The sequence below is a fragment of the Mirounga angustirostris genome, unplaced genomic scaffold (genome assembly GCF_029215605.1).
Source record: "Mirounga angustirostris isolate CCGP_5_RB_7025 unplaced genomic scaffold, mMirAng1.0.hap1 SCAF_17, whole genome shotgun sequence".
NCBI classification, from domain to species: Eukaryota; Metazoa; Chordata; class Mammalia; order Carnivora; family Phocidae; genus Mirounga; species Mirounga angustirostris.
This window is the reverse complement of record NW_026991725.1, coordinates 41,709,050-41,846,119: the sequence shown is the minus strand read 5'-3', so window position 1 is coordinate 41,846,119 and position 137,070 is coordinate 41,709,050. Positions and strand designations below refer to the sequence as shown.

Sequence of the window (137,070 nt, the reverse complement as noted above, 5' to 3'; positions counted from 1 at the left end):
TGACTAGGAGAGGCAGAGGCCGGACACCTGGGAAGGGCTGTAGCCGGCAGCACAGGATGGACCCGGCTCCCCCCCGCCAAGAAGTCTGGCAGCCTGGGAGCTTCTTCTCAGCATGGAGGCCGCTCCCCTCCTGGGCCAGGCCCTGTCCTCTTTCCTCCCTGCGCCCCAGACAGAGTGGGGGTTGCGTCCAGTTCCTGAATGCTCCTCCTTCCTCCTGGCTCCAGCTACCTCCCAGCTCAAGGGTGTGCCCCAGTGACGCCCCTTCCCCCCACTGCACCTCTCCGACTGGGAGAGGTGGAGGGGAGGGGAGGCCGGCCTTCCCCAGCGCGTGAACGGAGCAGGTGGGCGATGGCAGGACTATGGGCCGCAGGGCAGGGACTGTCAGGTGTGAGCGGAGGTCACCCCCTGCCTCCTTCCTCAGGGTCCTTACCACCACCCAGCTGGCCTTCCGGGGAGCCCCAGCCACTCACCTGTCCCTCCTTGTGGGTCCCTCGCTGTTTGGACTACAAGTGAGCTGCACTGGGCAGTCCTGTCCTGGGGCCGTGGGCGGAACAGGTGCTCAGAGGTGCAAACAGGTGAAGGAATGAGGTGCTGCCCCCTGTGGGCACATCCACGTAATTCTCAGCAGAGGTCCCTCAGAGCCCCTCCTGAGTCACGCAGAATCCCTGCTGCTTCCTAAGCTCTAACCCCCGGTGCTGGGGTGGGGGTGCTGTCTGGGACTCAGGAGCAAGCCCCCCACCCTGTGTTCTTCCCCTGGGGACTATTCCAGACTCACTCTGTCCTGGCACCACGGGTGCTCACCCACGGCCGGGGTCCGCCCACAGTCGCTCTCCCAATGCTGCTAAGCAGTTGTCTGCCCAGGCCCAGGGCCCAGGCCTCACATCTCTAGAGAAAACAGTGCCTTCAGCAGGGCAGAGGACTCATCCAGGGTCCAGGCGAGGCCACCCCTCCACGTCACTTGACCCTGGCACGGAAGCTCCCCTCCACTCTGCAAGCCTCAGCTCAGGCCAGCAGACCCCACCTGGGGTCCCAGGCCCAGCAGGTTGGGCTCAAGCTCAGTCGGCACAGACAGAGGCTGAGGGTCCCTTCGTGAGACGTCTGGGGTTTGTGACCTGTAGTGGCAATTCTCCTGAGTCACAGATCCCGAGTCGGGAGGTCAGGAGGCCTGAGAATCTGCATTTCTAACTGCTCCCAGGCCATGCCGTGCTGCTGGCCTGCTGGCCCCACCTCCAGGACCTTACTGTGTCCAGCTGTAAAGAGCCACATAATCTGCCGTGCACGGCCACGAGCACCCAAGGGTTCTGTCCCCACCAAGTCCCCCCTCCCAGGGACACTGCACCAACCCCCAGCTCCCAAACGTCCCCAGGGAAGAAAGGCCGCCAGGGGAGTTATCCCAACCGACGGATAAACCCACAGTTCTCAAACCAGATCTCCGGCGGGTGTTTGACTGTGGAGCATATTATGTAATCTTCGTTGCCAGGAAATTTACCTTCCTAATTACATTTTGTGAATTTTCATTTGAGTGTGCCTTCGCAGAGCTCTCAGTAACTAGGAGAAGGGCACGTAGGAGGGAGAGGGGGACGTCTAGGAACCGAGGCCACCGGGCTTAGACCCCAGGCTACACCCAAGGATGGGTCCTGCCCACCACCCCCTCCCACCCCACGTCCGCCCACCATCCTCACCCCCACCTGCCCACCTGATGTCCGGGGCGGTGTGCTTAATATCCCGTTTGACTTGCTACTTAAGGACCACGGGCCATTAATAATGCTAATATTCCTTAATGAATATGCAGGAAACAGACCCAGGGATGCCGCCGTGGATGCAGAGGGCTCTTCCTAGAGATGCAGAGCCAGCTGCCCCAGACGGTTGAGGGGAGTGGCCAGGGGGCTGCTTGCTGACACTTGGGGTCAGCATGGGTGGGTTCCCAGTGGTACTCCTCCTGGGGGTCACCTTGACAGCTGTCCTGGAGCTCTGTCCTCACGAGGCCCTGGGAGGGAGCTTTGGCCCAGACAGTGTTCTCTCCACCCCACTGAGGAGGAGCCTGGTGTCCACACGTGCTCACCCGGTTATAAACTCACGGCAGCATCTCAGAGGGCCTCGGGGCAGGATGGAAGAGGAGCCGAGCAGTGGAAATCACAGGGGTTAGGGATTGCTTGGAAGGCTTCCTGGAGGAGGTGTTTGAATGCTTCCAGGACAGGGTAGGGTCCTCCTCCACTAGGCTCCCCTGTGAAATGGGGAGAAGCCAGAGAATGGATCATCCCTGGAACACAGCACTTCCTTGGGGCCTGCACCCCACCTTCCAGCAATTGAAGAGAGTCCCTGTGTCCAGAAAGGTTTGCTTTCCCAGTGTCTGTCAGAGCTGGGGGTGCTCTTCTCCCAATCTCAGAGTTGCTCATCTCCTGCACCCCTTCCTTCTGTTCTCAGAGGGGGGCCCATGAGCAGCAGCTGAGAGCCACATGGGGGCCCTTCCTGCTGCCTGGGGGGACCTGGGCAGCACCTGCTCACCTAGGTGCTCCTGCAGGGGCAGAAGGGGGAAGCTCTGCAAAGGGGCCCACCCAGGTGACCGATGGTACCCCTCAGTTCTGCCTCCTGCCGCTCTGGCATTCCTGGTGGTCTGGCTTCATGAAGCTCTGTCTCTTGTAGACCGTGGCCCCATCTGTCCCCACAGGGGAGTGCCCGGTGCCTGCTGCTGGTTCTTCATGGCACGTGCACACACATCCCCAGAGCTGTAGGTTCAGAGTATGGCAGAGCCCCGGGGCATTTGTAAATAGGGCAAGGACCACTGCTCATTGGGGGCAGTCTCTCTGCTCCCTTGCTACCCCCCAGGGCAGTGCTTGTCCCCCCACTGCCCGATCTCCTGCAGAGACCCCACCTGGGCTTGGTGCCTGAGGCGTACCCCAGCTGGTGATGGAGGGGAGGGGAGGGGGTGGTCCCAGGCCAGCCCAGCAGCCTGGAGCTCTACATGGACCCAGGAGCTGAGACTGGTTGGTGGTGTTTCGTTCTGGCTTGATTGACAGTCCAGGGTGAACCTGCTTCCCAACACCCCCAACACCCCCCACCAGCTTTCCAAGCCCCATCAGCTAGACGGCTCCTCGCTGATTTCCCCAGGCAGGAGGGGAGCCTGGTGGAGGTGCAGCTGATGGGAGAAGGGGATTTATGGAGTCACATTATTTATGATTTGTATGCAGTGGGTTTGGAGGGAATTACGGCTTAATCGTGTGAAAATCCATCCTCTCGCCTGGGGCTTTTCAGTGGAGCACATTGGGGCTGAGTCTGGACGAAGGGGCAGTGGGCTTGGGCCGTGTGGCTGGCTCCATTCTAGGGGGTGGGTGGGTGACATCTCTTGGCCCCTGGGGTCCATCAGGGCCAGAGGTTCTTACTGTTTCTTGTTCCTTGAGCCCCCTTAGCATCCGGTGAGGCACTAGGACCCCCTTCTCAGAAAATGGTCTTAAGTGCCTACAATACATAGCCTTACAAGGGAAACGATTTTTATTAAGATACACTTATCAAAAGCGAGAAAACTATAAAATCCTCTCTGTGGCGTCTTTCCTACTGTGGGAAGTAACCAGGCCCAGGGCCTCTGTGCTCACCACCCTAGTTTGGAGTTGGGGTGAGCACAGGGCTCACACGCTGGTGTGTCTGCCGCACACTTGAAGGACCCACGGTTTCCGTTGGCGGTGGCCAAGTTCTCGGGGAATGCTCAGGCCCTGGGCTTGCAGCTGCACTGGTGGACGGGGCAGTGCCACAGTTCAGCTGCAAGAAGGTCAGATGGTAGGGTATCGTTCCGTCCCGAGTTCGCGCCCCCAGACAGCACGCTCCCAGACCACGTGGCGCTTGCACGGAGCACACACAGCAGGTGCAGGGCACGCACGGAGCTCATGACAACCACGCACAGAAGAGGGAGCATGGAGCGCGCACGGAGCGTGGAGCACGCTGCTTTGCAGGCACTAGGCTGGCACCGCACACCTTGCTCTGGCACCAGGGCAGCTCTGGGCCGGCACCGCCAGCTTTCATGGTGCAGACGCAGAAGCCTGACCTCGGCGGGGAGACCGGAACAAGTGTCTCCAGGCTCCCCGGCCCCGTGCCATGTCCACAGAGAGGCAGGGTGCCCAGGACGTCCCAGGGGGATGGGCCCTCGTGCTGGGGGCTCAGGGGGAACCCAGGCTGGGCCCCCACAGAAGCCTCATGTGTTCTGGGGAGGGGCTGGGGGGGGCCGCGTGCACAGAGCTCCAGGCTCAGACCTTGCAGGTTGCTAGGGTGACCTGGCCCCATTGCCCACCCGCAGTCTCCAAAGTGGCAACGAGGAAGAGGCTTGAGGCCCTACTGGGAAATGAGCAGCTGGGGACAGTGGAAAAGGAGACACAAAGTGGGGACGGGGCGTCGGGCGGCCTGGGCCCCAGACCCCTCCCAGAGAAGGAAGGAGGAAATGAGGAGGGACCTCTGAGAGCCAGTGGCTACAGAACCCTCCGCCAAATGGTCCCTGAATGCAGTAGTATGGAGTGTGACGTGCCGTCTGACAGGGCTAATTAATAAAGGATATTAAAGTGGCTGCCAGGGGACAGAATGGATTGGATGGGGCAGGGACGGGGGTTGTGGGGGCGGTCTCTCAGGTGGATTCAGCCTCCCTCCCTCCCAGCAAGCAGCGCTGCCCTGCTCCCTCCTTCCTTCCAGCCCCCCCCACCCCGACCCTAACCTCTGCTCTCCCACTCACCCCCTCTGCAGCCCCTGCCCCAGCCCTGCACAGAGCCCCCATCACGCCTATTGCCATCCCCCACCCCAACTTCTCTCCCCACCCACCCACTGCAGCCCCTGCCCCAGCCCTTCGCAGAGCCCCCGTCATGCCTAGTGCCATGTCACTGGCCTTCCCCAGACCTCCTCTTGTGTGGATGAGGAAGGTCAATCAGGCCCCCTGCCCCTCCCCAGGGTCTCTGGAGGCGTTCATACAAGGCCTGCGTTCAGAGACTTCATGCTGGTAGCTTCACACCACGGGAACAGTAGACGCCACAAAGCAGGGCTCCCCGCATCGCCACACACACACCCCCAGAGCCAGTTGTTAACCACTCACCAGCACACCACTGTCTCCCCACAAGGTGGGGAGACGCGAGCCCCCGGGAGGGAAGTGTCAAGCTCAGAAGCTGGGGAAACCCTGGCTGGTGGCTTGGTTAGACTGACTTCTGTGAAGCAGGGACAGAGCTCCAGGGTCCTGGGGCAGGGAGTGAGCACGAGGGGCTTGGGGACCCTCTTCCAGGCCATGGGTGGAGGGCACACCCCTTCTGCTCCTGTTCAGACAGCAGTCCATACGGGGCGGGCAGTGTCCCATGGTTCCGGAGTCGGCCGGGCCGGGGCTCAGATCCCGGCTCTGCCGCAGGCTGGTTGTGTGCGCGGGGGTAACTTCCCACCGGGTTTCTTCCCTTGGTGGAGAATGCCCGTTCCCAGATCACTTGACCATTCCATGAGATAACGCATTTTTACTGTTTAACACACTGCCGGGCTCTCGAAAACCCTCAACCAATGGCTGTCACTCCCCAAATCGTCAGCATTACTCAGCATTTACTGAGCACCTGCTGTATGCCTGAACTATGTCAGGGGGCCGGGGACTCATGAAGAGCCCTTGCCCTCAAGGGTCTCATGGTCTGGAGCTCCACCCCCCCACACCACGCCACCCCTACCACTGAGGTTCTGGAATGTTCCAGTGGGCTCAGGTGCTAAGGCATCACCCTGCCCACCTCAGTTGCCTATACAAAGGGGATAGCAGCCCAGCTCTGCCCTGAAGCATACCAGCACCTCTCGTACCATCCCAAAGTCTCTGGCCTTAAGGTGCTGGACGGCAGGGACACCCCCCACACCACCCCCGTCCCCATCGAACACCTCTGGGATAACGTCTTGAAGAACCTGGGGGGGAAGACATGAGAGTGTCCAGGAGAGAAGCCTCTGCTGTGCATCTATCTGCAGGACGGGGTGCAAGGGGGCCGGGAGGGGTCTCGGATGGAGATGGGGGCTGGGCCTGCCCCCCAGGGCTCCCAGGATCACCTTCCCACTGCTAGGACCTGGCTTTCCCCTAGCGTTCCTGGCCTAGTGGGGGCACCTCTCTTCCTGTCTGGAAGGGACGCTCTCCTGCTGCTGCCTGAGCCCCAAAACTTGGGGTCAGGAGCCCATGAGTCATGAGAGCAGCCTGTTTCTGGGCTGAGAAAGCAACTGAGTCAGAAGGCAAGAACCTGGTTGAGGGAGAAAACCGTGTGCCGTGGCTGTCTGCCCCCTGCCTCCCACGTCAGTGACCCCAGCTGAATCCCAGAGCAGCCCTTTCTTCCTCTGTGGGATGATGGCAGGACCTCGAAAACTCTTGGGACTGTTTATTTCTGTATCGGTGCCCCCCCTCTCCCACGCGTGGGGAGCCCCCTCTGTGAGTCATGAGCCACCTCCAGGCCCAGCCCCTGCTCTCAGTTGGCCGCCAGAAAATTCGAATGTTAACGTGAACCGAATGCCATGGAGAGGCTAATTGTCTGCCCCGGAAAATCACATCATGCATTTCAAATTGAGTTAATGCCCAGGGGGCCTCCACGGGGGTGTCTGCTCCCAGAGGTGGGGCTCCACCCTCCCTGGTGTGCCCCAGGCTCCTAGAACCTGGCACCAAGTGGGCTGTCTGTGCGTATTCGACAATCAAGTTCACGCAAGCTGTTGCTCGCACCCCCACTGGCAGAGATGCATGAACACCAGCCCTGCCCACACCCCCTACCATCGTCCCTTTTTGGAATCCCAGTTGTCACAGGTCCCCCTGAGAGCAGGGCCAGGCTCCACCATCCTTGGAGACATCCAGAAAACCCATGATACCCTCCTGCCCAGTGCGCCTGGAATCACGGCGGGACGTCTTCCCCAGAACCAAGGCTATGTAGCAGGAACTCGAGCAGAGCCCTCGCGCGTGGGCTCACCGGGGACGGGCGTCGGTGGGCATCCAGCATGTTCCCTTGACATCATCATGGGCCCGGATTCATCTCTGTGCCTCTCCGTAATTTCATCTTTTTTTTCCCCAAAAACTTCACTTTCCAATGGTTGGCACGTTAAAAAATGAAAATAAGACCATTCCCTCCAATAAAATTCTCCTGTCTCTCCCACTCTTCCCCCCTTTCCTGCCGGTCACACTGAGCATCCGGATGCTCTCCCACGGCTCTGTGCCTGCATTCTCTCGAGTGGTCCCCTCGCTCCGGGAGACTCCCTCCCGTGGCCCCCGAGCCAGCCGTCCTGGGCAGGCCCGGCCAGAGAGGGCCTCCTTCTCAACAGGTGGGTGTCCGCCAGGTCCCCCGCACCTGAGAAAGGGAAGGCACTATAGCCAGGGTGACCGTTCAGAACGCCGGCCTGGATTCACACCCACACAGAGCCGTTCACCTGCGTTTCCTCACCTGTAAGAAGGGAACGACCATAGTGCATTCCTGGACCCGCGCTGGGGAAGAGCCGTGACGGGTGCGGCATGTTGGATTCTTCGCCCCTAGAGGCGAAGGGAGAGCAAGTCTGTGGACTGCAGTTGTGCAGGCCCCAAGGCTAAGCCGGGTGCTGGGTGGAAGTTTCCAGAAGGCAGATTTCAGCTCGGCGCGTGTAAGAACTTTCTGGCAGACCTCTTCCAAGACCGAAGGAGGCTGTGCGTTGGTCGAGAGCAGAACCCAGTGGGGGCGCCTGTCGGGGAGCCAGAGAAATGAGAGTCCCAGTTTGCCTGGCAGGCCGGGTTGGGTGTCGCCTACGATCAGAGATGTGGGCCACTGGCTCACATGTGTGTGCCTGGGATGGGGGGCAGTGGGGACCTCCCTCCAGACGGGGGGTCAGAGCCATGAGGTCCCTGGCTCAGCTGCCACTGGAGGCCCCAGGGACTTGAACCATACCTCCTGCCTGCCAGAGGTCAGCCCCAGCTCCACCCGCCTCCCCTTCCAACACTGATTCTGCACGGAACCGGGGGAGAGCTGGGGGCCGGGCCAGGAATGCTCACAAAGGGCTCTCTGGACTGGTGTCTTCTGGAAACCAGCCCTCCCATTCTCGTGGCCCCGTGAATTGTCACATGCCGTGTGCCTGTGGACAAGCAGGCTGTGGCCCAGGCTTGGGACCTTGACATCTGTCCGTCCCATCATGGTTCCGGCCACAGGGAGCATGAGCAGCAGCACCTGTCCTGGGCCCCTCTCCCCACTGCCCTCTCTCCGCGCCCATGTAACAACCCCTCCATGCTGCAAGTGTCTCAGACCTCCTGCTCCCTCGCCACGTGGCCTGTGGCCTCAGGGTCCCCTCTGTGAGATGCAGCTTGTGACCCCCAACTCTTAGGTCACCAGGAGGTCGCCAAGTTTGCAGGGCACCAAGGGCAGGCCCTGCTCACCACTGGTATTGGGCGGACCCCAGCCTGCGCACCTCGGTGTGTCCTGGTGCCTGGTGCTCAGCAGGTGCTGGGGACGGAGATGTGCGGGCCGTGGCTGTGACGGGGAGGGTCCGACACCTCGGGGCAGAGTGGGGCGGGCAGACCACACCCTCACAGTTTAGTCCATGCACGGGTCATTCTGCTTGCCCACCTCCTCTGCGCTGTCTGGAAGCCAGCTTTGCCCAGAGGTAGAGAAATGGCTCATTGCCCAGCCTCTGCCGCCAGCCTCCCACTGCAGCCTGGCCTGCAGGCCTGGGGCATGCGGCGCCCTCCTTCCTGGGGGTGAGGAGTCCAAGAAGCAATTAGCCTGATTGTCCTGGAGGGACTGTGGGCAGCAGGAGCCAGAGGGACTGTGTGGACAGAAGGGTCCAGGCGGGGCTCCATCAGCTGCCACTCTCTCCTCCCCCTCCCCCCTGCTCCTCTGGCATCCCGCCTGCCCATCACTGCACCTTCACCCTGGGACCCTCATCCCGGCAGGATGGGAACACACTGGCCGGGGGACCTGGGAATTCAGGCTGGGGCAGACAATGCTTTGGGCCGGGAGTGTGGGCAGACATTGTGGGGGAGGGGGGTTCTTAGCCTGAGATCTTGAAGATGAAGGGTCTTCCCACCCAGACCCTCCCCTCCTGTCCCCCTTCCACAGACTAAGAGATAAGGCTGAGCTCAGTGCTGCTCAGAAGTTGAGGGTCCTGGTATCAAGGGCAGGGCTGCAGAGTTCGGGGGCCAAGACAAGGCAGGGGCCAAGCGGGAGGACGGGGGGCATCCCTGAGAGGCCGGCCGGGCCCTCCCTGCAGAGATGCCTGCCTGGTCTGTTCTTTCATCCTGCACCACATCATCAGGATCCGAAAGGGTATCAGTGGCTCTCTCACTCCTGGGGTAATTCCAGGTGACTTTATTTAGAGGGAGACTATTTTCAGAAGTGTCTGGACGGTGGGTGGAGGGGGCCTGCCAGGGACCATGCAGGACCCCACAGCTGGTGGTGACAGAGCCGCCACCACCTCCCAAAGGGGTGAGGAGGAAGCAGCGAGTGGAACTAAGGAGGGAGGGTCTCGGAGCAGGCCCCCTGCAGAGGAGGTCCAGTTCCCCTTAGTCCAGGGCAGAGCCAGCCCGAGACAGCCTCCCGGGGACTCGCTCTCCTCCCTCTGGACACTGGAGGCCAAGGGGTGCAGTCCATGCCAGTCACCTCTCAGATGAGGGGAGAGCTGGGCTGGCTGGACAGATGGCAGACACTAGGTGAAGCCACTCAGAGAGCCCCTGCGCCCCACCCCCAAGGCTAGCCACACGTGACACCTGCCCTTCTCGGTTACCCTTTGCCAGATGCATGAACATGGATCTTTCTGGAACTTAGCACCTTCCAGCATCCATTACTGCCTCCTGGGAGCGGCTGGCTCCTGCCGGGCCAGGAACTCCTGCGGACACAGACTGCACCTGACTCATCTTCAAATATGGGCTGGGAGGAGGGGCTGCACACACATTGCCTGGGCTGCAGCTCATTCTCGCTTTACGGAGTGTCATGTTTGGCATCGCTTCTGTGCCCCGCCGTCGGCCCCCAGGGCAGCCCCGACGTCACCCCGCGAAGTGATGAGGGGGTCAGGTGGCGGTGTGCTGGCGTCCAACAGCTGCCTGTCCTGGGACAGACCCAGCCCTGACCGGTAGCACGTGCCAGTTCTCGGGGTGTAAATACTCCCACTCTGGCCGATTTCAGGCTGCCAAGGTGAGGTCACCACACTTGGAGCTGGAAAGAGATGCTCCCAGTCTACTCGTGAGCCCAGAGGAGCTGGAAGGGGCCAGTTCCCGCACAGCACGGGCCGGCCTCCGCCCTCCGCTTCCAGACTCGCCTCGTGACGTCCTGCCCCTGCTTCTGCAGCTGGCACATGTGCAGTGGAGGGTGTGGGATGGGACGGGTCTGTGTGCTCCCCTGCCCCAGGGCCCCGGGCAGGCGTATCGGTGTCTGCCTCTGTTTCCCCTCTGCAAAAATCCCCATCGAAATACCTGCCCCGCAGAACGGTGTACGAACGGGAGATAAAGGGGCACGAATCAGGGCATGGAGCAGGCTGTCTGCAGTTTCCCGTGGAGTCCTGCCTCTGGGCTTGTGGGGACTCCCTGCACTCCCAGGAGTGGCACTCCGGGCGCACACAGCACAGTTGGTGACCGCCGTCACGATACGCTCACTCATCTGCCAGGTGCATGTCTGTCATGGTCCTACTGCGTGTCATCACGCTCTGGGGGCTGGAGATTCAGCACCAGGCAGACTGCCTAGAGATGATGTTCTGGGGTAGGAAACAGACTAGGCGTGGTGGCCACGTTGGGACTCTGAGATGGAGGAGGGCAGAGCAAGGCCAGGGGGTGGGGAGTGCAGAGTGGGGGCACCCCAATTTTAAAGGGGCCTCCCTGAGAAGGTGACACTGAAGGAAGTGAGACTGCCATGGCATATGCAGGGAACAGTGTCCCTGCAGAAGGAACAGCCAGTGCAAAGTCCTTGAGGCCAGAACTGGACATTCAAGGGGCAGCAGGGACACTTATGCCTGGCATAGAACAGTCAAGGGGAATGAAGCAGGACATGAGAGCCCAGGAGGAGGGGGTCCAGGTCATGCAGGGCCAGGGGGCCATATTGGCACTCTGTATTTTACTCGGAGAGGACTGGTTGTAGGGGCAGGGGCAGAAGCAGAATCTGGGGGAAGTCATGGGAGCCAGACCTAGGTGGGAGCAGCAAACTGGCCAAGATGGTTGGGTTCTGGGTACATGTTGAAGGTGGAGCTGATGGGACTTCCTGCCTGATTGTTTGGAATGGACAAAAAGAGAGGGATCACCCCAGGTGAGGGGCTGAGCACTGGCCTGTGGGCAGGGGGGCACCTCAAGAGAGGCAAATTTGATGGGGACAATGAGGAAGGAAGCAGGAGTCCCCTCAGGGGTAGGTCAAGCTCGAATTATGTATTAGGTGTGCAGATGGCTGGCTGTAGTTGGAATTCTGGGGAGAAGCCCAGGATGGAGACACAACTTGGGGATGGTCAACATGCAGATGGTATTTTTAAATTGAAACTAAGAACCTTAGTTCTAGCCACATCAGAGAGGGTCCAAAGACTGGGTTTTGGGGGCCTTCAACATCTACAGGTTGGGGAGATATGAGGAAATGGTAACACAGATGTAGAAGAACTTCCAGTAAAGCAGAAGAACCAATGGAGTGTGGTGTGACCAAGCCAAGAGAGCAAAGTGTTTCTAGAGAGAAGAGTCAGTGCTGCTGAGGGACCAGGTCCGGTGAGGTTTTCAACATGGCAGACATGGGAACTTTGACGAAGGTAGTTTCAGGGAATGGTGCCAGGGAAAGCCAGTTTGGAGTGGGGCTAAGAAAGAGTGGGAGTAAAGGAATTGGGGGTTGCAGATCAAGGCAGCTCATTCCAGAGACTTTGTTCTGTAGGGAAGCAGTGAATTGGGTGTGTAGGCTGAAGGGGCCGTTGGTTCCAGGGGGTTCTCCTGGACCTGTCATGGGAGAGATTGCAGCGAATCAGCAGAGCTGTGAACATGCATTGGTGAGAAGGACGGGGCTCTAGGATATAAGGCAGGCAGGCCATCAGGTGAGTGTGGACATTCTTCTCTGTTTTCTGTAGAAAACAGGAAACAAGGAAACTGCTTCAGTCAGTGGTCAGTGATCTCAAGTGAATCTTCAGGGTGATTTTATGTTTTTCTCCAGCAGTGTGGTCCATGCAGTGCAGTGGGAAGAGCTGAATCTTATCAGTCCTATCAGGAAAATGTGATGATAGGAGAGAGGAATAAATTTATAGAGGAAGTGGAATAATGACTATCCAACTACTCATCTCTTCACCTGTCTACTCATCCATTCACCCACCCATTCACCCATCCACCCATCCATCCATCCATCCACTCATACATACATACATCCCTCCATCCATCCATCCCTCCATCCATCCACCCACCCATTCACCCATCCATCCACCCATTCACCCATCCGTGCATACATACATACATACATTCATACATACATATATCCACCATCCATCCACCCATCCACCCATCCACCCACCTATCCATCCATCCATCCATCCATCCATCCATCCATCCATTCACCCATCCATCAACCCATTCACCCATCCATTCATACAGCCATCCACCCATCCATTCATCCATCCATCCATCCGTCCGTCCATTCACCCATCCATCCACCCATCCATCTACCCATCCATCCATCCACCCATCCATCTACCCATCCATCCATTCACCCATCCATTTATACATCCATCCATTCACCCATCCATTCATCCATCCGTCCGTCCGTCCGTCCATTCATACATCCATCCATCCATCCACCCATCCATCTACCCATCCACCCATCCATCCATCCATCCATCCATCCATCCATCCACCCACCCATCCATCCACCCATCCATCTACCCATCCATCCATCTGCCTATTTGTCCGTTGGTCTGTCTATTCATCCCTCCATCCACCATTCTTCCATCCACCATCCATCCATGCACACATCCATTCATCTAATGTGCATTGAGACTCTTCTCTGAGTGCAGCAAAGTGCTGTGCTGAGTGCAGGGATGTGGGAGCAGAGAGTGAGCGAGTGGCCCTCGTGTTCTGGGAATTTCCAGTCCCCTGGGGAGCCAGACATGTTCACAAGCTGCTCTGAAACAAGGCCAGCTGAGACGAGGCCCCAGCCTAGCAGGAGGAGTCTGCTCGGCTCATGCCGCAGAGCCCAAGCCTCTCTTCCACTCTGGCCCCAGCAGACCAAGGAAGAAAGATGAAAAGGAATGTGACAGCACTAGCCATGCTGCCCTCTCTGTGCCAGGCGCTTTACGCCCTCGGGTGCACCTGATACCCTCCGCTCTTCCATCCAAGGCCGGTCCAGGGGCCCTCAGCCCGAGCTGCACAGCGGAACCTCATGGGAAAGTTTGATCGTAAATCCACTCAATTGCCCTGGGGAGGGGTCTAGGCGTGGGATGTGCAGCCAGGGTGCGGGCCACTCACCTGAGCACAGCCACCTCCAGCGTGGATGTGGAGGAGACAGGCAGGGGTGATGAGAATCTCCCCCACAACGCACCAGATCACACTAGCTAGGTTTTATTCTGCGTTTCTCTGTCTGGGCACCGTGATGACCTCTTGCAGATGAGGGAATTTGTTCAAAGACAATGAATGGTCACCCAGGGCCACCCGGTGGCTAAGGGAAGCCCTCCCTGTGTATTCCAGGCTCTAACTCTGTCCCTGGGCTGTGAAACTTCACACCCCCAGTTCCCCCATGAAGGGAGTGCGTGCAGGAGCAGGGGTGAAGATCTGAGAGCCAGGCAATCTGTGCTGCTATCCCCGCTCCTCCCATATCAGCCTGACAAGTCACTCAGTCCCTGTGCCTCAGTTTGACCAGCTGTGAAATGGGTGCTATTGATCGCCTGGTGGGTTGGAGGGGGATTCAGTGAGTTAGTGTGCAAAGCAGAGAGCTCTCTGTGCTCAGATGTGCTGATTTATTATCATGTCCCAAAGGGCCCTGGATGCCCCATCTCCCAGCTGCCTCCTGCCCACCCAGACCCCTTCAGACGCGGGCACTTGAGCCCCAAACCCACCACCCTGCCATCCCACCGTTGTGTTGTAGGTTCCCTGGCGGTCTGGGCTCTGCGCTCCAGCCCAGGGAGACACTGCGGTGGGAGTAGTGGCTGTCACTAGTCCCGAGGGGACCCAGGGAAGAGGGTGCTGGGGAGGGGTGGGGGTGAGGTTGGAACGAGCAGATAGAAGAGCCCCTCCTTCCTGGGCCCTGGAGGAGGGGGGAAGTGGGGGCCCTGGGAAGATGTGAGTTGGTGAAGGTTCTAATCAAATATTTATCAGTTAATTGATCTCTCGAGGCTGCTGACAGCGCCCTCTCCCTTACCCTCCTCCTCCTCCCTCCCGCTTCCCTCACCCCTTGCCCTGGCCTCTGTCCCTCCCCCACTGGGTGCTCCTCCGCCTCCACCACCCCAACCACCCCCTTCCTCACCCTGCACCCTCCCCTTCTCCCTCCCAGTAGGTAATGGGACTTTGTGGGCTACTTCGAAGCGGGTGGGGGTGGGAGTCCAGCAAAGGGCGTGCACTCATGAGCGTGTGTGATGCACACACGTGTTTCCCTCCCACTGCCTGGAGCTCAGATGCTGCCCCAGCTTCGGGCTCTGCAGACAGAGGGTAGCACAGAATTTTCTGCTCTTGAGTCCACCGCTCAGCAGGGAGGTCACCCCAGGAGTTAGGGGCAGTGAGAGCAGGGGCTAGCTCTGGGGGTTTAAAGCGGCTGGGACCCCTGGCAGAGAGTTGGCCTCAGGCCTCCTGCCAGCAGGGAGCTGGGCAGGCGGACAGGTCGGTCGGTGGGGGACAGGGCCCTGGGCTGCAGGCAGAACACCCAGCCCAGGTCTTGTGCACATTCACCAGCACTCTCGGGAGGCCAGGCCCCTCAGGTCACCTTGTGCTCTGGGTAGTTGTCTGCATTCACTCCTGCCCTGGATGGCAGAGCCCACAGAGGCTGGGGGCTGCCCATCCTGCACCACTCCCCGCCAGAGCCATGGGCCTGGCACCCCGCCCCCCAGACACACGATAAACAGTTGTGGGGTGAATAAGTAGTAAGCGATGAAGAACAGAGCAAGACCAGGCATGTTCTCTGGAAGGAGCCCCCATCTCACTGGGGCATGGGCAAGGAAACAGACCTCAAAACATGCCAAGGCCAGGGTGACGGGGGCAGCGCAGGAGTGCGTGGGGTTCCTTCTTGGTGAGACTATCCACGTCTGTGCAAGAGTCCTTCCACACTGGGGAGATAGCCAAGTGAGGGATGGCACCTGTCCTTCCAGATGGTGGGGACACTCTCTCCCGAGGACACCCTCGGAAGGTCAGAGAGTACCTCACCTGCTCAGAGGGGCTGCTGCAAACCTGCCCTCCCTCCCGGCATGTATCTTCAATGGGGAACAACAAGTGGGAGAAGCCAGGACCCCATCCCTACCCCACCTCACCCTGACAGCATGAGGACCCTCGTCCCTTCTCTGGGGCTGAGGGGCTTTCTCCCAGGGCTACAGCAGGGGTTCCCACAGGTGCCCAGATTGCTGCAGGAGGTCTGGGGTGCGCATTGCCGACAAGGTCCCAGGTGAGGCTTCTGGGTCCAAGCGCCCCATGAGAAGAGCCTCTGCCCTGCCACGTCGCTGGGACCCTGCCCCAGGGCCCTGGCTTCTAAAAGCCCCTGGGGCAGCAGGCCTTCAGGGACGGGCTGGGGTCTTCTGGAGATCTGCTCGGGGGTCTCAAGACAGAGCTGGAACCTTCCATGCCCCACAGACAGCACCTCAGCTCTGGGACCATGATGGGGGCCCTGTGGTGCCAGGCTCCCAGTTCTGTGGGATCAACTTTGATCATCTTCCCTGTAGGTGTGATGATCTCCCACTTTACCGATGGGAAGAAGCAGGGCCTGAAGCCTTCATAAGGCAGGAGGGAGGAGGGCGTGGCTCTAGGGGAGACAGGAGGGACCCCCATGCTGCTGGCACGTTCTCTATCGTGATAGGATCAACTGGGTAGAGGGTACACGGGATCACGCGGTGTTACTTCTTTTTTTTTTTTTTAAAGATTTTTTTTTTAATTTATTTATTTGAGAGAGAGAGAATGAGAGACAGAGAGCATGAGAGGGAGGAGGGTCAGAGGGAGAAGCAGACTCCCCGCCGAGCAGGGAGCCCGATGCGGGACTCGATCCCGGGACTCCAGGATCATGACCTGAGCCGAAGGCAGACGCTTAACAACTGAGCCACCCAGGCGCCCCACATGGTCTTACTTCTTAAAATTGCACGAGCTTAATGTGGGTCTGAAAGTATGCGTCGGTGGTCTCAAGCCCTGGGCTCCCCAGGCACCTCCAACGGCTAGATCTGGTGCCTCATGTCAGGGAGCCCCCCACCCCCACCCAGAGGGTCTGGGCCATGCTTCTGGAGACCCCCGCTCCGGCCTGCGAGCTCTCGAAAGGGGGCACGGTCCGGGCCTGCCAGCCGTCTAACCAGCCTGCTCTCTTTCCCTCCGCAGGGCAATCAGGACGCCACGGCTCCGCCTGAAGCGATGGCCCAGCCCTACCCCCCTGCCCAGTACCCCCCTCCGCCACAGAACGGCATCCCCGCCGAGTACGCACCACCCCCTCCGCATCCCACGCAGGACTACTCGGGCCAGACCCCGGTCCCCCCAGAGCACGGCCTGACCCTGTACACACCAGCACAGACCCACCCCGAGCAGCCGGGCACCGAGGCCAGCACACAGCCCATCGCCGGTGCCCAGACAGTGCCGGTAAGGGGCCCCGCGAGCCCAGAGTTCAGGGAGCAGTGCCCGCCCAGAGAGGAGGCTTGGCGGGGCAGTGAGGGCCCGCAGGGGGAGGGGCCGGGGGGGCCTCTGAGATGGACCGGCAGGTCCTTGCCGCCTTGGAGCTCTTCGTGTGACACCAGGCACGGGGTGGCTGGTGACCCCGATGGCTGCCCGACCCCCTGAGCGGAGCCTCCCAGCGGGGCCGCCAGCAGCCCGTCCCTGGGAGGTGAGGGAAACGGTGTGGCCTGGGCCCGGGTGTCTGCACAGGCGGGGGCAGGGCGACGGGAGGGGAGGCTCAGGGGCCCTCGCGTGTCTCGGGTGGCGGGCACGGCGATCATTTCTAATCACGCGTAATCCACCTGCTTGGCTGCTCTCCAGTCAGAGAGCCTCACTTAGGTGGTTGTAATGCACCTTCAAGGAGAAAGTGCTGAGCCGCACGCTTCCCAGAGGCTCCCAGCAGCAGAGGAGCGTGGCCAGGGGCGGCGGCCCGGGGTGGGCGCCCCACGACGCAGCCCCTCCTGGGGACCCGCCAGCCGGCCCCACCCCTTCCCCGGCCCTCCTCCCCATCGTGGTCTCCGCGTGCCCGCCCCTGCCTCGGCTCCCGGGCTTCAGCTGTCCCCGCTGGCTCCCTCCCAGTGCGGCTGGCCGGGGCCGGGCAGGAGGCCAGCAGCTTCCCGATGGGCGCCCCCCTCCGTGCTCCCTCAGCCGCCCTTCCGGCCTGGCTCCCGGGGTGCCCTGCGGACCCAGATACCACCCACCCTCCCGGTGTGGACAGCATCCCCCAAGCTCTCTGGGGAGAGAGCCCACCCAAGCTGCCCACTGGGCTGGACCGGCCCCTCGTGTGGGGCCCAGCCAGTGCGCTTCTGCCCCATGTGGATCACCGCCAGCGAAGTCAGACCTTTCCATTCCCCACGTCCCAGTGTGGGGAGTCTCCCCTAGACCCGTAGACCCCCCACCCGGGGTTCCTGCAGCTGCAAGAGGCAAGGCCTGCGGGCCCTCGAACTGGGAGCCGAACTGTGCTTCTGGGGCCGCTCTGCCTCCGCTTCGGCTTCCTCAAACCCACGGCATGGGTGTGCGCAGAGCAGAGCCGGAAGCGCTCGGCGTGACCGCATCACGGCCGGTGGACGGTGTCCTTCGGAAGGGCTCCGGCAGACAGGGTGTATCTGGCCAGACCTCCCCTGACAAGGCCTCCTCACAAACAAAGGGTGAGGCCGGGAATTCGCCCTGGATCAAGCGCAGGAGACAAGGCGGTCACACTGGCAGGTGCCCCGGGCGACAGCGACAGAGGCGACAGCGAATGCCTGTGCCACAGAACGAGCCGGGAGACCTCCTGGACACCGGAGTGCCGGGTGCGGCTGGACCGCGAAGAGCATGAAGCCTTCCTCCCCTTGGCCGACAGTCGTGGGGACCCTACTGTGTGCCACACACTGACCCAGCACGGGGGGGTCCAGGGAAGAGATGACCAGCCCTGCCCTGTGGTGGCCACCAGTTCCCGCCTGGCAGGGACCTAAAAGTCAACAGGGGCCAGTCACGGCCTCCATGCCTGTGACAGAATATGGGCCCCGGAGGGGACTCAGGAGTCCCAGAAAGGATTTGTCCCAACTGGGAGGTGGGAGTCTCACTTCTCTGGCCAAGCGCCTCCCGAGGAAAGCGCCTGGGCCCGACTGCGCCCCAAGCCTGGTCAACGGGGCCGCCTTGACCTTCCTTCGACCAGCCCGGGTCTCTTCAAGTCCTGCAGGCACGTCAGGGTCTGTGGGTCTTCCATCCGGGGAGACAGAGGAGAGACCGTTCCTGGCCACGCCCGGGGCCAGATGAGCCTCTGCAGGCTTATGTGGAGATGCAGAGGACGCGAAGACACCCAGGCAAAGACGTTGGCCACCGCTGGACAGCATGGGCGCTCAGAGCCTGGGTACCAACACGAGCACACGTGTGCCACCTCGGGAGGAGCCGGAGAGGGCGAGGGCACCCCATCCTGCTCTAAGATTCCAGTAGCCACCTTCTTCCCAGAAGAGCTGCCCGGTGCTCCCAGCTAAAGCTGAACACCTCCACACCGGGTCAGCTGTCCCATGTCCCATCCTTGTGTGAAGGCTTCTCAGCTCACCAAAGCTTCCTCTCGGCCCTCCCCACCCCGGCAGCCTGGGGTCCGGGTGGGGAGGTACAGGGCAGCAGGGGGTGAGGGCCACGGCTTCTGTCCAGACCTGCTCTCTCCTGCGTGTGGATTCGCTCGTCATCTCTGGCAGAAGCGGCAGGGGGTGCCGTGTGGGACAGCGGCTGCTGATGGATCGGGGCCCTCCTCACTACTCTGCAGGGACCCACAGACACAGGCTGGGGACCACCTCCCCAGAGTGCTCATTCACTCAAGGTCATGCAGGTCCCCTGCAGGTGCTCTCCCACCCACCTGTCCTCCCCGAATCCCGGGACAGCCAGAGGGGCTTCTACACTCAGAAGCTACTCCCACTCTCCCCCTCTTCCTCTGTGCCCTGCACCTCCCAGGGCCTGTCCCCTGGGCCTCTCCCCTCCCCAGCTAGCAGGTGCCAGCGCAAAGGGGACCAAAGGCCACAGTGCGAGATGGAAAGCACCCCCCAGCCCCCCCACCCACTCCCCCGCCACCGGGGGTGAGACCCAGCCGTGCGCCGCCACCATGCTGGCCGGCCAGATGCAGGCAGGAGACACCCTCGGTCAGCATCAGCGCAACAGGTGCGTGGCCGGCAGAGAGCTCTTAGAATATTCTGTCGCTCAGAGTCCGAAGTGGGAGCACACAGCTCCGCCCAAGGAGGGGCTGCCCGTTATGGCAAAGACATGGTCATAAACAGACGGCTCGAGGCTGCACCTGGAGATGGCCTCTCCCAGGCACACTGGCCACCCAGCAGGGCTGAGCCACGTCTGGCGAGCAGCGGATGGTCATTACACACATGCCCAGGAGCTTCTGGGGGAGCAGGCCTGAGGGGCTGCAGAGAAACATTTCCAGGATCTCTTCCTCTTGTCATATCAGCAAGCCTTGGCTCCATCCAGCCATGAGGCCATCCTGCTGCCCGAGCCCCTGCCAGACCCTCCGTCCATGAGCCCCTGCCCAGGGCTCTCTGGGCCTCTGCCTGTGCCGAGTGAGCTTGGGGAGGCCCAGGCACGGGGGCTGTAGGCTCCTCTGACGGTGGGGGATGTGCTGGGCACATCTGGGCCCTGCCCCTGGTCCACCAGGGGTCGGGTCCTGGCCTTGAATGGGGAGTGGGGGGAGGGGGCATGATGGCTAAGGTGACAGGGACAAGGAGAAGGATGCAGAAGCAAAGCTCCTGTGGCCAGCTGGGGGAGGGGAGGGGTGACTGAGACTGGTGGGGGGTAGGGTAGGTCACTGTTGTTTTCTTCTTCCCTGCGTTTGAGCACTGGGGGCAGAGGTTGCTTTAAAAGAGAGAGAGAAAAGACAAGGGGAGTCCCAGGGAAAGGCCTCTCAGGCCGGCCCCCTCCCCACCCCTGCCTCTCCCCGCCAGGCTGTTAACACTGGGGGTTTCTCCACACATCTTATGATTTTACAGTCACCGAACCCGTTCATCTGCCTCTGTCCGTAGCTGTGCTGGGGGGCGAGGGGGCTCCTTCCGATTGCTTGTGCTCTGGCCCCACTTACAATTCATTCCACAGGACCCCCCCAACACCCCATTCCCCCTCCTTGCCCTCAGCTGGCTCCCCTCCAAGGCTTCTACCGAGGGGTCTGGAGCACGGCGGGGGGGTGGGCTTGGATGTGGAGACTCACAGTGGGCCCAAGGCAGAAGGGAAGCTCGGGAGGCCCCGGATGCTTGCCTGGGCAGCGGCCCCCCCACGGCCCCCAACGCCCAGGGCTCCCCGGGTGCTCCAGGTGCGCTGGCCGAGCTGACCGCTGCCCTCTGCTGGTCCACAGTCAGCATTACATGCCCCTCTCGAGCTGAACTCCCAAATTCAGGGTGACTCCTTTAGTCATCTGTACCCAGGAGCCGCGGAGGGATCGGGTGTGTGAAATGCCCTGGGTGGGGGCATGGTGACAGAGGGCACCCTGACCACTGCACGGGAAGAGCCACACTTGGTCGTAACCAGAGGGTGGGAGAGTCAGCAGGCGCGCGGCAGGTTCTGCTTGGATTCAGGGGCGCGGACGAGCTTCTGCAGGTCTAGCGCGAGCTTGCTGTCTGCACGGAAGAGCGGGACCAAGGGAGAAGGAGAATGGGGGCGCAGGCGGGGCTGTTGGGCACTCGCAGGTCCCGGCTTCGCAGGAGGAGCTCCCCGGTGTCCCTGAGGCACCCAAAGGCGGCTGCCGGGTGTTGCCTCCGCGGACCTGCCACCCACCCCCACCACCAGCGGTTCCTCCACGGTTGCTCCAGTAACCTGGCTCCTGGGGCCGGTTGGTGACCCCCGGGCCCAGGTGCTACATCACCTCCAGCCCCAGCCTGGGACGGGCATCACTTGGCAGCCCGAGAGGAGGACTCCGAGAACACACGCTCATCAGAACCGGGCCCACCCCTCAAAGGATGGCTACCCCACCGGAACAGGTCACGCACGCCCCCGTTGAACAAGAGGACGGTGGCTTCCAGCCACACTGGGGATCGCGCACCGTTGCTGCTTCCTAACGTAGGAGCGCAGACTTGAGTGTAAGGGACCTTTGAGCAGGTGCTCAGCCTCTCTCACCAGCCCAGGAGCTGATGACGTGCACTCCCCTCACCTCTGGCATCTGCTGCCTGGGAGCCTGGTCAGAGGCCTCCCGGCTGAGCGCCGGAGTAGGGGAACAGCCCCCTCCTTCCAGAAAGGATGAACAGGTTGGCCATCAAGGGCAGCCACTCAGGAGTCCGCAGACAGACCTCCTGCCACTAGCCGCCCCTTGGGCTCCATTTCCTCGGCCTGGAGGAGGCCTCGGGCACAGTGGCCTGGCCCTGCTCACCTGTCCTAGCTCTGGGAGGCCTGTTGTACCCGTCAATACTCCTTTGCTGGACCGCAAGGAAACCCACCAGAAAGTGGCTTAAGCAACGCGACGGTTCTCCGAGACCCGAGGGAAGCAGACTCTGGGCGTCTCTCCTCTGCCGGCCTGTCACTGCCGGTCAGGCCACGTGGGGGGCCACGGCCACCAGCGCTGGCCCTCGTACAAACTCCAGCGTGGGCCTCGGGGGACCCTCCCACCCCTGCTCTCCAGGCGTGTCGGAGACGCTCGGGGCCCCTCACGCCTCTGGCCAAGGTCCCGCAGTCCCAGAAGCAGACCCTGGACAAGGCTCCGAGTCCAAGCAGAGGGCCAGGGACGTGATCCCAAGAAAACGCTGACAGAAGAGTGGGGAACTGGGGCAGGCGAGCAAGGAGCAGGGAAAGGCACGTTCTCAGCCTGTTGGCCCCCCAGGGACACGGGGACACGGAGGAGCCCCAGGCACGGTGCCGGGCCGCCTGCGTGCCCGCCGTGTCTGTCACCGGCTGAGGGCCGCTCCCGGACACTCGCACTCCGACGTGCCCCGCCAGCGAGCTGAGCCAGCACGAGCCTCGGGGCTGGCGGTGGGCGGTGCTGGTGTGTCCCCGTGAGCGCCCGGCGTCCGGGTCACAGTGAGCTGAGCGGCCACCTCGGCCCATCGTTGACGGAGCGCCCGCTGCATGCCTGTGGCACGGTGGCTCAGCGGGGACAGAACCAGGCTGACGGCCAGCCGGGTGGTGATGGTGGCCCGTCCCTGCAGAAGTCCACCCAGAGGAGCCTCACAGGCTTGTGGCCTTGGCGCCCGTCCCGGCCTCGTCCTCGCGGGGGCTGTGCGCTCAGAGGTCCTTGCCTCGTGGGTCCCCGTGCTCCCAGCACTTAGACCGTGTCCGGCAAAGGGCAAACCTGGGACTTTGACGATCATAATAGTCGGTGGTGGAGCTGAGGGGCCGTTCAGGTCAGACCTCTGGGGACAGGGCCGAGCCGGGGGAGTGGAGACACCCCCAGCCCCGGAGGCCGTGCCCCGCGGTGGCAGCCGGCACAGCCCGTGCAGAGGCCTGCCGGGGGGAGGCTTGCGAGGTTGCGAGGCTGTACTTAGTGAGAATCGCCCGCCCAGACCCCCCACCCCAATCAGCCCCAGGATGGGGAGGCCCAGGGCGTTGGGGGGAGCTGGCCTCTAGAGCCTCCCCTCCTGCGGGTGGGAGCTGAGGGGCACCTCACAGCCCGGTGCTCTGCCCACAGCAGACAGACGAAGCGGCACAGACGGACAGCCAGCCACTGCACCCCTCCGACCCCACAGAGAAGCAGCAGCCCAAGCGGCTACACGTCTCCAACATCCCCTTCCGGTTCAGGGACCCCGACCTGCGGCAAATGTTCGGGGTGAGTGTGTGCGGCCCCTCCATCCCGGCCCCCACCCCACCCGCCCCTGCTCCATGTCCCCGGGATCCCACTGCCTCCTGCGGCCAGCGCTGCTCTGACCTGAGCCCGTGGGATGGGCAGCCAGAAATCCGCCCCCCACACCGCCCCACCTGTGCTCAGGGCTTCTTAGGGTCCCCGTGGGGCTGAGGCCTGTGCCGGACCCCTTGGGCCCTCAGAGGCCAGCTGGAGGGGCAGCTCAGCCCCCTGCTGCTCCTGCGTGCTGAGGGCTGAGCACTCCGCCTCTCTGTGCCTGTGTCCATGGGGCTCTGGGCAAGTGCTCCAACCGTGGGAAGCCGGCCTGGGCTGATTGGCTCCCTGGATTCTCCGGGTCGGTTCCTAGATTTTGTGCTTTAGGATTTCGGCCAGCTGCCGTGAGGCCATGAGAACCTGCAGGGCAGGCCTTCCATCCTGTGGCTACTTTCCTGCCGCTTGACCTGAGCAGCATGCAGGGGCTGAGGCCCCCTAGGTGCTGGGGGCCGAACCCCATGGGGGGGAGGGGGTAGGGGGCGGCGGTCAGGTTGTTCATCCGAGAACAGAGCAGCCACGGAAGCCTCGTGCGCCTGGTCCGCATTTTTTCCCGCACCCCGAACCCTCTTCCCCGCGGCCAACACAGTGCCCACCCTCTCACCCCTGCCACAAGCTAGGCAGTCTCTGGCCCCTGAACCCAGCCCTGCCTTCACGCCACCCACCGCCCAGATGGGATCCATCAAAGGGGAGGTGCCCTGAGGGTGGCCTCAGATGGCCTCAGCACCCACACCTCGCCCCAAATAGCCACCCCCCTTCTTGGAGGGCAGGGCCCATTGCACATGGAGCTTAGACACAGTGAGGGGCTGATGGGCTTTGGAATCATCAGGATCAGCTCCTCTTGGCCTGGGCCAGGCTGCTGCCGACCTCTTCGAGCCTGGGACCCCGCTGAAAGCCACCTTACAGAGCTCACCTAAACCAGGACCCTCAGTCCGTATCCCATCACTTGTCCGCATGCAACAGGCATCAACTGGCGTCAGCTCACCCGTCCCCACACCAGGCATTGGCTCACCCTGTCCCCACACCAGGGCGTCGGCTCACCTGTCTGCATACTGGGATGTCAGGTCATCCATCCCCACACCCAGGCGTCGGCTCACCCGTCCCCACACCAGGCATCAACTCACCCCGTCCCCATACCAGGGCGTCAGCTCACCCTGTCCCCACACCAGGCATCAGCTCACCCCGTCCCCACAATCAGGGCATCAACTCACCCGTCCCCACACCCGGGCGTCGGCTCACCCGTCCCCACACCCGGGCACCGTCCTCCCTGTTTCAGCCTTCCTCAGAGTTGGGATTGCATTGCTGTCTTGCTCCGTGTCCTGTCACTGCCCCTTTTGACAGCTCCCAGGGTTGTGGGATGCGGGGGACACCCATCAGTTACACAAACTGGAGGCCTCAGGACAGGCTGCTGGGGACCCGGTTGCGGGGATTTGGTTTCACAGGTCCTTGGTCTCCTGTGACAGTGAGAGAGCCGGGGCTGCCCTGGGGGTCCTGGGCCAGTGATGGGGCAGGAAGGGGCGAGGCACAGCATCTGGGCCTGCTGGCCAGCACGTCCCAGATAGGTAGAGGGGTTTGGGGCCAGTGGTGTTCCGCACCCCACACAGCCCAGGCTGCCGGCAGTATGGGGTCCCTCCACAGCACTTCGTCTCTCCCAGGGGCTCCTGCCCCCCTCCCAACCTTACCGTTCGGGAAGAACCTTTCTGTAGGCCTTTACCCTTTAGGGTGAATTAGAGGTGACCCTCAGTAACTTGGGGCAGAGTCCAGGCAGGGAGAGGAGAGGGACTCTGGGGGAGGCTGCCCCCTTCCCCGGTTCTCAGGCAGGGAAAGCTCTCTCCGCGGGGACGTGGGGCGGGGTCTCCTGTGCCAGACCCGGCTACACCAAGAGCCCCCCCTCTTCCCTGCGGGGGGCTGGGTGGGACCGGCAGCAGCTGAGGGTCTCCTGGGAGGCAGGCGTGCCGGGAGGGGCGGCCGGCTCTCCTAACCCACCCTCCCCTGTCCCCCACCCCCTCTCTGTCTTTGCAGCAATTCGGAAAAGTTTTAGACGTGGAGATCATTTTTAACGAGCGGGGCTCCAAGGTGGGTGCCGCCCAGAGGCTGCCACCATTACAGCGCCGGCCGTAGGTCCCGCCAGGCTAACGTGTGACATGTGCGTTTCCTTCCTGGAGAGCTCCGCGCCCGAGGACCCCTGAGCTACACGGGTGCTTGTACTCCCCGCCCCTCCGCCCTCCCGCCCCGCCCCGCCGTCTGCGTTGGTGCTGCGGCCGCTCGCTCCGCTCCGTTCTCTCCGAGCTGCCGGGACCTCTGTCTGCGCCCGCCCTGGGCCCCACCCGCCGACCGCTCCTCCGGGGGCGCCCCCCCCCCCGCTGGCCTGCCCGAGAGCCGGCCCGAGGCCCGGGGGCGCGGCTGCAGGGGGGGCACGGGAGGGGGCCCGGCAGACCCCAGCCCTGCTCCCTGCTCAGGCAAGGGAAGACCCCCATGCAGGCTCCTGGGGGGAAGGGGGGTGGGGCTGTCCCCAGGAGGTCCGGGCCCCCCCCCCGGCCCCCCTTGCCCCCCAGGGGGCATCAGGGTGACTGTCCTGGCCCCTGGCCGGCTTAGCATCTCTCTTGGAGCTTTGGCCTGTCCTCTGGGAGGTGCCAGGCGGTCAGCTCAGGCCGGGCTTGGGCCAGGCCAGCAGCTGCCCCCGCCTGGGGCCCTACCCTTCCTGGGCATCCTGCTGGTGGCACCAGGGCAGGCCTCTGGGCTGCCGACCTCTCCTTCAACTCACCTGACTCAGTCCCTCTCTCTCTCTCTCTCTCTCCCCCCCAACCCTTCTCTCCCCCCCCCCACCCCGCTCCTCCTATGTTTTCCTTCCTCTCATCCTCTCTCTCCGTGTCTGTCCTTCTCCGCTCACAGGGTTTTGGGTTTGTAACTTTTGAAACTAGCTCAGATGCTGACCGAGCCCGGGAGAAGCTGAATGGGACGATCGTAGAGGGACGGAAAATTGAGGTGCTCAGATAAGTGTGCTACGCAGGGCGTGCCCTTGAGACCCGCCACTGTCGCCCAGGTCCCCCTCCCCCACCCCTCAGCCACCCTGCGGAGAGCCGGGCCAGGGTCCCCGGAGCAGGGCGGCAGGGCGGGGAGGGCAGGGCCCCGCCAAGGCCGGAGCCCAGCCCATCTCCTGCCACCCCTCCTGGGCCCACCCCAGGGCCCCCTCCCTCTGCTTTCTGGAGGAGGCCCCCCGACTGTGGGGATCAGCCAGACCCTGGGGGAGCCCCGAAAATCGTGTGTTTGAGGCTTAGCAGCTCCAAGGACCACAGCCAGCTCAGTCTGTCCCCCAGCTGGGAGGTGCTGTTAAGCCCCCGGACCCCTCCCACCGGGGAGCGGCAGCCGCCCCCTGTCCCCTCCCCAGCTGCCAGGAAGGGACCTAGCCCTGAGGAGCAGCAGAGAGAGGAGGTCAGGGCCCCCCTCAACCCCCCTTGCCCCTTTTCTGGTGGGCTGCCCATCCCCCCCACCCCAGCGCCGGGGCTCTAGGTGTCTGGGAGCTGGGCTCCTGGACAAGCAGGGCAGTGAGGGGTGGCCAGAGAGGGGACGGGGTCAGCAGCAGTACTGAGTCCACGGGAAGAGAAGCGGAAAGGCCTGGGGGGAGGGCTTCCAGAAGCAGAAGGGGTCCTGGAGGCCCTGACCTCGGCCAGTGGTTCATGCCCAGTGGGCACCTGAGGATGCAGCCCGAGGTCCAGGGGTTCACACTGCATGTGGTAGAAGCAGAATGGCCCCGACTCCTTTCTTGGGTTCCACCACCTGCCCTGTTCTCTACCTCCTACCACACAGGCCTTCCCCCCTGCCTTTCTACACCCCAGCCTGGCCCTCCAGGGGGAGGGTCTTAGATGTCTGAGATAGGACCCACCCCCTTGGCGCCCACCCACCCGCCCCCTCTCCCATCGGCCTTGCTCCCGAGGGGTCCCATCAGGAACTCTCTGCTGGCCTCGGGAATGGCGTGCTACCCCCATGAGAGGGGTGCCCGTGACTGGGAAGGCCTCAGCAGCCAACAAGGGCACAGAATGTCTTGGGGCCGGTCTGTCAGTTGGGCTGAGAGCACTTTGTGGAGAGTCCACCAGCTAGCTTCTCCAGTGGCCTGGGGTTGCCAGAGAGAGACTGGGGCTTGGTTTGTGGGAGCAGCACGTGAAGGGCAAGAACCAGCGGGCCGGACAGGGTGCCTGAGCCGAGGGCTAGGAGCCGTGGTGGCCAAGGCCCCCTGGAGTTGCAGGGGCAGCACAGTGGAGAGGGGCGGCCTGGGAGGAGGGCAGGCCAGGGTGGGGGGCCAGGCGGGCAGCAGAGGCTGTCCTGGGCCTTCCTCCCAGCCCCCAGCCCCCTCCGCGTGGCCATGCAGGAACAGTGCAGAGCAGGACCGGGGTGGCCAGACGCCTGCAAGGAGGCTAACACTCCCCTCACCCTCACCTTCTCCCTCCTTCTCTCCGGGTAGGTCAATAATGCCACGGCCCGTGTCATGACCAACAAGAAGACTGCGAACCCCTACACTAACGGTAAGGCGCCACGGGGAGGCCACGGGGTGGTCGGCCTGGACACGGGCCCTGGAGGAGCCTCAGCCGCTGGAGGCCCACCGCCCTGGATGCCAAGTGCCCCCTCATGTCCCAGCTCTGCCGGGTCAGCAGGAGGGCAGGGGCCGCCCACCCCACCCACACAGTTGGCAAGACGCCTGGGCCTTCCCAAGCACACAGGGCACCCAGAAACCACGTGGACAGGCTTCGGGCACAGTGGGTGTGGCCACTTCCTGGATTACTACTTAGTTTCTAAGCAGTGAGGGAGCGCCTGGGCTAGAGGTACTCAATATTCAGTGAAAGTGAAGATGATCAGGATAGTTGCCTACCCACCTTGGAGACACTGGAAGGTTGAGGCCCCCACGGGAGCCTTGCCATCCATAATGCACTTCAACTGAGTGGTCTCACATGCACGTGCCGGACCCAAGCAGAAGCCAGTCCTCCTTGAAGACAGAACCCCAGAGGCTGAGTGGAGGGGTGGCCCTCAGCTGCGTGTCTTGACTCCACCCGGCAACGCGGAGGGGTTTGCGTGTAGCCAGCAACTCCCGGGGGCCTGTTTGAGTTCATCCCCGTGCCAGGGAATGGCAGCCCTGCTCACAGTCAGGATAAGTCTCCCTGCGGGGCGGGGGCTTGGCTTCTCACCCCCCAGCCTTCCTGTCCCTGTGTGATTGGCCACACAGGGACTCAGGTGACAGGCCAGCAAGGGGCAGGACACTGGGGGGGATCTGCCACGGAACCCACCAGCAGGGCCTCCCCCTGTGCCCTCCTGGAGCAGGACAGGCGTCTGGCTGAGCCACATTTAGGCTGAATTATTATGCCTCCCATCCTGCTTTCCTGAGGACTATGAAAGCTCAAAGTTTTCCTAAAAATCTGAGGGTGCCTGACTTTGCCAGTGTCCTGAACTCCCGTTGAGTGCTTGGCACTGGAAGGCCAAGTGGTAGACAGACGTGTTTAGAGAGTCAGGACGATCATCAGGAGCCAGATGCCCACTTCACCCAAGAGCCACACCCCCTACTGTCTGGCCAGGCCTGAGAACGCCAGGAAGCATGGAATTCAGAACGGAGTCCACGCCTGAACCACTGCATTCCTGGCCCAGGATGGGCACGGAATCAGCACTGCTTGCACAAGGATCAGCCGGGGGCTCACAGGAACAGTCTCACCGAAGCGTCCTCACTGGCCTGAGCAAGAAGGACAAGGGCCGCAGTGGGCTGGCCCCAGGTTCTCTATGGGCTGACAGTGAAGTGCAGCATGTGGGCTGTGGTGGCCTGGGAGTGTGGCTTGAAGACTCTAGAACACTCCAGAGCACTCAGAAGTTCATTGGTTGCGGGGGGAAGAGGAGCAGAAGTGTCCACCGTCAAGCTCACCAGGTTTGACCAGGTGTTAAGACTATTTACAGAAGAAACAAAGGAGACTCCCAGGAGGGTCTCCAGCTGCCTCTGTCATCTGGGGTCCCACACAGTGAAATGGGACTGGCAGCAACGGGTAGAGGCCAGGAAGCCAGAGTGACAGATAAAGACGCCCAGGATTCCAGGATCGGCAGGTGGATGTGCCAGGACCATCTCAAGAGAAGTCCCACCTCGAAGAATGGACTCAGAAAAGCCACTGGGTTGGGGCCCAGGGGAGGGGGGGCTCGGGTCACTGCTCTAGGACACTGCTCCGTCATGGGTTTTTACTAAGAAAACTACGTTCTTGGGACTGGAGTTCTTTTTAGGAGATGAAACATTTCTTCCCTCCTGATCTGGGATTCAGAGAAGGTTCCAGTCTCAGCATTAACGTTCAGACAGAGCCACGCTGGTCAGGTGATGGTGGAAGGGGAGGGAAGGTGACCACAGTCTCATGGAAAGTGGAGAATGGGCCCCTAGGAAGAACACGGTTGCCGACGGTCTGTCCTGAATGCCTTCCGGCCACGCACCCAGCAGTGGGGATGTTAGAATCTGGGAATGAGGCTCACAGAGCTGACGCTAATGACCTGCTCTGGCCCTTTGCCATGCTCTCCAGAGGTGTCTCGCTAGCTGGCCAGTGGGCTCAGTCCCTTTTGTCCCTCCTCACAAAGTCAAAAGGGGTATGGAGCTGGGCCTTCAGGGCATCCTGCAAACATAAGACCAGGTACACTGAGGGGCCAGGGGGCTGGGCTCGGTCAAATATACCATTCCCAGCCCATTCTATCTGAGCTAGCGCCTGGGGTCAGAGCCCCCTCAAAGCCAGCTGGTGTCCATCCCCAGGGGCCTCAGATGGAAGCAGGCTTCACTCCTGCACCTGGGTCCCTGGTGGGAGAAGAAGACTGGCCCAGAAGCCGAGGGCCCTGAGCCAGCGGCCTGAGCCGGCCCGCCTGCAAAGAGGGAGAGGCGGCAGGTGCCGACAGCTGGGGGCCAGGGAATGGCCAGCAATGTGGGTTTGGTTTGGATCTGGCTCTGCCACTTGCCCGCTCTGGGCTGTGAGGCTGCTGCACCTCCCTGACCTCCACTTGCTCATCTGGAAAACGGGAGGATGTGAACCCACCTCACTGGCTGGCTTTAGAACACCGTGGCACATGGTGAGATGCTCAGGAAATGTTGTCATTATTACCTCGAATCCCAAGGCCCTTTCCTCCCCAGGAAGCCGTTCCACTGGCTGCTCTGAGGATGGCCAGGGCAGGACTGGGCAGTGGGGAAAGAGCTCCACGCCAGGACCGAAGCTGTCGGGCAGGAGGTGGGAGGAGTCTGCGGCAGAAGCCCCGCCCCTCACGGCAGCCTCCCACCCTGCTGGAAGGCAGCCAGGCCCCCACCGGGGACAGCTTTCCGATGCCTGGGCTCTGTCATGTGCTGAAGCAGGGGCGCCCCCAGACTCCTCATCCCGGCTGTGGGCCTGCAGATGTCCCTTCCTAATTCTGGCGGAGACTGCAGACTCCAAGCTGCTGGGCTGGGGCCCCGGCTAGGCTGGGGAGGGCCGACTTTTGAAATGAATCACAAGGACAGCCAGGCAGATGGGTCAGGAGTGACTTGGTCCCTGGCATTTAGGGAGCAGAAGGTCAGACCCGGTGAGGCTGCAGCATCCGAGGGGCCCGGGTCTCTGCTCACCCTGCCTGCAAAGGGAGGCGGTCCGGCCAGCCATCTACAGAGGCCCCGCCTTACATGGGAGGCCCCAGGATAGTGTGAGGTGGGGAGAGAATGGGGAAGACGGTGATTGGGGTTTTTTGCTTCTCTTCTAGGCTGGAAGCTAAATCCCGTGGTAGGCGCAGTCTACGGGCCTGAATTCTATGCAGGTACAGGCTGGAGCCCTCATTCTGGGTGTGAAGGGCCGGGGGCGTGGCCAGAGGGCGTGGCCAGGATGGAGGCGTGGTCGTGCAGGTGTGGTTGGGCGGGGCCAGGTGTGGTTGCGCCCCGGCTGGGCCCTTGGGCCTGCCCTCACCCTCTCTGGGCCTTCCCTCTCACCGCCTCTTCTCTGGCCCCCTTTCCTGCAGTGACGGGGTTCCCCTACCCCACCACGGGCACAGCCGTTGCCTACAGGGGCGCGCACCTACGGGGTCGGGGCCGGGCCGTGTATAATACGTTTCGGGCTGCGCCGCCCCCGCCCCCCATCCCAACTTACGGAGCGTGAGTACCTGGGGAGGCACGGGGAGGGAGGCATGGAGAAAGGCCCAGGGGGTGTGGGGAGGGAGGCCTCGGGCAGCCAGAAGGGCTAGGCAGCCTTTCCAGAACTGTGGGGGGCTGTGGGAACCCCCAGACCTTCCCACTGCAGTTGCCCCCATATCGTACCCCAGCCCCACCCTGCCATGGGCACCAAGGGTCACTGGCATTTGGGGGACATTTAGAGCCCCAGCACCTTGCTGGATGATTTAATGGGATTGTGGTTGGCCCTTAAGCTGGGTGAGGGCCTGCTCTAAGCCCTCCCTGGTCCATTACCCTGGGCCCAGTGCCCTCCGCCCCTATGGGGGGGACAGCTGCCTGGGCTGGGGTGGGGGGAGGGTAAGCACCATGGGCCGAGGGGCCCCTGGCTTTGTGGGAGAAAGGAGCTGACCAGCAAGGGTGTTACTCTATTGTTATACCAAAACAGGGCGCTGGAGCAAACGCTTGTTAAAATGCCAGTCCCATGGGCAGGGCTGGCACCCTGCCCCCTCCCTCCTCAGCAGACACCGGAGCCGGCCTACCCCACCTCTCCAGCGTTCCCACCACTCTCTTGTCCGTTTGCTTCCAGGGTCGTGTATCAGGATGGCTTTTATGGTGCTGAGATTTATGTAAGTGCAGCCCCCTGGCGGGGGGGTGGGTGTGGTCCAGGCCTCAGCTGATTTCCAGGGTCTTCCCCTCCCGGCCCCCCTCCCTCACCCATCCCTCCCTATCCTTGGGACCTGGGAGGGTGAACGTGCGCAGGACACTGGGTCCTTGGGGACCTTGGCATAGCTGAGCCTGGGCTGTCTGTGCCCACGTCTTCTCCAGTCCACAGGACGCTGGGTGATGGGGGCAGGAGGGGCGACTCTCCTGTATCCCTAACACATTGGGGTCACTGAGTGAGCCCCCATGGGCACCCATGTCTAGTACAGAGACCTGGAGAGAGACCAGGAGGCAGGGGCTCCAGGGTGGACCCCATGGTGAGGTCCTCTGGCGTCTCTCTCCCTTCACGGGGCTGCCCCTACTGCTTCCTCTCGCCCGGAGCCCCAGCTGACGACCCCACCTCACACACAAACCCAGCCCAACATGAGACCTTGCTTCTGTCCTGGGCAGTTGCCCATAGTTCAACAGTCCCTTTGTGCCGGGGCCAAGACATGACCTGAGTTTGCCCTTGACCCTTCCCAGTATCCGGGATGGCCCCCAGAGTCACCCATGGGTTCTTGGCACCCACTGGCATCAAAGTCAGGGGCTCACTGGGCTGGTGCCAGGTCTGTGGGCACTGATCATGTGCCAAAGCCATGAGCACAGTCAGACGTATCATCGGTGCCCACGGATGGGTGTTGAAGGTGTGCTCCCTGCCCCCGCCTCGAGCCATGCCCCTGACCGTCTGCGGCCCTTAGACCTCAAGCTAGGTGCCCCCAGGCCTGCACCAGCCAGTGCTCACCCGGCCACGGTGAAGGCTGAAAGGCTGTGTTGGCCCTACTAAGTCCCTGTGCTGTCTCTCCCTCCCCCTTCCCCTGCAGGGGGGCTACGCAGCCTACAGATACGCTCAGCCTGCGGCAGCCGCGGCAGCCTACAGCGACAGGTATGGGGCAGGGTCGGGGTGAAGAGGGCCAGTGGGACAACAGGGCCCCTGGAGGGGTGGGCTCAGATAGAGGGGGAGACTTACCCGCGGCTCAGGCCTGGGGGAGCCTCCTCCTGGTGGCGCAGGCCTGGACAGGACAGAGAGCGCTGAGCCAGCGAGCCCCCGATTTCTTTAGTCACTTGCTGCTGGCCTGGCTGGGGGGCCGTGCCACCCCCCACCGTTCAGTTCTCCTCTGATTCCCAGCCCTGGAGGCCTGAGCCCTCCCTGAGCGCTGGAGGCCCCGGGTGAGCAGGGGAGTTCGGAGGCTCTGCTTCTGCCCCTGGGCGCCCCTGGGACCCCGCTCAGGGCTGCGGGTCTGAGACCCCTTCACGCTGAGGAGAGGCTGTGAGTGCACCCTCCTGGTGGGGGGGTGTGAGGACACCAGGCGGCAGTGTGGCCGTTGGAGAGCAGCCAGCCTCCTGCCCAGCTTTGAGCCCACGCAGAGGATGGCGGGAGGCTCTGGGCAGTGAGGGCAGGTCCCCGCGGCTCCCCCCAGGAGTGGCCTGGCCTGGCACATGGGCACAGAGCCCCTGCTTAGGGACGTGTGGGAGTCCCCGCGCCTGGCACTGATGGGCTCTGGCTCCCTCCCGCCCAGCGGCACCCTCAGACCCCTGCCGTCGCATGTGTTGGGGGGGAGTGGGGGTTTGTGGGGTGCACAGCAGGCCCAGCCCTGTGCTACAAGAAGCAGGCATTCCACACACACAATAAGTGGAGAGGACACAGTGCCACTTCCTTCGTGGTGGCCTCCCCGCCTGCCCCCACGGCCTCCCGTCCTGCTCTGAGCCTTTCCGCAGCACTCCGCCCTTGTTCTTCCGGGGGGTCGAGGTTTTCTTCCCTCCAGAGCAGCTCTGTGGGCACTCCTTTTTCCTTCCGTGTGGCCCCTTGTCAGGGTGAGCGGACACTGGGAGAATTGAGAGGGTGGCCAGCTGTGTTCCGGACACTTCCTTCGGGCAGGAAAGACGGGGAGGAGGGTGGGCGGGGGTGGGGGGAGTGGCTGGCAGGCGGGACCACCCTGGAGGACGCTCACCAACTAACTGTCTGGGAGGAGGCAGGAGACCTGTTGCGGCCCCTCACCTGCCCCCATTGCCCCCCCCGACGCCTCCCTCCCTCCCTGTGCTGTCTCCCCAGTTACGGCAGAGTCTATGCAGCCGCTGACCCCTACCACCACACCATCGGCCCCGCGGCGACCTACAGCATCGGAACCATGGTAAGGAGGCAGGGCGGCCTGGCCCTGGGCACCAGCTGTGACGAGGAGGGCCTGGTGCCACAGCCAGGATGGGGTGGGAGGGAGGAGAGTGACCCGGACCCCTGACCAGTGCCCGGAGGGACCAAGGCCTAGATGGAAGCTTGGGGGAGGACTTGCCCCTCGGTGCCCCCGGGGACTTTGAGGGAGGCAGGTCCGCCCGGACGGGCAGCTGCCCAGTAAGGACGTCTGGCCCTCTGGGGAGCAGCCTGGGACGCCCGCTTTGCCCAGTTTTCTGAGGCTCCAGAGGCCAGCAGGGCCTCCGCGCCACTCGTGGGGCTGTGTCCGCCGCGTCCCTTCTGTGTCCTGTCGCCCCTTTCCTCACGTCAGGGAGCGGGACAAGGGCTGCCCGCAGCTTCCCTCCCCCCAGGCCCCTCCGCAGCACCATGGCCCGCTCTCGCCAGCCCCCGCGTACTCCTGGGGGGCCCGCGGCAGCCGGAGGTGTGCGGGCCGGTGTGTCTGTGTGTGTGTGTGTGTGGATGGTCAGCTGTGGACACAGGCAGCCCAGCTTACTCTCTACCCTGAGACCTGCTTCCAGGGGACACCTGTCTCCTGTGCCCACCCACCCCCAGCCCCAGGGGCTGTTCATGTCAGTTTTTAGCTAGCTTGGCGTCCAGCATCAAAGATGAACACATTTTCCCTGGGGGGTGAGGGGCAAGGAGGGAGGAGGCCCAGAGCCAACAGGGACTCATTCATTGTTCCTTCTCACTTGGTTTTGATTACTTCCTCCCGATTTTTGTTTTGACTTTTTTGATTTTTAACAAGTTTCCGGCATCCCCAGCAGGCTGCAGTCACCCAGATGGGGGCCCCAAGAGTGCAGTTTGTGGGCCCCTTGGCTCCAGGGTCAGCTCGGCCCTCTGAGCAGCTGCTGGCTAGAAGCTTTCATTCATTCACAGAGGGGCCCCTCTTATGTTCTCATTTTTATTTGTAAGATTTTCTTTTTTTTTTTTTCCAAGTTTTTTCTGCGGCACTTGCCATCTTTTCTTTTTCTGTTGAAATTGATTGGTGGGGAGGAGGTTCCTCTGGAGACCTCCCTGATCCAGGGCAGCCCAGGGACATGGGAGCAAGGGTGCCAGAGACCTTTCCTCCTCAGCAGGACGGAGGGCCCAGGCAAGGACCTGGGTAAAGAGCAGGGACCCCAGGGGCCCCCTAAAGCTCCGAGGGGCTGGGGTAACCCTGGCAGGAGGTCCCCCCACCCTCCTGGGTCCTGCCCCCCCTCCCTCCCCTGGCAGGCAGCCCCGCTGGGGCCCTGAGACCTCCCCTGCCCCCATTAAGGAGAAAGGGGCCGGGGAAGGGTCAGGCCTGAGCCAAGAGAGTTGCCAAGAGACATCTCCAACCTTATTGTCCAGGAGCGCTGTGGCCCATGACCCCAGCAGCCCCCTGGCCCCCATCGTCCCCCACCACGGAAGGACTAGGCCCAGGGCCCCCTGCTGCCATGAGAACCGGCATCCACTCTCCCCAAGGCAAACCTTAATAAGGGGGGCAAAAAACGGGATTTAGCGACTTCTTTTTGTTTTTCCTTATTTTTTTTTTCTTTTTGCTTTTTCCCCCCTACCGAAAGGCGGTACTGATTGGCTGTTTGTCATCTTTGATGTTGCAGGCTAGCCTCTGCCGAGGAGGGTACAGCCGCTTCACCCCCTACTAGCAAGAGGGCCCAGCCCCTAGCAGCATTCACACTGACTGCCCAGCACACACCAAACCCAGCAGGCCAAAGCCAGGCACAGCCACCAGGAGGACAGTGCGCCCCCCCCAGTCAGCGGCACGCGACGCCAAAGCCCATAGGGTTCACCTCCAGCCAGCTGGTCTCCCTGCCCCTCCCGATGGCGTGTGTGTCTTTGACCCTGGTTACCCCTGTATGTCTGAAACCTTGCTTCCTATTTTGACTTTGTTGACGTTGTGCCCCCAAGCCATTTCAGGTACGGTATGCACACAGCGGGAGGGGCTAGCCTGGGCACAAGACCCCTCCCCGAGAACTAGCAATAGAGCCCGCCAGGGCGACCCCCTCTTCCCACCCCCTGGGGCTCAGGGAGTGAGGAGGAGCCCACAGCCACTGTCCGTCCCCTGGGGCTCAGGGAGTGAGGAGGAGCCCACAGCCACTGTCCGTCCCCTGGGGCTCAGGGAGTGAGGAGGAGCCCCGGTCCACTGGACGCGGGGTTTCCGGCCGAGACGATGCCCCCTCCCCGCCTTCCCCCAGCTGATGGCCGGTGTAGCCGCATCTGCCCTCCTCCCCCCCAAACAGCTGAAACTAACATTCCTGGTTCACGTTTCTTGAGGCTGCTTCCCGCCGAAGCAGTAACAAGCACGGTGCGGGCGGAAACGGCCACGGCCATACGGGCCTCGGGGCTCCCTCCGTAGCCTCTGTTGTAAGCAATGAAAGCGTAGGAAGAAATGCCCCCGCGCACCCCCACCGAAGCCGAGGGCCCCCGGCCTGCCGTGCTCCTTCCAGCAGCGGGCTCTCCCCTCCAGCCAGGCTCCGAGGATGGCACCTCGGCACCGCCTGAGATGGGGTCCCGGCCAACCTGGGCACCCTGCCCCTTCCCCAGGCTTGGAAACGTCCTTTTATCAGGGTACATTTCAGAAGGGGCGAGCAGGGGAGGCACAGGGGGAGGCCCATCGCCGGCCTTCTTGGCGAGACAGCACTCGATGCCAGCCTCCCGTCCGGAGAGGCGTGGTGCTTAGGTCTGCGGCCGAGTGGCCGCACGGTGCCCAGGGCTGCGCTGGGCCCTTGGGGGGGGACATGCTGGCCGGGGTCCCGTAGGGAATGCTGAGACAGCCCAGGTAGCCTCATGGGGTAGGCTGCCCGGTCAGGATGGTGCCCTGCCCCCTCCGTTGCAGGAGGAGGTGTCTCGGGCCAGGGAAGCCCAGGTCCCCTAGGGTGCCAGAGCTGGGCTGTGGGTGCCCGCTAGAGGGTGTGAGTCCCCCACCAGCCAGGACACACCGGCTCTCAGCTGCTGGACCGGGCGGATCATGGCCTGGGTGCCGGCCCCTCACTTCCCACCTCCGGGAGCACCGCCTCCTTGCTGCCTGGCTCAAGGCCCCTCGTGGCCTGTGCCGTGCCGTCCATCCACCATGCCCCCCGTCTTCCGTCCGCCCAGAGCCAGCCAGGCCCCTGCCCTGCTCAGCTCTAGCAGAGCCCACAGGCTGCGCCCCCCAGCCCACTTCCTGTGGTTTCTGCTCCTGCCCCCCCTTCTTCGCCCCTCCCCCGCCACCGGCCCCCACGCTCTGCCCCGGAGGAGGAGGCCGGCTTTCGGTTCAGCTCATGCAGGACCACCAGTTCCCAGAAGCTGGGCCTGGGGGACAGGCCGGGTGGGGGGCTAGGACTTCAGGGCGGCCTGGGGCCCCGGCACCTCCCTCCCCACCCGGCGCCCCGTCCGTCCTCACAACACGCCTGCAGTTGCTTCGGTGAAACTGCAAGTCCTGCCTTTCTGTTTCTGTTGTAGTGAAAGCTTCCACCGTTTCCTTCTTGGACCATGAAGGGCAAAAACAAAAAACAAAAAAACAAAAAAAAAAATCACAAAACAAAAAAAACAAAAAAAGATGTTAAGATCCAAGCAACAACAAAAAACAAAACAACCAAACCAAGAAGCATCCAGCACGTCCAGGTCGCGCGCGGTGCCGCACTCCACTGCGAGGGAGCACGTCCACGGGGCGCCGAGCCCAGGAGAGCCCCGGGCCCTCGCCCCTCCCCGGCCACCGTGCTGGCCGAAGTGCCCCTCCCGAGGCCGGCGGGGAGCGCAGGAGGGGAAGGGGCCTCTTCTCTACCAAGTCTTCCTTTCCAGCCCCCCACTCCCGGGGCGCGCGGGGCCCAGCGGAGGAACAGGCCGCAGGCCTGAGTGGGGAGAACAGCCAGCAGGACTTGACCTTTGCTGCCAACTGTGCCAGTGGAGGGGACAGCTGGGCTGGGGTGGGTGTGGGGGGGGCAGCTCTTCATTCCCGGGGTCTCTGGCTTCGGCCCGTGCCCGTCACCCTCGTGTCCGGCTGTCTGGGCCCCAGCTCCCCCTCGTGCCATGCCGCCAACACCATGTTCTGCAAGCCTGGGGAGGGAGTTTGCAGGCCTCCAGAGTCCGTCCGACCCGCAGCCCTGGGGTCTGACCCCAACATCAAGGGCTGATGCACTTCCAGAACTGTGGGGCGCCCAGGCCCCCCTTGCTCCACGTGAGGGGGCTCCTGGGCAGCCTGGCCAGGATCACACCGTGAACCTAAGAGCTAGCATCAGCAGGGTGGAGGCCTTGGGGCTGAGGATGCGCTCTGGCCCCGGCCAGCCTGTTTCCTGTTCCCTGGCTGGAGGCAGGCCTGGGCCTGGTCAGTGGGAGGGAAGGCCGACCTCCTGCCACCTGCGGGGCCGGGCCCTCCCCATCCCTGTCCTGCAGAGGGCTGGGCAGGCCAGCGCCTGGCTGCACGGCGAGGTCAGAAGTCACGGTGCCACGGGGCTGGACGGCCAGGCCCGAGCAGGGAGAGCGAGCGGGGGGAAAGGCCTGGAGCGGCGCCCAGGACCCGAGTCAGGTCCCGCCGGGGTGGTGGGAGAGCAGAGGTAGGCAGCAGGGAGGAGCCCCCCGCCAGGCAGGGATCGCTGGAGTAGGGCAAGCAGCAAAAAATAAGACATAGGCTCCCAACACGGCTCCACTGTCTCATGAAATTTAAAAAGTAAAAAAAAAAAAAAAAAAAAAAAAATACACCTCACTTTATATATTCAGCATCAGCTCCTGAAGCTCCTGAAATGAGCCCCTTTTCTATTCCTGTTGTACAGCGCCCCGCCCGCCGGCCCCTCCTGTCCAGAGCCCCCTGCTGCTCCAGACCCTTTTCTTGCGGCAGCTCCGCCCCCGGCCCCGCCCTCCCAGCCCCCCCCAGGACTGCAGCCAAGCCCCAGGCTTCCTTTCTTACCATTCTGTATGCTTCCAAGGTGTGCCCATTCAAATCAACAGTATTATTATTAAGATTATTAATAAAGATTTCTTTCTTCAAGCCAGGACAACTCTTTTTGCTTTGGCAGCCCCCGGGGCCCTGAGGGCGGAGGGCGGAGGGCGGGCCCGGGCCCCGCAGCCTGTCCCAGGACCCAGCCGGCCTTCCGCGGGGTGCCCCGTGGGGAGTCCGAAGACCCTTCTGGGCAAGAGAAGCCAGAGCCCCAGCCCTGCAGACTCCTTTCCCCAGCCTGACCCAGAACAAGCCGCCTCGCCCTGCCCGCGGGGCGCCAAGGCTTGTGGAGTTCACCAGCGGCTTCCAGGGTGCACGGCCGCCCTGGCCCCCTCCCAGCTGAGCGGCCGCCCAGCAGCTGTGGCCTGCCGCGTGCAGGCAGAGAGGGGACAGGGCTGGGGGTGTCCCAGAGGGGGCCCCCAGACCCCAGCCACACCCGGGCACTGCCCCGTGATGTGGGTCGGGCGGAGCCCTGGCCCCTTGCGGGGGTGGGGGCACTGCTTCAAAGTAAGCCCACGGGCGCGGGTCCCCATCCCTGCACGGCTGCGGTGGGGGGCGGCCGGCCCCTCGGGAGGGAGCGGAACCGGGAAGGAAAGCCGAAGTCAAGCCGAGAGCTTCAAAGCCCTGGGCTTCGGGGGCCTGGGCCGGGCCCACGGTCACAGCGCGTCCACGCCGCCGCCCATCGACTCAAGCTCTTCATGTTTCACGCCGGATCACTTATTTCAGGGCGATTACACCCACCAGAGGCGCGCAGGCTTAAATGCCAACATACTCATCCTCCTGCCCATGAGCCTCTACTCGCCGTGGGACGGGGACGGTGCTCTCGGGGAGCTGGGGGTGGGCGGCCCCGCCGCACACCACGCTCTGCTAAGCCCCTCACCTCTCATCGCCTGCTCACCAGACTGTAAGAAAATAATTGCCACTTATAAATTTTTCCCTCCTCTGCATAAACTGGGGGCACAGACACTTAAAGCCAACAGGCTTCGAGGTGGAGAGCAGCCCACGTCCGGGCACCCTGCCCCGCCCGCCTCCCGCCTCTGGGGACACAGGGAGCAAGGCCAGATCCCCTAGTACAAAACAGGAGGCTCAAAGCAAACCAACGGTCCAAACCGAGAACACGGTGATGGAGCAGCTCCAAGCGGCAGCGACTCAGGTGCCCCCAGCCCCAGTCTACCGAGCCGTCCAGGTTCACGGGGACAGTCAGGGGTGCCGGGTGACCTGCGCTTCCCAGCTAGGCAGCAGAGGCATCCTCCTGTCCTGCTTGAGCGATCTCCCCCTCTGCTGGGCAAACGCATTCCCCACTGGGGCGCGAGCTGGCTAGGCCACGTGCGGGACACGGAGTAAAATGTCCCTCTGTCCCCCTGTGAAAGAGCCACTCGGGCCAGGGGGATGGAGATGGAGGCAGCCCTGGAGGGACACGCCCCTGGCTGTCCTGCGGGCCAGGTTTTCCCAGGCCACCTGACCGCACTCTGATTCCCGAATTCTGGCCAGCCAGCCAGAGGCAGGTTGGCTGCACTGCCCCCTGGTGGCCTCTCCCCTCCCCACAGCGTACAACCAAGTCCGCGGCCGGGGCTTGCACCCGAGGCCGTAGGTGGGACCCCCAGCTGGGAGGGTCTTGGCCCTTGGCCCCACTCCACACCACATAGCACAGGTGGAGGGCAGAGAAATGGGCAAGTGGCCCCATCGATGGCCCTACGAGACCCCCCAGAACGAGGGACACGGCTCAGGCCCAGGAGGGGAGCTGGGCAACGCGGCAGATACCCAAGGCTGCGGAGTGCAGAGAGCCCAGCCCCAGGAGGCCAGCACGGTGGCCCAGGGGTCAACAGGGGAGCTGTGTGGCGGGAGGAGCCGTCTCCGGCTCCCTCACCCCCTCCCCTCCTCCCTGCGCAGAGCCTCTGGCCAGCCTCAGCACAGGCAGAGGGAAGGAAGGTGCTAGACGACAGAGAGGGAGGCAAGAGAGGAAGGGGGCCCAATGGAGAGGGTCCTCAAAGCACCTCTGCTAGCACTCGGGCCTTAGCCCCCCGCCCTGGAGAGGCTGAGGCGGGAGGACGTGAAGGAACGACAGCCAGAGCTCCCACGGCAAGGCTGGGCCTGGCTGCAGCCGGGGGCCTCCCAGGGCCCTGGCCGGCCTCCCGCTCGCGGAGCCTGGGCAGCCTCGCTCAGCAGGCAGCGGCTCAGTCTGGCTCCACACAACTTCGCCAGTACCGACAGCCCGGAAGAGACCCAGCAGGGCACGGGCCGATGGGAAGGCTCCACAAACGGCCGCACTCACAGGACAGGAGACCGGGACAGCCAGCCACGACACGGGAAGGGCTGGGCTAGGGCGGCCCACCTGGCCCGGGGCGAGGCGCACCCTGGCGCCGGCCTGGCCCTAGGCTCCCAGCCCCCAGGGCACCCTGTCCCAGCACCCTGCAGCCCCCGCCACCCTCAGCCGGGAATCGCCCCCAGGGCCTGCTCGGAGGCTTCCTGTCCCCTTTAAGCCTGTTGAGCATCAGCGTCTCTCGGCCTATTAGGGAACACCCTTCGTGCAGTTTATGGGACTAGCTTTCCCAAATGCTGTCACTCGTACCTGGGAATCTGTAGTCTGGACAGGGATTAGGCAGAACAGAGTTCATCAACCTCAGGAAATTATCAGCCCAGCAAAGGGACTTCTTGGTTTTCCCGTTACCAGCCTCCACCACACAACAGCCCCAGCCCGTGGGCTCCTGGCGCCCGTGGGCTTCCGCACACCGTGAGCCGCCCCGGCGCAGAAGCAGCTGAGCCTCGAGGGGGGAGATGCCGTGCTTTAATGCTGGCTCACGTGCGGGGCGTGGAGTAGAGCAGGGCCGCCCTGCCCCACTGGGCCTGCGGCACCAGAAACCCCTCCTTGGGGACGGGCTCCACCAGGAACTCCACACGCCCGTCCCCGCTGGGCCCCGCGGCCGCCACCAGCAGGTCCGCTATCCGATACTGGTTGACAAAGGCCAGGCCCAGGAGCGCGGGCTTCTCTGGCCCCGGCGGCCCCCCGCCAGGAGGGCCACCGCCAGTCCCTGTGCGGCAGCGGATCCGGAAGCATCGGACGGGAGAGAGGACGTAGGACCAGTGCAGAGTGCAGCTGAGTCGCAGCGGGGCAGGGGGGCCCTCCTCCTCGGACGTGGCCCGCTGCCAGCGCACGCGGGACACAGTGACGGCCCGCACCCGGGGCAGCGGGGCGAGCAGGCTCTTGGCGTCCACCACCTGGCAGAAGAGAGAAGGCTCGCCATGGTCCCAGAGCCCACGGGAGGCCCAGGGTGCCTGCCCCCGCACGGTCCCGCTCCCCAGCACCCCCACCCCACTGGCCCTCTGAGCGGAGGGAACATTCTGCCTCCCGTGCCCGGACGCTCACCTGGAGCTCCCCGAGACGGCAGACAAAGCTCGCCTCCTCCAGGCTGCCAGGGGGCCGGGCGAAGCTAACGAAGAGGTCTTGCAGGAGGCAGCCCCACAGGCTCACCTCGTAGCATCTGGGGGAGGCAACGGGGGCCGGTCACAGGAGCCCACCTCCGCTCGGCACCTTCGAGGCTGGCTGCTCAGAGGCCCCGAGCCGTGGTGGGAAAGGAGGTCCACCCCAAAGTGGACCCTGTGGCCGGTGGGAAACCCCAGACCTAAGGCACGGCCATGACCGCTCCCAGCGGCCTCCTGGGTTTGTGTCCCCGGGGCTGCCTGAATCCTGGGGGGTCGGCCAGGGCCCCTCCAATCCCTCCAGTTCTGGGGCTTCTCACCCAAGACCCCCTCACTCAAGCCCCCCGCCCCCCCCACGTGGCCATCCCCTGGAGACCCCACAGGAAGTAAAGGCACTCACCGCTGGACCCAGCCCCCCTGGAGCTGCTGGCCGCAGTGGCCCACCCATCTGGCCAGCTTGGTGGGGGGCACCCGGAGGGGTCGGGGACTGTGCCTGGCGCTTGTTCCTGCTGGGGGAGGAGACCCGGGACTTGAGAATGCAGAGAGCCCAAAGGAAACCACACAGGGAGGTGTCCACTGAACAGGGGGGGAAGGAACCCCAAAGACCATTAGACTCCCTGTGGAGCCAGGCACTCATGGCCGGGCCAAACAGGCTGAGGCCTTGCCAGGAGCCCCCCAGGCCCCCACAGATGTCCCCCCCTCAATGCTGCGGCTGGCAGGCGGCATTTCCCCAAGTCTCTGGCACGGGGACCCGGTCCCGCACAGCACACCGTGCTGCCCGGTGGGGGCTGCGGGCCCGAGGCTTCAGCTGGCGGGTGGGTCTCCCTGTGCGGGCCTGGCCCACAGCAGCACGGACGACAGCACCTGTCCTCTGCCCCCCCAGCTCCCCCACAGCCAGTGCACTTTCTAGACTCCTCTTCCCTGGGGCGTCCCCTGAAGCAGAGGGCGCCTGCAGGAGGCTGGAGCCCTACGCCCTCACCATTCAGTGTCCGGATGCCACCAACGTGGCAGCTGCCCGCGTCCCCTGTGGTGAGCTCCAATGCCACCTCGACGCCCGAAGGCCCTTCTAGCTTATACACCAAGGACAGGAAAATTTTGGGAGGCACGGGGACCTGCAGAGAGAATAACCTGCCGGAGGAGGACCTGGGATGAGCGGCCACACAGGAGCTGCTGAGACGCCCCCGCGGGCTCTGGGTCACACCTTCCAAGCTCGCCCGCCAGGAACAGGGTGTCCGGCAGCACGGGGCGGGGGGGGGCGGGGGGGGGGCGCACTCTGGTCCCGCCTGCGACCCTCCCATGACTGAAAAATCTCGGTCGGGAAATTCTACAGGTCTCCACTTACAAGAGGTATCAGAAGCCGTCGGACCACAGAGACAGCAGTGTGGTGGCTGGGGGGGGGGAGGGATGGGAGCTGTTCTGTGGGGACAGGTGAGAACGTTCTAGAAACCGGTGGCACAATGACGGGCAGATAGTTAATGCTACTGAACCGCACGCTCAAAAATGCTTGAGACGGTAAATTGCAGGTTATGTGCTTTTTACCACAAAAGAACCCCCTCGGTTCTGTCCTCCGTCCTCCTCCCGGCCGCTGCTGCCCGCCTGTGAGGGATGGACAGGGGCGAGGGGAAGCGGACGATCCCACAGATGTCTCCCCCACTCATTCCCCTACCTCACGGCCACATGTCCGACGTCGGGCGGAATCAGCCCGCGGACAAGCAGGGAGCTGCCCCCGTTCCAGGCGTCCGCCAGGCAGCAGCGTGTCTTCACCCAGCCCCGCCCGGCCCCTTCCAAACTGTGCTCTGCAAACAGGGGCTGGATTTCCTGGGCACTTGGGTGGTACCAGGGCCCTACCGCCTCCTCCTGGAGGACAAGGCCACACGAGGGAGGGCTGGGGAGCGCCAGGGGCCGGGGGAGCAGCGCGGCCGCCATCCCTCCCACGCCCCGACCCCCCACCTCTCCCAGGTGAGACCAAAGGCTGAGGGGGGGGCAGCCCCTGTGCCGTGACGCAGCCCCACCGGGAAGCCCACGCACCTGGCCGTAGCACACTCTCCGCGTCCCCATGCCCAGGCAGAAAGAAGTGACAAAGGGCAAAGAACAGATGCTGTGTGTGGGCAGGAAGTGTTCCAGCAAAGCCCAGAACCTGCGGGGAAATGGGCAGGGGGATCCTGAACTCACTCTTTGCAACTCGAGGCCCCTGCATCCCTCCCAGAGTGAGCGCGGCTACCCCACTGAATGTGTGGGAGATGCGGGTCTGCGGGGGTGGTCCCCTGGGGTCCCCAACCTCCGTCCTTCCTGTTTAACAGGTCGCCGGGGCCCTCCCGCCTGGAAGCAGCCAAGATGGCTGGCTTCTCTCGAGCTGAGCCCCTCATCCCCGCCCTACGTGCCCTGGAAAGGTCCGTGGACAGCAAGGCCTGAACTACCTTGGGAAACCAGAGAAATTGCCAGAGCCCCCATCCGGCCAACACGAAGCCCCTGCCTGGGACGGGCAGAACTCACTTGTCCTGGTTCTGGAAGAAATCCTTCTTCTCCAAACACTCATACACCCAGCCAGGGGCGAAGAGGGCCGCCGAGAATCCGTGCTTCCGGATCAGCTCCAGCGACTGGGGAGACAGCAGTCGGGGGGAAGCGGAGCCTGGCTGGCAAGGCCTCCCTCCCTCCCAGCTCCGAGGGCGGCTGCAACCCCAGTAGCCCCTCAGCACGGAGCCATGGGAAGAAAGGCTGTGAGCGGGCCGGGGCCTCGCGGGGGGGCTCACAGCCTGCATGTGCCTCTCCCTCGCTGTACCCCTCACGTTATCAGACTCACAGCGGGTGGAGAGAATCTTCAGTTATGGGATTAATTTATTCACTTAGAGCTTAATTAATGAGCAAGAGCATCCCCGTGGCACCGGGGAAGGGGCAGGGCCGACGGCCCAGGAGACAAGCGGACTCCCTACTTATCCTGCACCAGGTGCATCGGCCCCGGCAAGCCCCTGTCTCTCCTCACAGCTGACATGACTTGCCTTGCCAGAAAAAATCTCCCTCATTATTAAACCAGCAATTCCCCAAACTGGCTGTTTTACCAGGTCCTCAGCCCTGAGCGGCCTGGGAACAGACGCATTGCCAGAGCTCCCCAAGCCCACCCAATGCTTTAAACCGCCCGCTCGGTGCCCGTCAGCGCCTGACTGCAGCAACGGGATGGAAGTTAGGGTTTCGGGGCACAGCCCGGCCTTGGGGCGTCACCCATGTGTCTCGGGCCTCAGCTTCCCCACTCTGAGAACAATGTTGCCTCTCTTTCCCTTGAGTGCAGATGGGAATGGAAGGTCCACGAGAAAACCAGGCCACGGAAGGCACGCAGGCCACCGCCCCCAGCTCCCGGGCCGCCGCGCACCTTGTACGTGTCGAACTGGCCTCCCACGACGTTGCCCCGGGCGAACACGTCCACTCCCACGTACACGTCGGCTCGGCGCTCCCCGGCCTGCCCCAGCATCCGCTCCAGGTGCTCCTCCCGCCAGTTATAGTTGGTGAAGAAGCCATCACAGGAGTCGAAGAAGATCCTGCGAGGCGGCGAGGACGGGCCATGAGGCCTAGACGCAGAGGCCCGGGGGCTGCCCACCCTGGACGTCCTCCTCCTTCCCCTTGAGCCACTCGCCTCCATCCTAAGCCCCGGACGGGCTGCCTCCAGGACCAGACCACAGCCTGCTCCGGACAGCAGGGGCCCAGCCGGGAGCACTCGGCCTGCAGCCCTCGGCATAGCGCGCCGGTCCTCCCCGCCGGTGGCCGGTGTCTCCGACCCTGCCCCGCCCGCTCCGCCCAGAGGGCCACCCTCACCGGTTGTGCTGGTTGAGCTCGTCCTGCCACGTGAGCTGCCCACTCCTCACCACGCTGTCGTACCACAGCACCAAGCCCCCCGGCACCTGCTGATGCAGCTGTGTGGTCAGGTGGCGGAGGAAGTGGGGCATGTTCCCCACTGCGGCCAGCTGGAGAGGGAGACAGCAGACCCTCGGTGAGGCCCAGCGAGGTCTGCCGTCAGAAGAGCCCAGGGCAGGACAGACAGGAGGAAGCTTAACCTCCGAAGCAAACACAGACTCCAAAAAAGCCACGATCCCTGGAGCCCCCCGAACCCCACAGCCACCGAGGGGAGGGTCCAGCCGGATGTCTCCCACTGTCCTTCCTTTCTTTTTTTTTTCTTTAAAGATTTTATTTACTTTTGAGAGAGAATCCAAGCAGTTTCCCTGCTGAGCACAGAGCCCGACACGGGGCTCGATCCTATGACCCTGAGATCATGACCTGAGCCAAAATCAAGAGTCGGACGTTCAACCCACTGAGCCCCCCAGAGGCCCCAACTGTCCTTCCTTTCTGAAGCAGGAAGGACACGGGCGCAGCAATGAAGAAACGATAAAACACCATGAAAGGGGAGGATGGTGCCAAGGGAAGCCACACGAGCAGCCCAAGCAAAGCGGACGGAGGAGGAGGAAAGGGGCGCCTTGAAGGAGCAGCAAGGCAAAGCTCAGGCAACCAAGGTTCCTGGACACGGCGCCGGAGAAGATTCTGTCTCTCGGCGAAGTGACGCAGGTGTCTGGGCTGGCTCGAACCGGCCACGGTGAGCCGAGAAAAGTGACAGAGGGACAGCGCGCGGTGACTGGGCTGGGCAAGCACCAGGAGAAGGCTGTGCTCACACTCAGAGAGTTCTCGATGTTGATCAGCCAGCCATCAAAACGGAAAAACTGGGCGATGAGGACCAGCTGATCAGCCACGGCCCGGTATGAGCGCTCGTCCCCGGCCAGAAAGGCTTCACAGAGCTGCCCACCTTCTTTCCACTCGGTGATGAAAGTCCCTGCCAGGACGGAGAGAAACGAGGTCAGGCGAACCCAGCAGTTAGCAAAGTGTGGTTCCTGCGACAGCACCGTAGCCGGGCCTGCAAGCTGCTTACACGTTCACATGCTCGGCCGCCCCGGGTCTCTGCGGAGTCAAACGCCCCGCAGGCCGAGCCCAGCAATCAGTGCTAAACAGGCCAATAAATGATTCAGGTGCGGGGGAAGAAAGCTTGAGAAGCAACCACTGCACCCACGGACCGGCCACCTGTGGCCCATGGGCCACGTCCACCCACCACCTATTTCATAAACACAGCCCATCTGTTGGCCTCTTGTTTATGGCTGCATTGTCTTCTTTATGACAGTGACCAGGTGGCCTGGTCCCTTCCAGAAGTTTGCCTTCACCTGTCCTAACCTATCAAGGCAGCCCCAGGTGAGGAGCCCTACTCCCTCAGAAGCAGACAAAGGCCTTTTTGTCACCGGGTCACCTGGCAGGTGTGCCCACGAGTGGGTGGGAAGCGAGCCCCGGGGTCTCACCCAGCACGCAGACCCCATGCCGATGTGCAGCATTGGTCCAGCCCACGGGGGGGATAGTCACGGTGCGGTGGCTGAAGTACACAAAGATGTCGATGGACTGCCAGTGGTAGAAACAGTAGGGGGTGTGCGCCGTGGAGCCCTGAATAAACCTGCGCGAGACACAGAGCAGTCGGGACCCAGGACACGGGGACCCCGGTGAAGCTTCTCTTCAGTCCTGGCTGGCGACACAAACGGAAGCTCACTACGCACTCGGCGCGGCATAGACACCGGGTGGAGCTAGAAGCAGGACTGCACCTTGGCCCTGAGATCAAGAAGTCTTAAGGGAAACATCTTCCCCAAGCGGGGCAGGCGGTCACCACTGGACCCGACGGCTGAGCGGCTGAGCATTGGCAGCCTCAACAGACAAAGACAAGGGCGCCTGGGTGGCTCAGTTGGTTAAGCGACTGCCTTCGGCTCAGGTCATGATCCTGGAGTCCCGGGATTGAGTCCCTCAGCGGGGGGCCTGCTTCTCCCTCTGACCCTCCTCCCTCTCATGCTCTCTGTCTCTCATTCTCTCTCTCTCAAATAAATAAATAAAATCTTTAAAAAAAAAAAAAAAAAAAACAGACAAAGACAGGAGAAAAGCGAAGGGGCAGGGCTCATGCAAAAACTCCAGGTGCCTGGTGTCCCCGCACTGTCCCCTGAGCAGTTTCTCCAGGACCGTCTCGTGCACGTAAGGCTCGGCTGATAACCACGAGCTGCACCCGAGATGTCGCCACCTGCCTCTGCCTGCCCTTTGGGAGACCGGTTCCAACTAAACCGTCCCTTCTATCATCCCATCCAAGACTGTTCTTTGGGCGTTTAATACGTCTGAGCGGACCCCGCAGCCACTCTGGAGGAAGTGTCCCCTGGCTGGGAGGGACACGGGAGTGTCACAGCTGGGCATCTGGAGCCGATGGGCCGAGGATGGAGTCAGAGCTGAAGGGGTCGGGTGAGGACCACAGCTCTGGGCCCAGGATTGTGAAGGGGGTGCCTGCTGCCGCACCCGCCCCGCCTAGCAGATTTCAAGGGCATGCAGTCCCCGGAAGCAAATGGTGTCAGGGCTGCCCGAGGCCCCAGCTTTCACCTGACCCATGTCCTCTTACAGGGCAGTCTGGTCCAGAGGCTCGTCTCCACCTCAGGGCTCTCTGCCACACGGCTCTCACTCTCCCTGCCTTCTTCCCCTCCATCCCCATCCCAGGCAAGGAAAACAGGCAGCAGAATTAACATCGGGCCATGTCCTCGCGAAGCCTCACTTGTCATCCAGATAGCCGCCCATCATGTCATGGCACAGCAAGGTCCGGGGCCTCTGGCTGCTCAGCGGGGGCTGCCGACACTCGGAGGACTCCAAGGCCACATTGAAGCTGTCCTCCATGCCGGGCGTCCATGCCAAGAGTTCCTCCAGCGAAGAGAAGTAAAAACTGATGGGTTTGGTGGTGTCCTTGTCATAATATCTAGCTGGTCAGAGGAGGAAACAATGAGGAACCGATGGAAAGTATGGGATCCCCAGAGATGCTCTGACCATAACTGAGAGAGAAAAACTAGACCAGGAAGCGGCGGGCCTTCCCCAAAGCCCCAGGAGTGAACACGGAGACAGCGTTCAGAGCCTCAGTCCGTCTCACCTGGCAAAGGATCCGGGGTAAAACTGACCACTTCATGAAAGACAGCTTCTTCTTGCTCCTCCTCAATTCTAAGCAGTGAGGGAGTTAAAAAAAAAAAATTTTTTTTTTCAAGTAAAAGCATGAAGAAAAAGAACACTGACAAGCAAAAGGACTAGGCCCCATCTAGACACGTGGAGGAGGGGGTGCTATTCTTGGACTTACATTTTGAAAGCAAACTATGGAAATACACATCAAACCAGAGGGACTAGTGGGCGCTGATCTGCCTATAGCAGCCAGTGTTAGGATCATGGCTGGCCCTCCGCCTGGACACACAATGGCTCCTCCTCTCCTCTAAATACAACTGGGCCCCGTACCAGCCCTCCAGATGTCACCCTGCAGAGACCAAAGTCAGACTTCACATGGTCCACAGGTTCTGCTGTGGCAAAGGGGCCAGAAAACTCACAGAACTAGAGAGTTTCGGGGCCTAAGAGAGCAGGGCCAGGCTTTCTCCCTGGTCCACGTTTCCGTGGATGTGTTCCGTGGAACCCACGCTAACTCCCCAGCTGTCGTGGAGGATTCTAACCTTTGGCACACAGAGTTGGAAAATCCTGGATAAATCCAAATTAGCTTTCTTTTAAAAACAATTATTATCATTAGAACGTGAGAAGACACTGCAGCTGCCGTTTATTGGCCACGGGCTTAAAAGTGGAAATTCTCTAAATCTCCCCACATCCACGGCCACTTCCTCATAACTTTCCTAGGGGACCTTGAAACTACCTGGGTGGGTGGAGGGGATGAGCCATTCAAGTCTCATGAAAGCGCAAGTACTACGGAAAATGCTTCCTTTAGAATTTCGTTCTGCACCCTGCGCTTCCCCCTTCCTTCATGATTTCTCTATCCTTCAGCTCCCCGTGCCCCAGCACCTATGAGAACACCGTCAGTAGGTACCAGACAACCTTTGCCACCTGTTATTCCTCCCTCAGGAGGGAGCGAGCCATCTCAACATTCTCATCCAAAAGCAAACATCTTCCCCACCAGCCGGCAGCCACTCCTTTGCCATCCCTGTCCAGTCTGAAACACCCCTGGTCTCACTCTTCGGGGTTTAAAACAAAGCTAGGGATGCTGTTTCCAAGAAGGCCATAGCGGTGCTGCTAACTTCCCCGCAGGTGCGCAAATGCCCCTACAAGGAACCAAGCATGGGCTCAGAAGGACGCGTCCACCCCTTTCGTGCCTCTGAGCCTTTGCCCACTCCGTTCCTTCGACTAGAACACCCTTCCTCCCGTTCGCCACATGCTCCCTAAAGACCCAGTTCAGATGTCCCCCTCCAGGCACGACCCCCTTCCGGTCCTGCAAGGGCACCAATGCCACCAGCCGGCCCCCTCCGCGTGGACCCGCGGCCGGCGGCGGAGGGCATCACCACCCCGTCTCACGGGCGAGGACGCTGAGGCTCCCGGCCCACCTCCTCCGCGGTCGCCGCCGCCCCGGCCGCCGCTCCCGCTGCTCCTCCGGGATTTGGGGCGCCCTCTTACGCGCCGCCGCCCTGGTCACCGGCCCAGCCGCCTCCATCACGGTGCCGCTCCCTCCGCCGCCGCCGGCCAATCGCAGGCCTGAACCCGTCCCCGCCTCCGGCCGCCGGCCAATCACAGGCTCGGGCCCGCCCCCACCCAATGGAGGGACTGCGCGGCACGGCTGCCCCGCCCTGTCCGGTCGCGCGGACTCCCAGCCCGCACTCCGGGCTCCGCGGCGGTGGCGGGGACTTTGTAGTCGGAGGAAGGCCTGGGGGCGGGGCCGCGGCGGGGGCGGGGCCGCGGCGGGGGCGGGGCCGCGGCTGCGCGGGCGCCCTGGGTTCAGAAGCTCTGTGTGTCCGTCTCCAGCAGCCCGCTTTTGGAGAAGAGCAATGTCCCGAAGGTTACAAAGTCGGTAAGCTGTAGCAGTTAGATCTGAGCTCGGTTCCTATTCCAAGATAATTCCAAGATATTTTCCAAGATAATTTTCCTATTCCAAGATAATTTTCAGGAAAAGATGTAATCCTAATTCTCATTCGGATGTAAATACGGACAAGAGATAAAGACTTATTCTACTCCTTAATCAGCGAAGCTATCAGACGGATGTTAGAACCGGTTCAAAGATAATAGAAAAGGAGACCTATTTATAGATGAGGAGCATTGAAATGAATATCTAAGTTGAGGCAAAACTAGCTTTTCTGCAGGGTGGGGGTGGGGAGATCACTGAACCCCTAGAGAGACCATCTGCACGCGGTAGAAGAGACAGAGTCTGGAGTCACCTAACAGCAGAAAGGACGTATGGTAGACGATGCATCGTGTTCCACTGAGGCACGGATTTTTTTTTTCTACACCCCAAGTCTGTGCTGTGCAGTAACTGCAGAGTCCCCAGGCTCACAGGGCCTGAAGGCATCTCACAGATGGCCCGGTTCCCAGCACCTGGGTACAGTTCACAGTAAATGTGGAGGAAGGGGGCCTGAGCAGGGAAGAGAAGTGTAGCTGGGGCCCAATGGTGCATGAGCACCTGGCTCCCGGGGTCCCAAACAGACCAGGCTTGGCCTCTCGCCGTTGGCAAAATCCAAAGGCAGAGCCAGGAGTGGTGGGGAAACGAGAAAGGAATTTATTTCGGTGAGGCGGCAGTGGGAAGACAGCGTCTCAAAGACTGTCTCCAAAGTGCTGAAAACACTTCTAGGTTTATATAAAGACAGTGTGGGACAAAGGTGGGTGGGTACGTGCCGGTGGGCAGTGAAGGTCAGGTTGATCATTGTCTTAGGGTCAATCATGCGGGGTCTTGTGGGCTCAGGGCAGTGTTTGTGGCTTAAGGGGGTAGTTTAGGTTCCCACCTTGGGAAAGGGATACTTTGCCAGAGTTAAGGGTCTTTTGCCAGAGTTAAGAGATAAGCTGCAAGGAAGAATTTAATCAGAAAGTACAGACTGAGGTCAGAATAGAGGTGGTTGACATCCCCTTTCAGAAGCAGGAAGTCCAAGGAGGCCAGATGCAGGGCTGGGGCCCACAGGGCCAAGCTTGGGCCAGCCCGAGGCTCTCCTCCCACAGCCACCGAAACCCCTTTGTGTAGCTGGGAGTGTCCAGCTCTGGGCTGCAGCTGCTGCCCAAGCCAAGTTGAGAGGCCTCTTTACAATGGTTGCAGACTTTGAACTTTGTGAGGCCCCAAGCTTCCATAAACCTCAAGCGTGGGGTGATGACTAAGGCTGCAGAATATGAGCTGGAGCAGGAGACAGCGGTCCATGGGGAGGACAGAGAGTGCAAAGCCCTGGGAGGTTGGCCAGGAGAAGGGGGAGCAGGGCCACGAAGCTCACTCCAGCTGTGATCAGGTGAGGCCACAAGATGTAAAGTCTTGATTTGTTCTGTACTTAACCAGCTCTTCGCAAGTGCTTACCTGCAGCTTCCTGATTACATAAATAAACTTTTCATCCCAACAATCAAAATGTAGTTCTTAGAGATATACTAAACAGCCCTTAGGTAATGCTCAGTCTCTGAGGGAAAAAATATGCCTGGGTCTCTCTCTTCTGTTCGTCTGCACAGCATTGGCCTCTGGTCTAGGGGGACCGGGAAGAGCGGGTCCTGTGGCCTGTGTGTTGGCTCCTGCTTGCTGCCTTCCTGGCAGCCCCCTGTGGCTCCTGGTCTCCGTGGGGATCAGGACGAGCCTGGAGGCCCGCACATCTGCCCTTGAGGTCACATTGGTCCCTGCTGGGGCTCCAGTCCCCTCTGACATCTGGCTGGGCCCTCTAAAACCTTAACCTTGTAAGATTTCCAGATAAAATCCAGGACGTGCTCCCCTGCACATGGCCTGCCTGTGTGGCTCCGTCCGTGGCTCCGTCCGTAGCCTCGCGCCCACTGCGTGACAATACGTGGACTGCCTGCCCTCGCCCGGTCCCTACACGCACATTACCTGCATTTTCTCCCTCTGGGAATGTAGAGTGCTGCAGATAAAGCTAATGTCCCTTTTAACCCACCGCCCTGCTGGTTTCCCTGCCTTCTGTCCCTCAGAAATGCCCCTGTGTTTCACCAGTTTCATCAGTCGGGCCTGTGTCCTTACAGATGTTGTAAATCCTTTCACACACATGTATGCACCTGGAACATGGTGTGTGGCTTATAAAAATAGTATCATGCTGTACAGATTACTCCATATCTTGCTTCCCCCCACCCCGCCATATTTTTTAAATCAAGCCATGCTGATTTATGTGGCTCTAACACGTTCATTTTTGCTGTTGTTAAATACGTTGCCTCTTCAACACACCAGTGTCTGCTTACCCCTCCACCCATCAGCAGACATTTCCACAGCAAGCTTGTGTTTGCTTTCGTTTTTTAAATGTTAAAAGGAATGTCTTCATATAAACCTTCTTGGGCACGCAGAGGGTTTTTTTTTTCTTTTTCAGATACAAACACAGGAGTTGCTAACTAATCCCGTGCGCATTTCCAGACTCAACAGTCAGCCCCTAAGGAGCTGGTCCAAAGGGGCTCTCACACTGCCAGTGTTCCCTGCGCTGGGGAAGTCTGCCTCGCCGCACGCCTCCCTCGGCCCTGGTATTGGCTAGCTTCCGGATTTTTGGCTCACCTGATGGGCGCACATAGTTGGATGTTTTAATGTGAGGCTGCTCAGCTTTTCTACTGCTGGCCAGCCATTTGGAAATGAATCCTTCCTCCTGAGACAATCTTGTTGGAGTCGCTGCCCATTTCTGCCGGGGTTTTTTCCTTACTGATGCAGGGGAGGGTATCACATGTCCCAGATACTTACACTTTGCTTTGTATACATGGAAGCGGAGCAAATACGTGTGCTGCGTACCTTTAAAAAAAAAGAGATTTTATTAATTTATTTGAGAGTGAGAGCACAAGCAGGGGGGGAGGAGCAGAGGAAGAGGGAGAAGCAGGCTCCCCCCTGAGCAGGGAGCCTGATGTGGGGCTCCATCCCAGGACCCTGGGATCATGACCTGAGCCCAAGGCAGATGCTTAACCAACTGAGCGACCCGGGTGCCCTATGTGCTGTGTTTCTTTTGAACTCTTTCAAGGTATCTCATAGGATTGGTATTTCAGATCCGAGATGGTCAAATTATTAACATTGTTTTATGACTTTGCTGATTTCTCCTATTGAGGAGGGCTGTCCCAGCTTTAAGGTCAGGAAGATGTTCTCCTACATTTTTAGCTAATAATTGTCACATTGAGTGGTGGGGTGTGTGTATTTTGCAGATATATAACTTCCAGATGCCTTTGGAGGTAGGTCTTTAACATGTCATCTCCCTTTTCTGTTTTTTGGCCTGTTCAGATTTTTCTTTCTTCCTGGGCCAGTTTTGCTAATAAATGTTTTCCTAGAAAAGTGTCTATTTCATTAAGGTTTTCAGATGTGGGGTATTAAGTCCTTCCTGATCATAGTTTTTAATCTCTTGGTTGTGCCCTCTCTTTAATTTCAATGTTGTTTATTTGTGTCTTTTTTTTTTCCTTGCCGCTTTTTGCTGAAGGACTATTTTATTAGTCTTTTCAAAACACCAGCACTTGGGTTTGTCCTATTTTTGGTTTGTTTTCTGTTTCCCTAACCTCTTGCTTTTATTTTCTTTCCTCTTATTTTCTTTGGCTTTATTCTGTTGTTCTTTTTCTGTTTCAAAAGTGGACAGTTTGGTTCACTTATTTGTAAATCCTTGTTTTCGTATAAATGCAGCAGGGGAATGCATGTCTCCCCGAGAATGCCTCACACCGTGTCCCATAGGTTTCCATAGGCAGCACTGACATTTCCATCAAGTTCTAAATACTTCACAAATTCTGTTAGCTCCTCTCTGCACCATCCAGAACGGCCCTTGATTTTGCTGCAGCAGAACTCATCAGTCTTGTCTGTTATGATGAGTACTTTCGTGTCTTTTTCAAAATGTATTTCCCTACCCCAAAGGCATGACCATATGGAATGCTCCGTCCGGCTGTTTTCTAGAAGTGCTACTGTTTGCCTTTCACCTTCAGATCTGCAGCTGGATTCATTTTTGTTTATGACATGAGGGAGGAGGGCTCATTTTATTTTTTATCATATAGATCTCCAGTCAGTCTGTGGTTTTTGGAAAGACTGCCCTTCATCCAGTGCTCTGCAGGGCTCCTTTTTGGAAAATCAGTGTCCATACATGCTTGAATCTGTTTGGGGCTCTGTGATGTTGTGATTTCATAATAAGAAATGTGTATTTGGGGGACACCTGGGGGGCTCAGTCGGTGACGTGTCTGCCTTCAGCTCAGGTCATGATCTTGGGGTCCTGGGATCAAGCCCGTGTTGGGCTCCCTGCTCAGTGGGGAACCTGCTTCTCCCTCTGCCCCTCCCCCTCCCCTTCTCGCTCGCCCTCTCTCTTCTCTTAAATAAATAAATAAAATCTTTAAAAAGAAAAGAAATGTATATTTGGCCTTCATTTCTGGCACAGCGCTCCTAAACCCTTGGAATTTCCTAAGTGATAAGAGCCAAAAAGGTGTCTTTTATTAATTATAATAAGCCCCTTTCAGCCACACCAGGGTTCATGTCAGGGAGAGGGACTTCCCAGACTTTTGGAAAGACCCTAAGCATGGGGGCTGGTTTGACCTGGAACCAACCTTGTTGAGAGGGTTGGAACTTTTGGGACCAGGCCCCCCACCTCCTGGGAGGGGAAAGGGACTGACACTGAGTTCATCACCACGGGCCAATGATTTAATCAACCATGCCTATTCACTGAAGCCTCTGTGCAAATTCTGACCTCCAGGGTTGGGAGAGCTTCGGGGTGAGCCCATGGAGGTGCTGAGAGGGGGCACACCTCCCGCCACCCCCCCACCCCACCCCCTCTCCAGAGAGCTCATGGAACCTCCACCCCCCCTTCCCACATCCTCTGCCCTATGCATCTCTTCCATCTGGCTGTTCCTGACTATAGACTTTTTTTTTTTTTTTTTTTTTTTTTTTTTTTTTTTTTTAAAGATTTTATTTATTTGACAGAGAGAGAGAGAGCACAAGTAGGCAGAACAGCAGGGAGAGGGAGAGGAAGAAGCAAGCTCTCCACCGAGCAGGGAGCCCGACGCGGGGCTCGATCCCAGGACCCTGGGATCATGACCCGAGCCGAAGGCAGCCGCCCAACCGACTGAGCCACCCAGGTGCCCCTATAGACTTTTATAATTATAAATCTCGTGCCCATCCAGTCCTGCCTTGGTGTTTGCTTCTTGGAAGGCAAGAACCAACACACTGTGCACAGATTTAGATTTTATATCATCTGAATGATATTCTGTAGTTCTCCATACAGACATCCTGCACACCTGCTGTTAGATTTACCCCAGTAGGTGAAGGACACGTGTAAGTGGCATCTCCGATGGGCTCGATATGGCTGCACGTTCTCTTCCCCTCCTCCCAACAAAGGATGGAGTGTAGTACCCACCTCTCTGGGCTGACTGGTGGAATATGGCCAAAGTCGCTGTGCTGGGACTTGTGAGTCTAGGTCTCAGGAGGTCGCGCAGCTTCTGCCCCTGCCCTTGTGGCCCCCTCTGCTGAGAGCACCGTGCTGTAAAGAAGGATAGAGGGCAATGTGGAGAGAGAGCCCCACGGGCACCAGCCGTGCACGTGAGCCCGACGTCGGCCACCTGCCCCAGCCCCACGGCAGACCCAGCGAGGGAGCCCAGCGAGGCCAGCAGAAAGAAGCACCCAGCCACCCTCCAGAGTCATGAGAAACAATGAGTTGTGGGTCTGTTTAAGATACTGAGTGTTTTAGGGGCGCCTGGGTGGCTCAGTCGTTAAGCGTCTGCCTTTGGCTCAGGTCATGATCCCAGGGTCCTGGGATCAAGTCCCACATCGGGCTCCCTGCTCCGCGGGAAGCCTGCTTCTCCCTCTCCCACTCCCCCTGCTTGTGTTCCCTCTCTCGCTGTGTCTCTCTCTCTGTCAAATAAATAAATAAAATCTTTAAAAAAAAAAAAAAAAAAGATACTGAGTGTTTTAAGTGGTTTATTATGGGGCAAATGATAATGACTCCGGCGTTTGTTTTCAAATTTCACTTTCTGTTTGTTGCTGGTACCGTGGTTTTGTATATCGACCCTACATCTATCAACTACTAATTAACCTGCACATTCTTTGGGATTTTCTGTGTAACTCATCAGCTGCGAATAATGGCAATTTTATTTCCTCCTTTTCTAAATCCTCACATCCTGCATTGACTTTCCCTTCCTTACCTCACTGGCCGAGACTTCCAAAGCAATGCCGAGTAAGTGTCCTCGCAGAGTCCCGGCCTTGCCCCGGGTCTCCAGAGAGAGCTTTCCACACTTCACCTGGAGTTAACGTGCTTGTTGTCAGTTTTTCCGCAGGTGGACTTTATTAAGCAAGGGAACGCCTTGCCAATAGGAGGTTTACCAAGACTCTTCCATCCTGAATGGACATTGGGTCTCATCAAACACGTTCACTGTAAGTCCCTGTTAATGTGATAAAACACATTGACCTTACGATGTTATCCAGGCCTGTCTTCCCACAATAAACCCACTTTGCTCGTGACACGTCCTCTTCCCTCCTACTGTGGGCTTCACAGGCTGATGCGGATTTTCCCTCCTCTGTTTGAGCGAGGGACCGGCCCGCACTCCCCCCTCCCACAGTGCTCTCCCGGGTGCTGCCATTAACATTATGATCATCTGAAACAAGGTGGGGAATATGCCCTTTTCTCTTTTCTGGGAGAGTCTGTGCAAGATTAAGCTTGCTTGTCCACAAACATTTGGTAAAAGTTTACTCATAAAACAATCTGAGCCCACAAGTTGATTCTGTTAAAAGCTTTTTAATTACAGAGTCTTCGATTCTTTTCAGATCTTCCCTTTCTTCCTGCATCACTATCGGGAGTTGGGTTTTTTGGAAACGGGAAAGTACTCATTTCATCTCATCTTCCAGATGCGTTACCATGAAGTTGTCCCTCAAATTCACGTCCTGTTTTCCGTATCTACAGCATCTGGAGTGATGTTTCTTTTCTCTTCCTATTTCATTGTTTTTTCCTTTTATCTTTGTTGTTTCCTTCCTCTTACTTTCTTTGGGTTAATTTGATGGTCTTTCCCTAAGTTCTTGAAGTGAACGCCCGTTTCATTGATTTTCAGCCTTTCTTCGTCTCTGATACTTGAGCGAAGGTAACACATTAAACATGGCTTTAGGGGCGCCTGGGTGGCTCAGGTGGTTAAGCGTCTGCCTTCGGCTCAGGTCATGATCCCGGGGTCCTGGGACCGAGTCCCGCATCAGGCTCCCTGCTAGGCGGGGAGCCTGCTTCTCCCTCTGCCTCTGCGTCTCTCTCTCTCTCTCTCTGACTTTCATGAATAAATAAATAAAACATTTTAAAAATAAAATAAACAAATAAATAAACATGGCTTTAGTATAGCCCACAAGTTTTAGGTACATCGTGGGGTTTTTTGTTTTTTTTTTCATTTTAATTAATTTCAAAATATATTCTAACTTTCTTGTGATTTGTTTTTTAATCTATGGGTTATTTCAAAGTATATTTCCTAACTCCCAAACATAGGGGGGTGCCCTAATGTGCTTTTTTGTCATGGATTTTTAGCATCACTGAATTATATATTTGAGTATATAACTGAATATATGCAGAGAAACTACTCTGTATGATTCAGTCCTTCGAAAGTAGAACTTGCTGTATGGCTAAAACCAGGTGAATTTTTAAAAATAGGCCATGTGCACCTGAAAACGTGTATTTTGCAGTTGGTATTCTAAAAATGACCATTAAGGGGCGCCTGGGTGGCTCAGATGGTTAAGCGTCTGCCTTCGGCTCAGGTCATGATCCCAGAGTCCTGGGATCGAGTCCCACATCAGGCTCCCTGCTCCTTGGGAGCCTGCTTCTCCCTCTGCCTCTCTCTCTCTCTCTCTGTCTCTCATGAATAAATAAATAAAATCTTTAAAAAAAATAAAAATAAAAAATAAAAATGACCATTAAGTTAGATTTTCTTATCATATTTCTCAAATCCTCTATTTATTGATTTTTTTTAAGAATATGATTCTAAGGGCACCTGGGTGGCTCAGTCATTTGAGCGTCCAACTCCTGATTTGGGCTCAGGTCATGATCTCAGGGTCATGGGATCGAGCCCCAGTCCGGCTCTGCGCTAAGCACAGAGTCTGCTTGAGATCCTCTCACTCTCCCTCTCCCTCTGCCCATTCCCATGCTTGCACACTCACTCTCTCTCTCTCTCTAGAATAAATAACTAAATCTTAAAAAAAAAAAAAAAGAATGTGATTATTCTATCAGTTACTGAGAGAGGTGTGTTAACATTTCCCACTATGATTCTGCATTTGTTTTTTCCTATTCATTTGCCTTTACGTATTTAGAGGCTGTGTTATTAGGTACGTGTAGACTTTAAATTTACCTTCTCTCTTCCTGGTGAATTGACTGAGCAATCATCGTGAAATGACCACCTTTGTTTCTAGTAATGCTTTATGCATTAATGTCTACTTTGTCTGATGTGATAGTTTTGTGGGTTTGTTTGGTTTTGTTTTGTTTTTAGAGAGAGAGCAAGACAGAAGGCACTCACACATGCATGAGCAGGGTGGGGAAGGCCAGAGGGAGAGGGAAAATCTTTTTTTTTTTTTTAAAGATTTTATTTATTTATTTGAGAGAGAGAGAGAGAATGAGAGAGAGAGAGCATGAGGGGGGGAGGGTCAGAGGGAGAAGCAGACTCCCCGCCGAGCAGGGAGCCCGATGTGGGACCCGATCCCGGGACTCCAGGATCATGACCTGAGCCGAAGTCAGTCGCTTAACCAACTGAGCCACCCAGGCGCCCGGGAGAGGGAAAATCTTAAGCAGGCTTCACGCTCAGCGATCAAGCAGGGGCTCGATCCCAGGACCCTGAGATCATGACCTGAGCCAAAGGCAGACACTTAACTGACTGAGCCACCAGGCGCCCCCAAGACATCTTTTTTAATATATATACAGGCACTGTTTGTTTAGAATTACCACCCAATTTACCATTTTGTCATTCATGTCTGTGTTTCTGACCTTCCCTCTGGAATCACACTCATTTTGTGCAGGTTTGCCATTGTCAATGGCTCCCAAGTTTTTTTGCTTGAAACTGTCTTGATTTTTTATACTGTCATTGGGAACGGAACTTTAGATCAACAACTGTGACTTTTCAGTCCTTCAACTGTGCCCTTCCCCTCTCACTTGGCTTCCACTCCTTCTGTCCAGAGGTCAGCTGTCGGGCTCATTAGTGCTCCTGGGAAAGAAAACATTCCCCTGTGGTTCAGCTTTCCTCTTTGTCTTTGGTTTGTAATGGTTTCCCCACCGTGTCCATGCTGGGCGTGCCCTTGCTTTCATTCATGCTGCTGGGGATTCACTGAGTTTCTCGAGTCTGTGCCTTCGTGACTTTCATCCATCAGGTGAAAGTCTCAGCCGCTTTCTTCTCAAATACTGTTTCTGTAGCATTCTTCTGTGTCCCCTTCTGGCACTCCAGCCACCCACACGTTGGGCTTTCTCACTGTCCACCCTGTGCGGATATGTTCTCCATTGTGTATTTCCCCTCCCTTCATCTCTCCATGCTCCTTTCTGAATATCTTCTTCTGACTCATCTTCCAAGTCACTGATTTTTCCCTTCAACTCTGTACAACATGCTGGCATGCTCCTCCACAGAGCCCTTCGTGTCTCTTCTTCTGTTTCTCACTTCTGGACGTTCCTTTTGATTGATTATTATTAATTAGTATTAGTTTCAAGTTCTCTGCCACAATTCTGTCTTACCTTTATCTCCTCAAATGTAGCAAGCACAGCTGTTCCAATGCTTGATTGTGATAATGCCACTGTGAGTTTCCCACCCAACCCCCCCACCCCCCGCATGGCAAGCATGCAATACACACTTGTTGGATATTTTTAGTAAGGAGGATCTCAGCCCAAATGGACGGCTCATTTGGTGGCTATCTCAATTAAACCTTTGGAACGTTTTCTTATCTTTCAGCAAGGAGGTTTCCGAGTTATCTAGAGTATACAGACTTCTACTCTTATTTGTGAAAATCTCTAAATTGGAAATTTCTTGTCCTTGCCTGACCATCTGCATAAAGAGAAATGGGCTCTGCTCCATTCTGCCCTAGGAGGAGCTAGTTACCAGGGCCAGCTGATGTAGGACATCTGAGGTCACTACGCCTTTCCAAGCCCTACTCCAGCTGTGTGGGGACATCAGAGAGAAAGGCATGGTCCTCAATTAGCTGTTCCTTGTGGACTGCTTCCCTTGGCACCTGAGTCAGCCTCCTGCGTTTGTGTGATCTCATCCAACAATTGGTTCCAAAATGCTTGTTAAGTAATGCTCTTGGAAGAACTAAGCCTGACAATCCCATCCCACCTCACTGAACCCTGGGCCCTGACCCCCTCCTGAGCCATGCCCAGAATAATGAGCCTGGCTCTGAAGGTCGCCTGTCTGGAGCTCCAGGACTCCCCAGGCCTCAGCGGAGAAGGGCAAGGCATTCTAATGTGTGTGTGTGTGTGTGTGTGTGCGCGCGCATGCACCCGCATGTGTGTTTATAACTACTGAGATATAATTTACAAAACATACAATTTGCCCGTTTCAAGTGTGCAGTCCATGGTTTTAGTATATTTTCCCAGTCACATGACCACCCCTACCATCAATTTTAGAATTTTCATCACTCCAAAAAGAAGGGCGCCTGGGTGGCTCAGTCGGTTGAGCGACTGCCTTCGGCTCAGGTCATGATCCCAGGGTCCTGGGATTGAGTCCCACATCGGGCTCCCTGCTCTGCGGGGAGCCTGCTTCTCCCTCTCCCACTCCCCCTGCTTGTGTTCCCTCTCTCGCTGTGTCTCTCTCTGTCAAATAAATAAATAAAATCTTTAAAAAAAAAAAAAAAAGAAAAGAAAACCTCGTCCCTGTTAGCACTCACTCCCTTCCCCCAAACCTCAGCCCCTGGAAACCTTTAATCTACTCTCTGTCTTTATGGATTTGCTGGTCAGGACATTTCACATAAGTGGAATCATATAATAAGTGGTCTTTTGTGACTGGCTGCTTTCACTTGGCTTCGTGTGTTTGAGGTCCATCCAGGCTGTAGCAGGTTGTCACTACTTTCTTTATAGTTGAGTACTTCTCTGTCGTACAGACAGACCACATTTTGTTCATTTATTCATCACCTGATGGACTTTTGGATTGTTTCCACTTTTTTTATTATGAATAGCGCTGCCAAGGACATTCATCCACAATGTTTTCTTTTCTTTTGGGTATACACCTAGAATTGGAATCACTGGGTCACCTGTAGCTCTATGTTTAATATTCTGCGGACACGTAAGACGGTTTTCCAAAGTGGCTGCACCATTTTACCTTCCTGCCAGCCGGGTCGGAGGGTGCCAGCCTCTCTCCATCCTTGCCAACATTTGTCGTTTTGATGACAGCCATCCTGTTGGTTGTGAAGTTGCATCTCACTGTGGTTTTGACTTGCATTTCCCTGGTGGCTAATGATACTGAGCATCTTTTCAGGGATCTATGGGTCATTTGTCAGTCTTCTTTGAGAAACGTTTATTGAGACCCTTTGTCTATTTTTTAATTTGTTTTTTTTTTTAATCATTGAGTTGCAAGAGTTCTTAATGTACTCTGGATATAAGTGCCTTATCAGATCTATGATTTACAAATATTTTCTCCCATTCTGTGCTGTCCCTTCACTTTCTCAGTCATGTCCTTTGAAGTCCAGAATTTTAAATTTTGGCGGTGTCCGATTTATCTATATTCCCTTGTGTTACTTGGGGTTTGGTGTCACATCTAGGAAACCACCGCCTGATACAAGGTCATGATGATTTACAGCCATACTTTTTTCTAAGAATTTTGTACTGTTAGCCCTTATATTAAGAACTTTGGTCCGCTTTGAGATAATTTTTGTATATGGTGTAGGGTAGGGATCCAGCTCCACTCTTTTGCATCCGGAGGCATCTTGTTTTATTTATTATTTTTTTGTTACCTTTTTGTTGTTGTTGTTGTTTTCATGATCTGGGAGAAGGTCTCATTTTATTCCCATTACTAGGGCCCCAAAAACCCAGTTTGCCATCATGCCATCACGTTCTCGCACATGGGCGCGCACACACACGATAACCCCATAGGATGGGGAGTGCACGCCTCACCGCTCCCACCCCTGACTACGGAGCCTCCTGAAAGTCGTAGCATAAACAGTTTTCTCCTTTGGCTGAGTCATCAGCTGTCTCTACGCCTTTTTGCTAAAACACTAGTATTTGTTTTGCCGCTGAGTTTATCAGGTCTTTTCCAGGAATGGCTAGTCAATGCCTTACTAGCCAAGGTCAGGGCACAGGAGAAGGGGCCTATGCAAAATAAACAGTTTTGTGGGGGGGAGTCAGATGGAGCCGATAACTAGGTGCCATGTATGCAACTCTTCTGAGAAGGCTACATCCATGTCGGACTGTAGTTAACATCCCCGAAAAGTCCTCTGGAAGGCAAGTACCCCATCTTATGTGTCATGATGCCCCCAGCACCTAGCACCACAAAGCAGGTGCAGGGTAAATATTTGGAGAGTGAGAAATGCAATCAGGAAGGGAGTGGAAAGACAGTGGCAGGAAAGGCTGGGTGTGGGGGGAGCTCAAAGCGCGAGAGAAGGCATTGTGTGGGCTTGGGAGCAGGTACTGCCTCGTCTCCCATGTTGGCTTGGCGGGGGATAGAACAGGTGTTAACAAAGTCCGTGTGACTGTACCCCAAGGCAGTGGGCACCTGGAGGAGGCTGACCCATTCCTTCCATTCTTCTTTGGGGAATACCCTCAGCCCCTCCTCCTAGCTGCATAGAAGGCACTTCCTTCTATGAATGGCCGCGGCTCTGTGGAGGCGGTGTCTGCTCTTTGTCTTATAGGGAGCAGAATTGGAGTGTCTGCCAGTTCCCACCTGGCCCCAGCCCAGAGCTGAGCACAGGCTGATCCTAGAACCAGGCAAAAGAAGGACACTGCACTCCCTGCTGGCCATCAGGCAAGGGCCCTGGCTGCTAACCCAGTTGACAAGCCGTAGAGAGAAGAGAAAGGAACATCTGCTCTTCATGGCTTGATCACGAAGGAAGCTGTTGGTGGGGGTATTCAAGCCTGCAGATCACTGTAGTGGGTTGAGTTGTATTCCCCCAAAAAGTATGTCTGAGTCCTCACTCCTGAGACCCATGACTGTGACCCTACTTGGAAATAAGGTCTTTGCTGATGTAATAAGCATCTTGAGAGGAAATCATCCTGGATTCAGGATGGGCCCTAAATCCAATGTCAGGTGTCTTAATAAGGGAAAGGTCTGACAGGCACAAGAAAGAAGGCCACATGAAGATGGAGATAGGCAGAGATCAGAGTGACTCAGCCACCAACCACAGAATACCGGGACCACCGGAAGCTAAAAGAAGCAAGGAAGAATCCTTCCCTAAAGACTTGGGAGGAAACAGGGCCCTGTCAACACCTCAGTGTAGGAGTCCGGGACTCTAAAGCTGCGAGAGAATAAATGTGTGTTGTTTCAAGCCATCGGGCTTGTGGCGGTTTGTTACGGCAGCCCCGGGACCCAGATCACACTTGCCCAAGCCCTGCCTCCTGCCCGGCCGCTCGCAGGCTCCGCTAAGCACAGGATGCCCAATGCGACCATGTCCAGCTGAGCCTATAAAGTGTGTCCCCCGAGGAACAAGGCCATTCCGGGCCCAGGCTGTGCCCACTGGCTACCTATGTTCCCAGGTGCCAAGCTGGGGACCCCCAGGCTTCCAACGGGCAGTAGGTGGGGTGCAGGGATGGGGAGAGGAAAGAGGAGGATTTGGTTCAAGGAGCAAACTGAGGAGGCCGTGATGCTGAGACACGTGGTCCAAGTTTAATGTTTTCTGAAAGAGCATTGGGGACAGCACAAAGCAGGAGGAGGGCACTCTGCTCACCAGCACACCCAGAGAAACTCCATTTTTCAAGTCTGACCAGTAGAAGTCCTTCAGAGGGAAGGATGTGCAGACCCCAGACCAGGTGGCAAGGCCCAGGGAAAACAGAGGAATGGGTCAAGACCAAGGGTCACCAGGCGGTGGGAAGGAAGGTTCCTGGAGGGGCTCGGGGCCCAAGCAGGTAGGAGCAGGACCCTGGCCCTGGGCATTAATGGAGAGAGGCAGGGAAGGGCCACCCAGCCAAAGCCACCCACAGGCCAGAGCACCAATTCCAGGCAGCAGCCCCTTCGGTCACGTCTACACCCCACCTCAGAGAGAGGGTTTTGCCTCCAGTGGTTGAGACATGCCTTATCTCCTGGGCAGAGGGATGGTGCCCCACGGGGGCTCAGAGACAGGTAGAGTGGGGGGCTTCCAGCCCCTTCTGGCTCTTCCCTGCTCTGGGGCCCAGAGGAAGCCCCTCCCATGTTGTCTTGGGCTGCTGACCAAAGAGGCCTGGGGGAGAGCCCTGGGGCTGCCGAGTGTTGAACCCTCTGGGCAACAGGACTCAGAGATGGTGTGCAAGGAGGTTTTGTAGAAAATATTATCTAACCATGACCCTGCTACAAAACGAAGGCCGCAGTGCCTTCCGTAGCTGACCTGTCTAGAAGGAGGAACGCTGGGGTGACAGGCATGAAGGCCCTGAGCAGGGCTCCTGGGCAGTAGGGGGGTGTGGAGCAGAGCCGTGCCGGGAAGGATGGCTGTGCCGTGGATGTATTGAACTTTGCTCCTCATGGAAACATCTGCAGACCCAGGGGCTCCTGACGTCCCCAGCTGCACTCAGGAGTCTGTGGGTTCCGGCAAGCAGGCTGCTTCTCTCAGCCCAGAGACCAGGGCCAAGGGCTGAAAGCTGACATTCGCTACCTGAACCCGAACCCCCTCACTATTGTGGCTCAGAAATACCAGCTGAACCCGCGGGCAAGGCCAGGATGTCCCCCAGACATGGATGTCAGCCCAGCTGTTGTCCAAGAAGGCTCATACGTGGCCTAAGAGGGTCCCCATGCCCTCCACCCCTTCCCCCATGGCCCACCGCGACTACTTCAGGTCTTCTGGAACATGCAAGTCAGGCGAGAGCAGCCTCCCCGGGGAGTCAGTGCTGCTGGAGCAGAGGCAAAATTACACCTCCCTTTTCCCACATGGCTTGCCTTTGCTCCTTTCACACACTTTAGCATTTCCCTCATTATTTCCAGCCCTGGGAGCAAGGAGGACTCTGGGACACCCTGCCGTGTGGCAGCCTGCCCGCGGGGTCGCCTAAGGATATGCGCACGGAGGGGAGCTGGAAGCCCCCCCACCACTCCTCGCAGGTGCCTGCCCGCTAAGCCCACCCAGGAGCCTGCGTGGCCGGCAAGCACAGCTGCTCTTGCTTCCCCTTCCTTGAGGGGCGTCTTGTAGAAGGCCGCAAAGCCGGGGCGGTGGGGTGGGGAAGCCAGGCCTGGGGAGGGGCCGCAGCGAGCACAGCGTGGGGCCGCGGGGCCTCCGGGCTAGGGCTCCGCGGCGTGCTTGACCAGGTAGCCACTGAAGGTGATGTAGGTGTCAAACTCGTCACTGAAGATGGCGTTCTCCCGCTCGCCCTTGAAGAGGCGCACCCAGACCTCGTCCTGGTCCCGCAGCTCGAGCATCAGGCTCTGGCTCTGCATGATGCTGCGGTCGCTCACCTGGGCGTACAGGATCACCACCTCCTCCCCGTTCTTCATGATGTGCAGGTACGTCTCCTTCTGGTTCCAGGTGTGCACGTTGAGGCTGAAGAAGTAGATGCCCGGCACGTAGCAGTAGAACTTGCCCGTGAACATGTTGAAGTGGCCGTAGAGATTCACGAACTCCGTGTCAAAGATCACGGTCTGGTAGTAGTCGTTGCTGTGCAGAGGCTTCTTGCGGCCCACTGAGAAGGCGGCATAGTGGTTCTTGCAGCGGTCCCCGGGGGCCCCCATGGACCCCTTCTGCCCTTTGGGGCCCACGTGGCCCCTGGCGCCCACGGAGCCCGTCTTGCCGTATTTCCCTTGCAAGCCTCGGTCTCCCCGGTCACCCTTCTCACCTAAAGGGCCAGGAAAACATGCGGTGTCAGGCAAGCTGACCCAACTGTAAGGAGTGTTCTATTTTCATCCAGAAGCAATCATTCCCCCCCCCCCCGGGTAGTCCTGGAAAGAAAAGGGAACATGGGGGTTTGTCCAAATGCAACAGGCACTGCAGCCAGGTGCATGGAGGACTCGGAACAAATGAACTGCAGATGTCAGGCTCGCCCCAGAGCTCCTCAGTCAGATCTCGCAGGGCTGTGTGAGGTTATCTGGACCACGGGGGCCCAGGGCATTTCAGAAAGCAGGCTGGGGTGGAGGGGGCGGGGCCCACTGAGCCTCTAAACAGAGGTTACAGAGGCTCGGGTGCAGCCTGGGATGAGACCCTCCTCCTGTCCTGGTCCTGCGGGCCTCTTTCCAATCTCTCCTCCTGGCGAGGGGGCAGAGCCTCAGATGGGAGTTTCTCCTCCTTCACCTCTAGAGGATAGCCTGCCCCTGCGCCGGGCCCTGCGGGAGCCATTCTGCACCCGCCTCATCCACCCTAACCGCTGCGTCTTCTCCCCGCTCAGCACAGAGCACCCCCCACTCCCGCCCAGGGGTAGCTCCCCTTGGTGGCTTTGCAGCCGTCCGACCTTTCAAGATGGTGATGTTGATCTGCGGCATGGGGATGGCCTGGTACACGGGGCTGCCAGGGTCACAGCAGCGAAAGCACCGGGAAGCAGGGGCCTCCTCACCCTGCCTGGGGCTGTACTTTTCATGGTTTTCTTCATCCCTAAGGGAATAAAGGCGTTACAGGGAAGGCCACGAGCTCTGGGAGCTGGGACCTCCTCTCTCTTCTGCTGCCGGAGGGTCTGGTCTACCTGCACGCCTTCCCTCTGGCCTGGACGTGCCAGACTGTGTGCTCTTTCCCTGACACAGACCGCGGTGGCTCTGGGCGAACTCTGGGACCCTACATGAAGTTTCCGGAAGAGCTCCTCTGCCTTCTGCTCATGGCAATACTCGTGATGGAAACAGTGACTACCAAAACGGTGCTAATTTTAGGGCCCCGCGAGACAGAGGCTGCTCGGCGAGATCTGCCCCTCCGGGAGGGGTTTCAGATGATGTGTGACCAAGCCGTGGGTCCCCTTCGTGCCACTGTGATCCCAGAAGATGCGACATTAAGCTGACTCATTTGGAAATGATCTCCGGGATTCCTTGGAACGGCAGCCCCTGGAGAGCCACCCTACTGTTTACGAGGGACACCGGGCAGGGTGGCCGCTGACGGCTCCACGCTGCCACCTTGTGGCACCCGCTGCTCGTTCTGGCCTCTGCTCTTTGCTCCAGGCTCTGGAGCTGTGACATCTCCGAGAAGGTCCCTCCATCTCAATGGCCGCTTCCTTCTCTAGCTCTGCTCCTGCTTTTAAAACCCAGACAATCCAGGAAATGGGTCTGTACCCCCTAAATTCACGCCCCACAAGCACTGGGCTCCCAGGTGGACCCCCACCTCTCGCCGGAAGTCCCCATCTAGGGTCAGCAAGCCCCACAAAGGTGATGTGTCCAAAAGTGTCGGCCCGTCGCTCTGCCCCTGGAAACTTCTCTTTCCAAACCCTCTTCACAGCACCATCACTGGTTGCCCAGGATGGAATCTGAGGCTCATTCAAGAGGCCTCTCCAGCCTCGCCACCCAATTCTGAGGATCACAAGGTCCTGAGCAGTCAGCACGTGCCCCCCCACCAAGGTACCTGCAGAAGCTGGGCCTTCAGGCCTCCCCATCTCTGGGGGACCGTTACCATTCTGACTGCTCTCCTGGAATCCGCCTCTCTCCACACCTCCCATTTATCCTGCCTCCTACAGCCTTCTTTCTGGAATGTCATGACATTGAAACCTCTCCATGACGTCCCCACCCCCTTCATGATAATCCCTCATGACTCCCTGTAGGATTAAGTTCAGGAGAGACCCCTCCCCACCAGGCTCATCTCCCCTCCCCTTCCCACCCCCCAACATCAACCCCACTACCCCAAACCCACCTAGCACGGCCACACCCTCCTCCTGCACTTGGGTTGCTCCCTAGGCGCAGGTATCCTTCAAGATGCAGTCACTCCTTTGCTCATTCTCTCCCCCCACCCCCACCACCCCCAGCATTGTGTGCACACTTGCACTACAGAGCCTACCTCACTGCGCTGGGTCATGTGTGTCTGCTTCCCCACGGCCAGAACTGTCATTCGTGCATGTCCCCCAGTGCCTAGCAGATGGCCAGATCAATAGTAGGCACTCAGTGTTGATTGAATGAAAAGTGAGGAGAGGAGGAAGAGAAGGAGGAGGAAGGGGAGGAGGAGGAAGGAGAGGAGAAGGGGGAAGAGGACGAGAAGGAGGAAGAAGAGGAGCAGGAGGAAGAAGCGGAGAAGGAGGAAGAAGAGGAGGAGGGGGAAGAGGAGGAGAAGGAGGAAGAAGAGGAGCAGGAGGAAGAAGAGGAGGAGGGGGAAAAGGAAGAGGAAGGGGAGAAGTGAGGGGGGAGGGGAAGGGGCTGAGGGGGAGGAGATGATGGATGTCAATGTGTCCCACACCATACTCTGAAGATAGCCTGAAGCCTTGGGTATCGAGTCAACCCAAAACTCAAAATAATGAAGAAATTCAAAGCATCAGCCTGTCTCCCAGGTGTCTAGGACCTCACATTTGATGAATGACAGTTTCATGAGCAATCCTAAGCATTTTGTGCATCCCTACTAAATATTCCAAATAGCCCAAAGTCTCTATATTATCGAAGGTCACATCCACGAAGAGGATGCCATTCAGGAGAAATTCATGACTTTCCGAGAAAAGCACAACTTCCCTGCCGGCCCTGAGCAATCCTCTCGCACTGGCAGCCTGATCAGATGGTCAGGGTCCCCGGACCGGCTCACGGCAACGTCCCTGCCTCCTACTTGTAGGTAGCACTCAGAGCCCTGGAAGATATTCTCGAAGGACAAAGCTAGAATAGAAGGACAGACAGAGGGCTGGGGTCGGGGTTTGGGGGAAGGCTTTACCTAAGGCTGTGGCTGCAACACTGTACAGAAACCCAGTCCCTTTGGGGTTAGAGCAAGGTGGGTCACTGTCCTCACTTTCAGATAAGGCCCCGGGGTCACTGAAAGGAGAAAAGGCTGGGCTGTCCTCCGGGACCAGCGTCGGCAAGGACACTTCCTCAGCTCTGGCTATGGCTCCTTCGCATCCAGCCCCGAACCAGCCCCCCTGGGGTGCCCTGGACCCCAGGCTCAACCCACCCAACCCAAGCCCCTGCATCCACACCTCCCCGTCTCTCACCTCTCAGCGTGGTCCAGCGGCGGCTCCCTGGGCCCCTCCCGCTCCTGCAGCTCCTGCGGGCCCCGTGGCACACGGCCCAGCGCCGGGCCACAGGCGAAGGCCAGCAGCAGGCAGCATGCCAGCACGAGTCTCAGTCCCCGGGAGCCCATCTTCCTGCCGGTCCCTGCCGGGAAACACACGCGGGGAAGGACACGGGCTGGGGCGGGCCCCGCGGAGAAGCCAGCGCGAGCTGTGGCCAGACTCACGAAACCCGGAACGCTTCAGCCACGGCACCTTCGGGGAGGGCGACCACACACACGTACGCTCACACTCACACACTCCCGCACGTTCTCCACGCGCTCATCCGCGTACGCTCACGAACTTACAGCACGTGGGCCCGTGGACTCAGTACTCACGCGCACGCACCTCACACATGACAACGCCAGCACATACATGCACCTCCTCTTGCACTTACACGCTTGCACCATCCTAGCACATTCACTCATACACACTCATACACCTCAGTGCACACACACCCGTGTGCATGTTCTCACCCGCTCGACACACTCCCACACTCCCACACTCCCACACGCATTCGGCACGCTCAGTACCTGTCTGCACACTCTCACACACGTGTGCCCACGTGCACACTCGCACACCCACGTGCTCTCACACGGCCGCACGTGCGCGCACACATTTGGCCCGTGGAGCCTCAGCCAGCTGGGCTGGTGCTGGAGCTCTCAGGCGAAAGCTCTGGACAGCTCCGCAGCCAGTATGGAGGACCGTCCCTCTAGAAAGACGTGTCCACTGTGGGTCCCCAGTGAGCCCATTAGGGGGCAGTGCTTGGGCTTCAAATAGGCAAAACATCCCATCCCTTTCCACCGTTGGAGGCATCTACCCCAGCTAACTCGGGGAGCATTTTCCACAGTCTGGAGTCAGAAGTCCCGCGGGCCTGGCTGTTCGCGGCGGGCGGGGAAACCTCCCCACGGCAGGAGCGCATAACTGGTCAATCCAAACCCATCTTGGTTCACCAAAACATGCAGTGCAGCACCTCACAGGCCCAGTGAGGCCAGAGAGTTCAACCCTTTCAGCTGCCCCGTGAGAAACGGAGGTCTGGGGGAGTAAGAACCACCCACCCCTCGAAGGCCAAGTTACAAGTGGGATCCAGGTCGCTACTGAGAGGCAGATCTCGAAAGGTCCCATGTCTGATCTTTCTTTAATTCCTCTTTTATGTTTAAGGACAATTAAATCCCAAGACAGATTCCTTTTTTTGTCAGGAATCATCTACGCAGATGAATGCTCCTTTTGTTGGCTGGGGGAGGCCGTGGGCTTCCCTCAAACACCCCATTGCTCGGAGAACTTCTAGCTGGTGGGGCATGACCTTGTAGCTAGTAGGTCGACTTTTGGGCTTTGTTCTTTACTCTGCATGTCGGTGGGCTCGCTGTTACAGTGCTGAAGAGAGGCTGCTCTGGGAGGCCTCCTTGCTGGAGCCCCCAGGCCAAATCAAGAGAACATGGGGGAGACAGAGAGCTGGGAACCAGAGCCCTGGGACAGAAACAGCAGGAGCCAGAGGCTCTCTGGATGGATCCTCAGAGATGTGATGAGCCTCTGAGCTAGGGAGGCTGCCTCCCCAGAAATCCCTTCCTCCCTTATCACCCACACCTCTGCTGGGTCTTCAATTCTCTGCATGACTCCCCACCTCATCCACTGCAGTGGATCAGTGGGGCCTCCTCACCTTTGAGTTCTCTACCAACCAACCATCCCTCCCAAGCGTCAGGGCCCAGAGACCTGCCCAGTGGTCAAGAGACTATTTGGACCAGCCCCCCACTCAGAATCTCTACTGTACATGTTTATGTGGATTTATAAAATACATATTAAAATTATCTACCTATCCATCCATCCATCCATTTGTCCATTGTCCATCCATCCACCCATCCATCATTTCTCCTTGGCAGAGCATGCATGACACCCCAGTCTGTCCCCACTTTTCGGCCACGTTGTACAGCACCCCTCATCTTGTGCTCAAGCTCCCTGCTTTGCAGACTTTCATGTACACACATACCACCTGGGAAATCTGGTTAAAATGCAGATTCTGATTCAGCAGGTCTGGGACAGGGCTTGAGGGTCTGCATTTACCAAAAGCCCCAGGTGCTGTCAGTGCTCCTCGGCCTCGGACCATGCTTTTGAATCCCAGCTTCCAGCCACTCCCCTAAACTCCTGGCATCTGTCCACCCACACACAACCTGCTCCCCTGGCCAGGAGTTCCCATTCTCCTCCTCTCTTCTATTAAAAACCAGCCTCATAGGACCTACAGCTGCCCCAGGCGCTATGCTGAGTGTCCAGGCATCATCTCAACTGACTCTTCTGACCTTATAAGTCAGGGTTAGGTCTGAGAACACTTCCTAATTAGTCATTCTTACCCCACCAGCGGCCTCAGAGGGGCCTGCGGTGAATCCTTCAAGGAGACAATATTCATCCATTATTATACCAAACTTACAAACGAGGAAACAGAGATGTAGAGAAGTTGATTAGCCTCAGACTGCCCAACCTCTAAGTGGGGGCTGGAGGGGGCAGTGGATTTGACTTCAACAGGCTGCCCTCAGATCATATCAGTACCCTACCTGGTCCTCAGGACCCAACTCAAGCACCTCCTCTTCCTCCCGAGGCCTTCCCAGACCCTCAGTTGGCAAAGCCTCTCTGTCCCCTTTTCAAATTTTGTTTTTCCTGTTGTCTCATTCTGCAGAGTTTTGCTTGGCCTATAAGATTCTGCACAGCAGACCCTGACCTCCTGGTCTTGTTCATCTTGGACCAGCCGAGCATCCTGCAGCACCCTGAACTTGATCGCTGCCCAACAAATGTTTGTGAAATGGACTTTTCTAAAGTTGTTTATTTCCCTTTTTCTGTATTTCCTCTGCTTTTCCTTGGCACCTCAATAATTACTCTTTTTTTTTCCCCTCCTTTAAATGCCAAGCTTGCATCACTTGAAAGGAAAAGAGGTTTTCCTTTCTTCATTTTTTTTTCCTGAATCCAAAGTAATATATATTCATCTGACTTTTCATCCTGAAAAGTCAGGAGATAACAACAAACACACATAAAAAGCTACCTCGGATTCTTTAGTCCCCAGGGTTTCTGAGCCTCGGCACTATTGACATTTGGGGCTGACTCACTCTTTGTTGTGGGAGGTTGTCCTGTGCGCTGCAAGATATTTATCAGCATCCCTGGACTCCATGCACTGGATTCTACTGACAACCCCCGACTCCCAGTTGTGACAGCCAAAAACGTCTCCAGACTTTGCTGGAAGTCTGTACCCTGGGAAGGCAGAAATCCCCCTAGCTGAAGGTCAATGCTCTAGCCCCAGTGGGAGCACCATTTGGCACATTGGTATGTCTCTTCCTAGTCAGGACCTGGATGCAGCCGCCTTTGGGGTGATGATATCAGTGGGGAGGGAGCCGGCAAGGAGTCAGAAGCACCAGGCTGACAAAGTGAAGGGCAGCAGAGGCTGGTGGTTCTCCTCAAGAACCTCCTCTTTGGGGCCAAAGCAAACCCTGAGTGAAATCTTTCCTTCTTCAAAAATATCTGAAGAGCCATTTTACCAAGTCCCAAAGAAAAGTCAGCATCATGACATTATGATCATTTTAGTCACTTTTGGGCAAAAACAATATTGCCCAACATCCAACCAAACTTGACTCCAAATCACTTTTAGTAATTTCCAGTGAAATGAAGTCACCAACAGAGGGCGAGGCTTTGCCCCCAGGAAGATTCGCTCAGAAGACCACGATGCACCCAGTGAAGGCAGGGCCGGGCCCCCGGGACTTCTTGGCCAGTGGTGTGTAACCCTCACCATCTAGCCCACACGGTCCAGTCTCCAGGCTGTCTTGCGGTCAAGGCATCTGAGGCCAACTGCAACGTGACTCAAGTTCCTGACTTGCCGTTCTCAAACCTTGTGAAGAAATTCGTTTGCCAAATCCCATGGCAACTCCACGAACACCTTTTTCCTCCTACTCCCTGCCCCAGAAGGCCCGTGGCTCCTCGGCTCCTCTCCCATCTAGCTCCAGCTTAGCCTCCCCCCAAGAGGAAGAACCCCCTTTGCAGGACTGGGGGTGCAAAAGGGGGAGCTGGGCCACTTACGGGGTCTGAGAACACTTCCTCATTAATAATTTTCATCCCTTTTCATGGGATGGACGCGGGGTGAATCCTTCAAGGAGACAGTCTTCAGATCCACACTGCAGTTTCCCGGTGTCTGTTTAAGATCCGTCCCACCGCCCTCCGTGTTGCCCTGCCTGGGATCTGCCAGGAAACTCCCAGAGCCCGGGCGCCACATGTTTGGGTTTGGCCACGATGCCACACCCAGCCCAGTGCCATCTGACAAAAGCATTTATAAACATGGTTTTCCCTCTTCCTTAATCCTCAGCGGGTGACCAGCTTTTCCGGGAGGCAAGAAGCCTAGGATCTCCCTGGATAAGAAGTTTAGAAGACAAGGGGCGCCTGGGTGGCTCAATCGGTTAAGCGGCTGCCTTCGGCTCAGGTCATGATCCCAGGGTCCTGGGATCGAGCCCCACATCGGGTTCCCTGCTCAGGGGGCAGCCTGCTTTTCCCTCTCCCTCTGCCTGCCTCTCTGCCTACTTGTGCTCTCTGCTAAATCTCTCTGCTAAATAAATAAAATCTTAAAAAAAAAAAAAAAGAAGTTTAGAAGACAAGACATTTCCTCCCTCTAGGCAGAACATCTTGCATGGGCCTAGACTCACCAAAGGCCCATGATGTGCCCAGCCTTGTGTCGGAGCTCGGGAGAGAGCGATCCTACCATATGTGAAATTCCCTCCCTGACCTCGAAAAGATTACAGTCCAGTGAAGAGACAGATGTGCACTCAATCGCAGCTCAAGACAGAATGGCGAACGTGGGATCAAAGTGGTAAGTGCGTAACGAAGGTTCAAGGGTCCAGGGCGACGGCCGCTGGGCCACGTGTGGCTATTTCATTTTAAACTAATTAAATACAATTAAATAAAATTCGAAGTTCAGTTCCTCGGCCACACTAGCCACAGCCCGAGACGTTGGTAGCTGCATGCGGTTGGTAGTTCCCACGCTGGACGGCACAGAACAGAGTGTTCCGATCATGGCAGGAAGTTCTATCGGACCAGACGGTGTCAGGGGGGGAGGAAGCAGGGCTCAGAACAAGCCGCCAGCCAGAAATCTGGGAGTCGTTTGGGCTTCTTCCTCTCATGCATCCGCCACATCAAATCAGTCACCCACCCCCTTTAATATCTCCTGAAGGTCCCTCATCCTTTCTGCCATTTGCCTCCAGGTGATGGTTTCCAGGAGCTCTGGCTGGGGCCCAGACCTCAATACACGCAAGACAAATATCTTTGTCTGGCTTTTCCAGTGCCTGGACATTACCCCAAAATCTTACACAGGGCTCCAGAGGAAGTTGGCATAAAAGGAGGCTTTCTCCCACACCTCATGGCTTCTAGGCCAAGAATGCAAGTTAGCGCGGCACGCGGTCACTCCTTGTTTCAGCGTGGTGTCAACCATGCTTGCGCCGCCGCGGCCCCCTCCGCGCATCTGCTCCTGCCACCTCCCGCTCCCCGGCATCCTCCCAACCAGAAAGGAAGCTCCCAGGCTGCCCCCCTCTGCTTTGACATCTGCTGGAACTCTCCCACTGAAGAGCTCAGAGCTCTCCAGCAGCTGCAGGAAGCCTGGTCGGTTTAGATCCTGGGGTGCCCAGGAAGGAGAGAGCGCCATGTTGGGGTGTCCCTCTGGCCCTGATGACCATCACGTGACCCCTGCTTTCCTTCCCCAGAAGCCGTTCGTCATGCTAACTTTCCTCTCACCTAACTCCTCTGGTGACGGGAAGGAAGGAGGCAGAGTGACTTCCAGTTGATAAACGACGTTTGCTCACCAGTTTCAGAAGCCCATTTAATATCTAATTTCCCCTTCTGTAGCCGGGCAGCCTAGCTGGCCCCAGACCCTTCCTGCCCCGCGCCGCCCCCCCCCCACCTGCCCCTGCCCCGTAAAGGAGGCAGCGGTGGGGGCATGACGACCCCTCATTAAGGGAACGTCGGTCAGTTCCTGCCTGGAACAGAGTGTTCCGATCATGGCAGGAAGTGCCTCCCTGAATCTTTCTTTTCCCTTCTCCAAGGAGCTGGCTTAGAGAAGTAGGATTTACTTTTTAAGGTTTTGGGGTTTATTTGGTGACCTCCAAAGCACACAGCCAGGGGTGGAGATGGGGTCTTTTAGAGCTACTTACTGGTTAATAAGCAAGGGCTAACTCTTCCCCGCCTTGCAGAGAGGCTGGCTCGGGACCAAACAGTAAAGAAAAGAGAAGGCAAGCGGTCCCCCCATCCTAAAACTTCTCCATCTCTTCTGGGCCAACAGTGCCTCGGCAGGGAAAGGCTCACCTGGCGCCGAGAGCGGGCGCGGGCTTCCGCCCAGGCCCCGCAAACAGCAAGACCACGTGGGCTGCAGGCGTCGGGCCTCCGGGGGCACCTGGCCAGCCCAGCCTCCCCAGCTCCGAGTCCATCCCAGTGCAAACAAAGACCTCCTTGACTAGAGCACTGTCCTTAGATCACCTCCCAGCTGTCAGGCCTTGGGCTGCAGGCTCGCCCTTGCTCTGAGAACTGCATGAGAGAGAAGAGCCCCCCACAGCTCGTGCCCTGCCGCGAGCCTGCTCTGCAGGTGGCCTGGCCCAGGGCCCGCTTACCCACAGCGGGGACGCCCTCGGGGTCTGTACAAGCAGTACTAATGTCTTCGGTTCTTCTGGGACCTAGACATCACCCCAACATCCCACAGACACCTCCCGAGGAAGCGTGGCAGAAGATAGAAATTTGTCCCACACCCAGTGGCTTCTAGGTCACGAATATAATTTAGCTCAGCCTGCAAACAGTGCTGGGCCGGCCACCTCCTCTTCCGTCCCTGCTCCAGCTCAGCCTGTCTCCCAGCATCTGTCCTTCACTGTCTGTCCACTGTCTCTCCCTCAGGGACAGGTGTCTCCCAGACTATGGCCTCGGCCATCAGCTCCTCCCCCTCAAAACACACTTTTCTGTCACTTTTTACAGTGACACCTCCCCAGTCCTTGTCCCCACCTCGGCCTGGCCAAGGAGCTCTCGGCCCGCGCCCCCCAGAACAGTGGCCACTAGCCCCTGCTAAATATAAATTCATTAAAATTAAGCAAAATGAAGAATTCTCAGCCGCACCAGGACGTTTTAGGTGGCCGCCCTCTCGGACAGCACAGCTGGGAGAATGTTTCCATGGTGGCAGAAAGTTCTACAGGACAGCTCAGGTTATCTGTCTTCTGACCACCTGCTCTCCGCTCTGCCCCCTGCTCTCCACCTCGAACCCCTAGTTAACTCTGCTCCTGTCCCCACCATACCTGCTTCTGAAGCTACAGCCGCCGCTCACACGGGGCCCCCAGGCCAGAAATCTGGGGGCCATGCGACCCTGCCTCTCACGCACTTATCACCTCTCATCCGTCAGCCAGCCTCCCGAAGGCCTCCGGTCCTCTCCTCCCCAGCCCATCACCTCTTCTTTCTCAGCCGCCCGCTGCTCTGTCTCTCCTCCGTCTCCCCACCTGCTCACCGGACGCACCTTGCAGAACTGCCAATGCGAATTCCACCCTGGGTTTAAAAGGCTTCCCGTGAAAATAAGGAAAATGTTTAAACCTGGAGCTTCACCACCTGGCTCCTGGCTCACCTCTGGCCGCGTCGCCGCCCGGCTCCAGCCATCTGGAGCTGTTCACGGCTCTGCTCGCAGACCCAACACCAGCCGCAGGCTCTCCTCTGTTTGTCCCTTCCCCCACCACCTTCTTCATCCACCACGTGTTCTTCAGAGCACAGTCTGAGGGCATTCCTCCAGGAAGGCACTCCCCCAGCATCCGGTAGGGTCTACCCCCGGATCCAGGAGCCCCCCCCAGGGAGCTGTGTCTCCTCTCATTTACGTCCCCAGTGCCTGATGTCTGATGGTCCACCCTGATGGAACTCCACACTCACCTTTCAGCAGAGCCAATGTGCAAACAGGACCCCAGGATCCCACACTTTCTGCTAGGGCCTCAGGGCGTTCAAACCTCTCTCTAGCTCCAGGGAGGGGGCAATTTGGGGAGAGAGGAGGGAAGGGAGGAGAGTGACCCAGGGTGGGCTCTGGAGGGCCGTCGCAAGGCTGAATCCTGGCCTGGCCATCCAGCCACCTTTTCCTCAGATGCTCCTCTTATCTGCGCTCCGAAAATCTCTTGCTTCATAAGGGCTACGAGCCCTTGCCTCCATTACCAAGGTTACAAGCCACCTAACCTAGAGATGTGTGCTTCGCAGAAAGGCAAATAAACAAACAAACAAACAAGTGGGGGAGGAGCAGCTTCAGCCAGCTAACCAATTAACGACCTCTGTAAACAGAAGACTGCCGACGTGGAGCGATGTTCCTGATGAGTGAAGGCTGGGTTGGAAACACACGCACCATCAGTGCATGTCCATGCACTCAGCCGCTGGGATCTGAAGGCCACCCACCTGGCTGCCAGCAGCAATTATCTCTGGGCAATGAAAACAGGGATGTTTGCCATTCTCTTATTTTGGCTTCTCTGATTTTTTTCTTCTCTAACAGGCACATATTTTTTTTGCATTAAGCACACGTTATTTTCCACTTAGAACAATGACAAATAAACCCCACCCTGGGGATTCAGAGAGCATTTAGCGTATTCCAGGGGATTTGACTCTAAGCAAAGAGAAGGACGACGAAGGAGGGGCTTGGGGACAAGCAGGGCCGCGTGGGGTATAAACTGACCTAGCGCGCTCAAGTCTGGAGTTCCGGCACCAGCTGGATGCCAGGGACAAAGGGCAATAAGAAGGAAATACAGCCTCCCCCCCCCCCCCGCTCGCCCCCGCTCCCACCCCCGGGAGCAGAACCCCTGGAGTTACCATGGATACAGGTTAGGCCAGGGAGGGCCACCTAACTTGGACCAGAGTCAAGCCCGGTAGAGAGATCACGTTTTCTAAGAGGGGGGATTTCTTCTGTCCTCGACACGCCCCTCCCTGGTGGTATTTGCTACGAAGTCCATGGAACCGAAGGAAGCCAAATCCTTGAGCCCATCCTTAGGAATCCTGTGAAATGGCCAAGCGAGTTAATGGGCCCAGGAGCAGCTCCGTCATTTGTCAGAGGTTCCCTCTAACAGAGCCCTACTACTGTTGACTAAGTAAGCACCTACTGTGTGCCAGGCTCCGGGCACAGTGCTTTCCGGATGCCATTGAGCTTGACCCCTACAACGCACCTCGATGTCTCAGATGAGCAAATGGGCTCAGAGTGAAGGAGCCGCTCACCCCAGGCCCCACAGTGGGGAGGTGTGTCTGACAGCAAAGTGCCTTCCATCCCACCTCAAGGGGCCTCCAGAAAGATGCCAGGTAGGCAGGCTCATCCTGCCAAACCACAGTCCAGCGGGCGCTCCTGCCTTTCTGGGTACCCACCTGCGTAGCTCACTCGGCTAAGGCTGGAACGGGAGCAGTGGCGTTTGGCCCTGAGGAATTTGTATGCCAGCCGAGCCCTTCCATTCATTCATTCATTCACTCATTCATTCACTTAGCAGATTATTGAGCACCTGTGTCAGGCATGGTGGGGGCACAGGGGTCCATGACAACGATTGTCACTGAAGCCATGTGCTAAGATCTCCCTGTTGCCACCTTAAAACCCACCACTGAGTTGAATTCCTTTGGATTCAGGCACAGAATCACCAAGAACCACCCCCGCCACCACCCCACACCTCAAAATGTCAGAGGTGTGGGAAGTGTGACCCGTTGAATGTGCATTTTTAGAGCCTTGCTTTTGCAAGGTAGAGAGAAACAGACCATTGGTGAGCTCTGAGAAGGAGAAGGAGGGGGAAGCCCACGTCGTGCAGGGATGGCGAATGGTCTCACCTGGCCCCCAGTGCTCTCCGATGGCGAGAAGTCAACTAGAGCACTGGGTTGCAAAGGCCAAGTGCAGCTAGCAGGAACCGAAGGTGTAAAGAATTGATGTTGCGGTGGGGAGCAACGTGGGTGCCCTGTGTCTGCGCATCCCTGGGGGTGCTGCCTGGGCATTGGGCTTGGGTGGAGCCCCTAGCGGAGGCTCCTGCAGAGAGGGCGCCGACGCAGGAGAATGTAGGAGCAGAGGAGGGAACAAAAAGGGGCAGCTGGGCATCGGGTTCCAGTTCACCTCCCCAGCTGCCCAGGTCTAGCTCTGCTTGCTCTGTAGGTATTATTCTCAAGGGATCCTCAAGCCGAGCTCTATGACCACTTTACAGAACGATGGGTCTTGCTCTCATAGCCATACCTTCATGGGGAAGGAGGGTGTCCTGAATGCCAAAAGACCTGAGAGCCCCAAGGCCACCCCCAAACCACCCATACCCACCCATCTCTCACTAGAACCCACTTTTAGACTCCTCACAAGAAGAAAGGGTGCAAGTGTTTCCGAGCACACCCCATGCTCCAACTCTGCAGACCAGCCACACAAACCTGCAGGGCCCAGCCCAACTTCTGGCCTGCACACGCCTGCAAATCCACCAGGGCTGGCAGCTCCCTCAGGCAAGGTCCTTTTCCTTCCCTGGTCCCCAGGGGAGAGGGCGGCTGGTAACCAGATGGCCCCACTTGGGATGGGGGTGCAACCCCAAGCAAAGGGTTTGGGGAATTTCCCAAGCATGGTTTTACCTGTGGCCAGCAGCAGCCCTTGACCAGGCCCTGGGCACCAAGAGCTTGACTTCCCCACTCCCCCAACTCCCCCCACTGCCTGCCCCGCCTGTCTGCCTCTTTTTCCGGCCTCCCTTCCCATCCAGCCTCCCTGCCCGCAGTCTCCAGCCCTGCTCCGTCTTGTTTCAAGGAAAATTCCTACAGGAGCCAGGGAGATGGTCAGACACTGAGGCCCAGCCTGGCCCACAGCCATCTTGACAGCCATCCTGGACAGGGCGGGACGCCCCAGGAGGACTGTGCCAGTCCGGTCCACAGCTGGAGAAGTGGCTGACTCCAGGGGCCTGCAGGGGTGGGCAGTAGGGGGCCTCCGTGCCTCTGCCCACACCCATCCCACTTTGAGCCCGGTCCCGGAAAGAAGCGTGGGCAAGAATGAGTGGCTGAAAAGGATGCCGGGAGCTCTTGTCTCTTGCTCACGGGACCTCTCCGTTGCAACTTTGACGAAAAGCCAGAGATAAAGATGCCCCCACCAGGGCTCAAGGGCTCCTGCTCCTGCCCACACCCCTGAGTCCCTCCCCAGGAGGCAGGAGGATGAGGGTCAGAGGACACCGGATGCCACAGCAGAAGCCCAGCACAGGGCTTGCAGAGCAGGAAGAGAACCGGCTAGCCCGCTTCCGCACGTCCATGCTGGAGAGCAGGACTGACCCTGCCCGGCTGAGGACCCAGGCACAGATGCCCTGGCAGGGCCCTGAGAATCCCGAATCCTAGGCTCGCTGGGCTGCCCTGAGAGAGAGGGCGGAAGTGCCTTGTGCAGGCTTTGATGATTCTTTTCCAAACTGATCTCCGAGTGGGCAGACCGAGTGCAGAGTCAGGGAGATACCCATAGTCCTGTCCAGGGGACTGCCTTTTCTCACTTGACTTTAAGAAAGAGAAGGCAGATTTCAGCAGGTAAAAACAGGAAAAAAAATTAATAACCCTAGGCCCACGCAGTAGTTACACCACCAAGATGAAGCGCCTGGGCGGGGGGGTGGGGAGCATCACCTCAACCTAAGTATCCATGGGCTCTCAGGGCAGGGAGGCGAGGCTGCTTCTGAAACACCCATTTTCCTCTCCAGTGGCTCAGCAGAGTTGCCTTAGGCGCGAGGACCTTTCTATTCTTCCTTTCCTTTGTGAACTGTCACCCCCACCCTAGGGCCTTTGGAGTCCCAGCCCCACCCCAGTTCCAGAACAGAGTCCCCCACACAGGGCCAATCCCTGCAGACAAAGTCCCAATGACAAGCGTATGTCCGGTGAGGACGCCCAGCAGCACGACTGTATCTACAAAATTCTTTTCATCTTTGTTTTGATGGGTGAAGTTAAGTGCCAGAATATTTGGTTTATGACTCATGCTAATTACAGCTTGGGGGTAGGAGGGCCAGAGGCACCAGGAAGAACAACAGAAAGAAGCATGTTCTGAAAAAATTATGCTGTGCTGGGTTTGCCCTATGAAGAGGGAGCTGGCTGTGCACCTTTCTGGGACCACATCAGCTTCTCAGCACCCACCTGTGAGGGTGCCCCTTGCTGGCTGGCTGCACCTGTCCTGGACAGGCAGTAACATCCTCAGACCAGGGGAAGCCCCACCCAAGACCTCCTGCACCCGCATCTCTGTCTCCCTGACCTCTTGCTCACTGGGAGCACTTCTCTTGACATTACAAGAGGCTCAAGGGAGGAGGGAGAGACTAAGAGGGGAGGGTGGGGTCCCTGGGAAACAGAACCTGGCTATACTTCCTGCCCCTGGGCACTTTCTCCATGGACAGCTGGGAGGCGGGTATTTGCAAACTTAAGCAGCTCAGGTCCCAGCCTCGGCTTGGAGAGCTGTGCACCTTTGAGCAAGTTACACCCCTTCTCTGGGCACAGAGATGCAGGTCCTCCAAGGGGTCCTCCATCTACTGCGTGTGGGCAAGTCATGAGCCTCTCTGAGCTCTTCAGCAGTGAGAGTGCCATTGATAGAATCGACGAGAATTGAATCCACATCTGCTCAGCGCCTGCCATGTGGAACACACACGGCTGCCATTTACCCTAAGCTCCTCTCGGCTCTCAGGTCAAAAGGGAGAGTGGGGAAGGGAGATGGGACAGGATAACTCAAGCCTCGGCCTCATCTCCCCTTCCTGTGTGTTTCTTCCCTCCTCTAGTTAGTGGGACATTGGGCAGGCCTCTCCCAGCAGCAAACGCAACAGTCAAGTGCATGTGTTTGCAACCTTGCATGTGGGGCTGACTGCGTGCTTTCCTGCACTATAAAAAGCAAAGGCCTAGCAGCCTTGGAGGACCTCACATCCTCCCCCGGGGACCCAGGATGTAGTTGTGGTTGAGAAAACTCAGTTTCTCAGGACACGCCTCATTTTCAAAGCTTGGAAAGAAGCAGCTCTAGAGTGCCGAACTGCCTCCATATTCCTGGAAACTCAGTGAGATGGAAGAGACAGACGAGTCGCGGAGGGAGGCTGCTTCCTCCCTCCCTTCCAAGTGGACCGGGAGGGCCCGTGGACGCCCACAGAGGACACGGGGCTGCCCAGGAGTCAGCGCGCTAGCAACCAGGCTAACACGATGTGGGTGCCCAGGGCAGATGGGGATCACACCTGTCCCCGTGGAAAGCCGAGAAAAACACGGTGGTACGTGGGGTCTCGACATAGAGAGGCTTTGGAGGTCCAGAGGCTTAACGGCAGCTGGGTGACTCGGCCCTAGGCCAGGGATGGTTCTGAGTGGTGCAGGCAGCTCAGGAGGGTCCCCCGGGAGAAAGGGAAATGACTTTCCCCTGTCCATGCTGAATCCCCTCCAGGAGCACCAAGGCCATTAGGTGCGGGGGCCAAAGTCAGCATTTCCTGTTCTGTGTGGGGTCCAAACTGGCCACCAGCAGGGCTGGGCAAACCTGTCTCTCAGGTGATCCAGGCAGTATCGGGATGGGGGGCCCCCGCTTGGTACAGAGGGGACTTGGGTACCATTCCTTTTTCTCTCACGCCTAGAGAAGTGTGAAGCAAGATAAACAGCCCACAAAGAAGAGGCAGGCACAATCATTCCTGACAGCATCCGGCTGCCACAGAGCCCCTGCTCCCTCGTCCCAGCGGGAGACGGAGCCCCCGCTCTCCACTGCACCTCCGGGCGCCGGACCAGCCCCGCAACTCCCGGTCCTTCTGCCCTTTGTCACGGCTGGCACCCTGGTCCCTCCCACTCCGCTCTGGCAACCCCCGCGCTGAAGCCGAAGCCGTGAGCAAGGGTGGAGCAGCCTGCGTCCTGTCCCGCCCGCCAGGGCCCCCACCTACCTCCAGCTGGCGTCCTGCAGCGGCCTCTCGGGGCTTAGAGCATCTCCCAGCGGCGGGGCCTCCTCCCAGCCAGGTCGGGGGTGGGAGGGGGAGACCAGACTTGTCAGAGGAGAGAGCCAGGAGGACAGAAAAAGTCCTCTGGGAAGAAGGTGCAGAAAGGGGGGTGGGTGCAGGCGACAGCGGGTCCCTGCCTTCCCGGCACCTTGACCTCCTCCGTTCCGAGGTCTGTCTGGCCAGAAGCGGAAGCGCGGTTTCTCGAAAGTCAAGGAAGAGACGAAGAAAGCAGGGCAGACTCATAAAGAGCAAACCCCAGCCAGATGTGAGCGGGGCCGCGGAGCCTCCAACGCTCCCAGCGCATATTATCCAAACAGCGGCCGCCGAGGATTAACTGTGTGTGTGCCCGCGGGCAGGGGAGAGCCAGCACCGCCCTCCTCCTGGCCAGTCCGGGGAGCCGGCCCAGGCTGGGGGCCACGGGTGACCACTCCCAGCCTCTGGAGGTCCCTCCAGGTGTGAGGGCGGCTGGGGGCCCAGGACAGAGAGGGTGGGGGACCCCGAGTTGCTGGGTGGTGGGAGATAGGTTCCAAGGAGTCCAGGGGGTACTTATTGGCAACCCTGTGGGATCAAGTCCCCAGACGGTGGCAGGCCTGAGACACACTTTCAGCTGGAGGCTCCCCGCTGGGGTCCAGGGACCACAGATAGGTTTTGGAGAACCTGTGACCACCCCCCCCCCAAAAAAACAAAGCAAAGCTGTGTGTGCCTGCACGTGTTCATTGTGGGACAGGGAGGGTCTATTGCTTGATCAGATTCTTAGAGAACTCTGTGATCCAAAGGTTAGGAACCCCTGGCTGGGGGTGCAGATTTTCCAGAGGACAGTGTGGCCCGGGTAGGGCCAGGAGGGATGTCAGCTTTGCTCGGTCTCTATCAGCCTCTGGTTCCTTGATGGGAAACACAGGCCTTTCCCTCATCTCAGATGCAAGCTCTAACTGGGCTCCTCTGGCCCCGCCTCACACCCTGATAGCGCTCTAGGCTTCTGGGGAGCTGCCCTGGTCAGGCTGGTCTCCATCTGCAGACTGAGTCAAGTGGATAGTTCTGGCATCTTTTTTCCTTTTTTTTTTTTTTTTTAAGATTTTATTTATTTGACAGAGAGAGAAAGAGACAGCGAGAGAGGGAACACAAGCAGGGGGAGTGGGAGAGGGAGAAGCAGGCTTCCCGCCGAGCAGGGAGCCCGATGCGGGGCTCCATCCCAGGACCCCGGGATCATGACCCGAACCGAAGGCAGACGCTTAACGACTGAGCCACCCAGGCGCCCCAGCGATTTTTATTTTATTATCATTTTTTTTAATTTTTATTTATTTTTTTTTTTAAAGATTTTTATTTATTTATTTGACAGAGAGAGAGACAGCGAGAGAGGGAACCCAAGCAGGGGGAGTGGGAGAGGGAGAAGCAGGCTTTCTGCTGAGCAGGGAGCCCTATGTGGCTGGATCCCAGGACCCTGGGATCGTGACCCGAGCCGAAGGCAGACGCTCAACGACTGAGCCACCCAGGCGCCCCTATAGTTCTGGCTTCTTATATGGCAAGAAGAGGAAGGACCTAGCCAGAATAATGACATTCTGCTGTGGTGACAACAGTTTTCTTGTTGCTTCTTTCTGGACCGTGTTCCCACGTTCTCCCGGATCGGCTTGGATGTCACACCTGCAGCTTGTTGTTTGTCATCATCGCTCCGCCCAGGGGCCTCTCTCTCTGGCTACGTGCGGACGGGAGATGCAGAAACAGGGGTGCTGGTTTGGGAGGTTGCGGGCAAAGCGCGGAGACGGCACCCTACTCTCTCTTGCCTTGGGAATTCCTTCCTGCTGCTGCTAACCACGTGTCTGCCTGAAGGGCTGAGAAATCAAGAGGAAAGGGGGGCGTGCAAGTCTCACGCCCAGCAGGCACACCTCCGTGGAGATGGAAGAAGAGCACCTGTTCCAGGCGGCGAAGCCAGGAGGGCCAGCGGCCGCACCACAGAGACCCGGGCAGCCCACTGGCTCCTGTGGGAACAGAGGGAGAGATGCCCTGATCCTCAAGTGGCCCTGGAGAACTTCAAGGACTTCAATAACTACGGCAGGATCACATAAACGTGTCTCGTGGGAGATGGGGTTTCGGCTGGCGTTACAACAGTCAGGAATCATTCACGATCTTTGGCATGTGCCTGAGGCTTGGCAAAACTCACATCCCTGCCGGCTTATCGACACAGGAAACCCAGAGATAAGCTCGTCTTCGTTCCTGCACGCTTTCCTGGCCAACGAGACCCAGGCCTAGCACACTGGCTGACCTTCCCCTAGTGGCTCTGTCCTCAGCTGGCCTTCGCTGCAGGGATGGACGGGGGAGACACACAAGAAAAGCAGGAGAGACAAGTAGGCCACGTCTCCATGCAGCCCCTGCCGGACCTTCATCTGGGACCTTAGACAAGCTGGGTCTCTCAGAACTCCTATGAACCAGGAGACATCCTGAATGCAATGGGAAAGCTCCCCGTTGCCCTACCCCGGAGGCCCAGACTTCGGGAGTCCTGGTTCCACCCCAGGACTCCACGCACACAAAGCTGGGCATGTGGCTTGGAAGAGAAACAGATGCAGGGATTTGTCCCCTTTCTTTATGCCATCCGAGATGGCTTTAGTGTTGAAGAACTGAAAGACAGTTATCTTTTTTTTTTGAAGATTTTTTATTTATTTATTTGACAGAGACAGCACAAGCAGGAGGAGAGGCAGAGGGAGAGGGAGAAGTAGGCTCCCTGCTGAGCAGGGAGCCCGATGCCGGACTTGATTCCAGGACCCTGGGATCGTGACCTGAGGCCAAGGCAGATGCTTAGCCAACTGAGCCACCCAGGTGTCCCTGAAAGACAGTTACCTTAAAGATAATTCCGAGATGGGAATCCAGAGGCCCATTAGAGAGCAGAACTCTAGAAATACAGCCAGATAATGACCCTGTCTTCCAGCGGCAGCTGCTCGTTCTAGCCGGAGGCCTTAAGTCCTGAGCCTAGGATGCTCCCCAACCTCCGAGGGCCTTAGTTTCCTTGTCTATAAAGCAGAGATAGGTCCAGGGTCTCTAATCCATAACCCATGCAGTCAGATGTGTTCAGAGTAAGATACAGATGTCTTTCAGCGCATCTTACCCTGCCGGGCTCTGGGGCAGGGCCCCCTGCACCCGACGCTTGCATACCCTCACAACACTGCAGATCACACTCTTCTGCTAAAGTCCTTCATGCCAAACTCAGGGGGGGAAACCACGTTTTCAGAGCTTTTTGTATTTTGGGGACTTGGGGTAAAGGACTGTGACTCTGTAATTGTCACACGACTGATGAAAGGCCTGACGGAGCAGATACAAAGCACGAGAATGTTCGTGATAACCGTCATTATGGTAAGTATAATCTTCTTCCTTCCTTCCTCTTGGGTCGAGCCCCCACATTTCCCAGGAGGTTCGGAAAGGGATTACTCATATCTCTTGAGGCAGGAACCAGGAGGGTGAGGGGCACTGATATGAAATGTGGCAACAAGGACCTGGAGTTTCCCAAGATATTCGCATCAGACAGAAGGCTCAGGGGCGTGGAAACTTCCAGAAAAAAAGAAACTACAGTCTGAGCACATCTCGGGCATCACAGCCCACAGCTCAAGCCAACAGGCAAATGGGCAAAGATTCACCAGGCCAGTTCAACCCTCAATGAAAGAAACAAAATCTGTCACCCAAACACAGAGCTGGCCAGGTCCCTAATGCTCTGTCACCCACTTCATCACCGCCTTAAAACTGTAAGTAGGAAAGCGACACCGGGCAAGCCAGGGATGGTCTTGCAGACTACTTGATTGTTGGTCCTCCATTAGGGCCATAGTGGCCTCAGGCAACCAGGGTGGAATGCTCCCAATTCAGCAAATATCTTCCCGTTGGAAAGTCCTGGCCAGAATTAAGGACAAGAGTCATGGCAAAAAAAAAAAAAAAAAAAAAAAAATTAACAAATCAGAACCCAAAGCCAGCAGCAGTGCCTGAGGGAGATTTCGTCAGCCCCGTGATGGGTCAGAGGCCAGGGCCAACCAGAATGATGAGCCCCCTCCCCCTCCCTGAGGTCTCTCTCTTCAGTTCCCAAGTGAGTTATAGGTCACACCCATCTTGGAATTCCCTAGAAGCCCACACCTCCCACACAAGGATGTCTGGGCCAAACATTTAATGGCTTCCTGAACCTTCCCAAGTGGCCCTTCATCCTCAGACAAGGGCAGCTCATGGGACGTAAAGCTCAGAGACTCACAGGGGGAGAGAACATTCCCAGGAGGCGGCATATTCCATGTCCTTCCCTGTTTGGCAATCCCTTCTCTCTCCCTGGGCATATCACTGCTGCTCACTGCATCTGTTTTCTCATCCCTGGAAAAAAACTATGTGACCTCGGTTAACGTCTGTAAGACGCTGGGTTCCAGATAAGCACAGCCTGTCATTAGCAACACTGTGATTTTTTTCCCACTGTGGCCCCAGCATTCTGCCCGTCCCAGCTATTTTCGGCCGGGCTGCCCAGCCATCCCACAAGGGCAGAGAGCACACCAAAAACTTCTGCATTCTGTTCGGAAAGGGGGCCACAGGCAGGCTCAGATGGTGGCGTCCCACTGCCAAAGGGTGGGGGTGAGGGAGTCTCCGTGGAGATTGGGAAGAGATGGAAACTTGGCGTCCAGACCCAGCCTCCCTGGCCTCTGGCCCACACTCCGTGCTCCTGGATGGCAGAGCCTGCCTTCTGGAAGAATGGGGGCAGGTGGGGATCAGGACTGACAGCTGCAAGGACAGAACAGGCTCATCTGCTGCTTCACCAGCCCTCGTGCTTGTAGAAGACTTCTGTCTAAGGAGGACAAGCCTTTCTCTGGAAGCCCCCAACCCCCCATGGACTGGACGCAAAGACGAACCGTCAGGGAAAAGAAAGCACAATTGCAATCTGCCTTTTGCCATCTATGTACTTTCTGACTCCAAACAGGCATTCACTGTCCCATGCCTCAGTTTCTCCATCTCTCGGTGTTTACGTCCCTATAGTGGGAGTTCCTGCTTTGGCACTTTCAGAGATAACACGTAGCTATCACCATCAGGCAGCATTTTACTTGATAAATAAAATGGGAGGGCCCCCTGGTGGACTGCTCCATTCCAAGCCTTAACTATGAAATGAGTGAGCGAGGATGTAGGTAAACGCACGATGGATGATTAAAATGAAGATTTTTTAGTCTTTTGCGTAGAGCCACAGAAACAAAAGGGGGAGAAAAGTTCTCGACAAAGGCCAAGGTGACCTCTCCAAGGATGCAAAGGAAGTAAGGAGAATTTAAATCACAGCAACACCTAGGTGCACAGGAAGAGCACTTTCTGGGCAGGGCCTCTCCGGGAAGGCAGGAAGGCGAGTGTCTATTCACTAGGAGATGCGAACACCATTTGACCTAGTAATCTTCCTTCCAGCAATTTATCCTACAAATATACTCACAGTTGTGCTCCAACATGTGAGTTCAAGGATTTGCCCTGAAGCATTGTTGTAATGTAAGAAGATCACACATATCCTTAGGGGCCTGGTAAAAGAAGTAACAGGACATCCACACAGTGGAGTACTATGCAGCTCTGTAGAGAAGGAAACACATCTCTACATAACCACACAGAACCAGCTGTGCCGTGAAGTGAAAAATTACAAACCTTTTTGAAAAACATTAACGGAGACCTAAGTAAATGGAAAGGCAAACCATGCTCTTGGGTAGAAGGCTCAACATCATAAAACTCTCAATTCTCAGGGCGCCTGGGTGGGTCAGTCGTTAAGCGTCTGCCTCCGGCTCAGGTCATGATCCCAGGGTCCTGGATCAAGCCCCGCATCGGGCTCTCTACTCAGCGGGGAGCCTGCTTCTCCCTCTCCCTCTCCCCCTGCTTGTGTTCCCTCTCTCGCATTGTCTCTCTCTGTCAAATAAATAAATAAAATCTTTTAAAAAAAAACCCTCTCAATTCTCCCCAAATTAATCTGTAGATTTAAAGCAATTCCATTCAAAACCCCCAACGTTAGGGGTGGATGGGATGTAGGAGGGGGGTGAGGGGGAATTGTCCTACAACACATGAAGGTTTATTACAAAGAGGTAAGAGTGAAGACAGTGGTATTGGAGCCGACAAGAGCAACTATACCAATACGACATAATAGAAAGCCCCTAAACAGACCCATGTATATATGGAAACTTGATCTATGACAAAAAATGGCATTACATACATGCCCAGTGGGGAAAGGATGGATTATTTCCTAAACATGACACTGAGATATTGGGGCATCTGCAGAAGAAGAAATATACATGGCCAAAAAACATAGGAAAGATACACAACTTCTCAGCAATCAGGCAATGAGAAGGCATTTAATGCCATCAGATTGGCAAATTGAACACACCTGATAGTATCTGTGGAACAACGGGCTCTCCCATCCATTGCATACAGTTTTATTTCATTTTTGTACAAGTTATAATAGGCATCTATATTGTTGAGGGATACACACCTATTTGCTAAAACTCTAACATAAAGCATGAGAGTGATTCAAGATCGCACTCACCTCCTGGGGTGGGAGGGGGTTTGGAAGGGGGAGGAGTATGGAGACCTTTCAAGATAGCAGGACTAGCCTTTTCTTTCTCAAGCTGGGAGGCATATATAGCTATAGATATCTTAGTAAATAAAAGGTTTGACTAATTTAAAATAATAGTAATATATGGTATATAGTTAGAACTCAGTTTCGCCTAACGTGAAACAAATCAATTCAAGAAGGGTTTGTCCCCTTTACACCCGCCAAAAATGCAGACCCGAGTGTTTAGCAAATTTCCATTTGGTTTTTTAAAAAGGTAATTTAATATACGCGTTTATGCTTTGTTTGTGTGTCACAAAATCTCTCTAACAATAACCACAAGAAACTAGTAGTAATAATGACTGCCTCTGGGCAGGGAATGTGGAACAGGGACGGGAGGGGTATTTCTCACTGGCCATCATTTACATAATTTGAATTTTTCTCTTGTGCATCTGTTACCTAACGGAAGGCTCTTGGGAGGCCCTGGGGTGGTTGCACTCAAGCCAAGGCTGAAGCTGCAGACCCGCAGAGCACCAATCCTCGCCTAGCTGTTACCAGGCTTTTCTCATGATTTCTAAAATGGGCATTTTTGCAGGACTTGGTGGTGGAGAGCAGGGATGCCTTTTAATACAGTCCATTAAAATAGCTCAGGGGCCGGGGAGGGGACTGGAGAACCAGGGCGAACTGGATACCCTTATTTGGGAGGAGGTTCCTTGAGTGTGAATCAAGGGCAGGGAACCCACCCCCATCCCCAGCACCCCTCCCCGGCAGGACGCTCCAAGCCTGTAGACCTGCGCCCTGATCTTTGCTCTGGAAACAGATCAGCTTTCCTAAGTAGCCGATCACAAGAGTAGAGGGGCTCTCTGATAATGAGGGTGGCAGAAAAGGGTCCGCGCTTCCCCGCCTCCCGGGACACGACAGGGGTCGACAGGGCCAGGCAAGAGGTCCTAAAATCTCAGCTCGCGAAATCACCCCCGCCTCCCGCTTTTGCTGGGCCAGGGTTCCAGAACAAAGCGGTGGAAGGGGTCTGCGGGGTGGTCCCGGCGCACGTCTGCTCCCCTCCCTCTAGTCCGGCCCCCGGAGAGGCTCGCCGAGCAGTAAAAACTACAACTCCCAGCAGTCCCGCCCGCGCCGGCGCGCAGCCGCGGAGCAGAGGCTGCCGGGAGCGCGTCCCGGAGACCCGGCGAGCGCGCCGGGCGGAAGTCGGCCGCCCGCAGGGTCCCGGCCTTGCCGCAGGGAGGCCCCGCCGCCCGCGGGCCCCGGAGCCAGTCCGCAGCGGGTGAGTGACGGCTGCACCCGCGGCCGCCGCGCCCTGCCTCGCGGCGGGCCCACGCCGCCGCCTCCCACCCTGCCACGTCCCGCCCCCGGCCCTCGGACTCCCGAGAAACGGTCTCCTTCGTCCGACGGGCGGCGGACACCTCCCCCTCCGACTTGAGAGACGCCCCCTTGACTGACTCACAGGACTCTCACTGGCTCTGACTCGTGCGGGACGCCCGCCCTCCCGCCCCCCCCCCCCCGACGAGTGCGGGACGCCCGCCCTCCCGCCCCCCCCCCCCCCCGACGAGTGCGGGACGCCCGCCCTCCCGCTCCCCCCCCCCCCCCGACGAGTGCGGGACGCCCGCCCTCCCGCTCCCCCCCCCCCCCCCGACGAGTGCGGGACGCCCGCCCTCCCGCTCCCCCCCCCCCCCCGACGAGTGCGGGACGCCCGCCCTCCCGCTCCCCCCCCCCCCCGACGAGTGCGGGACGCCCGCCCTCCCGCTCCCCCCCCCCCCCCGACGAGTGCGGGACGCCCGCCCTCCCGCTCCCCCCCCCCCCCCCGACGAGTGCGGGACGCCCGCCCTCCCGCTCCCCCCCCCCCCCCCGACGAGTGCGGGACGCCCGCCCTCCCGCTCCCCCCCCCCCCCGACGAGTGCGGGACGCCCGCCCTCCCGCTCCCCCCCCCCCCCCGACGAGTGCGGGACGCCCGCCCTCCCGCTCCCCCCCCCCCCCCCGACGAGTGCGGGACGCCCGCCCTCCCGCTCCCCCCCCCCCCCCCGACGAGTGCGGGACGCCCGCCCTCCCGCTCCCCCCCCCCCCCCCGACGAGTGCGGGACGCCCGCCCTCCCGCTCCCCCCCCCCCCCCGACGAGTGCGGGACGCCCGCCCTCCCGCTCCCCCCCCCCCCCCCCGACGAGTGCGGGACGCCCGCCCTCCCGCTCCCCCCCCCCCCCCCGACGAGTGCGGGACGCCCGCCCTCCCGCTCCCCCCCCCCCCCCGACGAGTGCGGGACGCCCGCCCTCCCGCTCCCCCCCCCCCCCCGACGAGTGCGGGACGCCCGCCCTCCCGCTCCCCCCCCCCCCCCGACGAGTGCGGGACGCCCGCCCTCCCGCTCCCCCCCCCCCCCCCGACGAGTGCGGGACGCCCGCCCTCCCGCTCCCCCCCCCCCCCCCGACGAGTGCGGGACGCCCGCCCTCCCGCTCCCCCCCCCCCCCCCGACGAGTGCGGGACGCCCGCCCTCCCGCTCCCCCCCCCCCCCCGACGAGTGCGGGACGCCCGCCCTCCCGCTCCCCCCCCCCCCCCCGACGAGTGCGGGACGCCCGCCCTCCCGCTCCCCCCCCCCCCCCCGACGAGTGCGGGACGCCCGCCCTCCCGCTCCCCCCCCCCCCCCCCGACGAGTGCGGGACACCCGCCCTCCTGCCCCCTCTGACTAGCGTGGGACATCCCCCCTCCGACTCAGGGGACTCCTTCCCGGCTCTGACCCTCTCCTCCTCCGACTTGAGGGATTCTTCCCCCTCTGACTATCGTGGGACAACTTTGGACCCTGGAGGACTCCTCCTTTTCCTGGCTCACCGGGAGTCCAATCCCTTCCTGCCCCCCAGCCCCGCCCCATGATCGCCCCTTCTGTGATCGCCGCGTCTCTCCTCTCCCACTGGGGAGCCCTCCCCTCTCAGGGGGGTACTTTGTCACACCTGCAGCAGGCCAGCCTCCCCAAACCCAGGCCCCACCTGCCTTCCTGTGGCAGCCAGACTGTGCACCCTCCTCCCGCCCCTGCATCTGGCCTGATCCTCGCATCCCTGGGCTGTGGCGCCTCCGGCTCCATCCTGTTGCATGGTGCCTTCCCTCTGCCCTGTGTGTCTCCAGGCTTGGCGGGCCCCGGGACTCGCAGTCACTCTCCTGTCTGCCAGGTCCAGCCTTCTCCCAGGCCCCTTAGTGTCCCCGGGAGACCACCGTCTCTTGAGCGCACCAGCCTCACTGGTCACTGTTGTCCTAGAGTGATGCTTGACTGCTAGCACGTTTTCCACAAAGCGTAGGTTTGGGACCATGCGTCGGCTGATGTCAGCTGACTCTTGCTGGCTCCTCAGTGTAAGGACCAAAACTTGGCAAAAGCATAGGGTCACAGGAGAGTCCGTGAAGAGGAAGCGGGTGCTGCAGCCTCTCCTTCCTCTCCCTTTTCAGAGCTGTACCGGACAGATCTCCCCCCCCTCCCCTCCCGCCCGAGCTCCCAGCCCCACCCAGAGGCCGCTGAGCAGGACAGTCCAACCTGGACCTGAGGGCTCAGCGGCCAGCGGCCTCCCGGGGCCCCTCCCTGACAGCCTCAATCAGCCTTCTATTCTGGCCTCCGGGGCCCCACTGAAAGATACACTGATGAGCCGGTCTTCTCCCCTCTGGACTGGGGCGATGTCTCACCCTGGGCGGGGTGGGCTGGGGGGAGGGGGGAGGACTCCCGTGAAGCGTGCGTCTGTTCAGGCAGCGGCCTGGAGACTGAGCAGTCTCGGTGTTCTCGCTGGACCTGATCATAGAAGGCGTGTTACGCCCCAGGGCGGTGAAGAAAGTCCTAGACTTGCAAGTGTACAGGAGCCACTTTGTGTCCCCTATGATCCCTCAGTCGAGGTGTCCATCTGAGCATTTGATGCCTTCTGTAGCTAAAGCCTTCTTGCCCCTAAAACTGTCCCCCGACTGTGGTTCCGGCCACACTTCCACGGCCACAGCCGGGTAGTGGATGTGTTGGTTTCAGCTGTTGGTGCAACTGTGCACCTCATCCGCCCTGCTTCCTGAGCCACAGAGGTGATGCGGACAGATCCAGAGTGTGACGGGAGCAGGCCTCGCTCTGGCGGTGTGCCCCCCCCATTCCCTGTGTGTGGCCTCTGAGGTGGGCTTGGGCAGGCTCACAAGTACCCAGCCCCTTTCATCTGAGTCTTAAGACCCTCTGGGCAGCTGTGTGGCATCCTCACGGCAGCCACCTGGAGTCGCTATGCAGATACCTGAGTGTTTCCTCTTTCAAAAACGGCATCTCAGATCTGAGACAGCGGTCCAGCATCCTGAAATGGATCAGCACCGTGACAGGGACGTCATTTCTGTGTCGTGTAGACATTTGTGGAATGGTACCTGGGACACTGGAGGGAAAATTTAACAAGTGCTCTTTTCCTTTCACTGATACTGTGGACTGTGGCTTTAGGACTTTAATGTGGATTTTCCTTCTCATGAGACCAAGACAATTATTTAGACAAAAACATCCTGATAATAGGGAAATCTGGGAAGATGTTCAGTTTTTCTTTTTGTCTATGTTTCTTTTGACTCCTGCTTGTTTATCTGTAACAAGTGCAGTCATTACCTGGAACTCACAACTTGGGGTTTCCAGGCAGAGTGCCGCTGCGTCCATGTTCACCTGGGGACATGCCGTGGAGAACGAGGCATCACGCAGACCCTGAGTGACAGTGTGGAAGTGTTAGAGCCCAGTGCATCCAGAATGGCTGCAGGGGGTCCTGCCGGGCTGTGTGCGTCCTGCCCTGCTGACCACTGTGTCCGAGGGCCCGGCCCTGGGGAGAACAGGACAGAAGATGGGTTCGGGCAGGTGCAACCCCACTGATTTGGGTGGATGGTGGAATTTTTATTGCGTCCCCTTATTTTCAGGCTCTCTGGAAAACAACCCTGATAATGGGGAGTGTTGCTTGGGACGTGGCTTTCGACTGGAAGGGTAACTTTTGCTGAAAGTCCTCGTGACGTATAATCTTGACACCACGTCACACCCAGCCCTCCTGTGATGTAGTAAATGCAGACGGTGCCGGGCCCTGGAGCTGTGCCACCCACGCCGTGGACAAAGCTGTGCGTGGGTGGTCCAGCCCCTGGGAAAGCTGGACATCCTTTCCCTGTCTCCTTTCTGTGGTTGGCAGAATAACAGCCCCCCAAGATGTCCACGTCCTAACCCCCAGAACCTGCAAGTATGTGACGTGACAAGGGGGGTCGAAGGTAGCAGATGGAAGGAAGGGTGCTCATCAGCTGACCTTGAACTAGGAAGCGCATCCTGGATTATCTAGGTGGGCCCAGTGTAATCATGGCTGGAGGAAGTAGAAAACAGAGGCAGAAGAGCAGGGGTGGGGGTAGCAGAGAGACGCAGAGACGGATGTTGCTGCTTGGAAGGTGAGGAGGGGCTGCAAGTCAAGCACCGCCCGCACCTCTAGAAGCAGGAGCCGTCCAGGAGGAGGGTTCTCTGTGGGAGCCCCTGATTTTAGCCCAGTGGGGCCCGTCAGACTTCCGTCCTGCAGGGCTGTGAATAAGTGTGTGGTGTCAGGCCGCCACATCTGCACGGAGTGCTCACAGCAGCGGTAGAAACCCCACTTCTCTCAGGTGCTTGGCTTATAAACAAAACACAGCTGAAAAAGAAGTTATCCTGAGCTGTGTTTAACTTGCTTCAGGAAGCAGTCATGAGTACCTGCTGTATGCAGAGTAAGGGGGTGGGAGGTGCAGCGTCTCAGCCGTTAAGGAAACTGCTATCAGGGAGGAGGACCTCAGTTAGTCCCTGAAGGACAGACTTGGCTAGTGTGACTTGTTCCTTCCTGGTTTCCTTCTGCTTCTCACCCCCGTCCAAATTCGAAATGAAATTTTCAAGTACAATACAGTCTTGGTGAGTCCAAAGCAGGAGAATGCCTTGAATTGGGTAACATTTTCACGGAGCCTGGCCCGCAGTGGGTGTTTGATGTTCACTCCACTGAGACACACCCACACTCTTGGAGACTCTGAAGCCCCGGGCCTCTGTGTCACTCTGACGAGCGCAGGGTCAATAGCTGATCTCTTTCCTCTCCAGCCAGGAAGTGCACGTAGGCAGAAAGCAGAGTGGGAACTCTGACCTGCCTGCCGTCTGGACATGAGCTCTGGAGGACCGTTCAGTTCACAGACCGCGGTGGGGAAGGGGAGGCAGCCGCTGTGCAGGACGGAGGGCCTGAGGAGCCCAGGCACAGTCTGAGGGGGGAGGCAGAAGAGGCCTCCTTATCTCAGTGCTGTGCTCTTGCTTCCTGCCCCTCCTAGATCCTGAAAGGGAGGAGTTTTACTCTAGCAGCTGCAGTTAAACCTGCTTGTTCTGCCACCTGCCACACACCTGAAGGAAGAGGAGAAGGAGACCCTCTAGGCTGTGGGCTGTGTCGGGAATGGCTGCCACCTTTCATTCGAGCCTTCTGTAGAGTCCTGTGGTGGGCCTAAGGATGGCCTGAGAAGGTAGGGGTGGCCGCTCCCCCCAAGGGCCAGGACAGGAGCGTCTCCCTGGCAGTGCCACTCCCCTTGCAGTCCAGGGACCCACTTGGGAGTGGAAAGACACAGGGTTACACCTTGCTGTTTCAGGCCTGTGTTATAAGGAAGTACTGGTGAAAGAAACCAGAAATGTAGGGGTGTCAGTGAGCCATTCTTGACACCTGTCTGAAAAAGAGGGGGTGGGGAAGGCAGTTGGGCCTGGAGCAGCCTGGGTGGTGGTGATTCCTCTGGGTGGCTCTTTCCAGGGACCTTGCCCTGCCGCGTGGCTTGCGCAGGAGAAAGGAAGCCAGCAGGGGTGCAGTCCCCGGGGGATTCTGAACGGGAGAGAACTGGTTGCAGGCCCACCTGGACAGGCGAGTGTGGCCAGCCTGTCCGTGTCCGGACGTGACGTTTTACCGTAGCAGCTTGGTTCTAATTTTCCTGGAGATATAAAGTCAGCCCATTAGGCTGCAGGTGGTGGGGCTGACAACCTTCTTGTCACAATACAGCAAATATTTAAACTGCTTAGAGCTTTCAGGGGTGTGGGCAAGGAGAGAGCTTCACACGGGCCCCTCTTCTGGGAGCAGCTTTGTCCATTTTATACTCACCTTCACTGGCACATTTCAGTTGGTGTTCATGGCTGGAAGTTTGGGGGTGGGGGGGTTGGTTTTGTTTTTGTTTTTAAATAAAAACACAAGCTCTTGTTCTGCACAAGACAGGCAGCTCACCGTCATCTGGGTGTGAGCCAGCCTGGGGTTGTGGAGAACAAATGGGGAAGCTGAGGAGTTTGTCCTTTAGTGGGACAGCTTTGGGATCTGGCAAAGAACTTTGATCCAGATTCACTTTTTAGAAAAATCATTCTATCAGTTGTGTAGAGGATGGATTTGAGAGGGTCTAGACCAGGGACCTGCACACTTTTTCTGTGGAGGGACAGGTAGTCCATATGTTCAACTTCGCGGGCTGTAGAGTCCTTCACATTGCTGCCATGCTCAGTACGTACAGGATGGGCCAGCCCCTTCTCCTCAGGTTTACTTACAAAGCTGGGCCCTCTGGGCAGGTGGGCAGAGGTGCTAGCGAAGTGATGAGGGAAGCAGGCAGACAGGAGCAGGCCATCTGTGCCGCGTCCTGCAGCATCTGACTCAGCTGGCTGCGCGGCTCTGGGCACTGTTATATCACAGTTTACATGCAAAGGAGCTGAGGCCCAGAGATGCCAGCTGGAGCAGCTGGTGAATGGCCTAGTGCTGGTTGGACCTGGATGGTCTAGATCACCAGGAGGCCATGGTGGGGTGGGACCCAAATCCAGAGCCGGGGTACAGACCAGACCAGTAAGGGCGCCTGGCACCTGCTGGGATATGGGGAGGCAAGAAAGTGATCCAGCTGTTCCCTAGGATCTTTCTGAGGTCTGGGAGTGTCCTTGGCTGGCCAGTAAATTCCTGAGGGAGCCCGTTCTGGTGCCTGCAGGCAGACGAGGAGGCTCAGCAGCTGGGCCTGCTGGGCCTGGAATTCAGGGGACAGGTGCAGGCTAGGAAGGCGTGGGGAGCCCTCACTGTGTGGTTGTGCCCCTGGAGATGGAGATCATCTCAGGGAAGATTCAGAAGAGGTGGGTGGCAGGGAAGGACCTACAGCCTCGGGGGCTGAGGAGAGACAGGAGGAAGAGGATCTGGGAGAGTGTCACTGTGCAGTCTCACAGTCCCTGCTGGCAGGAGGTTTAGCCGTGGGACATGGAACATCCTGGAGGGACCAAGGGGTGGTTGCTCTTCCAGGGTGGTGAGGGACAGGGAGGGACCAAGGTGTCACAGAGTTGGGAGGGGTTCTCTCTCCATTTATTCAGAATCGGAGCTTCACCATTGCTCTTCAGGATGGTGAGGGACAGGGAGGGACCAAGGTGTCAGGGGTTAGGGGTGGTTCTCTGTTCACTCATGGATAATCACTCATCTACAATATTTATTGGGTGCTTTCAGCATACCTGAGAGTATAATCTGGGATCAAATGGCCACTCGGGTGGCAGATTTGGACACGTATGTAGAAGGTGAAGGAACCAGAAGAGCAGGCATAGCTGAACTGTCCCCAAGCGGCAGGATGGGGGCTCTTTTTTCCTGGAGCGCCTGGACCAGGGCCAGGCAGCCTGATGCATGGGAGGTGTGGCCCTAGGGGCTCCACCCTCGGGCCCCACATCATCTGCGGGAAGCCAGCGGGCAGAAGATGTGACGAGATGACCAGTGGCAGGATGGCGACTCAGGAACAGAGAGGGGGCAGACCAGGGTCAGTAGGACGACACATCAGTGATGACACCAGGCTACCACTCCGTGTGACAGCCAGGGGCCAGATGCAGGGCTGTGGATTTGTGGTCTGACCGAGGTGGGGCCCAGGACTGGAGCTGATGGGCTGTTGAAGGTGTGGGCGTATTTGTCGTTCCTTCGGCAAATGTGTGCGGAGTTTCCACTGTTGGCCCCACCGTGGGCCAGGGGAGTAAGCTCGCAGTGGGCCAGTCCCTGCCCGGTGGCACTAAGGCAGAGCTGAAGTAATTACGTAAGTTGCAGAGGGCGGTGAAGAGAAGGAGCTGGCTGCCATGCTGGGGAGTGGGCAGGCACGCGGGGGGCCGGCCCCGGGGGGAGCGAGCAGTCAAGTCTTCCTGAAGGACATCCAGAAAAGAAAGTGAGGCAGCCGGGCAGGGGTGCATGAGGCCCGCAGGGGCGGTCGGCTGCAGAGGAGCCGGCTCAGAGGGGTGAGGTCCCCCGGCAGGGGCCCCATGGTGGCGAGGGTTTACTCCTACAGCACGCGGTGACGTGGTCTGATCTGCTCGCGTGGATAGCAGGGGTCGCTGGCTGGGGGGGGACGAGTAGGTCAGCAGGGAGGGGCGTGGCGGCAGGTGAGGGGGGGAGGGCTGGGAGGGGTGACCGAATCAACAGGCCTGCTGTCAGAGCAGCTGCTGTGGAAGGAGGGGGTTGCCATTCCTAGGGTGCTCAAGGTGCTCGTGGTTCAGAACTTTTGGTCGCAGTATAATCTCGCACAGAAAAGGGCATCTCCCAGGGTTTCAGTGAAAGTTTTGCCCCTGGGCACCTGCGAATGTGGAGGCTCCCCCATCACCAGCACTATTCCTGAGGGGAGTTGGGGGCGAGGAGGTGTGGGGAGAGGGAGTAAGACTTACTTGGCAGTCGTAAGTTCTGAATGCGTTAGGAATCCAGGCAGAATTTGGAACAGGAGGTGAGATGTAGGAGTTGAGAGCTCAGCGGCCACGTCATGCGGGAGGATGGACGCTGAGTGGCTTGGGCCCAGCCGTGGTTTGTGAAGGCCTGGGGTTGGGCGCAGCAGAGGAGGGGCAGCGGCCGGGACCCCTGTTTCCCAGCCAAGAAGGCTCAGCCACCAGCTCTGTGGCCACAACCGAGCCGATTCCTGGGAAGGAGGGAGCCCTCGCCCAGGAGGGAAGCCTGGGACCAGCACCTGAGGTGAGAAGCCGGAGAGCTTCCCGAGCCTGCCCCACCCCCCCACCCCCTGCATGGCACCCTCCTGGTGCCTTGCTCGCTCCTTAGAGGTCCCTTTTCAGCACCTGATCCTATGGTCAAAACCTAAACATCTGTCCAAAAGCAAGAGAAGAGAAGGGCTGGCTTCCACGTGGAACCGTTGCCATGTTTTTCCACCCTCGGCGCCAGCGGCCTGTGGTGCGGACAGGAGCTCCTCAGTGGGCCCCGCAGGCGGGCTGCATGGACTGGGGCGCAGGGGAGGTGCCCGGGTGGTGTGGAGCTGCCCAGTCCCCGCCCTTCCCCGCTGCCGCCTGGCAGTGAGAGGACCATCTGCCCCTGAAGTCCCGCTGTTGGTTGGTTGGGGGCAGGAGGCAGAAATGCCCCTGTGGTCCAGCCAGGGGACTGTCTTAGGCCGGGACAGACTGAGTGACAGCTCAAGCCAGAGCCTGAGAGGCGCAGCCCAGGGCTGATCCTCCGCTGATTCTGCTCCCCCAGCTTGGCAGCTGCCCTGAGACAGACGCTGGCCTGGCGCCGCTGTGGCCACGCCGGCCAGGCTGCGTGGCCTACGCTGGGGACGTGAGTGGGGGGCAGGTGGTGCAAAACCGCACTCCCGGCACCTCGGGAGCAGGGCCAGGGGCCCAGGCCAAGCCAGGCCCCAGGTGAGGCCAGCTGTCCTTGGGGGCCGGTGTGCTGACGCTGGGCTCCAGGCTGTGAGGGCCGGCCAGACGCTGCATTAATAGAAGGGCGCCAGAGGACAGACTTTGCCAAAAACGGACGTATTTCTGTTTAGCTTAATCTGTTTTATACTTATATTAATATTACAGAAACCTAGCCCGGGAGGAAGTCAAGCCTCACCGGGTGAGCGTGCATCTGCTCTGTGCGCTGTCCTAGGAGCGCAGGACGCAGCGGGGCGCACTGATAGCTACGCAGCGTGATGTTGCCGGGGTGGCAGATGCTGAGGAAGGCGATACGGGGGTGCTGTTGGGAGCAGAGCCCTCAGGGAGAGCTTCTCGAATGAGGTGACATTTGATGAGCACACACATCTGGGCCCTCTCTGCCGCCCTGTCCTGTCCAGACCCCTCAGCTCCCCCACTCCCTCCCTCACCTGCTGCTGCTCCCTCTCCTGAGCTGGTAAAGCACCAGCCTACGCAGAACTTGCCCTCACTGGGCTTTCTGTCTTGTCATTTGAGACAGCAGAGGAGATGGAATAATTTTGCTTTGGAGAGACTTCTCCCTCTACTGAATAAGAGTAAATAAAGATATTGCTAGAATCAGGGTTTAATTAAGCCAAAGAAGTAATAATAGCCACCAAGTAGTGGCCGTGCAGTTCTGGGAAAGGCAGCCTTCAGGTAATTAGAAAGCCACTGTGCTTTGCAGGTCGCTGACCCCTGTCCTCTCTGTCTGGGTGCCCAGGTCCCGCCTGCCCTTCAGTCTGATGCCCATCCAGCCCTCCAACCACCTGGAATGGAATGAGCCTATGCACTCCCTCCGGATAAGTGTGGGGGGCCTTCCGGTGCTGGCGTCCATGACCAAGGCAGCAGATCCCCGCTTCCGCCCCCGCTGGAAAGTGATCCTGCCATCCTTTGTGGGCGCTGCTGTCCTCTGGCTGCTGTACTCCCACCGCCCGCCCCCAGGCAGGCCCCCCGCACCCAACGCCCACAACTGGAGGCTCAGCCAGGCACCTGCTGACCGGTATAATGACACCTACCCCCTGTCTGCCCCCCAGAGGACGCCGGGTGGGACTCGGTACCGAATCGCGGTTATTGCTGACTTGGACACAGAGTCTAGAGCCCAAGAGGAAAATACCTGGTTCAGTTACCTGAAGAAGGGCTACTTGACCCTGTCAGACAGCGGGGACAAGGTGGCTGTGGAGTGGGACAAAGGCCACGGGGTCCTCGAGTCCCACCTAGCTGAAAAGGGGCGGGGCATGGAGCTGTCTGAGCTGATTGTCTTCAACGGGAGACTCTACTCTGTGGACGACCGGACAGGGGTCATCTACCAGATCGAGGGCACCAAAGCCGTGCCGTGGGTGATTCTGTCCGATGGCGATGGAACCGTGGGGAAAGGTAAGTCGGGCCCTCTCTGTCTCCGGCTTTGGCTGGGGTGTTGGGGGACAGGTTTGGGTTGACTGTCTGCCAGTTTGGTTTGCACACGTGTGGTAAAGCATTCACACGACCAGGAGGAGGGACCACCGGGTAGAGCCATCTCCCTCCTGCTTCTGACCCACGGCCGCCCCACCCCAGGGCCAGCCTCACACCAGTCGTCTCTACAGTAGGAGCTTGTTCCTAGAAGCCTGGCCAGGAAGCGGGTCCCTTCCAGGACAAGTTTGTGGGCCCTGTCCTCTGCCGCTCTCGGCGCTCCTGGGAACGAGTCCCTTCTTATATCTTCAAAGGTATCTTCAGAGCACGTGGGAATGACAGCCCCCAAGCGTCTTACCTTTAAAGCCATGGTGTCAGATTGCTCCCATTTTGAACTGAGACTTTATTGGTAAACGTAGGCAGTCTAGCACTCCTTTCTGAAAACACAGCAGCAGGAGGGTCTGTGCGTGAGTGGCAGTGACTGCGCCCGAGTGGGATCCGAGCTTGGAAATCCTCTGTGACCCACTGCTCTGCCGTGTGCTGGAAAGGAATTACCGCTTTCAGGCAGCGGGGAGCACAGAGCTCTAAGAGAGAGCCAGAGTGGCTCCCCAGATGGGGAAGGGGCAGGGAGGCGCTGGGTGCGGGCGGGGGGAGCTGACAAAAGCCTCTGTGCTTGCCCCCGTTCCCTTGGGGGGTGGGGTGTCTGCACCCTCCAGGAAGCTAAATGCTGCAGGCCTCTCTCAGGTCAGAAAAGCAACTAGCTGGGCCCATGAGGCACACGCTGTCTGCCAGCCCTCCCCGCGGCGAGAAAACCCCTTCAGTGCTTGCCCACGCCTGGGGCAATGGGCAGGGCACTATCTGGACCAAGTTTCAGAGAAGATACTGGTTGCCCACTTCCTGCCTTAGTCTGTCAGCATTTATGGGCAGCCATTGTAGTTCTGTTCTTCCCCATTGGATCAGGAAGAAAGCAGAGGCTTGGGTTGTCCTGTGGTCAGTTCATCAGAAAGGATGGAAGGCCTGATAATGGAGAGGGTCTTTTCTCCAAAGTGACCCGGGAATGCTGGCGAGGCCCCTGGGACCACACGAACTCAGCAGGTCCCTCCAGAGCCACCTGCAGAGAAGCATTCTGCAGGCTGCTGCCATTTCTCGGGGCGGGCTGCAGCTCTGGGTCTTCAGGACCAGCAAGAAGCTTGCAAAACATCTGGGAAAGCAAGCACAATTTAGAACACAGGGTGCAGGGGGATAGCATCCCACACAGCCTGAGTGCACTGCAGCCTTCAGATTGGGCTCACAGCAAATAAACCTGTCTAAGAGGATAAATGCACTGATCGGAGCGAACTCTGTGAGCTCCCACCAGCCCCTCTTAGCTCCGGCTACTGGCACTTCCCCTGCTCTTAGTGGGCACCGGGCACGGTTGTGAGGAAACACTCTCTGCCGTAATAATAACCCCAAGCGCTTCCTCTTGCCCTGGGTTGGAGGTGATCCTGAGGTTGGGGCATACAGCTTGAGAAACAGAGCTTGGGGATCAGAGGAGATTGACAAGTGGCTGGCTGGGCCTTTGGGAGTGGAGGGGTAGGTGAGGTGCCAGCAGCAGGAGCCTTTGAGTCAGTTTGGGAAAGGCTGTTCCAGCAGAGGGTTCCTGGATCGAGTGGCCAAAGAGAATGTGACCGGTCCTAGAGGGTGGGGAGGGGGGAGACTAGAAGGCGGAGGGAGGTGCCCGGCTGCTGACCCTCTGGGAATGGAGCCCTGAGCCAGGCTGTCCTGCCCCCCACCCTCTCATCATTGCCTCGCGGGAGGTCCATCATGGGTGACCTCTGATGCCTAAGGCTGCTGGACCCCACAGGAACCTGGGGAGCCGAGGGGTAGCTGTCACCTCAGGCATGCCCCCTTGTCTCCCTGTCCCCAGGCTTCAAAGCGGAGTGGCTGGCTGTGAAGGACGAGCATCTGTATGTGGGCGGCCTGGGCAAGGAGTGGACCACCAGCACGGGGGAAGTGATGAACGAAAACCCCGAGTGGGTGAAGGTGGTGGGCAGCAGAGGCAGCGTGAACCACGAGAACTGGGTGTCCAGCTACAGCGCTCTGCGGGCCGCTGCAGGGATCCAGCCTCCAGGTAAGGGACTGGCCCCGCCTGGGGGGCATCTGACAGATGCTGGTGTGCTGTGCGTGCGCTTCCTGCGAGCGTTTGCTTCAAACCACAGCAGTGTCGTTTCGGGCTCAGTTTTGATGATTTCTGTCTGTGATGACTGCTCCCAGCAGGCCAGTGGCTTCTGGGGACAAATGAGCCGTTTGCTCTTCCTTCACTCACCCCGACAGATTGCCTCCCGCTGTCTCAGACTGCAGCCCCCTCCTGCCGAGCTCTCTGGCTGTTCCCTGAGGGCGGGGCCTGGGCCTCGCCCCTGACCCAGTAGAAGCAAGGTGGACAGGGCTTGGGCTCTTCGCCTCGCCTCCAAGAGTGGTCGTGGTTTGTGGTGGGGAGTCGTGATGCTCGGAGCGGCCAGGCAGCTCTAGGCTCGGGGAGCATGAAGCTGAGGACATTGCTTCACCCCCAGATAGAGGGTATGCTACTTCCTTTTCAACTGAAGGCAGCCTCTCCCCCAACCCCGATCTCTGCCTCACCAGCCAAACTCGCTCGTTTATCTCGCTCCCTTCCCCCGGCCCCGCCCTCCGTGTTCCTTAGCACCAGGGAGGCGGAAGTGCAGACAGAACTCATGGCCACAGGTGACCAGAGATGGGGCGCCAGGGACAGAACGGCCTGTGTGGTCTTTGTTACTCTGGGTAATCGAGAACGAGGACAGGTGGAGAGGCCTGTAGGACAGAGGGAGGTCTGAAGAGGATCGAACAGGGACGCTGCCCCAGTGGACGGGACAGGCCACCTCACAGCGTCGGCAGCGGGAAGCCTGTGCGGGGACGGAGGAGCTGCAGGCGTGCTCCTGCGTGGCGGACGGTCCTGCCCACACCCAGTCGGCGGCGGGGCGGGGCCAGGCCCACCGGGTGGGCTGGTGACCTGTGGGTCTGTCGTGTGTCCCCAGGCTACCTCATTCACGAGTCTGCCTGCTGGAGTGACACACTGCAGCGATGGTTCTTCCTGCCGCGCCGGGCCAGCCACGAGCGGTACAGCGAGACGGATGACGAGTACAAGGGCACCAACCTGCTCCTGAGTGCTGCCCAGGACTTTGGCGACATCTCCGTCAGCCGCGTCGGGGAGGTGGTCCCCACGCACGGCTTCTCCTCCTTCAAGTTCATCCCCAACACTGACGACCAGATCATTGTGGCCCTCAAGTCTGAGGAGGACAGGGGCAAGATCGCCACCTACATCATGGCCTTCACACTGGACGGGCGCTTCCTACTGCCAGAGACCAAGATCGGCAACGTGAAATATGAAGGAATAGAGTTCATTTAAATTTACAAAACTCAAACCGGCAAGGCCCAAAGGTGGACAGTCTTCAGCTCCATCAGGACTCGAATTTTATAAAAACCAGAGGACGGCACTTTTCTTTGGTGTTTTGTTTTGCTTTTTTTTTCCTTTTTGAAACTCCGAGGTGTGCGCCTGATTCAGGGAGTTCAGCCCCAGGGTGCCTGGAGCGACGAAGCCCAGAGTCCTCGGAGCTGGGAAAGGGGCCTGGTCCCCGCAGTGCACTGACCCGTGTGTGCGCTGCCATCTGGTGGTGGGAGCTGGTCCCTGCAGGATCCTAAGCTGGGACCCCTCCTTTGTAACCCGGCCTCGCCCTTCTTCCATCCGACCTTCCTTTCTCCTCTTTCTGTTTGTTCTTCATTCAATAAATGTTTCTTGAGCTCCTACTATGTGTCAAGCACTGTGCTCCCTCTGGGAACGAAATAGCGAGTCCGAAGTGGACCTGCCCGTCAGGAACTCCCAGGCCACCTCCTTTTCTTCCTTCTTCGTGAACTTCGTGCATTAAATCCACTTCTCCAAGTTCCTGGAAAAGAATCTGTCTACACTGCAGAGAATTATAGGGCTGTGTGGGTGAGGGCAGGCCTCCAGGGACGCATCTGCCCAGATTCTGCAGGAAAGGACACAAGCTTGCTCGTTTGTCCTCAGCCTCACATCAGACAGTCTCCACTTCATGTGATCCACTCCAGTTTTTCCCTTCAGGAAAATTCTGTGGCCATGCAGCACTTTGAAGTTGTAATTATTAACTTAATTGAACCAATTTCCTTTCTCGGAATCACCAAACCTGATCACACAGAGCAAAGTCCCATAGTTAACAACTTCATTTCCAGCGGTGGAGGAGATTGGAATTAGGTTCTGACAGTTGGTAAGACAAGTTTTTAAGCGTTTCCAAGTCCTTGGTCAAAGGACACAAAGGTAAAACATTGCTTTTTATGAGCAACTATCGGAAGTTGTCATGCCTTTAAAGACTTCCACAAATGATTATCTTACTTCCTGACCCAAGTGGCACCCTACGTTCTGCCACGCCCGCCCTGGGTCCTGGGCGCTGAGCTCTGTCCTCCGGGGGTTAGCAATGATGCCCTCCTGGCCCGATGGCTTCTGTCCCCTGACCCTTTATTCCCCCTTCTCTGGGGAGCTTTGAAGTCTTTTCTCTGGAAACTTCGCACAAACCCTGCTTGTCTGCGTCCCTTGGCCTCTTCTCCATGCTCCAGGGCAAAGGCAGAGGGTTTAGGACAGGTCAGCCAGGACTGGAGCCAAGAAGGGCCCCACCATCAGCCCGCAGCGCCCCTTTCCTGAAGTTCCCTGTCCCCTCAGGAGGATGTGGGGTGCCGTGATGGCCCAGGAAGGGCCATCAGACTTTTCTCACAGACTCTAATACAGCTGCTAGGAAGGAACCCAGCGAGGATCCCTTTTGCGCTGCTGTGTTTCTTCCAGTATAAAACATCTAGCAAAAGAATGTGACACGTTTCTCTGGAACTCGGCTCCTGCTGGACATAGCCTGGAAGGCCCGAGTCTTTTCTGACTTTGCCTGGCCGGGCACCCCAACCCACTTCCTTGATAAATGTCACTGATGATGGGGCTGTGAGTTTTTAAGACACAGGCGAAGTGAGGAAGGTTGGAGGACTTGGGACAGTCACTCAGTTGAGACCTGTCAGCCATGGCCTAGGTGCCCCGAAGAGCATTCTCACCATCAGTGATTTTCGACTCTTTTAAAGCTAGACATTTTTTTGTTTCTCTATCTGCTGCTGTCAGCATAATGATTGTGTTCCTTCCAACTGGAGCCATTGTTTTGTAAACAATAAAGTGCCAGAGGGGACTGTGTGTTCTCTTTGTCGCCTGGTCTGTGTTGGCTGGGGGCCAAGGGCCTGCGCGGCTCACAGAAAGGTGCGCTCTGTCCTTCTGTTTGGGGCCTGGGGTCTGACATGCCATGGGAGTTCATGGGACAGGCACCATCGCAGACGGGGAAAGACTTCTGGAAAATGAATCATCCAGTCCCGACTTTTCCTGAATCTGAAGAAGCGCTTTTGGTTGTGGTGGTTAAGAATATGACTGTGAAGTCACTCACAGGCTCCAGTCCTGGCCCTGACACTGGTGCTGTGTGACCTGGGACAGCTTATCTAACTTCTCTGTCCTTTGCATTCCTCATCTGTAAAGGGAAGATGCTGTCATGAGTAGCCCCTGATGCTTAGTTAGTGTGCACTCGCCCGCTCTGTGGAGCACTCCGGATGATTGGGTGATGAGGAGGATCCCAAGAAAGAGGTCTAGACCCGTTAGGGCTTCGTTAGTGTGACTGTGAAGCTGCAGGGATGAGACCATTCCCAAGGGCGTGCAGGATCCTAGGAAGCTCTACATCGAAGCCTCAGGAGCACTGGAAAGGGAGGGGCTGATGAAGAAGAGAGGCCTAAACTGGAATAGGAGGAACCACGAGAGTGTGATGTCTTAGAGCCAAGTGTGCCCGCAGTTCCTTTTGTCTCTTCAGACCCTCCCTTCCCCTTCTCCTCCCCTCCCTGCTCTGGTCCCCAGAGACTGACCTGAGTGAGCCTCACCTGTCCCCTCAGCGAAGACCCTGACTGGCAGGAGGGAGGAGGATGAGCTGGGGGTCCCCGATTCCCTCCCGCAGGGTTGCCTCCGGCACGATCTCACAAGGCAAGTCCCTCTACTCTCAGCCTACGCTCCAGTGACTGCTTCTGCCCTCATTCCTCTGGCCTGAGAGTGGTCTGAGCTCCAGATACCACTCTACCCCTTGTGGTGTCCCTACCCCTGCTCACTCACACCTTGGAAATAGCCCCCTTTTTAAAGCCTCCTTAGTGACCCCAATTTGGAGCTGTCTGTTTCCTGCTGGGAGCCTGACCCATCAAATACTGGGGGGAGGTCAAGTAAGAAGATCTGGAAGTATCTGTGGACTGAGCAATGAGGAGGACCTGGTGTTCTTGGCAGTCCTCGCAAGAACAGTTCCAGGAGAGCCATGAGGGAGATGCCAGAGTGTGTCAGCCTGGGGTGGGACCAGGCAGGGAGTTGCCAGTGGAGGAGCAAGGAACTGAAAACCAGCCCTCGGCCCTCTGAGAAGCCATGAGCCTCTGGACTCACACAGGTGGTGACTTTGGCCCACATGGTACTCTCATCTGCTCAGCACATAACTGATCAGCAAAAAGAAAACTCCCAAAAGCCACATTGGAACTAAGTGAAAAAAAGTGACATTAATTTCTTCCCAAATGTTAATCCTGTCATGTGCACTTTAAGTTGGTAAGTTTCAAAGTAAATTGTACCTTAATAAAATTGTTAAAAAGATCTAAATAAAACAAAAATAAAATGCCTTCACACAAAGAAAATTCTGAGCACAGATGGTTTTATTGGTGAATTGTACCAAAGATTTAAAGAAGAAATTATACTAAGCCCACACAAAATCTTCCACGATTTTGGACACTTCCCAACTCATTTTATGAGGGCATCACTATCCTGATACCAAAACCAGACAAATATATTACAAAAAAAGAAAAATCTAGACCAGTATCCCTCATGGACATAGATGCAAAAATCTTTGGCAAAAGTTTAGCTGGTTGAATCCAGCTGTATATAAAAGTGAAAATAATTCATGAGAAAGTGTGATTTACTCCGGAAATGCAAGGTTGGTTTAATATTCTAAAACCATTGTAATCCACCACATTGACAGACTAAGAAGGAAAAGCCACATGATCATCTCCAAAGATACAGAAAAAGCATTTGACAAAATTCACTACCCATTCATGATTTAAAAACAAGCAAACAAAACTCTTAAGCAAACTAGGCAAAAAAGGAAGATCTCTAACCTGATAAAGGGCATCTGCAAAAAACCTACAGCTAATGTCATACTTGATGCTGAAAGACTGAATGTTTTCCTCATATGTCTGCGAACAAAGCAAGAATGGCCACTTTCACCACTTCCCCCCAGCATTTAACTTCTTATAGTGAAATCGTTTTAAACCACACAGATGTTGTAAAACTCAGTATAGCTCTGTTCCCTTCATGCAGCCTTCTCTGGTGCCAACACCTCACAGTTATCACAACTGTGAGCACAGTGATCAGACCCAGGAAACTGACGTTGGTCTCATCGCTTTTATTCACAATCGTCTGATGGGATGTCCCAGACCATGCAATTAGCCGAGGAAAAGAAAGTCATTCAGACTGGAAGAGAAAGCGTGAAACTGTCTTTATTTGCCAATGACAAGACTGACTAGATAGAAAAGCCTAAGAAATCTTTAGAAAATAGCTACCAGAACTAACAGTTGAGTTTAGCAAAGCTAAAGGATGCACAGTGCCCATACAGAACTAATTTAATTCTGTGTAGCTACAGTGAACAATTGGAAACTGTGAAATAGATATAAATAGTTATATATAAACATGTGCAAGATCTATAGACTGAAATTGCAAAACACGGATGAGATCAAAGCCCAAATAAATGGAACAATATACGGTCTTGATGGATGAGAATACTCAATTTTGAGATAGAAAAAGTCAAAGGACTTCTACTATCTGGCTTCTGGACTTAATATATATTAAGCTATAAGCAGTTGAAGCTGTTGTATTGGCAGGACAATAGACCTGTAAATCAAAGGAACACAAAAGAGTCCATAAATTGACCCATATGTGTGTGGTCTGTGGATTTTGGCCAAGGTGCCAGAGTAGTATAGTGGGGGAAAAGATTGTCTTTGCGTAAGTGGTGTTTGGACAAGTCTTATCTCTATGGAAACAAATGATTGAAACCCTTAACTCCCACCATTCACAAAATTACCTCAGAACAGATCCTAGAACTAAATGCAAGAGCTAACACTACAAAACTCCAGAAGACAGCAGACCTTTGGGCCAGGCAGAGACTTCTTCAACATGACACCAAAAGAATGAGACTTTGAGCTTCATCTAGATTTGAAACCTTCATCCTTCAGAAGATGCTGTTAAGATGAAAAGGCATGAAAAGATAAAAACAAAATTTGTAGATCCTATCTGCTAAAGGACTTGCATCCAGAGTATGTAAAGAATGTGTACAACTCAGTAATAAGACAAACAGCCTGATTTAAAATGTGCCTGAGATCTAAATAGGCACTTCACCAAAGAGGATGTACGAGGGACAAGCAAGCATATGAGGGGATGCTCAACAGCGCTAGCCGTTAACACCACAATGAGACCCCACTGCATACCCACCAGAATGGATACGGTTAAAAAGACTGGCAACATCAAGTATTGGTGAGGATTTAGAGTGGCTGGGACACTCAGACAATTGCCAGTAGAGATGCAGAATGGCCAGGCCACTGTGGGAAACAGTTTGATAGTTTCTTAAAAAGTTAAACATCTAGGGGCACCTGGGTGGCTCAGTCGGTTAAGCTTCCGACTCTTGATTTCAGCTCAGGTCTTGATCTCAGAGTTGTGAGTTCAAGCCCCACACTGGGCATGGAACCTACTTAAAAAAAAAAAAAGTTAAACATCTGTCATATAACCAGGTAATCCTATCCCTAGGTATTTTACACAAAAGAAAGCAAAGCTTGTGTTCACACCAAGTCTGCTCCCCAAACGGTCCTAAGAGCTTTATTCATAACAGTCACAACCTGGGAATGTCCCAAATGCCCGTCAATGCAGAAATGCATAAGCAAACTATAGTCCATCCATATGGCGGGTGGGGGGCGCGGCTAGAACGGAGAACAAAAATGAACCAGTTACTGGTATTTGCAGTGACATGAGTGAATCTCAAAAGCAAAAGCATCGTGCTAAGTAAAAGGAGCCAGATACAAAACATTACATATTATATGTTTCTATTTATATGAAAACTCACAAAGCAGATAGGTGGTTGCCAGGGATGGGGGCCGCTGGAGGGGACTGACTGCAAAGGGGCATAAGGGCACTTTTGGGGTGATGAAAATGTTCTGTACATCATGGTTGTGGTCATGGTTGCAGCCTATATACCTTTGTCAAAACTCATTCAATCCATGCATTTTATCGTATGTAGATTGTATCTCAAGCCAAGTTTTTAAAAAGGGAAGTGTAGGTTTGAATCCCAGCTCCTTCCCTTCCAGCTGGATAACTGGGCCCATGTTGCCTCTCTGCACCTCTATCTTCTCACCTACAAGGGGGTTAAGAAGAGTAGCTGCTTCCCATCGGGGTTTGAGTGTCATGCATGTGGACGGGCCGTGGCAGTGCGTGGCTGCATGGATGTTGGGCGAGGGGGTGGGGTAGCCTACAAGCTAGCTGAGCATTCTCTCCTGCCTTGGTGGCAGTGGCTTCCTGGTGACAGCAACATCGTGCACACCATCAGAGCCGGGCCCAGGCATCCATGGTGTCCGGGGCTTTCAGTCTCCTTCTCAGAACTGAGCCACTGCTCGCCAGAGCGGGGCATCTCAAGTGCCGGTTCCATGGTCCCCTTTGCGGAAAGCCCTGGGGGAGCAGATACCCGTACTCTGATTCCACGAAGAGGCCTCAATCTTATATTTTACTCCCTTCAACTCGAAGGACTTTCCAGGACTGTGGGGCTAAAGAGTTTTAAACTTGCCACTGTGAACATCAATAAAAGGGAAGCTGGTTAGAATGGAGTGGGGCGGCCAGCAGGGGGAGCTCTCCCAGCCAGTGCCTGTTGCCCACTGCAGACCCAGCAGGAAGAGAGCACCTTGCACCTGGACCCCACTTGACTACCCCACCTGGTGGAAGGAAGGTTTCTTCCTCCCCCGGCAACAGCCCAGCCAGTGAGACACCCCCATGCTTCTAACTCCCAGTTTACTCCAGGGGGCTTTCTGTCTCTAACAATGCTCCCTTCCCTCTATAGAAGAGCCTCCTCTTTGTTTGGTGGACCTGCCTGTGGTTCTGCCATTGGTTGCTTATTCCAGGTTGCAATTCTCTGCTCTTCCTGAATAAACTGATTTTTGCTGGTAGGATAACTGGCAGTTTTATTTGTAAAGCTAACGGCACCAATACCTCCCAAAGGACTTCCTTTGTCTCCTTTCCCTGACGGGCAATTTGTTTGGGCAGAACTCCGTGGAAACTATGTGAAGGAAGGTTCTGGAGGTTCTGTGCCAACAAACCTGAACCTCCTTGATCTGGATGGGATTTTAAAACTCACCACGGTCTCTTTTGCCAGCACTGTTTCCAGTTGCTTCTCCCCCTGGATACCTACAGTTTCTTTGGAGGGAGCTAGATGAACCATGCCACTCCCTAAAACCTCACATCTAGGGCAGATAGCCATTAAATGCTTGACCTTGGGGCTCAGTCCCTGGGACCGCAGGCTGCCAGGGAGACCGTGTGTCTCTGCCGATGGCTCTCAGCCCTGGCTGCACACGGCAGCCACCTGGCAGGCTTTAAAATGCCCATGAATGTCCCCACCCCAGAGATGGTGACTGAGTGGACCTAGGCATTGGGAGTTGGTAAAATTCCCACGTGATTCTCATGTGCAGACCAGGTTGAGAGCCACAAGGCTAAAGAGACCTGGGGACATTCCAAGGGACAGCTCTCATCCAGAACCTTGGGATGCAGGTGACCAAAACAATAGAGGGCGTTGATTGCCTCATTTAACTGCAAATCCCAGAACTTGACCTTGACTTCAGGCCAGCTGGAGACAGGGGCTCAGACCACAGCGTCAGGACCTCCTGCCTCCATGTCCTGACTCTGCCCACATGCCCCCTAGAGCAGAAGCTGACTCTCGCCACACTGGCTGCCATCACGGCTCCTCCCTGACATTATCCCTGTGGCAAGGGGCCTGCAGGGCTCTGAGCCGTCAGTTCTGGGTCCGACTCCGGCAGAGCCTGGGGTCCTCAGAGCACAGCGTGGGAATGAGAGCGGGTGCTTCCCCAAGGGAGAACCGCCGTGCCGCCTTCTCTTGGAGCCAGGGATGGCTGGAAGGTGGCCTGGACATTGTACAGCCGCTCCAGAGGCTTTGTCCCCTGCCCCGCCGGTGGTGAGACGCTGGGAGAACAGCCTGCGTCGGGGTTGGGTGGCGTCCTCTGCTGGTGACCAGCGCAGGCTCTGGGGGTCACTACTGCACGTGGGGCCCAGCTCTTCCCGTTGCTGGCTGCATACCTGGACATGTTGTCTCATGTCTCAGGGCCTCCCTCCCGCTGTCAGGGGGACGACTCTGTGTGGCCTCGCAGAGGGGGGCCTCTCTGGGAGGTCAGGCATGCCAAGCACTCAGAGCCAGGCAGACTCATAATGAGCAGCCATCCTGGCGGCATCCCCCCTGCTGGCGATGTGCCAGACCCAAGACACGGCTCAGAGCGTTCAGTGGGAGCCCACAGTCACACCGGCAGGTGCAGACCCTGCCTGTCTGTGCCGACGCTCACTCTGCCTCCTGCTGTCCCCCCGCTTCCCCTCCCTGGCCTCCCCCAACGCCAGCCCTGGGGGCCCGTCCAGCTTAGAAGATTGTTTACGTTCACGTGTAGCTGTTGGCCGTCTTGCTGGGGTTATGGTCAGCTACGCTGCCTGCCTCGGGCCACTGCCACCCCGACATCCACAGTCAGAGCTGAGGGGAGGGAGGGGCCCAGGGAGCCTTGTTGGCAGCCAATCGCAGAAGAAACCCAAGTCAGGTGGTTTCTAGAAATCGAAACTAGACTGTTTTCTCTGGTATTTCCTGGGACCAGCCTGACCACATTTCATACTGGGAGCGTTTTCTGGGTTGAGGGACGGCCTGCAGAGGGATCCTGCAGTTGGAAGCTGAGAGGCTCCAGGGCAGCCATCAGTAGTTACCTCAGGCAGGTAAGCTCATGCCTTTTGCTCTCAGGTGGTTGTCCCTCTCTCTACCCAATGTCACCTAGTGGGTATAATCTCCCTGTTTGTACCCAACTGGGGATCTAGTGCTCTTCCTCAGCCAAGGGACCATCATGGCTGCTCCCAGATCCATAGGGTCTCTATATGTACAGTTGCCCAGGTTGCTCACTGCACAAGGACAAAGGGGGAAGCAGGCTTGGAATTCAGCCCAGTATGCTCTCTCCAGTTTGTGCATTTCGGCCCAGGCCTATGCCTGTTCAAAGGAAGAGTATCTTTTTCTAATTTGCAAAAGGCACCAAATGAGCCAGAGCCAGGCAGCCCTATCCCAACTTCGGATACAAGGGAGTCAGTCTACAACAGGTGGCCATGACCACCCCAAGGGCAGCCACATTTGGGTACAATATACCAGGTGCACGATTGGCCATTGTTAATGCAGACCTGGGATGCTGCCTCGGGGCCACCAGGCCCTGACCTGTAGGGGTGCCCACAACAGCTGCCTCATGCTCTACTAAGAGCTGGGCCTAGGAGTGGTGCAGGGACCAAGGGACTCTCATGAGCTGGAGAGACAATGACTGACTTCTCCACTTTCGGGACATGGGGGCAGACAGCAGGTGGGGAGCAGGTTGGGGATGAAGATGAAAAGCAAGCCCGAATAATTCTAGAGAAGCAAGAACTCCAGGCAAAAGTTGGAAGAGCTGGGGCCCCCCCATACTCCCTGTGCCCCACCCAGGCTGACTGTGTGGCCTTGGTGGCCCCAGCTTATCAGAGCTTCTGTTTCTTGGGGACACTGATCTCAGGCAGGTCCCCACCCAGCCACCCGCTCAGCATTTCCTCCCCACCCTGCTCCCCCAGCCCCTACCCAGCTGCAGAGTCAGTCCCAGACCTCAGCCCTGACCCCCCTCCTCCCTGCTCCCAGCCACCCTCCTCTGGCCCTCCCTGTCACTTCTGCCTGGCTTTCTGTGGCCTCCTGATATGTCCCCTTCCTTCAGGGTCTCACAGATGGCTCTCCAGGCCCTCCCACAGGGGTCCAACTGCCTGAAGATAAAGCCCCCCTCCCCAGGCCTCTCTTGATCTGGGCCTCGCTCGCATGCCCCCGACTCCTCCCTCCACCCTTCCCACCCAACCCCACTGATGGCCACGCCCAGGGCCTGGTTTTCTTTCTTTCTTTTTTTTTTTTTTAAAGATTTTATTTATTTATTTATTTGAGAGAGCGAGAATGAGAGAGAGAGAGCACAGGAGAGGGGGGAGGGTCAGAGGGAGAAGCAGACTCCCTGCCGAGCAGGGAGCCCGATGCGGGACTCGATCCCGGGACTCCAGGATCATGACCTCCTGAGCCCAAGGCAGTCACTTAACCAACTGAGCCACCCAGGCGCCCCTAGGGCCTGGTTTTCTGAGATGGACTTTTGTTCCCATGTCCTGCTGCTTAGAGACCTCCCCCAGGTCCCCTCCCCATTGTCTGGGCAAGTCTTAGTCCTCCTTGGAGGACCATGCCCCAGAAGGGTGGGGGACCCCATCACACTCACAGCTCAGAGGAGCAGGGACTGTACCTGTCTGCTGTCCTCCACACATAGGGTCTAAAGGGTCCTGGACACACAGGGGCCTGGTCCCCAGGGCTGTCCAGCTCTGCTGTCTGATTCTGCTGCTTCCTTCCATCGCAGGACGAGGGTCTCCCCTCCCAGGAGAGGCCATGGCCGTCCCACTGCTCCTCTGGATGTGGCTGCTGGCTGCAGGGACTCAAGGTGAGCTGCGCCCCAGGAATGCTGAAAGCGGCAGTCTGAGAAGCTGCCACTCCCCGTTCTGTGGCCTTGAGCCCTCGCAGAAAATCGAGGCAATGTTCAGCCCGGGTCTTCTCTCCTGCTTGAAGCCCTGGTTATCCTAAGTGATGGTAGCTTGTAGGTCCTGGGGGGACACCAAAGGATTCTTCATTTCATCCCATGGGAACCAGAGGAACTGAGCAGTAGGAGCCCATCAGACAGGCCAAATGTGGGGGACAGGGGTGTCATGAGTCAGGGCCTTTCCATACAGTCAGACTTCCAGAGTTCTAGACGTCAGTCCTCATGCTCTCTGCGCCTCGGGATCTGCATTTCCTTGTCCTGGTGACCCCATGGAGGCTGGCTACTCCCCCAGCTGAGAACCGCCCTCCAGCATGGCACCCAGCTCCTTCCTGACCCTGTCCCAGAACAATCCCACTTTCTCTGTACACCCGGCTCTTTCTGCCGGTGTTTCTGGGGGTTCCTGGGCCTGCTGCTCCAGGACTTCCCCCACAGCCCTCCCAGCGGTCCTTGCTGTGATGCACACGGTGCACCCCAAGCCCCAGACACCCTCAGGTGGGGTCAGCGTGGGCCCCTCCTTCTGCCCCATTCTTCCCCAGGGTCCCATCTCCCCCACCCTCAGGTGCTGGGGCTCCAGTTGCCCCTTCTGCTCCTTCTCCTATCCATGGAGGAAGGACTCAGACCTCAAAGACAAGAAAAGGCGCTTTACTCTCTGTGGGGGTGGGGGGGGTGCACATCTTCCACTCCTCCCCGGTGGGTGAGCCCTCAAGGATGGATGGGGGGCTTTAAAGCTAATGGTGCAGTGGGCACCCTCTTGGGGGGAACTTGACAAGGGACCTTCCCAGTTGGGAGAAGTGAGGGGCGGGCTGGTGCTTCTCCGCTGGGATGGAGGCCCGGCTGCCGGCCTTCATCCCTGCTGATCTCTGTTCCCTCGGGAGCCCTGTAGGCGAGAAAGATGGGGACATGCGGCTGGCCGATGGGAACACCGCCAACGAGGGTCGCGTGGAGATCTTCTACAGAGGCCAGTGGGGGACCGTGTGTGACAACCTGTGGGACCTGACAGATGCCAGCGTCGTGTGCCGGGCCCTGGGGTTTGTGAATGCCACCGAGGCTCTGGGCGGAGCCGCCTTTGGGCCAGGTAGGCCTGCCTGTCCCCAGGTCCTCCAGAGCGGAGCCTCGCTGCCAAGCAGCCTGTCCCAGGAAAGGACTGTCACCTGAGACATGCACATGGCCTTCCTGACTCACGGAGCACCCGCGAACATTTGAAATAGTTCTGCGGAGGCTCTGACAGGCCGTCCCGTTCCCTCAGGGCGCATCCCTTCCTGAAACAGTCCCCTCCCCCCCCCCCCCCCCCCCCAGCCCATCCCGAGGAGTCTGGTGCAGGGACATCTCCCCTGACACAGCGAACGGAGGCTGCTTTGTGGTACAGTGTTCCCAGCATAAACCCAAAGCCCCACTCGGCTCGGATGGATGGGGGGCCCCAGGTTCTATCCGGTCCAGACGGCGCAGGGGAGCATGAGGGCCAGGGGGCCCTGGTCACAGATCAGGAGGCCCGCAGAGCGCTTCTCCCATGGCTCCTGGGGGAGCAGCCCCGTGCACGGCCCCTCCCCCCCGCCCACCCCCGTCCTCCTTGCTGTGCCACCAGGCGCCGGCCCGGTCATGCTGGACGAGGTGGAGTGCACGGGCACGGAGCCCTCGCTGGCCAGCTGCAGGTCCCTGGGCTGGCTGAGGAGCCACTGCAGGCACACCCAGGACGCCAGCGTGGTCTGCACCAACGGTGAGCCCCGGGGCACGCACGCCGTCCATGCAGAGGGCACGCCTGTGCCCGGTTCCCCTGTGACGCCCCCCTGGCTGGGAGGGGACAGGAGAGCCTCCAGGGCCCGCCCCTGCCAACAGTGATCCCGAACTCCCCACCGCCCTTTCCCGGTGTGGCTCAGAAACGCCACGTTCACCCAGGCCATCCGGCAAGAGCCGTGGGCCGCCTGCACGGGCCACCTGCCTGTCGCTTCTTTAAACCCCAGCCTCTCACGGTCCTCAGTCCTCGTGCGCCCACGTGCCTCGACAGCAAGCTGAATGTGCCTTCGACCTGCCCCGATGGCGGGAGCCCGTCCTCGCGCCTCTCCCCTCCCCCCTCCACTATGTGTGCTGACCTCACCAGGTGCTCTGTGTTCTTCAGTCCCCGAATCCGGTGTTATTGTTTTCCACTTGTCCTTCTTCCTGGGCTTCACACGGGGCTTGGGGGCGCATTGGAGCATTGACACAAGGAGGGGTCGTGGGGGGCAGGGCGGGCAGGAGATGCACCTGGACCTGGGGTGCAGGGCAGGGAGCAGTCCTGGTGGGGAGCCCATGTGGGAGTGGGGGCCGGAGGAATGGGGGGCTGAACCCACCTGGCTGACGTGTCAGGACTGATGCAAACCTATTCGTGGCAAAGAAAGAGCAGGTGGGATTTAGTTCCCAGCTAGGCTTTGGGATTGTCGGTGGGAGGAGTCGCTTCTCTAGGCCTCAGTTCCTGAGGGAGCCTGCTAGGGACCCCAAAGCTCGAAATTGAGTTTCCATAAGACCCTCACTCTTCAGACCATCAAACCAGGGAGAAGGTTTGGGTTTTTAGAAGGTGCCACCTGGGTCATTGCTTGATGGGTCAGGATTTAAACGGGTGGAGCCTCGGACTCTGGAAGTCAGTGGAGGGGCTGCCTGAATGTGGGGGAGCAGGGGAGCTGACCAGGGGTGTTCGACAGGGGCGGGGAGGCTCTGGGCCACAGAGGGGAATGACACCCTCATCTTCCCCAAGCCTTCCTGAGTAGATGGGGCCGGGAGGAGCCTGAGTCCAGGGAGGAGAAGTGTTCTCGGTGACAGCGCCTGACCTAACCGTGTGCTCCCCTCTGCCCCTTCTAGAAACTCGAGGTGCCCACACCCTTGACCTGTCGGATGAGCTCCCTGCAGCCCTTGAGCAGATCTTTGACAGCCAGAGGGGCTGTGACCTGTCCGTCAGGGTGAGGGTGAGGGACCAGGAGGAGGAGGGTCTGGACTTGTGTGCCCACAGGCTGATCCTGTCTACCAATCCCGAGGCCCAGGCCCTGTGGAAGGAGCCGGGCCCCACGGTCACCATGGAGGTGGACGCAGAGTGCCTGCCTGTCGTTAAAGACTTCATCAGGTGACCGCCCTTGGGCTGGGGGTACCAGGGCCTGGGCACCTCCCCTCCGACAGCAAACCATGGGGCTACGGCAGCGAGCACCTCGGTGCTTTCGCGGACACAAGTGTGCGTACGACACACACGTACATGCACACTCACCCCCCCACACACACCTGCGCACATGCTTGGGCTCGCGGTCGTGTGCATGCCACACTCACGTGTGCATATACACTCTCACCGCCACGCTTACATACGCACACACATTCGCACACCCCACACGTACTTGCATACCCCGCAGTGACCCCACACCGTCACACGCAGACACACCGACTTCCACCAAACACGCATAAAACATCTCCCGAGGTAACTGCCACTATTGTAAGAGGTTTCAAACGCTCCGTGGGTTACGAATTCACCAGGAACAAGATGCCTGGGTTGGTGAGAGGTTGCCACAGGGGCCTGGGGCAGAGCTGGGAAGGGGCCCGGGTGTCGCCCAGGGCAGGAGGCTCCTCGCACACTCGAGGCCGCGGGTCCGGGCCACCTGCCCTGCGACACCACATCACACAGGCCCAGACAGCTATGTGGTGGGGGAGAAATCAGGTGGCCCAGAGACCTCTTAGGTAACGTAAGGACATGGCGTAATATTTCCAAGAACCTACAACCTAGGTATGAATTCATCCTCCTGCTCCTCACGTACTGACCTTGCTTGTCAAGTGAAAGGTAGAATCTCTGCGACTCCAAACCCATCAGAAAGTCTTACCCGGGCCTTTGCACATGCTCAGCAGCACGCATGAGCCAGTGCCCCGGATGAGGAAACTGAGACATGAGGGGCCAGCGTGTCCTGGGCCTGGGCCATCACCCCTCCTGCCAGGCCACCCTGCTGGGGCCTTGCAGGAGCCGGTGTTCAGAAAGCATCCGTTTACCACCACCACCACCACCACCCCCCCGCCTTATGGGGGCCAAAGGTGTCGGCCCAAACTAGCAGACAAGCTTTCCAAAAAATAAAGAGAGACAACTGGTTCCCAAAAAAAAAAAGAAAGGAAGGAAGGGAGGGAGGGAGGGAGGAAGGAAAGCATCCGTTTAAAAAGAACTGTTCCTTTTTGTTCTTAAGACCTAAAGCTTTATATAGCGGGAAGTGACATTTAAGAGAAAACAACAAATGGCAATTTTTAATGAGATGAAAATGGTTTCTTTCCAGCCAAGTATGGGAAGTTGGTGGCTAGCCTGCGCCCCTCCCAGTGAGGTCAATTTCTGTGATATGTTTGAGGACGAGGGCAGGTGCCCGTCCCCGCCTTGCCAGGCCCAGCTGGAGTCGTGCCCTGGGTCACCAGGAGCAAGGGCTCCCAGTCGGCAGGGGAAGCAGACGGGGGACAAGCAGGGCTGATGCCCGTGTCATGGGGGCATGAGACAGGTGCTGGGGACCGAAGGGGTCCAGCGGGGGGGTGTGCCAGCAGGAAGGAAGGGGCGGTGCCAGCCGAGGGGACAGCAGTGACAGGGAAGGCGGGGAACAGGAGGTGGTGGGGCTGCCTCCGTTGGGTGAGGGATGGAGCGTCACGCTCCAGGACCCTGGGATCTGCCTGCTTGTCTGTGCACGTGGCTCTGAGCCAACCTGAGACTGGAATGTAGGTTGACCCAAAGGATAAATGCATGGGGCACGGAATGCCCCTTGCGATGGCTGGCACCCCTGGGGGTGCCCGTGGGTCAGTGGCAAACACGTGGTCGACAGTGGTGTTGGAGAGGCAGGCCCGGCACACGCCCAGACAACCCCATTGTCCTGCAGGGGCAGAGTGCACCGGGTGCTCAGCTTTTGCTCCCCTCCCAGGTACTTCTACTCCCGAAGGCTGGATATTTCCCTGACATCCGTGAAGTGCTTCCACAAGCTCGCCTCTGACTACAGGGCCCAGCAGCTGCAGAGCTTCTGCGCCAGCCTCTTTGCCATCCTCCTCCCTGAGGACCCCTCTTTCCAGACGTCCCTGGACCTCTACACCTATGCGCTGGCCACGCAGGACCCCATGCTGGAGGAGCTGTGCGTGCAGTTCCTGGCCTGGAACTTCAAGGCCCTGATGCAGGCCAAGGCCTGGCCAGGCGTGCCCACGGACCTGCTGCAGGTCCTGCTCTCCAGGAGTGAGCTGGCCGTGCCCAGCGAGCTGGCCCTGCTGACTGCCTTGGACGTGTGGAGCCGGGAGAATCAGCCTTCCCACAGGGAGGTGGAAAGCCTGGTGGAGAAGGTCCGGTTTCCCATGATACTGCCCGAGGACCTGTTCGAGCTGCAGTTTAACCTGTCCCTGTACTGGAGCCATGAGGCGCTGTTCCAGAAGAAGATCCTGCAGGCGCTCGAATTCCACACCGTGCCCTTGCGGCTGCTGGCCCAGTACAGAGGCCTGAACCTCACCGAGGATGCCTACCAGCCCCGGCTGTACACCTCGTCCACCTGGAGTGCCTCTGTCTCCGGCAATTCCTGGGGCTCATCTGGCTACTGGAACAACCCCTACCGGTCCTTCCAGACCCCACAGCACCCCAGCTTCCTGTTCCAGAACAGGCACATCTCCTGGTCTCTGGTCTACCTTCCCACCGTCCAGAGCTGCTGGAACTATGGGTTCTCATGCTCCTCGGACGAGGTCCCCCTCCTGCACCTCTCCAAGTCTGACTACTCGGAGCCCACCATCGGCTATGAAAACAAAGCCCTGATCCTCTGTGAGGGGCGCTTCGTGGCCCACGTCACCGACTTTGAGGGCCAGAAGGCCATGATCCCCAGCACCCCGGGCACCAACAGTTCCAGGAGCGCCTCCCTCTTCCCCTGCCCGGCAGGCTACTTCAGCAGCTTCCAAGCGGTCATCCGCCCCTTCTACCTGACCAACTCCTCAGGCGTGGACTAGACCGGAGCTTGGAGAAGCCAGGGGCCTCCCAGCGCCACTCCCCAGCCCCCCACCGCTGCTTCCCAGCTCCCAGCTGCTTCCTGTCTGCAGCCACCCCCAACGGCGACCACCAGAGGGCCCTCCTGTTTCCACTGATCTCTCTGAACTTAGAGAAAGTACTGGAAGGTTTCAGCTAATGCCCACCACTGTGCCTAGAAGTCCCGGTAACCCCCCCACCGTCCGGCTGGTTTCCAGATGGAGAAGCAGGGGAACCTGGGTGGGGCAGCTGTTGGATTTTCCACGCCGACTTTCACTTCCCTGTCCTCTGCTGTCCCCCATCTGAGATCACTAAAGTTGCATTGTGGCTCCCAAGTTCCCGCGTTGGTGCAGAGAGTCGTGAGTTCATTCTGCACTCAGATGTTGGGTGTGCTGGGCCCTGGGGCACAGAATGAGCAGGCACAGTCCCTGTCCTCATGAAGCTACGATCTGGGGGTCAGGACAAACACATGGGGTCATTAAAATTGGAATAACAGGTGATGAAAACCAAAGGAGGTGCGGGGGAAGGTGCGGGCTGGACCCACTTGGGGTTAGATCTCTGGGGGGAAATGAAGAATGAGAGCAGCGGGCGTGTGGAAATGGGGGGGAGGATGCGCTCCAGGGAGAAGGAGCGGCCCCAGCTCAGCACCGCGCCTCTGTCTGTCCTCGCACGCGTGCCCAGGAACGGGGACCCAGTGCCTGTTGAGAACAACCTTCATGCCCCTCAGCAAGGTGCCTGACCACAAATAAACAAGGCCTGTGCCAGGGCGGGCCATCCAGAGGGACCTGCAGAATCTAGGTGGGGGCGGAGGCTGAGCCGGGGCCCCGTGAGAATGCCCCCGCTGCGAGGGGAATGGGAACTCTGGACTGTCCCTGCTTCTCTGTGATACACGCTCCAGGCCCAGGGTCCCCGGTGGAAGCATCTGGTTGGCCGAACCCAGGCCATGTGCCCGCCGCTCTCCGCCGGCGTCTGAGCGCGAGCCTCTGGACCATCTTGGCCTCGGGAAGGGGAGGCGGTGCCAGGCTCAGCCAATGGGAGGGGGGTTCAGACGCTGGGCAGCAGGTCCCGCCACATGCTTCTTCCCCACTGTCACTGCAGATGCAAAAGCAGGGGCACAAAGCCTCCCGCCTGCCCCCCTCAACTCCCCCCCCTCCAATGGCGCACCCAGCTCCCGCTCCACCATCTTGGCCACTCCTGTGGCGGTCCCTTGATGTTGTCCAAGTCGATCATTTTACCTGCATCGCACGTTGACGACAGAGAGCAAACGTTGGCATAACCTGGACACAGCAGGGGACGCCGCCGGTGGAATTAGCCCCGTGGGGGCACCGACTGTGGCTCTCCTCTCCTACGCTGCCCTGGTCCCCGGGGCCCCTGCCTGTGAGGAAGCCCGCAGCCCGGGGACACTCGGCCCCTGCCCCCCGAGGATCCGCCCGAGTTCCTTCCACCCTCCGCATGCTTTTGCGCGGCAGCCCTGCTCCCTCGGCTCCCCTCGAGCCGCCTCTCTGCCCATTGGACTGGCCCGAGGGCATGGTGAGACTGGCACCTTCCAACTCAGTAGGACATGGAGGTGTCTCCTAGTGGAGACATTGGTCTCTCGGGTGTAAACTCCCTGACGCGGCAGGGCCCAGAGTTTCCGAGTGCGCCGCTGGTGACTAGCTGGACGGCTCGGGCACCGCCGGCTTCCATACCCGTGTTACTCCCTGGCTCCGTGAGAACAACGTACTGGCCACGGGCTCAGCGTGTGCCGTGGGCTGGAGAGCATTTGTTGACACTTTTGGCAGGAGATGATGGGGTTTATAAGGACTCTGGAAGGAGGGTGGTTCCGGGCCCAGCTGACACGCGTCTGGATCCAGGGTCTTCCACCTTTCGTCACCGTCATCCCGAGGCTGCTCATGCTGAATCCCCGGGCCTTGGCTCCTGCATGAGTGGGGGGCGGCCTCTGTGCTGTTCGGCTAGTCCAGGGTCAGTAGCACTAAGACCAGTATGACAGTTGAGGAGGGCCAATCCCAATCTGGAATAAATGTCAGTTCCTCGGCTAGAAGGTGTCTACCATGACCAAGTGCCATGGGGAGCCTCATAAGCCGCCGGATGAGGGCTCAGAAGCAAAGGTCAGATTACATCAGCCGGGGTGACCAGGCTAGGGCCAGCCCAGGCAAAGCCTCCCTCCCTGCCACCAAGGCCACCCGGAGAGCCAAAAGAGCAGGCCCTTGTGGCTGGGGAGGGGCCGAGATAGCCCCAAAGCAGACTGCCAGACTCCTGTGGGGGAGAGTCTATGCTGCAGGGGGGCCTTTCCATGAACAGTCACCAGACATAAACGTCCTCGTCCTCTGTGACCATTCCAAGACATCTGTCTTCGTCTAGTTCCCAAAGCCTGCTGTCCCTCCTCCCCCATCCTACTCCTTCCATCCCAGGCTCTCTGACCAAACCCCTCGCCTCCTCCACAGGCAAGGTAGCTCCAGACCCTCTTCCCTGTACCCAGATGGAGAGTAAGATGTCTGCTCAACCTTCAGTCCCTAAGGGAGGGCCACAATGCCTGTGGTGCACCTGAAACCAGGCTTGCATTTTCCCCATGAGCCTGTAGGGGGCCGAGGGAGCGGGGGCTGAGATGCAGGATAGCAGCAGTTTGGAGGTGCGAGTCACCCATGCCTCCGGGGCTTGGCTGGGCCACTGCCTGCTGCTGGTGGCTCAGATCCCGTCTAGTTCATGGAGGGCGGCTCAGGACCCATGTTCAGGTGTTGGGGCCCAAAGCTGGTCGTGGCTTGGAAGAAGAGAGGTTCCCTGCTGACAAGGGCATGGCATGACTTGACTCCAAACCCCCAGACACCTCCTGGGTGGTCATCCCGCCAGGCCCCCTGCGCTCCCCAGTGCGCCTTTGTGAATCTCAAGCACCCCTGGGTTAGCAGCTCATGAAGGCACCTGTTCTGGTCCTGAGCACCTCACGGGCAGCTAGCCACATCCTCCCCCTTGCAGTCGGGAAGCCCCTGCCACCTGGCGCCTCCCCCCATCCCTGTCCCCGGACGTTCAGGGAAGACAGCTGTCCAGGTCTGTCCAGATGAGAGGCTACGGATTAACTGCAGAGGTGCACACTTCAGGGTCCTGGGTCCTGGGTTCCTTTCTCTGCATCGTAGCGAGGAGTTCATGGATCTCCGGGAGTCCCGTTGTCCATCAACCAGTTGAGACAGTTAGCACGACTCTCAGACACTCGAGCAATGAAGCCAGATCTCTGATGGATGCACCTGTATTGGGTATTTTTAGCTTTGGCTTCATCTAATGAAAACCCAACATAGCGGTGACTTATATGAGATACTTTCTTTTTCTCTCACATAGGAGAGATGAGGCAGTCTTTCTGGAGGTAGGCACCTCCTCTTTCCACACCACTGTCTCAGCATGTGACTGCCATCCTCAAGGTTACTTCATGGTCCATAATGGCTCCTGGGGTTCCAGCCATTATGTCTGCCTTTCGGGAAGCGGGAAGGAGGTAGCAGAAAGGGACAAAAGGTGTGTATCCCCTGACGCTGAGTGCATCTTTACGTTTTGCATGTAAGGTGGCTCACTTGCTTCACCCTTGCTTCAGTCCCATTGGGAACAACTGCCCTGAGCCTACAATCCTTAAATACACTTTGTTCTTCATGCTATTTTATGGGCAGCAATAGGGTGCCCAACATTTTGCCTCCAGTGGGTACTTCAGTCCAGGTGACCACAGGCAGTAACTGAATCAGCTGGTTTGCACTGCACTCAATACCAGATTTCTGTCCTGTGTGCCCGTGGAATTTTGAGAGACAGTTTTACTGGTTTATAACATATACGTATATTTGTACGTATCTTTATAGATAGATGCATATAATTATATACACATATATGTATAAAGTCTTCCTCACTTCCCTCAGCCCCAGAGGTTCCCTCATGCCTCCTCCCGGGGTACTACCGCACCCCCACCCCCATAACCACTGTTCTGACTTCTGTCAACACTGAACCTCACGTAAATCGAATCATAGAGTACGTACCCTTCGGCGTCAGCCTTCTTGGGCTCAGTATTTTGTCTATGAGGTTCGTGCGTGTCGTTCCACGCAGCAAAGCAGAATTCCATTATATGAATTTGCCACAATTTTCCAACCTAGTCCACAGCTGATGAGCATCAGGGTTGTGTCCAGCATTGTTGTATTCTGAATAAAGCCTCTGTGAGCATTCTTGCGCGTGCCTTTTGGAGGACAGGTGGACTCACTTGTCTCGGGGGTACCCCTAGGAGTGGAGTTGACGGGGTGTTCGTTTCGCTTTCGTGGACGCTGCCAAACCCTCTTCCTTGGTGACAGTGCCAGTGCCCCCACCCCCACGGCGTGGGAGAGCCCCGCTGCCCCGCGTTGTCACCAGCACCGCATGCAGTGGGTCTTTGGGTGTTTCTCTGCTTTCAGCCCAATGTTCTCTGAGGGCCGCTCACCTGGGATCCATTCCCAGCACCAGTGTCTACACCAGCCACTGCTCCTAGTTGCAAACAACAGAACAACTCTGGTGAATCTAAGCAGAAGAGGGTTTATGGAAGGAATTAGAAAGCTCGCGGAATGGATGGAAAGGCTGAAGAACCAGGCTTGGGGACTGAGCAACAATTAAGGAAGTTCGTATTTCAGGTAACTGGCCCACTAACAAACCAGTCCACCATTCGTGTGCACATGGCCCTAGGGAATTGTAGTCTGGGCTGGCTTCTGCTGGGATGCTCCTCTTTGCTCCCACAAGGTTGGCTGGGCTCCTCATGTCGGGGGCCTCACCTGGGTGGGACAGCTGGGAGCATGGGTCCCCTCTCTCCATGGGGTCTCTCATCCTGGTGAATGCTAACGCAGGCTTGGTCACGTGGGGGCAGAGCTCCACGATACGAGGCCACCATAGATCCAAGGGTGGATCCTGTCGGGGGGGCTGCCATTTGATTCATTATCTTTTAGATTTTATTTATTTATTTGAGAGAGTGAGCACAAGCCGGGGCGGGGGAGGGGCAGAGAGAGAAGCAGGCTCCCCGCTGAGCAGGGAGCCCGATGCGGGGCTCAATCCCAGGACCCCGGGATCGTGACCTGAGCGGAAGGCAGATGCTTCACCGATGGAGCCCCCTGGGTGCCCCGGGAGCTGCCATCCGAAATCAGCCATAGCCGAGAGGCTGAGGATGGCTGGACCCCGGTAGCAAGGCTGGAACTGAAACCACCGGCGCCCCACCACGGACATGCTCACTGTCCCGGGGAGCCTGGGTTCCGGATGTCCAGTGTCCAGTCCAGCACTGTCGCCGTGCTCCCTCAGCAAGCGCCCAGCCACGTGCTGCCCGCCCGAGAGGCCCCCTGGGAGCAGCGGCCCGGTCTCAGCCCACACAGCGGCAGGTGTGCCAGACGCAGGAGGGAGATGGGGGGCACGTTTGAATACATGTGAAACATTACAGCCTCTGTGGAGGGGACGAGGCGAGTATCACGCAGCTGTTCAGAGCGACTGTGTGGCCCCACATGTGTGCACGAGAGCTTCCCAGACACAACATCGAGTTAGACCGACAGACAAGAAAGCTGCAGAACATTCCCAGCTGTCTCCCAGGTCTCCATCCCCCCAACCCCCCAACCCTTCCCAAAATGACCCAGGTGTTCCTTCCGGGGCCACCCCTCCCCCACTGGGCCGCGTGGGGTGATCCCAGGGAAGGGCCGAGGGGAGCCCCCCACCCTCTCCGCCACAGTTACTGGTTTGGGGTGAGGAGCATGGGACCCGTGTTTGTGTTTCTGCTGGGGGAGGGGATGCGCGGCCCACCCCTTGACCCCGAGAATACTTGTGTATCCCTTGTGCAATGAAAGGTTTTTATTGTCTGGTTTTAACTTTTTTTTTTTTTTTTTTTTTTTATTGAGGAAATCTGACACAAGGGAAAGTTTTTTAAAAAGCAGTCCCCTTGCTGCTCAGGCCCTCACGCCTCGGGCTTCGGCCACGACTTGCTCAGGGCGCCCTGAAATGCGCGCTGGCTTCCTTGTGGCCCCGGGCGAAGGTGGCGGGCCCTGGGCCCCAGTGAGAGCTGGACAGAAAAGGTTTGATGTGGCAGCAGCTGATCCTCTGAAAGAATGTTGCTGGGGGACCGCCAGAGCTCGGCGCCAAGCATGTGGTCGTTGCAAAACGGCAGGGAAAGAACGCAGAGCCCTGTTCCCGGCCCCGCCTCCCGCACGGCCGCCGCCGCCCCCCGGGGGCTCGGTGCACGCAGAGCCCGCACCCCCTGCGCGCTTCCGCGGCCTGCCGTCGTGCAGCGGGCCAGGGGTCAGCTGCCGGGGTCTCTGCCGACCAGAGACAAACACCCCCGGCGAGTCCCCGAGGGAGAAGAGACGCAGGGGCTTGGGGGCACCGCAGGCTGTGACCTCCTGGGAGAGAGGGAGGGGGTCCTGGAGGCGGTGGGCGCAGAGTCAATATGAGGAAGCATGGGACGGAGGGTCTGGGGGGCCAGGTCAGCAGCCAGAGGGGCTGCGGGGCCCCAGGCTGAGGCAGGAACAGCATCCCCACCTGAGTCACCGGGCTTGGGTGCTCCTGAGTGGAACCTGCCCAGCAGGGACAGCCAGCACTGGCACCTGCGACCCCCATGCGCCCCCTAGAGCCGGCCTCCAGCCCTGCTGAGGTAGGGGGCCCACCGCGGCCTGTCTGCCCGCGTCAGATCCAGGGGGCTGCGCGCCTTCCAGGCCAGACTCCGGAGGGGCGGGAATCCAGGCCTGCGTTAGTTTCCCCGGGGCTCCCGGTGCAAGTCGCCCCCCCACGCGCGGCTGAAAATGACACCTCTCCCAGTTCTAGAGGGCACAGGGCAGAATCAAGATGTGGGCAGGGCTGGTTCTTTCTGGAGGCTCCCAGGGCGGGTGGGACCTGTGTCCTAGCTTCTGCGGGCTGCAGGCGATCCCTGGGGTGTGGAGGCATGGCTCCCATCTCTGCGGCCGTCAGCACGACCCCCTGTGTCTCCCGCCTCCCTGCCCTTTCTCTCATAAGGGTGCCGTTGACTGGATTCAGGGCCCCCTACATCCAGGGGGAGTTCATCTCCAGGTCCTTGATTTAGTTTCATCTCCGAAGACCTTTTCCAAACATGGTCACATCCATGGGTCCTGGGGGTCAGAACGTAGACATATCTTTTGGGAGAACACCATCACCCCACCATGGGGCTATTCAGAGTCCGGGCGCAAGGTTGGATCTGCTCTTGCATGCCTTCCCTAATCCGATCCCTGCTGGTGCTGAGGAGAGGCGTCCTGGTCCCAAGGGGGAGCTCCTGCCTTCCTACCACAGCACCCTTGGGTGCCCAGAGCCGGATGGGGGCCTCTGGCACTTCTTCTCTCACTTGAAAATGCCAGGCTCTCTCCCCTCCTGGTAGCTGGGGACGGACATTCAGACCTGAAACATCTCGCCCTTCTTGGCATCAGCTTTCTTTGAGTCAGGGACTCTCCCATCCAACTTCATGAGACCCCCGTGCCTGGCGAGTTTCCTGGCCACCTCGGCACACAGGAGCTGGTGCCCACTCCCGCCCATGCCAGGCCCTGGGAAGTGACCGAGAAGCTGACCCTTGGACACTGCAGGAGAGTCTGATCCATCAGCGAGCTCCCGGAGACTGGCGAGGGGGTTGGGTGGATCATGGACCATGGACCATGACATCTTTCAAAGATCCGAGGGCCGAGGCAGGGAAGCCACTGAGAGGTTTTGGTTTAATGTGACCAGGCACATTCTAACCATCAGAATGGGCTGGGAATGGATGGCTGGCGCTTGGGGACATCCTCGGGGCCTGAGACTGGGCCGGCGGGCCAGAGACCTGGGCCCCAGTCCTCAGCTGCGGAGCTGAGCAGACGGGGGCCCCTCTCCCCCGCCCTCCAGGCTCCTCTTGTGCAGAGGGGACCCTGCCGGCTTCTGAAGACCTCTGCCTTCTTTCCATCTCTGAAGTCCCCACCCTGAACCCAGGGCAACCTCCCCTTCCTTTCCAGAGCCTCCCGGTGACCCAGTTTGGCCAGCACACATTTCCAGTGCTGCCTGAGCACCAGGGGGAAGCTGGGTGGACTTCTTGGAATTGTAACAAAACAACACCGTGTGTGCACCAGGGAGAGGGGTCCCCCGTCCTCCTGGAGCAGTTAAGGGTAGGATGACTCACTGCAAGTGCACAGCCTGATGGACCAGAGGTCTGGTGGCCCCAGTCGGGTGGAGGGCAGCCAGGTGCATCCCTAACAGAGATCCCTTCCCGAGGAAAGAAGCTTCTCCAACCACCAACACCCACCCCCAAATCCTGCTCTGGTCAACAGAACTCCTTTCCCTTCTTAGAGCGCCCACAGATGATTTCTTCTTCTGGAACATTCTTTCCCTTCCTCTCTACCAGGTAATTCCCATGCTTCCTTCAGGTCTGGGGGCCTCTCAGATCTCAGGGCTCTGGCGGAAAGGGGCCTGAGTTTCTGCATCTCCAACCAGCTCCCTCAGACACATGACCTCTGGGAACACACTTCTGTGTGTCCAGCACCGAGTCAGCCGCCCTGCCCTGTGCCCGCGACGTGATACAGCCCCCTGCAGTGATCCCTCCAAGGGGCACGGCCGTCCCCGCGGCCACCGGCCAGAATTCATCCTCCCGTGGTCAGATCACAGGAACACTCAGCACAGAGCAGGAACACGGTCAACCCCTAACTCTTGGTTGAATGAAGGAGCCAACCCGTGTGTTCAAACACATGGTCAGTCAGACCTGCCCCCGTCTCTGCTCCCGCATCTGCACCCAAGGGGAAAAACCCCAACTCTTACAACACGAATCTCATGTACAGTCGTAAGGAGAAGAAGCAAAGCGGGCTGTGGAACGTTGGGCCAGCTTAGGTCAGCTTCACACGGGATCATCTAAACCAGCGGTTTTCAAAGTGGGGTCCCTGATCAGCAGCGTCAGCGTGGCCTGGGAAACTTGTCAGCAGTGCAAATTCTCGGGACGGCCCCAGTCCTACCGGGGAGGGGGCCCTGGGCAGGGCGCGACCCTGCGCTCCCGGAGCCCCCCCGAGACTCCAGCGCACTCGAGTGAGTGCAGAGCCATGGGTCTACGCTGGTGACAGCTTCCGTGGCTGCCGTGGGGACCCCCGGGGGCTCTGAGAGCTGCTGATACCCCACCCTCTGCGCTGTCCTCACAACACCTCTGACACTGAACCAGAGGTTTAGCCGACCCTCCCTCCTCACCCCTCCTGCGTGGCTTCATTGTCACTAACACTGCTCCAGCCCTCAGACACCGGCTGCCTGGAGTCAGCACAGACCCCGCAGGTGAAGGGCTCCGTCCCACGAGACCGCCCCCCACTTCAGTTGCCAATCGCAAGTCCCAGGGGCGTCCCCACGACCCCCTCCTCGGGTTTGATCCTTTGCTAAAAGGGCCCACGGAGCTCAGGGAAACACTTTACTTACTGTTACCAGTTTATGATAAAGGATACAAGGCTGGAACAGCCACAGGGGAGAGAGGCGCACCAAGGTATGGGGGGAGGAGCGTGGGCGTGCAACCTTCCCGGCACCCAGAAGCTCCCGAACCCCGTCATGTAGGGGTTTTCATGGAGGTTTCATTACATAGGCATCTTTGGTTGGATCATGGCCGCTGGTGACCAGCTGGCCCTCCGGCCCCTCTCCCCTAGCCAGAGGTCTTGGGGAGGTGCTGAAAGCTCCAACTCTAATCACATGCTTGGTTCCTCTGGCAACCAGCCCCCATCCTCCGACCTAATAGACATGTCTTATATCAGGATATCACAGCCCCACCACCCCGTTCTGGCTGGGTCGCTAGGTCCTGGTTCCCTGGTTCATCTTCTTTGCCCTGCAGTGAGAGGGAAGGTGGGAGGGAGGGGGCTGGGCGGGAGAGGCAGGGGCCGGCCAGGCGTCTGGGCAGCATTGCTCAGTGGAGGCGGGGAGCGCTCCCAGGTGGCGAGAGTAGGGGGGACCGGCCTCTCTGGGCCAGAACCTCGCCTGCGAGCAGGGAGGCTGGGAGGGGACAGTGGCCAAGGCAGCTCCTTACGATTCCGTGTGTGGTGTGCTGAGCAGCTGTTCCCCATTAGCCCAGCCCTTTCTGGGGAGCCGCGTGCGAGAGGCTTCTGCTTCAGTCGCAGCAGACCCCGTGCGGGGATGGGTAGCACAGGAGGAGCGTTGCCTTGGCAACACAAAGACTTGGGGGTGGCGCCGGTAACCAGGGCTGCTTTTGACCTTCGCCATTTCATGGGGCTGGTGGCTCTCTCGTCTCCCTGCTCCGCCACTGGGGCCCGTCCCAAGTCTGCGGTGAGATGCCGTCCCCAAGGGAGGCCTTTGGCGCCCCCTCCCCACCCTCCTGTCTGCGAGGGCAGTGAAGGCAGGTTCACCAGGAGGCACAGAGGAATCCCGTGCCCACCGGAAAGCACCTGACCCGAAGCCGAGTCCCCGCTCGTACCAGCCTCACCGCGTGGCCCCTGGGCCACACCCTCTGCGCCCTCCGCACCTGCAACCCGACGGGCGAGGTGACCTCTGAGTTCCAGGCGGGCCGACACAGAAGGAGGTGAGACAGCCTCCAGGCTTGACTCCAGTCTCAGCTGTGTGGCCTGAGGCAGGAGGCTTCACCTCTCTGAGCCTCGGCTGGGAGTCTTTAACGGGGGCGCGGATGTACCATCTCTCTCCAGGGACTGTCGTCAGTACCACGTGGGAGGCTGAAGGCTCCCATTGTCACGGTCCCCTTATCATGATGGTGAGGGCGTGTCCTGGCGTGCTCCAGCAGGTGGCCACAGACGGGTGGCTTCTGAACAACCAGGCTGGACGTGTCGGGTGGGAGCCCTCTCCCTGGTTCGCAGATAGCCATCTTTTTCACTGCGTCCTCGCAGGGAGGAAGGGGCGAGAGAGGCCCTGGGGTCCCTTTTATAAGGTCACTAATCCCATCTATGAGGCCCTGCCCTCATGACCTGATCACCTCCCAGAGTGATACTGTCACAGTGGGGGTTAGTTTCCAACGTGTGAATTTGGGGGAGTTACTCAGTTTATGTGTTATGTGTCTCCTCTCGTCATTACCAGATGCTTCTGGAGGTCCAGCTCTGTGCTAGGCCATCCGGGAATCTTTACTCTCTTTTTTTTTTTTTTAAGATTTTTATTTATTTATTTGACAGAGAGAGAGACAGTGAGAGAGGGAACACAAGCAGGGGGAGTGGGAGAGGGAGAAGCAGGCTTCCCGCTGAGCAAGGAGCCCGATGCGGGGCTCGATCCCAGGACCCCGGGATCATGACCTGAGCCGAAGGCAGACGCCCAACGACTGAGCCACCCAGGCACCCCCGGGAATCTTTACTCTTTTAGAGACCCAGGTTAGAGACCCCAGTGCCCTCCCACCCCAGGCCTAGCCATAAACTTCCCCCTACCACCCACTTTGGATTACAGGCACTGTTGAACATTTGGGGTCCAGGCTTCACAAAAATTCAAAGGCTCTGCATTGACTGGGGTTCAGGGAGGAGAGGCGAGCCGGCCCTTGTTGGCACCTAGACCACCCTGTAGCCAGGCAGGCTCCGGCAGCCTGGGTGGGTCTGGTCTGCCCTCCTCGGCGGCCCTGGCCTGGAGAAGTGAGGAGGACTCGCCCCTGACCACACGCGGACCAGGCCAGCTTCCCCCACCCTGCTTGGCTGAGCAGCTCCCTTGGACCTTGGTGGGGTCCGTTGGAGGCATGCTTGGGCAGCCTGCCTGATCTCATGCAAGGTCCGAGGGCTTCTGAAAACGCTTAAAAGTGTCCGCTCCTTTAAGAATGATTTTCTTCGTTTTGGCCCAGTGGGGTGTTTCTGGGCTGTGGGCTGCCCAAGCCCTGGGCGCCTGTGTTCATTCACCCAGGTAGGGAGGAGGCCAGGCCGGGAGGACCTGGCCATGGTGTCCTCGGAGAAGTGGGTCTCAGGGGCTTGTCCTGAGTTTCCTGGGGGGTGGGGGTGCGCACCCTCCAGCCCAGGAGGAAAGGGGGCCAGTTAGGTGGGTCCCCTCCCACAGCCAGGGTGGCCGGGCCGTCACAGCCCTTGACGCTGACCACCACGGCACCTGCTCCCCACCCGAGGTCAAGAGGGCACCCCCAGGAAGGATCCAGAGAGAGAGGGGTCCCCGAGGGCCAAGAGGAGGAAAACTAGCTGGGCCCCTTTAAGAATCCGCCTTGCCAGAGGAGAGAAAATGCAGAGCAAGGCCTTTGGTAAACATCCGAGGGCTTGCAGTAACAGCTACCAGCTGTGCGAGGGGGCGCTGGGGGGCGGGGAGGCGGCCCCAGCTCGGCTGGAGGGTGGGATGGGCTGAGGTCAGTCTGGGTGGGGACCAACCAAGAACAAATGTAGGGAGGACAACGGGCTGAAACAGAGAGAGTCGCTTGTTCGAGGGCCGTGAGCGGTGGCGAGCTGCGAAGCTGCTGAGCCACCTGGGCCTAGAAGTTTCCACTGCCCTCAGGGTCTTTTCCCAGATCCTGCTGGGAGATCTCGAACCCCTCTGGCAACCAGACGGTGAGGACAGTGGGAAGGATGGTTTCAGTGCCATGGGGGCAGAGGGGACAGGGGGAGGGAAGGTTGGTGCCACTTTCTTCAAGCCACTCCCATAGTTAAGTTGTCCGGGTCTTCATCCGACAGGGGCGGTGTTTGGGATCTCGTTCTATCGCGAGTAGTACCAAGCACGGCCCCTGTGAACTGTCCCTCGGCAATGCCCTGCTCCAGACCCATCACCTTGACCCTCACCTTCTCTTGCCTGGAAGCTTGGCTGCCGTGCCCTGAGTGGCCTGCCTGCCTTCCAGCTGTCACCAGCCCAGCGTCATGGAGCCATCATGGTTATTGTTCTCAAGTACCCGATGGAGACACTGCTCTCTGCTTAGATGCAGATGATGGCTCCCTGTTAGTGAGAGGAGCTCCATCAGTCAGGATGCTTTGGGTTATGAGAACGAACCCAATTCAGAAAGGTTTAACCTCTGGAGAGGGTGTTTTGTTGGCATTAACTGGGAAGTGCAGAAGCCGGGTGGCTTCGTGGCTAGCCGAGCCATCAGTTCAGCCATGTCCAGGGGACCTGGTGCAAGGCTACCCCTCCTTTCTGCCTCCTGTAGCAGCAACTTTATCCTCACACTGCTTTCCTCGTGGTGCCAAAGTGGCTGCCGTGGCTCTGGCTGTATACCACATTTAAAAGGCAGAATGAACCCCTTTTTCAGAACTCCTGTTCTGATTAGCTATTTCTGTATAACAAATCACCCCAAAACCTAGTGACCTAATCTTATATTTTGGTCACAAATCTGTGATCTGGGCTCAGCAAGAACAAGTTCATCCTTGTTCCATGTGGCATCAGCTGGAGCAGATGGGCTGGTGTCTGGAGGATCTGTTTCAAGATGGCTCCCTCACATGGTTGACATGTGGCTGTGGCAGCTGGCCGGGAACTCAGCCGGGGCTATGGCCTGGGGGCCTCGGCTCCTCCTCGCGGAGAGCTGCTTGGGTTCCCAAGAAGACGAGGCAGAAGTGCATGGCATTTTTATGCCCCGGCCTTGGAAGTCAGGCAACATCACTCCCATTGGTCTCTGTGGGCTGAGGTGTCACAAAGCACCCCCCAGAGTCGAGGGGGGGGCGCTGCAGATGCCACCACTTACTGGCAGAGTGTCGGGGTTGCACTGATGAGGAGCAGTGTGATGGGAGCTGTTGTTGTGGCCATCTTCGAAAATATGATCTGCTGCGACCCCCCACAAACATCTCCTCCGTTCTCACTGGGCCAGTTTGAAGCATGGGCCCAGCACGAAACTGGTAACTGAGGTCAGGGGACAGGTTGTGGAGCCAAGGAAGACTCGGCTCTCCCCACGGTGTCTGGACTGTGTGGGGAGGTGTGGATCCCGAACAAAACCAGCAGAGTCCCCCAGAGAAAGGAACAAGGAGCTCAGGATGCGATCACAGTGCCCCTACAGCCACGTTCATTGAGCGCTTCGTCCACACCAGGGACCCTGCTGAGGGCTTGATACTCATTCAGTTGATTACTTCTCACCACAATTCAGTGGACTGGGGCTGTTGTCCTCCAGCCCCAGTTCACTTTATAAAAACCAAGGTTTGTAACTTGCTCAAGTTCACAAGGCCAGAAGACAGCAGAGACAGAGTCAAAGGTCAGGTCCATATGGTGCTGAGTCTACACCACTACCCAGTCCCTAGCAGAGTTCAAGACTTCGGGTTTGTGGCTGAAGAGAGCGACTTGAACATGGAACATAGTCTTGAACCAACACAGTCTGGTGCACTGGCAGCTATTTTGTGACCATGAGGCAATCCAGTTTGAGAAAGAAGCAGATGCATGG

General features: G+C 58.3%; 4 protein-coding genes across 20 annotated transcripts; 2 read left to right on the top strand and 2 right to left on the bottom strand.

Moving 5' to 3' along the window:
* The first annotated feature begins 16,007 nt into the window (after positions 1 to 16,007).
* Positions 16,008 to 39,450, top strand: RBFOX3 (RNA binding fox-1 homolog 3). 2 transcript variants are annotated; one of them, XM_064583367.1, is made up of 11 exons: positions 16,008 to 16,666; positions 22,827 to 22,964; positions 25,050 to 25,103; positions 25,920 to 26,012; positions 27,487 to 27,547; positions 30,750 to 30,803; positions 31,002 to 31,134; positions 31,736 to 31,775; positions 32,670 to 32,731; positions 33,899 to 33,977; positions 37,454 to 39,450. In XM_064583367.1, exons 1-11 carry the CDS (start codon positions 16,271 to 16,273, stop codon positions 37,454 to 37,456), a joined length of 1,113 nt encoding a protein of 370 aa, XP_064439437.1. In that variant the 5' UTR covers positions 16,008 to 16,270; the 3' UTR covers positions 37,457 to 39,450. The 2 variants fall into 2 exon arrangements, with proteins under 2 accessions (XP_064439437.1, XP_064439436.1); XM_064583366.1 differs by lacking the exons at positions 25,920 to 26,012; positions 30,750 to 30,803; positions 31,002 to 31,134; ... (2 more) ...; positions 33,899 to 33,977; positions 37,454 to 39,450 and having other exon boundaries at positions 27,487 to 28,081.
* A 2,042-nt stretch (positions 39,451 to 41,492) lies between these two features.
* Positions 41,493 to 57,698, bottom strand: ENGASE (endo-beta-N-acetylglucosaminidase). 9 transcript variants are annotated; one of them, XM_064583364.1, is made up of 15 exons: positions 57,450 to 57,698; positions 56,666 to 56,788; positions 54,043 to 54,090; positions 49,306 to 49,373; positions 48,940 to 49,141; positions 47,666 to 47,814; positions 46,994 to 47,151; positions 46,146 to 46,294; positions 45,706 to 45,871; positions 44,835 to 44,938; positions 44,008 to 44,478; positions 43,321 to 43,469; positions 42,742 to 42,850; positions 42,289 to 42,403; positions 41,494 to 42,140 (listed from the first exon to the last, which is right to left on the bottom strand). In XM_064583364.1, the coding sequence occupies exons 5-15, from the start codon at positions 49,056 to 49,058 to the stop codon at positions 41,721 to 41,723; spliced, it is 2,109 nt and encodes a 702-aa protein (XP_064439434.1). In that variant the 5' UTR covers positions 49,059 to 49,141; positions 49,306 to 49,373; positions 54,043 to 54,090; positions 56,666 to 56,788; positions 57,450 to 57,698; the 3' UTR covers positions 41,494 to 41,720. The 9 variants fall into 9 exon arrangements, with proteins under 9 accessions (XP_045744288.1, XP_064439434.1, XP_054366642.1 ...); XM_054510667.2 differs by having other exon boundaries at positions 48,940 to 49,137; XM_045888334.3 differs by lacking the exons at positions 54,043 to 54,090; positions 56,666 to 56,788; positions 57,450 to 57,698 and adding an exon at positions 50,744 to 53,689 and having other exon boundaries at positions 41,495 to 42,140; positions 42,742 to 42,847; positions 44,008 to 44,198; positions 44,370 to 44,478.
* Positions 57,699 to 64,538: 6,840 nt separating this feature from the next.
* Positions 64,539 to 84,719, bottom strand: C1QTNF1 (C1q and TNF related 1). 4 transcript variants are annotated; one of them, XM_045888337.3, is made up of 4 exons: positions 84,334 to 84,717; positions 70,433 to 70,595; positions 67,790 to 67,929; positions 64,539 to 67,180 (listed from the first exon to the last, which is right to left on the bottom strand). In XM_045888337.3, the coding sequence occupies exons 2-4, from the start codon at positions 70,579 to 70,581 to the stop codon at positions 66,630 to 66,632; spliced, it is 840 nt and encodes a 279-aa protein (XP_045744293.1). In that variant the 5' UTR covers positions 70,582 to 70,595; positions 84,334 to 84,717; the 3' UTR covers positions 64,539 to 66,629. The 4 variants fall into 4 exon arrangements, with proteins under 4 accessions (XP_045744293.1, XP_045744294.1, XP_045744292.1 ...); XM_045888338.3 differs by lacking the exon at positions 84,334 to 84,717 and adding an exon at positions 74,540 to 74,741; XM_045888336.3 differs by lacking the exon at positions 84,334 to 84,717 and adding an exon at positions 73,579 to 74,451.
* A 7,304-nt stretch (positions 84,720 to 92,023) lies between these two features.
* Positions 92,024 to 123,169, top strand: CANT1 (calcium activated nucleotidase 1). Of its 5 annotated transcripts, none has more exons than XM_045888340.3 (8): positions 92,024 to 92,177; positions 102,252 to 102,904; positions 104,823 to 105,026; positions 116,699 to 116,779; positions 117,759 to 117,950; positions 118,458 to 118,589; positions 119,705 to 119,963; positions 121,765 to 123,169. In XM_045888340.3, exons 2-8 carry the CDS (start codon positions 102,274 to 102,276, stop codon positions 122,816 to 122,818), a joined length of 2,553 nt encoding a protein of 850 aa, XP_045744296.2. In that variant the 5' UTR covers positions 92,024 to 92,177; positions 102,252 to 102,273; the 3' UTR covers positions 122,819 to 123,169. The 5 variants fall into 5 exon arrangements, with proteins under 5 accessions (XP_045744296.2, XP_045744295.2, XP_045744297.2 ...); XM_045888339.3 differs by having other exon boundaries at positions 121,723 to 123,169; XM_064582522.1 differs by lacking the exon at positions 92,024 to 92,177 and adding an exon at positions 97,180 to 97,365 and having other exon boundaries at positions 121,723 to 123,169.
* Positions 123,170 to 137,070: the final 13,901 nt, after the last annotated feature.

What these genes read in the sequence shown, in the direction of transcription:
- RBFOX3 (XM_064583367.1), top strand. Translation starts at nt 16,271, where the DNA reads ATGTCAGGGAGCCCCCCACCCCCACCCAGAGGGTCTGGGCCATGCTTC. An exon ending in TTTATGGTGCTGAGATTTAT is followed by an intron (nt 31,776 to 32,669) that starts GTAAGTGCAGCC and finishes CTTCCCCTGCAG; the next exon opens with GGGGGCTACGCAGCCTACAG. An exon ending in GCGGCAGCCTACAGCGACAG is followed by an intron (nt 32,732 to 33,898) that starts GTATGGGGCAGG and finishes CTGTCTCCCCAG; the next exon opens with TTACGGCAGAGTCTATGCAG.
- ENGASE (XM_045888332.3), bottom strand. Translation starts at nt 50,850, where the DNA reads ATGGAGGCGGCTGGGCCGGTGACCAGGGCGGCGGCGCGTAAGAGGGCG. An exon ending in TACCCCGGATCCTTTGCCAG is followed by an intron (nt 49,142 to 49,305) that starts GTGAGACGGACT and finishes TCCTCTGACCAG; the next exon opens with CTAGATATTATGACAAGGAC. An exon ending in TGGCATCCGGACACTGAATG is followed by an intron (nt 42,851 to 43,320) that starts GTGAGGGCGTAG and finishes CTCCTCCCCCAG; the next exon opens with CAGGAACAAGCGCCAGGCAC.
- C1QTNF1 (XM_045888336.3), bottom strand. Translation starts at nt 73,627, where the DNA reads ATGCTGATAAATATCTTGCAGCGCACAGGACAACCTCCCACAACAAAG. An exon ending in ACAACCTCCCACAACAAAGA is followed by an intron (nt 70,596 to 73,578) that starts GTGAGTCAGCCC and finishes GTTTCCCGGCAG; the next exon opens with GGACCGGCAGGAAGATGGGC. An exon ending in CAACATCACCATCTTGAAAG is followed by an intron (nt 67,181 to 67,789) that starts GTCGGACGGCTG and finishes CTGGCCCTTTAG; the next exon opens with GTGAGAAGGGTGACCGGGGA.
- CANT1 (XM_045888339.3), top strand. Translation starts at nt 102,274, where the DNA reads ATGCCCATCCAGCCCTCCAACCACCTGGAATGGAATGAGCCTATGCAC. An exon ending in CGGAGCCGCCTTTGGGCCAG is followed by an intron (nt 117,951 to 118,457) that starts GTAGGCCTGCCT and finishes CTGTGCCACCAG; the next exon opens with GCGCCGGCCCGGTCATGCTG. An exon ending in GTCGTTAAAGACTTCATCAG is followed by an intron (nt 119,964 to 121,722) that starts GTGACCGCCCTT and finishes ATTGTCCTGCAG; the next exon opens with GGGCAGAGTGCACCGGGTGC.